This window comes from Glandiceps talaboti, chromosome 14 (assembly GCF_964340395.1).
Source record: "Glandiceps talaboti chromosome 14, keGlaTala1.1, whole genome shotgun sequence".
In the NCBI taxonomy this organism is placed as follows: domain Eukaryota; kingdom Metazoa; phylum Hemichordata; class Enteropneusta; family Spengelidae; genus Glandiceps; species Glandiceps talaboti.
In genome coordinates this window covers 8,562,495-8,684,390 of record NC_135562.1, presented here as the reverse complement: position 1 = coordinate 8,684,390, position 121,896 = coordinate 8,562,495, and the positions used below count along the sequence as shown (strand labels likewise).

Here is a 121,896-nt window from a genome sequence, read left to right as displayed (position 1 = left end):
TCCCCCTACCCTTTGAACCCTTATTTTTTTCTCATGCCCCCCCCCCCCCCCGCCGTAAATTATGACTCCAGGATTAGGCATGTACTCGTATCCATACGTTTTTATTGGACGAAACACCCAGACACACAAAAAAATCGGAATTTTTGCAGCGAGCTCAGTGATTTGATATGCAGTTGTGGTCGGCGCGGATTCGTACGTGTGTGAACTCACGCGAAACATGAAATCCGTGAAAGCTCGCGAGACTGTCCCAAATATTACCCATAGTGCATCTGTTTTGCCGACATTTTTGTTAGCTCATAACAATATCCGCTCGTAGTGAATATTTTCCACAAGAAGTGGACCAGTCAAAAGAGTTCCATCGGATTATGGATACAGAAAGAATGTAGATACTTTCGAGTACTGTGTATCAAATTTCTGTGCAGTTTTAATCGGAGTTTGTGAAGAAAACTGTGAGAACGGATTTGTGTACATGTTGCTACCTTGAGTTGCCATTTAGGGTCAAGTGTCACCGTCACTGTTCTCCTGTGTCAAACTACAATCAAGAGAAAGCTGTGAAGACGTAAAGCGACCCTACAATTCAGGGTCTTTCGGTAAATTTGGATTTGTGAAAGTTTGAAATTAACCACAATTTAAACACTTTTTAAAATCGTTATTCGAAAGGGTATCGATCCAAATATTGTTCAACCACCGTACACGTCCAGACGTGTTGTGGTGACTTCGACCGTCATGTGTGCACGTGAAATTTCAAGTTTTAGGCAGAATTTTGTAACGCACATAAATGTTACCAGCAACCGATTCGTTTATTACTAATTTGTTTCTTCCTGAAAGCTTAGTAAAGTTAAAAAGCACCGCTTCATCATCACCCAATCGCACTGATCATCAAAATAACGTGTAATACCTCGCTCAAACCACTTCGCATAATCTTGTAAAGTTATAAAAAAAAAAACTTATAAATTCATCCAATAGCCATACTTGGAGAGAGTTGAATATCCATATACCCTGCTTGTAGTCTCCTATGAAAGTATATAAAGTAATACCATGGCTACAGCCGAAGACATAGAACATTTTATTGCTGAGCAGAAATCCAAACTAGCGAGAGATAGACACCAGCTGGACAGACGTGATGCATTGCCTCCACAGGTATGGTACACACCTACATGTACATGTATGTTGTAGTGTTGGAAGTTGTTTTCCGGGTGATTTCCAGAAATCTGCTCTTAAACAACTCCATACTCAGCATCTTGCATGCATTTTGTGTGACTTTAGTGTTCATCTTTTGGTTTTTACTATTTGAAGTCCTTTTTGCCATTACTAGTACTATGGAATTGGAAGTACTTGTAAGATGTACCGCATGCTTTAGCAAATACCATAGATGTTAGAGTCAAGATAAATCTTTCTCCAATGTCTATGCAAATATTACATTGTACTACTACTAGTCGTATTGCAGATAAAATTATGTAGGTTTGGTGTTTCAGAATTTTTCACAGCTTGGGCAAGTCACAGATAGTAGACTATTGTCTATTAAGTGTCAATGCTAGAGTTAACATGTTTTCACTAAATTGAATAACAATACACAAATAATAGACAATAGCAAAGACTTTCTCCTCCACTGTCTATGGTCACAATTAGTGTTTTTACTTCTACATGACAACATATCATCAAGAATTAATTTTTGTGCAACCATTTCTATGATGGGAATGCATAGGAGTCTATAATTACAGCAGAGTTAATGTAACAGAGGATGGTACATGTATCAGATGCTGGTATTAGTGTGATTAGCGTAAAGGAGAAATTACCAGGGGTATTAATGTTAATATTAGTGTGTTTGTATTACATGTATATTATATAAATTTATGTAAATCATATCATTTTTGGGTTGGGTGAAGTGTGTCCTTTCTTGAGTTTGTCATGGGTAAAATGACGAAGATATAGTAAAATAATGTTTCTTGTGGGTCAATATACATGTAATATAGTAAAAGAAAGGAGGGCCAGGAATATCAAATGTTATGTGGTCCATAGGAGCAGAAATTTACCACTGTGCCAGAGGCGCACCAAATAGGCTTGATAAAGTTTGGAAGTGAAGGTACATTTTACTGACGAAATATTTGATTAGAGGCTTTGCTTACCTTCATGACACATAACTGCCAAGATAATTTTTTGGCATGATACTAATGTAAGATAACCATGCATGGTAAAGCTGGTATATTAAGTTGAAAGAAAAATAATGATTTTAATATGCAGTATATAATGACTCTAGATTGTGTTCTTTCTGGTAATAAGGATGGGTTGCCCTTTGTTTCACAGCAACATAGTTATGGTAAAGTGTTTTCAGGAAACATCTGTTTGAACTTATTATTATTACAGCACTTTATAAAACTTCATACATCAGTATTTCCATTTCAAAATTGAATTGCTAGATGAGGTCAGTATGTACATGTAGGTCTGCAGGAATTCCTGTTGTACATTTGGTGGTACAGTACACTACAGTAGAGACTTGCCCTTTTCATATAATCTATCATTTTAATTACTACCAGTAATATTTACACTTGTGTCTGATAACACATACATGTACTGTTATAAATTATCTTGATTGTACCATACAGATGTGAAAGATTGTAAATGAATGCATGACTTATTTTGCCCCCTATCCCCCCCCCCCCCCACCTCCACTCAGCACTGAGACTTGGAATATACAGACTGCAGACATCAGATCGTTGACGAACGGAACCTGTTACAAACAGGGAAAATAAACAACTGATAACTTAATAACACAGCATGTTGGCAGAACAGAGATTTGTATAACATTCCAACATTTGATATAATATGATAAAAACAGGTGTATGGCCTCTTTAGTAGTTCCCCTGGCACTGATCATGTACACATAAATAGTCCATAAAATATAAAACTGTTCTTATCAAACCGTGGTGTGTAATACAAGTCTCTGCTCTTCCAACATGCTGAGCCAAGTGTTATTGATCTAGTTAATTTATTTACTTTCCCTTTCGTCCATGGCCTGATGTCAGCAGTTATAGGTACATGTATATCTAGCCTGACAATATCGTTTACCAGAAGACATGTACAGTTGTAAGCCAGATAGTGAAGTCTCTATACGAGCATGTAGTGGGTGCATGTAAACTTCTGTTTTTATTCACATGGGTACATGTACATGTAGGGTAATGCAACCAATGTACATATATCCACATTCCACAGACTCATTACCAGTGCTCCCTAAGAAAAATGTAAACTCCTACATGTACACAGTACAGTATAGACATACACATACATATATGTATATTTGTGGTAAAGATGAGAACCTGATCTACATTGAAGCTTGAAGTCTTTGTTGTTGGGATCCTGAAACCGTGTGGAAAGACACCAAACACTTTCTTTTGTATTATCATCAGTATTGAAGTGTTATAAGATGTAAATCGTATGAACTAATCATTAGTGATCAACAAATGTAGGGTATAGAAATTCCAATATGTTCTACACAAATATTTACAGTTATGAGGTGACTAGTGGTGTCATGGTGGTCAAATGGTTAGAGTGATACTGATACACTTGGGTTTGAGCCTCATTGCTTCCATGTATTTCTGAATGGCTAAAGTCTTTGAGCAAAGCTTGAACCACAGTTGTGCCCCAATAAACCCAACTGTATAACTGGTTACCTGGTAGGATAGAGGTTGCTATGTGAATGCTTTAATCCTATATGCTTGAACAGGTATAGAATTACAATTATCAGATGTAAATCTAACATTGGTGTAAGCTAGTGGTTTGTACAGTATACAATTGTGCAGGGTTGTAATGCAAAATTGGAATATGAGTAACATTTTAAAACTTTAATAAAAACGAACAAAATTTAGGATGGTGTATATTTATAAATTGACATGTTTGGAATTCTCTGTACTACAAAAGTTGCTACATGTATGTTTGGTTTAATAGTTATGACAAGTGACATTTATATGAAATAATCCTAGTACAGTTATCAACTTTTGTATAATCTCTTGTAGTTCAAGTAGGGTCAGATAACAATTTGTGTACTTTGTAATTCATATCTACAAATAACTGAGAAAAATACAATTGTACACTGATTCCACGTATTGATATACAAAACACATATTTTTCAAGAAATCTTGGGATCATTGTAGAAAAGTCATATGATGATATGTGAGTCTGACATACTGTCAAACATGTTGTTTATTATACATGCAACTTAGGCTATGGTAAAATGTAATTTTCACTGGGGGGGGGGGGGTGATTACTCCCTTGATAATTTTCAGATGAGGGGCATGCAGCCTAAGTTCAAAACATGGTCATCTAGTCATGTACATGTATAATCCGAAAGCCAGACCTATTGTTAGGGATTTCAGTCACAATCATCTGGTCAATTACCTTTATTCTGCAGATCCGATACTGTGAAGGTATTTCTAAAGGTATTTCTAAAGAATGAAGACATTTTCCATGTTATTGACCCCATGATTGTTGAATTTTCAGGTGAAAGGATGGCCCATCATGCCATGTTTAGGGATGTTTTCACAAAGATGTGACCCTTTTTTAAAGCACATAAGTGTATACCTTTCTATACCCTTCCCATGGTTAATGGAGGATGTGTTGGTGATAACTTAGTTATCTGACTATGTGTATTGACCTTAGACTAGAGTGTCACTTTGATACTGAGGGGACTCTGATTCATGTTAGTAGACATGGAAAATCTACCAAAATGAAAAATGTTACGTGAGACTAATCTGGTGTTTTAGTTATGTGTCTTGTGGGGTATCTATTCAACACAGTTGTAAAGAGGCTTCAATGAGGCCCTTTGCTGAAATAAATCTATCTATCTATCTTCAATGTGAGTGGGTTTAGGATGATGTTATGAATCTGCAATTGAAGCAAGGTTATGATTACCATACCTACGTGTACAATACTGGATCCACTGTCCAGTGCACACACAAGCTCAGATAAAGCTCAAAGTTAGCTGTAGTCCAAGGTCCATAAACTAGTTGGACATGTCACATACTACACATAGACCACCAAATTTTAATAGAATGTGGTAGTTTGATATACTGACCAATCAATGGAGTTCGAGAATATTGTGGCAGTACACTCTGACTACCAAGTACGTACATTTTGTATATAGAGATACGTCACATGTCAATTCATGTACTTATTCCATAAAACAGCCTCTAAAAAGTGGAGACTGTCAATGATTGAACTGCCAGTGTTACTAGTGCTAGTAAATTGAGTCACCTATGTCTCAAGGTCAATGCCAAGTACAATTAGTAAAGCCAATTAAGTGAATAATATCCCATCAAACAAAACATGTATGTTGTGGCACCTTACCAACATACATGTACATGTAGATTTGCAAACAACTGAACAGTCATGGGCACCTATTGTGTTAAAGTATTGTTTCGGGACAATAGAAGATTTACCTTTCTATTGTTGTAAATCTAAGGTGGTATTAGCTGACTCATATGGAGGCTGGGTCAATTATTCACCGGAACACTAAAGGATTTAGAATCAATGAATACAGGGCACTTACCCTTTGACCTCTCAGTCACTATTGTCTGTACCTCTTGTCAGTGTACTGGTACAGTGGTAGAGGGATGGGGGTCAATCAAGGGCTGTGTTGTGGGTTGTTGTCAGGAAGTCATGTTTGGTAAATAGCAACTACATGTAATATAATTTAAAAACTTCCATGATTTCAGGGTATTGGATTCAATTGTGTATTTAATTCTGATACCTATATAAAAAATTGGCTAAAGTAATGTACATTTTTGCAAGGTTATGTGTTATCAACCATCATTGTCCTCTCTCAGTCTCTGAAAAAAAGGCCAGTTTCTTAAATAAGCCCGCTTGTGAAATATTCTATGGAGAAGTCTAATGTTTAGTTTTAAGGGCTCTACCCAGCCCCAGGTGGGTGCTGGTCATCCATTTATGATACATGTTTGCATTAAGCTCAGCATTCTTTTTACATAAACATTGTTGTGAGCATGTTGATGATTTGTAGCTTAGTATCTACTCTTGGGTAAGTGAAACTCTTTGAAGATTAGTAATGGGCAAGATATGGGACAAAGTAGTCTCATTTAGAGGGTAAGCCTTTGTTTTACTTGAATTTCACTAGATTTGAAGTTTCAGTGATGTTTTTAATGACTTGATCAAGTTGATGTTGTACCTTTGTAAATGTCTCATTACCCATACAATTTCCAATGAAAAAAAAAAGTGTATACAAAGATAAAAAAAGTGACCACAAAGTTTATAATGTTTGTCTAATACCCAGCATAACAGATGCACAATCCCACCTCACCAATAAAAAATGCTACAAAAATGCAATTTCCCTACAAACCTTGCACAACTACCCACCCCACTCCCTGGAACTAATGTTAGATGCATCAGATATAGATCACTGGCATCGCCCAGCAATACAAAGGCACTGTATGTAATTCTACCTCAGGTCAATCCTCTCACTGCAAGAACAATGAGATACATTATGCAATGTACAAATTGTAGATATCTTGATGAAGTTAATAATTTTCTTGGCAATTACACTTTACAGGTGCCAAACAGAGCACAGAATGGTTATCCCCCTCGTTCTCAAGAACCAACATATTCTAGAAAAGGTAGGTGAATGATGGAATTTACATCAGTTATAATTGTGTGTGGGTGTTCTTTTTTCTTACATGTATAGTTTTATTCATAATATAAATTTATATACACGTAGCATGTGGGATTGGCTTGTGCGCTTTTGCTTTTTCTTTCATTCATTTCCACTAATCCGACTCGCTTGCCAGAAGTTGATATACATTATAATATGTACAATGTACACGTATACCATATGGGAGACCATATTCTTACATTCTTTGCATGTCTTGCTTTTGCAGTTGGTTTTGTTTCCTCATTTTCTTTGCTGTGTGAGTTCATGTTCATTTGTATGTTGTTGGAAACAGCATGTTTGCAGCTGCAGCAATTGGTTCTGTTTCCAGTTTTCACTATATTGTGTGCCGTGCACATCAATGTTTGGTTCTATTTTCATCTTTCACGACATCATTTTTCATGCATGCCTGCATCAATGTTTGGTTCTATTTTCAACTTTCACGACATCATTTTTCATGCATGCCTGCAGCAATGTTTGGTTCTGTTTTCAACTTTCACTATATCATTTTCCGTGCATGCTTACAGCCATTATTTATGCTGTTTTCAACATTCACTATATTGTTTTCCCTGCATGCTTGCACACCTTGTAGATGAAGGTGATCAACCTGAGTATGCTGGGAATGTAGAAGGTAAACTGGGTCTGCATTGTATTATTAAAAAAAATGTCTCACAACTTTAATGGATCACCTACCCCAAATATGGACATCAAACCTCTCAGTAAAATCATGTAGTTTATCATTCAAATCATCTGAAGTGTACATGTATCTGTCCTTTGGCATTTGCTTTCTACAAAATTTGAATAGATACATGTGAAGAAGGTGAATGCCAAATCCAATCCGGTATAGTGTACTTGTAGACAAGTCTCATGTACATGCAGAAAGGTGTCAAATCTTGGCCAGTTGCCTGGCAAATCCCAACTATCTCTTGTTAAGTTGTAGAGAGGGTAAGTGTGGGAAGAGTAATGTGAGTGTCAGATCTGGAAAAATATCCATAGACAGGTTAGGTACATGTACATGCATACAAATAGAAGTGTACAACTCCAGCCAATGTCTATATGGACTACATAGATAAGATAAGATAAAACTTTATTTCAACCGTTTAGAAAATTTTACATTTCTAATTTGGTATTTCAAAGAAATAAATTTAATAATTATCTAAGTAAATAACTAAGTTATAAATATGAAAGTTCTAGTGTTTGTCTATTTACTACTATTCAGGTATATGAAAGAGCAGTTATAATATATCATATGGACTAAATGTAATTGTAGGGTTTATCGCAAAACCATTACTGTCATTGTCAGTGTAACACATTGTCTAGTGAGGAGTACATGTACTCTGTTAAGAAAGAGATATCACTGACTGATGTATAGCAACCAGTTAGGGAACATGCCAAAGTGTTAGATTTACCGACAGTCCACAACTCTCAATAAATCAGTATTTTGGTTCATTGTGTATTTGTGTAATCACTACACAAGAGTGTTCATTTTAGAGGAGTTAAATATATGATTCCCTGGTTACAATAGTTGATATCTCCAGGTTCAGCAAGTTTGTTATACATAAAATAACCTTACTTACGGGTTGCTACGACTTGCATCAGACTTTTTGAACTACTTTAAATGTCAAAATATAAAGAACATGCACACTTGTGTGTCACCATGTGAGCGCGTCAGAAAGGGTCAAAATGGCCCAGACCAGTGTGCCCTCTAATGATAGCCAAATTTTGTTGTTGTTGGTCTACATGATAAAAACTGGCATTTCTTGTGAGTCACTACATTGTGAGAGATAGTGGAACACCAAATTTTGGTGTTTCACTAGAAATTGTGTGCGTCAGTGGCGTGTCAAATAAGCTGTTTTGTGTCTCCCGGCATATCTCATGAGATCCCGCATGAGCCATTGCATCCATAGCAACCATGTGAGGGTGGTCTGCAATAAGACGTAAAATCCCTCATTGGTTTAGAGGGCACACTGGCCCAGGCTATAGAGTATGGCAGAAGTTGGTACAAAAATATGATTTCTAAAAAAATATATATGAAAATTCTTAATTGCAGGAGACCCACCATCACCTAGACCAATACCACGGGGTAGTTACGAAAGAGTGCGTAGTCGTTTAAACGAAGAACGTCGCCAAGAATATAATAAAGCATTAGAAGAGGTATGTGTACAGTGTGTGTGGGTGTGCTTGTGAAGTCACTAAGACATGATATAAGCAAAGTACCTAATAAATGGCTCTTAGAGTTATGCCAAGTTAACTCCTGAACTTCTTCGCAAGTTGCATGTTCATTCATGTAATTGCCTCAAATATTTCCATAGAAACGCTTTCATCATTTCTTGCATATTATCATCATCTTCATGACTTTCATTTATTAAAGAAAAAACAGAAATTTAAAAAAATGATTTTAGTATTTTAGAACATCTATACTTTGGTTTCTCTGTTTCAAAGTATGATAATTTTTTGTAGAGACCAAGTAAAAACTGATAAAATTCAAAACTTTGTAACTATATTTCAAAATGCCTGTCAAGAATTTTGCTGCTGTTGAGTAGTCGCCATAATCTGATATCTCAGTGCTATGTAATGCATGAATTTCTGATATCATAATTTAGTAGACTATATGTAGTTAGTAAGTTTTGAATCTTTTAATTGAATGACTTCTGGTCAGTATTAAAATTATGATAAACTTCTTCATTTCACTAACATACAAGTTAAAACAAACATACATGTAAATGATGTATACATGTACATCAATATAGACAGACTTACGGCCACATACATACATATATACATATGTATGTACGTACGTACTTACGTACCTACATACATATATACATACATACATACATACATACATACATGTACATACATTCATTTATACGTACGTACGTATGTACATACATACATAGTATACATACATACATACATACATACATACATTTGTATGTACATATATTTACAAACACACAAACACACACAAACAAACAAACAAACAAATACAAAACAAACACAACAGCTCATTTTCCCTAACATTAAATCACTCTAACTGATAACTTAATCAATAACACAGCAGAAAGTTAAGCTAACAAATATATAAAACTTTAAGCACTGTTAGTATATTAATTATTACATTTTATCATAATAAAACTAAAAAGACACTGGTACATTTACAATTTGATTTGTTACATCATGGTGAATGAGATGGTTTATAATATATGCATTGGTCATGTAAGGTGTACATTGTGTTCATCCTAACATATTGACAATTGGTCATTTAAGGTCATGTCATGGTTCATATATGTACCTCAGAAATCAGGCTAACATTAATTCACAAAATTCATTGACAAGCTGTCTATTGAATGAAATTCGTATGATTTTGCACAATTTCAAAACGTATGGCACCCAGCAGTGAAAATGATTATTTGCACAAAATCATAGTCACGTATTATGGTGTAATATTAGACACACAAATATCACAATCAATTTTCTTAGCAAATTCTTTGACACCAAACGATGCAGTCTGAACAATTTCCATGATTCCAGCATTAACCCTATTCCCAATGTTAACATGCCATGCACTTTTATGTTAACCACTAAAATGAATTGAATACCCCCTGTTAACTTTCAGAATTCTAGAGGTCAATTGTTTAGTACTTTGCTTACTTTGTGTCATCCCCTCTCCCCCCTCTCCAATTGTCATCTGTGTTAATGTCAGTATGTATGTGTGTGCATGTTGCTTGTTTCACCTTTACCCTAGAGCGGCATCAAGATGGACGTCGAAAGGGCAGTTACTATGAACCAATACCATAATGAGGTATTTTCTCCTTTGCCTTTCTCACTCTCATATTCATATCATGTACATGTACTAAGTCTTTTCCTTGTTTGATATATCATTGTCATGCTTGTCCCAACTCATCAAATTATTGCAACCATCAGTTTCAATCATATTTTGTCATATTACACGTATGTCACAGGTAAGTTTTGATCAGCACGTTTTTTTTTATAGTGTGTCGCCTGCATGTACATTTCAATTATGCGTATTACATTCATTTTGGTTATTTTAGTTGATCCATACACATGTACATGAGCTGGTTTGCGTCATTTCATTTTCAATGTAATGTCAAAGTTGTCAACATCTACCATTTCGTCCCCATGTGTCAAGTACAATGTTTAAATTACAAACTGCAAGCACACTGAAATTTGCAGTGGCATGTATGAAGATACACCTTCTCGTAGCAGTGTGTTCAGCATAGTCTTGCTGCTAGACCCCTTGGGCGCACTGAAGGTGACCGAAGGTCAGTAGTGAGGGTAATAGTTCCACCCTCATGTCTATCGGAAGGAAGCCCAAGGTCTAGCAGCTAAACTACATATTTGTATGTTTCACATGCAAGTTCAATCATTCGTACATGGGTCGACAACACTATTAAGTACCGAAGTCACAGAATAGTGGAATAAGCGACTTTGTATAATATATGTAGATCAAGGTTAAATATAGGTCATAGTGCAAAGGTTAAACTTATGTGCATACATGTATGTAGTGAAAGTGCTGCAAAGGTTGAAGTTACATGTACAGCTTGAAGTCAATGGCAATGAATAAAGATACTAGTAGAGGTCATAGTGCAAAAGTTAATAGTTGTATGTAGAGGTCAAAGTGCACAGGTTAAACATTACAAATAAAATGTAATCATGCAGAGGTAAAGTAATGCGGTGACACATGGTGATGGCGTTCTCTCAAGAGTGCAGACATTGCATGGTAAGTGCTTGTGTAGACATGAGATTATGTACTTCAGTACATCAGTTTGGAAGACTTCACATTAAGAAGATTTATTAAGGGGACAAAGACACATTTATTATTTTAAGCATTCACTGATTATATTATCCTGCTTGATTTTCCTTCTCAGAGAAAATTAGACTCACAAAGGTTGGCAATGGAGGAGAACAGTATTCCTGGTCTGAAGGAGAGAGATTCAGCCAAGGTAAGTTATATGCTAGTCTGTAGTTCTGTTTATAGCATAGCCTAAAGTCTCCAGGACTCCAACAGTCAGGACAATTTGTTCTACAACTTACTAAATATACTATATGTTAGTATAGTCTGTTTATAGATTGTCAATCTCAGCAAAAATGAGCTATCCTGTATCTGTTTTGATAGCATTCAAATTTTGCTTAGTTATCTATTCTACTTTCAAAGACTTAGTATCATTTTGCACCATAAATTTTAGCAGCTCACCAAAGCTTATGCCAGGTATCCATCATATCTTCATCAGTGTTTTTGTGAAGTTATGATGCATGCAATACACTGACTTAACCATTGGATATCTAATGAAAGCTTTGGTGAGTTACATTTGTTTGAGAATCTGTCGTAACATCAGAATTATAAGGTGAAGAAACCTACACTTTCTTTCTATTCCTAGCTGAGGATGAGGCAACAGAGAAATCAAGAATACAATGATTTTTTAAGACAAAAAGAAGAAGCTTCAAGAAGGCGGCGGGGTTTACGAGGTGGACAAAGTGAACCTGATGTCTCTGCAAGAGCCGTAAGTATCTATATTATAAGATATTAAAATCTGGATATATTGTATTACTGTAAATTGTCTTATTTTGAAGTTATTCACACTTTTAGTAAACTCGTTTTGCAGGTTTTATTTTTTGATTGTAAGAAATTGGCATGATACCTGATATAACACATTTTGTAATCACCACATTTTGTATGAACTATGATACAGCAATCTCAAATCTGTATTTAGTTTGATATTTAGTCTTGAAAGGAGTGACATGATCAAATATTCATGTCACTCTTGACAATATGCATTTAGCGAAATGTACTTGAAATATGCAGAGGTGATTGTTAGATTTCTCAGGAATCTACAGATTTACATGTGAAACTACTTATAACTGCAATAGATAATCCCTCTGCTAACTGTTCTCTCCAAGTTTGATACCCACTGCAGTGTTATTCCCCCACAGTAGTTTGTAAGATAATATATTTGCATAATTATTTACATATCAATAACATTCGTAATTTGCATACTGATCTGCATAATGATTGATATAAAATTTGTTGCAAAATGGAATATCATGTCGAGGTCATTATATACATGTATTTTGTATACAGTTTGATCACATCATGTGGTTAGGTATATAGTAAGTTGTGCCTTTATTCCAGGATTCAGTTTTCCCTCTGGAGTCTATTTTTCCCAGAGCAGGGCAACAAACCCAAACCCCAAGACAAAGGGGAGAAGCACCCTTTGCTCTTCACACCCAAGATTCTGTGGTCAGTGTTTGTGTCTAAAAAAAAGTACTGATGTTGAGTTCAATCATGTTTGTTTTGTTGTGTTGAAATTAACAAATGTTTACGAACACCTTGTTTTCTTGCTCAAATTTCCACTAACAAAGTGTTCATTATCATCATGTTTGTTCATTTAATTGCAATACTTAATATCCAGAGCCTGGTGAAAAGAGTGTGGCATGTTAACTGATAACAGACCTAGACATATTATATCTAATGCATGCTTTTTAGAAGCCATGATTCCCCCTATGTCATGCTAATAATGGAATGTTTTAAAAAGACCCATTGTTAACCATACACTGTATGCCAGTTTGTGTTCTAAAACTTTGAAAGGTGTTATTTTTACATGTGTTCTAATGCACACCAAAGATTTCATATGCATTGATAACTGGTTGGTTCTTACAGAGACTGTAAGATACGTTGTGATGTTTCGCCCTCACCGAGAGGAGGCCGGTGTTTGAGGGTGCCCCGTCACGGCGTACCTCACAGACTAGTTCTTACAGTGTTTATGAGGAGCTTATCATTATTTCCATGGTGATAAAATTCAAATGGATGATCATTTCCTTTAGTTTTCCCAGCAATTCATGAGATTTCTGTGACCTCACATCAAATATGGTTAGATAGTAGAATGCACAATACATTTTGAATGTCAGTTTCATCTTTATAACAGCATTGGTGGTCTTAGACTACATGTGTCACTATGTGCATACATGAAACTGTAAAGCCTTACCTGTCTGTAAGGAATATGTCTTAAATGCTGCATACTATAGAGAACGATCTGAATCATATCTAACAAAAGAAAGTATAAATAAAATAAAATATACAACAAAATAAAACCCATGAAAAATAAATTAAAACAATTGAAATGTGTATTCAGATTCTTCTATCAAGCTCACGCCATCCACTGTTTTACTCTGTTTTGTAGGGAAATGTAAAAAAAAACACCTCCAGTCACTCTGGTTTGGTAGTACATTAGGAACTGTAGATTAGGAAGTTTAGTGTACCCACATTTTGTATCCATGACTATTTTGAGTCCATGGCACGATGTACGGTGCTTAATCTGCTAGTGTTGAGACAAGTATAAGTTAAATATGTATTACTGCCCAAATATGGGCAACTGCATGTTAGCATCGGATGTTAACTAACAAATATGAGAATGGTGGATAATATCACAACTATCAAATCTAAACAAGATGGTATTAGTGTCTTTAGGTCAGACAATATTATATTTCATCGCACGCGCCTTGCAACTTGTGATCAATCTTTTAGAAGACCCACGTAGTATCATCTGGTCTCTCAACTAGTCGCCTAGGAGAGTCACCTAGGAGTCACAAGGAAGCTCTTAAGTTTGCCATTGTACCTATTAAGTTTCATACCCTGCTGATTTCCATTGGAGTTAAGCCACTTGGCATGCAGGTGTGATAGCAATACCAGGCTCTGCATCATCCTAAGGGTAGGGTGTCCCATGCATGCTGTCATCTCACTATCACGGCTTTCTCTTTCTTTCTTTCCCTCGCTTGCTGTTTTTATTCCTTTCCATATTGGAAGGTTCATACAGCAGTAGGCACAAACCCTATTGTCCATGATGTACAGGAGCACAAAGCCATTCGCGATGATCATAAAATTGATTATCGCAAACCAACAAAAGATGAATATTCACAGACGCATCCTCCCGAGCCAGCATACGACAGAGGGTTTCCACCTCCAGCACCAAGGGAACGAGATTTGACATTTGGGGAGAGACCAGTACCCCCTAGACAAGGTTGGAAAACACCGATTGATAACTATGATGATGTGTTGCGAAGAAAAAGAGAAGAGGAAGCCAGATACAGGTATGAGTTTGATTATCAATGGTTTTACAGATATCCAGATTTATTTTGGAACCATGAATAATTTAATTCATGATTTATTTTATCGTTATTTACTAATTGTTAACTAAGTTTGTGTTTGAGTATTCATTTCGCATTTTTGGCATTTTTCTGAAAAGTAGTAAACAGTTGTCGTCATGGCAGCTGTTTTCCTAGCCATGAAAATAACGAAATACAGTCACGACATTCTATCATAAACAGTACAAAACAAATGGTGTACATTACTATAGCAATATCAACATGATGTTAATGACTGTGTGGATGGCTTTGCATGAATTTGAAATTTCATCTCAGTACCTCATTGAGCCAGACATGAGATGAGATTCAAAGCCACGGATAGTCTCCAGGCTAATTGAGAATACACTTAATTTGAAGAAAAAGTTATCACAGGTTACAACTGTGTTATTTTTTTACAGACATGATGATCCATACTATGCCAGGCAAGGTGGTATGAGACCTGCATACAGTGATCCACATCTCAGTAAAAGTTATGACGAGGTAAGAAAATATTTCTACTTATGACATACAATCCAAAAATTGTTGGGAAGGGATTTTGAAGGTATGGAACTGCTACCCTTGGCATGTTTCTGCGTAGCCAATATCTTGGCCACAAGCTGAGTTTATTATCTTTTGACTCAAGCAGAAATACTGATTTAACCATATTCCTGGAAGTAGAATCCATGATAATGTTAATATCAATGCATGTCTTATAACATTACAATTGTCTACTGGCATTGTTAGAACAGTTGACTGCATAGTAGGATTTCCTGAGTATTTTTTGGTATGTATCATAAATTATGTTATGAGATCATTTATGAGTTATATCTAAATACTAGGTTTGAGTTCAGTTAATTGCAAGTGATGGTTTAAGTGTGCTTCAGTAAGTGGACACTAGAGGGCGGTATATTAATTATATAAATTATGTCATCGGACTGTTTATGAGTTATATCTAAATACCAGGTTTGAGTTCAGTCAGTTACAAGTGGTGGTTAAGTGTGTTATTATAGGTACATTGTACAATACTGCAAATATGCATTTAAAAGGTACTCGCATTGTGGTAACTACTAAACTTCACACTAACTTTGCTACTACAACAACACATATAACCTTAGCTTATGCCATTTTAATTAAATATAATATTTGACATTTTAGTAACCAGAACAAGTTTAATGTATATTCCATATACTAACATCTTTCAATATATTGAAATATACATGTACAAGGCTGAAATTACCTTTTTGTCTATAACTAATAGGATGAAAGATTGGCAGGTCGCAAGATGGATTACCTTGACCAGGAATATGATACAAGGTTAGTGAGTTTACTTTCTAAGTTCTAATTTCAGCTATTCTCTTTCTAATTGACCTGCTACTCTTATTTAAAGATTTTTTGTTACTAACAGTGACACATTTGAAAGTAGCTACTTTAGTGTTATCAATATATATCTACACATTTCTTTACCTGTGGGCCTCAGTATGTAATAGTATCTGTACTTCCTAGACATGCGATTGCTTCATAAACAACGCCATCTAGTGGTGAAGTGGAGAACAAAATTCACATGTATTGATAAGTTACTTACAATAGACTCAAGAAAGTAAATCCTTGCTGGATTCTTTCAATATCACCAAGCTGTTGGGAATGTTTTGAGTTACGATTTTACTTGTATCCTAATTTTGATGTGAACTTTGGTAAAGTGACTGTAGAACTCAATTTTACCAAGAATTTATACTACCCTACATTTTGTGCATGTATACAAGACACCAGTAAAAAAACTGGTTAACTCAGCTTGATTTTAACTAACAATACTTACTGTCTCAAGCAAACTATTACTAGGAAATTGTGGTTAAATAACTTGGAAACACTAGATGAGTACTTGTACATTTTACCTACACTTTCTCCCCTTAATAAAGACACTGGTACTATGACAGTGGTAATGAACCCAGGTAGAATTTCTCACTTACCCCTTCAACAAGAATAATGTACACTATGTAGTTTCCTTTGCTTGAAAATTACTAAAAAAATGTGGCAACTGACAAAAATATCTGCTTTCTGTTCCCTGCAGGAAAGTACGTTTCAGAGATGAGGCAATAAGAGGTGGCATGGTCAGTAGCAGGTAAAAAATAAAACATGTTTGTTACGAAGTCCCTTGTGAACGAAAACATAAAAGAGTAGATCCTCACTACATGTACCTGTGTTTCAACTCTGATTCTCTCTCACATTCTACATCCCTTCCTACTCTGAAAGGAAATGAAAACTAGTACTTTCATAATTAGTAATGAACATTTCTACTCATGGATATCAAAACATTTCGTAGAAGCAAATCCCAAATTTTCGCTTAGGTCTCGCCAGCATTGTCAGGAGTGTACTACAATGGGTTATTGTCATGATGTACTACAATGGGTTATTGTCATGTATCTCAGGAGAGACATGAATGATGAAATGAGCTTGAGAGAAACAGCTGGGATCTCCATGCCTGCATATCGGTTTAATAGATTCATTTTCATATTAAAGCTTGCACAGAAAATGGTTCTTTCTTTTTTTGTTGTCGACAATTGGCAACTTTTTAAATTTATTTGCTAGGCTATACATGCATGGTTGTTTAACTTTCAAACTTACTCCTAATACATTGCACCATTAAGTAGTGCTTGAAACTTAACTCTCCATTTTTATTGTTGCTTAAAATCTATCACCATTTTTGATTTACAAGGGACCTTGAAAGACCAAGATACAGAGATCCTCCCAGAGACAGAGACCCTTACTATGTAAGTAAATATTCCTTTTTATGTACAAATTGTACCAGAACATGATCAATCCAGTGTGAAACCCAAAAAAGTGTAGACTTTCTGTCCAGAGGAGGAACAAATAATATTCCACACACACACACACACACACACACACATATATATATATATATATATATATATATATATATATATATATATATATATGATTATATATATATATATAATATATATACGACACAAAAAGAACAATGAATGTTTCAAAATATGAATGAAACTTAACAGTGTAGAATGTACATTTCATAAAATCATTGTCTTTGTATACACAGAAATACTCAGAGTTTAGGATAAGATGACAACCCCAATTTCACTAGACAGTAAGATATGTCATGTTGCTCTACCTTCGGTGGTCTGCTCTGCTCTGAAAGGGGTTGAACAATGTGTGAGGGTACCTCCTCATGACATGAGTACAATTTCACTTGACTAATTACCCCTTCTGACACCTTCCTCAGGATTGTAAGCAGGACTTCTAGAGTAATATGACTATACTGTGAGTTGAGGTATAAATGGTAACGATACTGTATAGGAACTAGGCTATATTTGATGTAGAAGCCAGTAGCCTCCAAGGTGCAAAACTGTGAACAGGACTATCTTACAATTGTATTAATTAACATCTTTATGTGCTTATGTTGATAGGGAGAAAGTAGAATGGGTAGAAGAAGTAGTATGAGTGAGTCCGACAGGTAAGAATTTGATTCTTTTTGGATGGTTGATTTACACAATGATCATACTAATTAAAATGATTATGTAAATATTGCCAACATGTCTATAGACAACAAGTAAGTCACTGTTACAGTAGTAGACTGTATAGAAGGTCCTAGGAAGGTTAGAGGAAAATACCATTCAGTGCAGTGGAAAATATGTTGGAAAAGGTTTGGGTGTTTATTTTTGCCCAGTAGTGGCTTTCAATTCCATACACCAATGATTCACCAATTCATATAAATGAATTGTTATTCCCAAACTCCCTAGAACCGTTTATCAAAGTGCCCCCTTCCCCCATCTGTGCTATTGACAGTCTTGTGGAAAATGTTTGGGTGTTTATTTTTGCTCAGTAGCGACCTTTCCATATACTAATGATTCGCCAATTCAGACATATTATAAGCGAGTTTAATATTATTCTTAAACTCCCTAGATCCAATTTAGTAAAATGCCCCTTCCGCCATCTGTGCTAGAGAGTCTAACAAAAAAGCCATGAAACATAACATGTACAAACTACAAAGTAACTTCTTAGATAACATCTAGTGCAAATTTTGAAGACAGTTTACACAATGTAAGTTTTGTTTCTGCAGACTTAGAGGTGATGTCGTCAGACCAGGTGCCAGGTCAGCACCAATAGATGACAATGCAACAGGACTGTTATTAGGTGAGTCATGTACTTATCATATCAGTACAACTGCTGACATCAGACTGTGGACAAACAGAACCTGTTAGAAACAGGGAAAGTGAACAGCTGAATTGCTATTACACACTATGGTTTGATAAGAACAGTTTTATGGCCTCTTTGCATGTACACGAAATGCCAGGGAAACTGGAAATTTGTTTGTGAATGTGAAGTATTATGTAAAGTGGCCATAAAACTGTTCTATCAAATGATGGAATGTAATGCAAGTCTTTGTCCTTCCAACATGCTGTGTCAGTGTTATTAATCCAATTCAGTTACTTACTTTCCCTGTTTGTAACTCATTCCGTTCATCCACAGTCTGATGTTGGCAGCTATATTAGTTTTCATGCAATTACTATTATTGTAAAAGTTTCTGGCACAAGTTAGCTAAAATTTGAAATTAAAGTGATTTTGGATAATCGATTACACTATGTGATGAAATACTTTTAGCTTACATTTCTTGATATTTGACAGGTGGTGGAAGCACTGCGAGTGCCCAACAAAGGAAAAAAGAGCAATACAGAAAAGAATTAGAACAACAAATGGCAGAGGCCAAGGAAGCCAAAAGAAGGTATGTACAATGTACACACATATATGATGATATACCACTATGTACACATAGGTGTACCAAGTCTGTAATCTATTAATAGTGTGTTCTTTAATTCTTTTCAAAGTACATGAACTAGGGGTGGTACTTTACAACTACGAGTTGTTCCTTCATGTAATTTTCTACAAAAGTTCTTGCAGCTTGTTTGTATATACTGGTAGATCTATAGATGGGTTTATTCTGTATCTGCACTTGTTTGGCTGTGTTTCTCCTAGTGGTATAAAGTTTATTTATTCTATGGTTTCTGAGTGTTTATATTAGTGGTATAGTTACAATGGTGAAATGTGTAGAATTGCTTCAAAGAATAGAGCGGTATCTAATTTTGCCTTTAATCTGTGCACAAGATTACAAGAAACTAACATATTTTTAGCTTGCCTAATATGATTTGGGTGATGCTAGAACTTAGAAGGTAATGGGAGATTATAAACATTGCATAAATGGGCTGAACAATTTATTCTTTGTACCTCACCAACTGAAAAATGGTGAGGTGTGTTCAAAATGTTATCATTTCATTTTCTCTACAAAAGTGGTTGAATTTAATAGCTTTGAAAATGACCATATTTGGACATTTCTTATTAGCATGAATGTAAATACAACAAACACAGTAAAACTGTACAACTACATTCGATGACATATATTTGAGAACATGAGAGTTGTAAAGCAATGCAGCACTTTGTACTTAGATCTTGAAATAAAAATGAAAAGGGTGTAAAAATCTGTCCATAATACAACAGGTAACACTGACGTAAAGCACTTTCTCTATATGCTACACTTGTTTATAGCATTCACATCAGGTATAACAGTATATTGTTTCAATTGGTTTATTGACAAGCCTAACATATGGCCTTTCCATTGTGGTCAATTAGCTAACGAAACAGACTGAGTATACTTCTACACTTGAGAAAGATGCTACCACTGATTGAGATACAGAAAACGCTTTACTTTGGTGTTATGGGTAATAAAATAAATGACACAGAAATGGTACATACATGTGGTATGTGTATGGTATATAACATGTAAAATATATATCTGCATTGTTATTTATACGAGATAAAATTTTCTGAAATTTTCAGTTGAACACATTATTGTCAACAGAATGACCCACCTGTCAGAACTCATGACCTTAGATGACCTTAGAGATGTTTGTGCCTCATAGGGAATCAAACTTATAAATCACACTAATGTTAAAGATTCAGTCCATTTATGCATCAGCTGTATATCACTGTTGTAGTATAGTGTAGTGTATATTATTATTCTATGTACACAATCCCATTTTGTTTTTCTTTCACCATCTTCCCTGACAGAGAGAAACAACGGTAAGATTCCAACCCAAACCTATCTCTAATCCACTAACTGTACACTGTACATTGTACAGACACACTGCATGCAGTCTATATGAGAGCACACTAACCATGACAATAACCACCAGCACCATCCATATATTAAACCAGTGTGATATTTACTGTCTAACTACCAGATTCATACACATGGTGTTCTAGTTGTCTTAGACATAGTCTGTGCCAAAGCTGACTGCTCTAAATTATGCTTGGTAATATTTCAACCCACATTACAGAGGTTGCTGAAATTTTCTGGATATTGAAAAAAGAATAACCGATTGTATAATAAAGAACTGTGTGTATAAGATATTATAGAAGCAGTCACTTACATACAGTCAGTGTTCTCCCTGAACAACATGTACATTCTACATGTGCAAAAAGGACATCACACCCTCGATAAAATGAAAATCACATTCCAGAAACAGTCATTTTATGCTAAAAATGGTATCACTCACACCAGCCCCTAGACCCAGTTATACTTTTGCTGTTCTGTAATTTATCTCTGAAACCTTTTGTGAAAATATTCCAGGGAGAACACATGATCACAAAACATTTTATGACCGGAGGCAATAAATATAATGTGCAGTATTGCAGAAATCTTTTCAGCAACCTGTTAGTTGAAAATTCAATTTTCATACCACTTTCAATGGTTCCATGCCATCATACTCATCAAATCAAACTCAATTCAACCATCTTGTTTGTGTATCCATAATATTATCAATAGTAAGCATCAAATGCTGTAAATAGCAGTCATTCAGAAATCGGAGCTGTCAAATTTATATTGGTACAGACTGTGTTCAGGTATATGGGGTAGCCTTTTTGTAGATATATCACATGTTATGGTACTAGTCACATGCATGCATAGAAATATATCATGGGAATGAACAAGGTCGATAGTAGTTATATTTACTTTGTACAACCAAAGTCATAAGTGTACATGTATGAACAACTAAAAACATGAAAAGAAACCCAGTAGGTAACAGTGATGGCTAATATCAAATGCTGCATTTATGACAATGGTTGAGAGCAAAGTACATTAGGTACAATGCCTGTAGCAACATCTGTGTACAGTAATTATTGGGAAAGTGTTCAAGACCACTATAGATAAAAAAAATAACTTTTCTTCCCTCAGTTGAGGGTCTTCGAAGTTAATGGTTTAATTTTGGGTGTACTGAATTAGATGGGAGAAAAGTGTCTAGAGCTGTACATGTTGATTTTTTAAAGGGGGAGGGGGGGGGGGTTCCCTCATCAGAATACATTTGCATGGTGCACAATGCAAAGTAAATTGTTTTTCATTCATGGGTATGACATCATTGAAGTGCTGAGCTTTGCTTTTATAAAATGATTATGATTTGATGTAAATGAATAATATTCAAATACCTTGCAATGTACACTATGTAAATCAAAGAGGTTGATTTACATAAATTAGGTCTGAACACTTTTCCTCTGAGTTACACTTACACAATTGTTACTCCTATTTAAATACCAGTAATTATGCATGATTGTTTGGTTTCCATGGTAACGTGTGATTTTACCCTTAATGCATGTTGTGATGGTGTTACTGCATGTACAACCATTTCACTCACCTTTCTTCACAGCATTGTGTGATGTCATGTCATGTCATGTTATGTCGTAGTGGTTTGTATTTCATGATCATGTCAGTTTTCAGTTTACGTTTGTCAGTGAATCGAGAAGTCTAAATAACAAAAGTACATTGTAAACATGCAGTATTTATGTTGAGAATTTGATATTATATCATATATTTTATAATAACCTGAACTAAAAATAAGTTTGTAGAAATAGTATTAACGTTTAGACTCTAACATTTTTTGTAACTAATATTTTATTTATAATCATAGATTCAAATTTATATGTTTTTGTAAAAGTGTTCCTGTAATAACTAATACCATGTGAAGATAGATTTTTAAATTGTTAGCATTGCTGAATTCAATTTGAGTCGTTTTGATTAAAATTAACATATCGTAGTTGTGTGTGACAATAAATAACCTGATACTAATATTTCATCTAAAAAAAAAAGCCTTGACTACGATTACCATAAATTTTATTTCATTATTTTATATAAAAACAAAATGAGTGATTTTTTTGAAACTCGTTCTTTTATTTTATTTTAGATTATAAAATCGTATGGCTTCCATTCCATCCATATTTCTGATCGGCTTTTTGTCATTCAAAGATTTTTGGCTCATTTTAGGTTTATAACAAAAATTGTGACTTGAAAATGAGGGTAGAGTTATTCACTGTTAGCACCTAATTATATGATGTTTCAAGTTTAAACCAGTTTCATTTGGTTTTGATTTCCTGTAGTCAGGAATGCAAAAATTTTATTATGTCTAAGATTAGGATGAAATACCACTATAAGAATAATGTCCCAGGAAAGTATTTTCAAAGGGTACATGTATAAACACCTATCAAATATTTGATTTTTTTTTCAATCATCGAAAAATGCCTCGCAGAACCTTTCCTGTCTGGTTTTTTCTAAGGCTAAATCTCTATATACTAAATGAACTAAAGTCAGTATGACTAGCAAAATTACTAATTTAGGACTTCTGTTTCATTTTAAGTACTAATTTGATTTCGACTTTGTGCTAAATTTTTGCATAGGTAGTCAGTAGAGGACTAATACAGTATAAGTTAAATATGAAACTAGAAAAACCAAATTATAATACAGGTAGATAGTAGATTTGTTGCATTAACAATAAACAAGTTACATGCTATGGTTTAACTAACCCTAGGAATATGGACTAATGTGAGAGATACAATGTCATGTGTGTTGTTATTTGATTGTATTGGTGTATAATTTCCTTTACAGAGAGAAGGAATCTGAACTTGCTGTCAATGCTTCTGGTGCAGTTGATCCTGAGAAACATGTAAGTATCACCATCAATGATTGGTTGATTTTGTAAAACATTAAGTATCACTATCAGTGATTGGTTGATTCTGAAAAAACATGTATTAAGTATCACCATTAATGATTGGTTGATTTTGAAAAACATGTAAGTATTACCATCAAGGATTGGTTGATTCTGAAAAACATGCAAGTATCACCGTCAATGATTGGCTAAAAAGTAGGTATTGTCTTCATCATGCAGTGCTTTCTTAGAAATGCAAGTGTCACCATCAATGGCTTACCAAATTTTTACTCTTATCAGAAGCAATTGTAAATGGTAGGGGGGGGGGGGGGCAATTGTAAATGCTTATTCAAGATAAGGGGTGCAAAGTTGTTGAAAGTATATGCATTGCAAATTTGAAGTCTTCAAAATATGTTATGGTAATAAGCTTTACAATCAATTTCTACAGCTATTAATTGACTGTACCATTACCTTGCAGCGTGACAGATTAAGAAATCTACCTCCTCAAGAGGGCAAGGCACTTCCAACTACTATGCCCCAAGCTCAAGTACAACGTCCTTCATACTTAGATGAAAGACCACCTAATCTAGGCCTATCCAAAGCCTATGCCAGATCACAGCCTTCCACATACCTTGAACAGTAAGTGTGTGTTGTCATCATGTCTAGCTAAATACTGTGTGTCTACTTACAAAGAACTTGAGTACAACCAGAGTAAATGAACAGTTCTATTTTAATGATGGATTGTCTGCCACTTTAAGGGAGAATACCACTCCAGGAAATGAAGGCATTTTCATGAACTATGGGTTCGGGAGAGTCTTTTCATGATTTTACATCACCTATAACTACATGAAACATCAATTTAATCTTGTGCCTTTATAAGATATCTTTGCTAGCTATTGGCCATTGCGTCATGGGAGTCAACAGAAATAATGTACTTGTGGTTGCCCAGTGAATATTCATGACTCCTAAGTGCCTATTCCCTTCAGTGTAAAATATCTCTGATACAAATTCGTTGGTCACTGCAGACTCCCATGATGCAACAGCCCATAGCAAAGATACCCTATAAAGGCAAATGATCAACTTGATGTTTCTCTGAAATCATAGGTAATCATGAAAAGACTCCCCAACACCAAAAGTTCATTAATGCCTCTTTTTCCTGGAGTGATATTCCACTGTAAGGTGGATTGAGACTCTGCAATTGATTGAAGGTTGGTTGATTGTGAAAAAAATATTATCAGTCCTCACAACATGAATCAGAAAAGTTGACTAAAAGGATCCCATGGAGAAATGTGTTACTGAAGCCTTGCCCAGGTCAATGTATATTATGTTAAGATATTCTGCAGTACAATACATTGTGTTGTAACTGTAACAGATCAGATTTTATGAATTGAGTTTACAGAATTATCGGTCACAGCCTGTGTCATAGTATATACTCAGTTGATTACAGATAGTTCTCAAGCTGTGACATTTATGTTTGTGAATTTCATACATGTACACATTTGTAAAATGTTTCCCAGCATATATACACTGCCATGTACGTGTACATGTAAATGTCATTTGCTGTAAGTATTTGTGTTGTTGAAATATTCAGAATGACTGAAATGTAGGAAAAAATGCAATGAGTAACACTGAAGTAATGTACTTTGTCTGTTATGTGCTACACTCATTTTATAGCATTCATATCAAGTGTAAAAGTATACTATTTCAATTGGTTTATTTACAAGCCAAGCATGTGACCTTTTTAATGCAGTGAATTAGCAAATGAAACAGTATACTTTTACGCTTGATATGGATGCTATAAACGATTGTGGTACATACAGAAAACACTTTACTTTGATGTTATGGGTTGTATTAGCAAATGAAACAGTATACTTTTACACTTGATATGGATGTTATAAACGATTGTAGTACATACAGAAAACACTTTACTCTGATGTTATGAGTTGTATTTTTATCACTTTTTTGAAACACATATATTCAATTTGTTTCCATTTCAGACCATTAGACATTGGAGCCTACCCCACCAGTCAACTTAACCCTAATGACCCCTATGTATATTATGGACTCCGGGATCCACTGGACCCAGAAACAGCAAAAAGTAAGTCCAGAAACCCGTAAAAATATTGATAGTGAAGTAATTGCATGCCATAACTAAGTGTGTCTGCAGCATACAAATATGGTGAATGTACTTATATATAATGCATGGATTGTGACAGTGTGATATCTGTAATAACGCTACATGTATGCATCATATCATATCATATGTATGTATTTCATTTCAAAGTTATATACATTTTAAGTCACCTTACCTCATTGTGTGATATGTGTGAGAAATACAAGTGTCTGAGAGTAGGTATCACTTGTTAACCATTTCAATTTGCAGTAAAACTGAATGTGAACAATGGTAAAAGCTCTTACAAACTGTCTACACGTATACATGTATGCTAGTGTATGAGCACACAATAACTGTGAATAAATGGTGGCTTTTTAGAAGTGACTTTGTCTACACACCTGTAATGTCCAAGTCACAGAGAAGAAATGATAAAATATTAAGCAATGTGTGAATGTCTAAGATAAATCGTCAACGATAGATTTAAAAAACTATTGTAAACTATCCCATAATCCTGTAAACCATGCACACATAAAAAGTACTATTAAGAGATCCGGAACTTTGAAAGTAATCCATTGAATATTTCCCCTGTATTGAAACGCTGACATTGTAGAAGATTTAAACACTGGCAGAACATGGTTTGATGAGATGGCAACCTCACTCAACAGAACAACGGGTAATAACAGATTTCTAAAGTGTGCATTAATTGAATTGATCTGATATTTTATTATATGTACATGTTAACATGTATTATAGCTTTCATCTGAATTTCTCTAAGTTGTCTTCAGGTAACTGTTATCTATACTTCTTGGAGTCCAGTATCAATCTATTTATATTCTACTATATTTGTATGTTTATGTTGTTGGTTTAACACTTAACATAATCACTCTCAGTACACATACATTTGTGAAATGTTAATTTACATATTAACTTCATGTACACCTGGCTGTACACTACATGTATACTGCTTGACCAATAGATATAATGTATTATTATGATTTGATTCTTTTACTGCCCTTGTGGTACATATCATTTCTGTGAATATCATGATTGTACAGCCAGATTCACATAGTATGTATTTTGGGGACATACTCTACTTAATAAGTCTTCTGTAAGTAGGATGGTTACACTCAACATGGTTAAAGTTTACAAGTAACACCTGCCGATGTGTACTAAAACAAGTTATGACAAATTGTGTGAGGCATCCACACATTAGCGGGCCTTCTCTTAGAAGACAACATGTTTTGTTGTGGTCAATAATTTTTTTTTTAATTCTTGCAAGTCACTGCATATAACTAAGGGATAAGGGATAGGGTAACACACAATTTTTGTTGATCAATAGAAATTGCTGCATGTCAGTGTCTCATCAAATTGTCACAGAGGGCACACTCCCACAAGGTAGAAAGTCACAGAAAGGTTCAGGACAGTACTGTATTCATACATTGTACAAACTTAAAATGGTGTCTTTTGTCAGAAATTGTGAACTACTGTTAATCTTAAACTCTGATTTTCTAATGTCTTTCTTATTTTGCTATCTCTGTATCAAACTCTCTACTTAACTTGATAATGCAACTAATATAAATAATATCTATTTCTACAAAAATTGTATTAATGTCTTTCCATGTATCAGTTTATCTATCGTCTGTCTTTTATTGAATCGTAAAAAATGAAATTTTTACTCAAGAGAGTTAGTGTTTTTGTAGCTTTTTTTTGTCGATTGATAGAAATATTATACATTTTTTTTGCATGCCAACAAACCAGGAGTACTTCTGAATCAGGATTCAAACACAGTTGGTGGTAAAAAAAAAATCTGATGTCAAATTGTTTATTCCTCTACAACTATAATCTTCTTCACTATTAGTATTAGATTTCTTGTGTTGATGCAATTTGTTCTTGGGTATACTTTCACTAATATATCTGTTCAATTTTTTTTTTCTCCTAAAAATATCTGGTATTTTGAGATATAAAGGTTACACTAACCGTAATATAACTGATGATCTACTCAAAGCAAGGGAATGAGAAATAGTGTGTGTGTGTGTGTGTGTGTGTGTGTGTGTGTGTGTGTGTGTGTGACAGTGTCTGTCTGTATAATAATGGAGTGTGTGTTTGTGACAGTGTATGTCTGTATAATGTGTGTGTGTGTGTGTGTGTGACAGTGTCTGTATTATCTGTATTATAACAGTGTGTGTGTGACTGTCTGTCTATAATAAGGGTGTGTGAGTGACAGTGTCTGTCTGTATAATAACGGTGAGTGTGTGTGTTTGTGTGTGTGGGTGTGTGCGTGCACATGTTTGTGGTGTGTGTGTACATGTACATGTATGTCTGTACACTTGTATACATCAGTATGTGTACTTGTAATGGTATACTACCGGTATAATGGTGGTAATTTGAGATGACAACTTTGTATCATAAAATTATTACATTATTCATATTTAGTAAATCATCAACTTGATAATTACAATTTTCATTTAAAAAAAAAAACGTTTTCTTTATGTCCCCATTCATGCTTACAGTCAGCCTCAGAAAGGACAATTTAAGTGGTAAATATTTCATAGTTGCTAAACACAATATTACTATTTGATCTACTAAATATTAATGTACCGTAAATTTTTTAATTTTTTTTCTTTTATTTAAATTTTTTTTTACAATTTTTGTTATATTGATACAAACCATTCCATAAAAAGTTATGGTATGATAAACTTTACCAAAAAATTTACATTTTTATTATTGGTATTTTAAATTTTTTTTTTTTTAAATTTCTGTCATCCACACATGTTGATCATTTTGAATTTGTTCATTTCACAAATGCTGCTCAGATTACATGAAGAAGTTGGAGCAGGATGATGGTAAAACAAAACTTGGTATAATTTAGTTGTATTCTAAAAAACTAAATTTTAATATTACAAATTATCTTAGTTTGTGTATTTTATGATTCCGTTTTAAATGTCATATTTTGTGTACAATTGTCAAGGAATGCTAATGTAACTGTTACAGTATATTGAAAATCCTATTGTATATGTGTGTTGTCTGTAGTAATACATAGTAGTATCCAGAAGTGTGGTACCACACTTAACCTTACTTACAATTAGCTTTACAGGAGATTTCGTTTTAGCTTGCAAATGTGATTAAACAATGTATCAAGGGAGACTGATCACAAGGTTTCATTTTGAGATAAACACAATAACGATAACACATCCCTTATACAGTGTCTGCTCTGTAGACACAATAAAGATAACACCCAAACATCCCTTACATGGTGTCTGCTCTGTAGACACAATAAAGATAACACACAAACATCCCTTACATAGTGTCTGCTCTGTATTTTGTTCGTGGAAACAAATACAACTGTAACAAAATACAGAGCACACACATGGGATGTTTGTGTGTTATCTTTATTGTGTCTTTCTCAACATGAAACATGGTGATCAGTCTCACTGATCTTAACACATACCATTTACAAGCAAAGACGAAATCTCCTGTACATGTATATCGTTGTATCATGTGAATAGCGAGATTTAATGATTAAAGAAATGATTCAGTGTTTTTTGCTAAGGTTTGGTAACCATGGACACAGAGAGGGGTAAACGTGGTAAAGCTTGCATGAGATATCCATGCCTTGTATGGTAGATTTGGTGGGGAACAGTATATGACAGAAAAATACCTGGGGATTACTGACGCCATTTCACCTACGAAAACACTGACATTTTCAAACCACACGTATTTCTTGATTAGTTTAAAATATATAATTCTGAAATCATTCCTTTTTAACTTTTGTAGCTTATTGTGTTAATTTGTGTAGCATCACCCCCCCCCCTCCTCCTCAACCCAACCCATCATATCCTCTAAAGTTGCCTTCCTCTGCAGAGCAGCGAAAGTTCATTGACCTTCCACTTTCCGTTGTACAGCAGGAAACAAAGACAACACACAAACAGCGAAACAAGCATCTCCCAGACAGATGCCTGCTGGTCAGAATACTGGCCCCAAAACATTCCATGGCAAAAAATGTAATTATTCTCTAAAGTGTTACGTTATTCAGAGTGGAACTAGCATTTGAACTGAACAAACTGACCTGATAATGAGAACAGGACAAAAAGATTGTGATACTTTGCAAAAATGTCTATCTAGTTTAGTTTTGTTGAGAGAATCATGTCTCCTGTTTTGGTTCATTTTAAACAATGAAATTATCCCAAGACAGGATTATTAACAAAGAATAAAACACAAGTCGGTGCAGATTAAGGTTGTTTAAGTGCAGTTTTGCTAAGCTCATGAAAAATTGTTAAAAGGGTTCAAAAGAGTGTATGTGAATCACTTGGGTCATCTTTTCTGCTAATTTTTGCTAATTATTCAGGATGACACAACTTTAAAAAGATAACTTGATGTATGTTAAACATTGACACAATGTACCACCAGAGGGCACTGTCCATTGAAAAAATTTAATAAGTGCATTCTGAACACAGTACAGTACAGTTTAAAGTCTCATAGTGTGTATACAACCTTTTATAATGTAAAAGAACACAAATATGATTTAACTAGGTTGTATGATTTGAAGATTGACATAGAATTTGTGTGACTACATGTTTTTGTGTACTATACTAGTAGGAAGAGAGTCCTCATGTTACATTTAATTTCCTGGCTAACTACCAGAACACAGAATTCCTGCATCACTGTCCAAAATTAATATGATCTCTGTTACTTTGCTTTCCTACTATCTCTAGTAACTGGTAACAGGGATTTTAACGAGAAGAAAAATAAAACTAAGCTACAAACACCATTTGCATGTAATTATTAAATATTCCTCCACAATATTCTCTCAGTCCTTAAAACATAACACTCACTTCTTGTACTAAACTTAAACACTTAATATGTGATTGTGGTTTCGCTGTATGTAAAGTTTGTATGAAAAATTAATTCAAATTTTCAGTTTTATGATTGTTTTGCTGTGATTATTTTGTCATCTAACCCATACTCTAGTCTCAGAATTTTAAGATATTACTCTGACTTTCTGTTAATAGGAAATATGACATTCAGAATTAACATTTGAAAATACTGAATTTTATACCCTTGTAAATACATCGCTTATTGATATTGTTTACTAACAATGCGTGCAGTTGAAGTGTACTGATAACTGAGAACTTTTCCACAACACTTACAACAAGTAACACTGAAGTAAAGCACTTTCTCTATGTGCTACACTCATTTATAGCATTCATATTACAATGAGTAACACTGAAGTAAAGCACTTTCTCTATGTGCTACACTCATTTATAGCATTCATATTACAATGAGTAAAACTGAAGTAAAGCACTTTCTATATATGCTACACTCATTTATTGCATTCACATTAACAATGAGTAAAACTGAAGTAAAGCACTTTCTCTATGTGCTACACTCATTTATAGCATTCATATTACAATGAGTAAAACTGAAGTAAAGCACTTTCTATATATGCTACACTCATTTATTGCATTCACATTAACAATGAGTAACACTAAAGTAAAGCACTTTCTCTATGTGCTACACTCATTTATAGCATTCATATCAAGTGTAAAAGTATATTTCAATTGGTTTATTTACAAGCCCAGCATGTGGCCTTTCTAATGTGGTCAATTAGTAAATGCAACAGTATACTTTAACACTTGATATGGATGCTATAAACATACAGAAAACACTTTACTTTGGTGTTATGGTGGTATATAAAAAAAAATTGTTTGTTTTACTTTCAAACTCATAGCTGACTTAAGCAGTGCTTCACTTGAGGAAACTAGGAAAAGACAGGGAGCAAAAACAAAGGGAGCACTAAGTAAATATTAAATTTATCTGTTTTATTTAGTTTTAACTGGGTTTTTGATTGTGTAAAATATAATCATTACCTACATGAATATGTGTTGACCAGTGTGGATTCTGTTCTTGATACGGTCCAAATGATGGTAACTAGCTCTACATATGGGATACTTTTTTTGACAATTTGTCAATTTGATTTTAGTCCGGATGCCAACATGGTTTCTAACTAAACCATGTCTGGTCAGAGTTCCTCAATCAGCACAAAAAGTTGTTTATCCAATCAGTGAACCCAACTGTTATAGTGATGTAAAAAGTGTGAAAGTAGCATCCTAAGCTGACAAATATACCATATTTGGACATTACATAACTGCCCCAGTAAACAGTAACTTTATGAGGGACTGTGTTATATAGGAACTAGACTAATTTCATTGGAAAACAATCTAAAATTTGTGTGATAGTAAATTGATGATAGTGATGTGTTGTGTTATATATAGCCTCACATATATAGAATGAATTATGTGCATCATTACCATATGTTAACAGAGGAAGATAAAATGTATCAAGAAAATAACAGCCTTCAGGTGTCAAAAAATATTCCACTTTTTCTTCAGGTAAACCTGGTGATGCAACCACACCAAGGAAAGCTAAAGGGAAAGTTCAATTTAACTGTAAATATTTTATTTTCATTTGAGTGACTATAGTATAAAGTTTCAGTTGATTGGTACAACACATATGTGTATTGTACATTGTAATTATGCATACTATATGATTCTCCAGTACACAGAAATAATGTTGAAGTGTAACACACTCCTAGATATCTGTCAAAGAGAGCTTGAAATACAAACTATACAGACATCAGTCAAATCAATGAAAATTATCAAATGAGTTATTAAACAGATTTTATTAGACACGTTATATTTTGTTTTTACCATGACGATATCTTAGAATGACCACTGTGACAAATCAATCTATACAGAAATAGTTATCACATGTGAAATCTGCATGGACATGGTTGAAGAGAAAGACTTAACATGTCGTCTTCAGAAAGGAACCGACACGAGTGAATGCATAAGTTAATGAGTGAGTTAATAGGTTGATTGGGTAGGTGGGTGAGTTGATGAGTGAGTGAGTGAGTGAGTTGGGAAGTGAGTGAGGGAGGGAGCAAGTGAGTGAAGGAGGGAGTTAGTTAGTGAGTGAGTGAGTGAGTGAGTGAGTTAGAAGTGAATGTATAGTCATAAGTCTTAGACAATTACGGTATGCTTTTAAAACATTTGATTGTAATTCTCTGATAACATGACTTTACTTTCCCACCCCATACTGCTGCAGTACCAGAAACAGAAGAAAACAATAACACAGACATTGATACAAGTCTTGTGGATTTTGTTAAAAGTAGGAATACATGTACATCAACTCAAGAGTGTTTTGGTTGTGTCTCTTAGTCATCTCCTAACCCAAAAATAGAGATTGTTTTCTGTGTGCTTGCTGTTATTTGTGAATTAACATTCATCATATCACTGGTATTTCTTACTATGTAGGAGTAAATGTTTTAAATCAGACATATGTACCTATCAGTCTTTCTTATTAAATGAGCCATTGAATGAAAAACAACTACTCAGCATCTTAATGTGTTCACAGTTTGTGTATAGTTTGAATTCTCAAAGTAAGATTTCATCTTATAACAGACTTCTTCCACAAATTTGTCTCAATGGGGTTGAAGGCTGTAACTTTGCCATCATTTGTTTGCTATGATAGTTTGTTTTGAGTGAATGGGCCAAGGTAATGTCACAACGCACTTTGGTGAACAATTCATCACATACGACCAGGTTAGCAAGTAGTGCATAAAGAAGGAGTGAAACAGAGATTTTAATAATAGGAATATAAGTAAGCCCCCCTACTGAGAACATCCTATTCAAAATCAGGTTAGCAACTACATGTGTATATGGAGCGAATCAAGTCACCAGCAATGCGAGAAGCAACTTGTGACAAATTGCAGAAAATCTGACATGTTTGATTTTGTGCAATTCACCTGGTGACACTACATTACCCTGCAATTAATATGCATACATCTAGTAATAAGTCATATGTGATGAATTCCTCAGCGTGTTTCTCACCAAATTACCTTGTATCTTGGTCTTATACATGCTAATTTGTTATCAGTGATTAAACAAGATATTTATAATTTGATTAATTTCTTTTTTACCCTTCCCAGATTTACATGCCATGACTAATACACAATTAAAGCAAACCCTAGGTGCTAATAGACTTTTTGAAGATCCAAGTAATTATACCCACGTATTCATTTAGTTATAACTTTTGTTGATTGAGAGATATTTGGGTCATAACATTGTCCTCGCTTTGCATCTAATATACATTTACACACTACCTTTGATTAGTTTGATAATGAAGTGTAACTAACATGATACTATGTGTGTTTTGAATTTACTAATCCTTGGATTAGCTGATTATTAATGCTTTGGTGTGTGGTTATGCATTTACCCTGACTCAGTTTGGTTTAGGTTTTCTTAGATTTGATAAATAAAACATTTTTATTTTGCCATTTTAAAAATACTAATTTATGAGGAAGAAATGTTGCTAATAGATTTCAATGCATGTTATAGAATGTAATATGATAAGGAACAGTTACATATATTTGTTAGTCTTTTTTTAGTATCTTGGTATCAATCAGGCATTTCAAAGGGGGCTTATGTATGCATGCATGTACACATCTTTCCATCATTCAGTCAAGAGCAGTTTCTCAGTCATGCAAAGAATAATATCAATTAAACTTAGCACAAAGATGGTCAAGTGTCTTATATGTGTCATTACAAAATGCATCCCAATTTTGCTTGTTTTTAAGCTTTTTGTGAAACATTAACAATATCTTCTAACTATTTATAAGAATTAATGGCTTGGTTTATAATATGAAAACTTTAAGGTGAACATTTATATATGCAGTTAATAACTAATTCCAGTCCTTTTTTTTTCATGACCTAATATTATATTTTTTGACTTTAAATAACAAGAAATATATAAATCACAGAAGTGTTATGTGTAATTTGATGATAACTACTTTGTATGTACACATAACTCGTACTAACAAATCTCCAATAACCTGTGTGAGTTTTAAGTAACAAAATACTTACTTACTTTGGTTGAGTGTTTGAAATCTTAAAGTTACAAGTTAATGACATATTTGTTTTATCCAGACCCTGCTAAATACACCCTGGAAAATACTCACAAAACATTACTAGAGGAGATTGCCAAAAACAGAAAAAGCACAGAACAAAGTAATTCTATCCTAGTATTAATTAATTTCTTGGTTTTTCACTTTTCAAAAAATTGGAAGATTTCACTGGTGAGGCTATCACTTGGCATTGTTATTGAGTTTGTTCTAAATATAAGATTGAATACTCTTCTGGCTCTGACTAAAATGTACAGAGTAAAATTCTTCCCGTATCGATATAGTGGACACTAGTCAGATCAGTAGAAAAAGGCTTTTAGCAATTTAGTTTGTTACCATAAAAAATTGTTTATTTTGTATACAAGTTGATCATTTTATCTACAAAGTAAAGTTATTAAAGGGTCACAAGCTGAGTTTATAAGTTTAGGCGTAGATTTTACTGCATATTTAAAAGGTACTCACAGTATTGTATCTACTGAAGTTCACTTAACCAACACTTGCAATTGACTGAACTCAAACCTGGTATTAAGATACAACTCATAAACAATCCGATGACGTAATTTATATAATTAGTATACCGCCCTCTAGTGTCCACTTACTGAAGCACACTTAACCATCACTTGCAATTAACTGAAATCAAACCTGGTATTAAGATATAACTCATAAATGATCCAATGATGTAATTTATGATACATACCAAAAAATGTTCAGATATATCTGTACTATGCAGTTGACTGTTCTAACAATACCAGAAGACAATGGCATGCACTGACATTAACATTATACTGGAATGTGGTTTTATTCAAGTATTTTCACTTTGAGTAAAAGACTTTTAAACTTAGCTTGTGTCACTTTAATATTGAGGAGTAGAATTTGATATTTTTATCAACCATTCAGAGACATTTAACTATCCATGATCGACCCAATAGAGTACACATTACTTCATATTTCCTTGATGTATGGTACAAGTCTTACAGCAACTTTATAACTCCAATTTGGAGTGAATATGCTTTCCCATTATAAATATTTTCAACAACGTCATCCATGCTAGACTAAAAGACAGATCAAATTTATTACCAAAAATCACCAGACGCTCATTGTTGTCAGAAATCACTGCATTGTTCACTGTACGCATTCAAGTTTGACAACAACCCCCATGAAGTTTAATAGGGGGGCCTTTGTCTCACTTTAAGCTAGTGTGTACCCACAATGATAACTTTTACACCCTACTTTCATGCATAAAAATATACTCACAGAATCTCTCTGATAATTCTCACTCCAGGAGCACACATGAATTCATTCTTAAAAGAATTAATGGATCATAAACAAGGTGATCTCATCAAATCTTTCTTATTTTGTTTATGTTACAAATACAATATTCTATGCAGTATTGTATTTCTTTTGCTGTTTGTTCTTTGAATTCTTAAGAATATTTTAATTTGTCTACACTCTTGCCCTTGTATCCTGTGAGATTCATAAAATCAAATTGGTATTTATCTAATTTATATTCTGCCACTAATATTTCCATAATAACAGTCTTACATGTATACTGGAAGATGTAGACAACAGTATATCAATGATAGATGACTTGATCATGTGCTGAATTACACCATACTTAAGATACATGCACCATGTCACTCAGACAGCATTGGCCTTGCTCCTGGCCAGTGCCTGAGGGCGCCCCATCATGGCGCACCTTACAGACTAGCTCTGAACTTCTTTCACAAGTGTGTCCCTTGTAGTGTGATGTGTAGTGTAGTATAGATATGTGTAGTATATAGTTTACTAGTTCTTGCTGTGCAGCTAATAAACCCAGTGAGTGGTCATAGATAAAGAATTGAACAGACAAGAAATCCTGATTTGAACTTTTTCCTGTACAATATTCATGTTAAAACTGCAGTAAAAAGATTGAGACATAGTAAAGTAGAACATTCACAGTCCATATAATTGTAGAAAAAAAAAACTTTTCCGAAATTTATTTTGACCTGAACAGTCGTCTTTACTCTGTAGCTTCCTCACAATGTTATCAATATTTTGTTGTACAAGGTTCATTGTTTACCAAGAATTACTCCTGACAAGATTTTTTTATGATTTTTTTATTTGATTTTTTTTGCTATCAATTTGCATGACAGACCCAGTTCCTGATACAAAGAGTACTTATGAGGGTAAATTTTGTTTAATATCTTGTGTTCAAGTTTTTTAGTAGTATCATTGAATGTATTTAGTGACGTGACTATTGTCCACAAGATAATTTCCTTATACCAACATATGAATTATAATCCAATGAGAAATAGAATATACTAAATGAGATCAAGTTTTAGTTGTAAGCAAACATGATTAAAGTGGTCGTATGGATGAGGATTGGGTATTTATTTTGGATTTTTAATTTACAGAACAATTTTATGATGGCTTCCTCCTTGGAAAATCAATGTGAAACAACATATACAAAGTTCCTGTTTGGGACTCAATAAATGGAAAAACATTAACAAATATGTAAAATGTTTGTTATTGTACACACAATAACAAACTTTTTACACATTTTTTAGCTTTTTACAGACTTTGAATTAAAAACACAGACTTTGTTGTTTCAAATTGATTTTTGAAGTAGGAAGCCATGATAAAATTGTTTTGAAAATTAAAAATCCAAAATAAATTATACCAATCCTCGTGCATATGGCTGCTTTAAGAGAAATGGCTCAGTTTTCCCTACAGGACAATGTTCTTTTGTAAGAGAATGTAAAAAGAATATCCATAATGAGATCAAATATAAAGAATTATTATGTAACATAATGATACCTTGCACTACTAGCACTCTAAGTGTACTTGTAGATACATATATGTACCATAAATCTGATATTTTCGTGTATAACTATAAGGATTATGTAAATAATGGAAAACTATTTGTAACTTTGTTGTGGACACCAGTATTACCCTAAGTGAAGAGTCTACAATGTAAAGGCATATTTGTGCATAATCATGGTATGCCATAGATTTTTCGTGTGGTCAGATCATGAGTTGATGCCCTTACCATACATGTAATCATATGAACCTGAACTCAAATTTTATATTTGTGCTTTCTGGATTGCTACCATAGAACTATGGAAAGAATTACACTTTGAAACAGTGATGTACATTATTAACAAACTCATAATACTGTGAATTTTTTCCTGCCTAGTTTACAAAGAGTTCTTAGACAAGAAGGTTGCAGACTATGGCAACACCAACTCACCAAGTAAATATCCTTGCTTTACCCACTGTTTTTGTGTGACCCATCCACCCATTCTCCTACCCACCCTTCCATCCATCCATCCATCCCAAACATCATATACACCACCCCCAGCATTGTCATCAGCATGTAGTAATGTAGATAGTATAGCTGTAGCTTAGACTAGAACCAATAGATGGTTAGTTTACATGCATGGTAGTTTTCATTGTTGTCACTGTGACGGTTTGAAATTAATGCTTTCATATTCACATCTTATATCTCACCAGAATGTTCCATATAAACCCAACTTGTTTTAACCTATTTCTTCCATGAACACAAAATATTAAGCTTAGCAAATAAATAGATTTATATAAAAAATACTTTGTGTGCAGCTGCTGGTTATCAACACATTAATTCCAGATTGTGCAAACCTATTCTCCTAGATTAATAAATACTTTACTAAGCTGTGTTAGCGCCCTCACTCAGGCAAGGGGCCAGTACTTTTGTTTTAACAATATTCATGTTTTGGAAAGTTCCCAGTACATGTATATTTTCTGTACATTACAGTGAAACATCATTTTGGGCCGACATTCCTGTATGCATCATTTTTGGAACTATGTATAGCATGCATTGAAAGAAGTACCAATAATGATGAAACATACAAAAATACAAATGACACTATTAGAGAAACTCAGTTTTGTATTGGCTGTGAACACGTGAGAGAGATGGGAATTCAGAGGTTGGGTTAAATGGAACATTCTGCATGTGTTATGGAGTTTTACCACATTGTACTAAATTGTGTACTAACTCACTACATCTGACCTACTAATTACATTGCTAGCATATTGGAGTGAGAAAATCAAACAGTACAATCAAAAGAAGGGTAAAATTGAATTTTTTTGTTTTTTTTGGTGCCACCTGAGTACAATTATTTGACTGTATATAGCATGATATGTAGGTTGTTGTTAAGTAGGAAGTAAGGTATATATTCACTGTGAAATGTGAAATAAGTTTCTCAGTTATTCATACACTGTACCAAGTGTGATATTTTACCAGTACTTTAATTTTGTAATATCTGTTTTAGCATGTGTGTGTGTACATATATATGTATGTGTATGTATGTATGTATGTATGTATGTATGTATGTGTATGTATATGTGCATGTGTTTGTGTACATGTATGTGTATGTATATGTGTACATGTATATGTTTGTGTATATGTGTATGTGCATGTGTATGTATATGTATATGTGTATGTGTATGTGTATGATCATTTTGTGTGTGTCTCTCTGTCTCTGTTTGATTCTGTGTCTGTCTGTCTGTGTGTGTCTGTCTCTCTCTCTCTCTCTGTGTCTCTAAAACATGTGCCTAATATTTCAAAGATCTCTGGTATTGCTATTTTGTCCCTCAGCCTATGATGTATTGTGTTATATCCTTAAGTATTGTAGTACATGTATGTCCATACTAGTATATGTCCTAGGCAGGAAATTGCCCCCTCCTGCACAGGTGTTTGTTGTACATATACATGTATGTTGTCAGTGTCACACATAATCTATGATGTCATCAGTTATGTGAATGCAAATGAACAGTAGATCTATAGTGTGAGAGAAGTATATGGTGCATGGAAAAGTGTTACATTATGATTTGTGTATACATGTATTCAGTGTTACACTGTTGTATACATGTTAACCATTATGCTGTATATGTTTCATCACCAAACCATACTCTATTGCATACAAGTCCTGGCATACATGTAGCACTTGTTATCCAAGGGTGTTGGCTCAATACATAACCCTGATTTACCCAACTGCTGGACATTCTAACCAAGCATGGGTGTTTTATGCAATTCATTCATAGCTAAATATTTACCAATTAAGTTCTGTTAATTTGACCAAATTTATCAACATCATAATGCATGACTTTGTCTTTCATACAAGTTATTGTTTAACTGGGCAACTCATAATTAATAAACATAACAGTTATGTATATTGTAACTATCAGTTTTTGTACCATGACCAAGGGTTCTAATTAAAATCAGCAAACAGACAGTTTGACAAAGCCTGTCTACCTGAACAGGAGAAATGTTACTCATAACCCTTTGTCGTGATACAAAAAATAATTATTATGTTTTATCAACCAGAATGTATTAAGGTTATGAATATAGCTATTCAAAGCCATTTGTTTTTGTGAATATAATTTTTGTTAATGCATGCAAATATTTCATCTTGAGTGTTTCAAAGCATTTTCTGGCTTGCATTGATTTAATTAAGCATGGTGTAAGGGTTTGCATGGCAGATTTCTGGGTGGTGGAAAAAATGAGTTAGCAGCTTAAATCAGACAAATTGAAAGAGACCTGCACTTTCTATGAAGATGTTGGAAAAGAACCAAAAGAACTGGTGTGATACAGTAATCTTTATTTCATTGGCTGAATTATCACTTTATTCAACTGTGATCTAAATATTAGTCAATCACAGGATTGCTTACTTGGCCAGTAATATAGACATTTTGAAAATTGACAATTTGACTGAACTCTTAACATACAATACAAGCTTGTTTATGATTGGCTATAACAAGATATTATGTCAAAGTTCAACATATCCTGACCACTAAGAACCGCTCTTGTAAAGTGCAGGTCACAATCGTAGCCATCTGTATGACTGTAGTTAGTATTCTTGCAGCCTCTGCTCTGCCGCTATGGTTACAAAGTAACACAGCACCTCCAGGGCTTGGTGCTAATCCTTCTACTGTCGCAGCACCTATGCAGCAACTTACTCTGCAGCAGCAACAGCAACTTCAAGCACAGCAACAACTTCTACAACAGACAGGGCAGTCTGTTCAAGGCAATCAACCAGGGGTAGTTGGTGTTGGAGGTAGGCTAGAGAAATATGCAGAATGGATTTGAAGTGGAAGAACATCAGTTGTTAAATGCATAGTGGTGTTTGCATGTACATTTTATCAGTGCTTGACAGATGAATTTTTTTTTGAGAGAGAAGTCAAATTTCAGTGTCATTCCAAGATCTACATTATAATACAAAATATTTCATGAAAGTGACAATAGTTGATACTGAAAACTTGTAAAAATTTCATTTTTAGGGGAAAGGATACCTTATGACTTCTCTGTGTTGGATGAAAATTTAGATGTAAAATTAGCTGATTTCATTCGCAATAACTTTTCAATATTGAGCTGACATTGATCAAAACATAGTTGAAAGTGACATATAGGTTTTACTCGTGAGCTTACATTAATCACGATGTCAACTGTTTCTTTCATTATTGTAATACGAAAAGGAGGCCAACATTGCACTACATTTTAATGTAAACAGAAGTTGCCTCCCAAGGCCTGTACGTCATTTTTCCCCAAAGTTGAGATTGATGCCAATTTGATATAGATAAGTGAAGTGAATAAAACCACTCCATTTTATCTCATTTAACATCCAAGTTTTATTAAACTTAGTGAATTCACAAGATATCTGTTCCCTCTAAGTGGCTGTCCATATATATTTTGTATATCCTATGTATCAGTATATCAAAGTAGTTATTGATGAATCAAGTGTTAGCCCTGTCATTATTTTTGCAGCTGAATTTATTCATTTGAGCCTGTTTTATGGACTGACGACTGAAAACATACATTATGTACCGTGTATAAACAAGTCCTGTCTATTACAACAACTTACAGGAAAGGAATAGTTATTTAGAATAGCCAATTGAATCAATAATTTTATTGGACTATGATACAAGAAGAGACTTAACTATCTTAGACAAAGTTTACATTCTGTTTGCATCTGTACCACTTTTCTCCAAACCTTCAGTTTCAGGACTGATATTGGACTGGTTGTTCAAGACGGCATTTAATACAGGATTTTAAATTCTGAATCTTACAGTTTTGATTTTATGTAGCTTTAGAAAATCTTACATCTACAAGTAATGTCAATCTGTAACACAAACACCAAGCTTGGAATTAGAATGTACACTCAATTTGATATATTTTGAATTTTAAAGAAAGTTCTTTCGAATGAACATAAAAATGAGAAAAAAGTAGTTCATTCTTGATTGTAATGATGTAGAATTAATTTTCAACACACAACTCAAATTTTAGTTTTATTTAAGAAATGATAATTTGTATTGAGCCAACACTTCAAAGGTAGACATGGGTTTATAACTATCTCATACATACTGTCGCATAATTAGTAATTTCTGATTATTATCCCAGGTGGCCTGCATGTCAAATTTTTATCAACTGAATTTCTTATTGTTGTCTTAGGTGGTCCTGCATATTAAAATTACCGTTAAACTTTTCTCAACTATGAGTTTCTGATTACCTTCCTAGGAGGCCCTGCATTTGGTGTACCACAGATGGGTTACCCTCAAGGTGTGATGCCAGGTGGTGTACCTATGGCACCAGCTGGTGTTCCTGGGGTAGGAGGCAGTATCTATCAACCCAGAGGACCAGAATTCTCTAAGCAAGAGTGGGTAGCTTTCATTGACATATATTATTACAACAAAAGAATCCTATTCCAGTGTGCTAGTCTGGTGTTAACATATCTGGTGTAGACATTTACCATTCCAGTTGCTAACACATGCTGGTGAGGTGTTAGTGCCAGCGTAGAGTTAGTACTGAGCTAATCTGGTGTTAACATAGAACTGGTGCTGGCATTAACCCTTCCAGTTGCTAGCACATGCTGATGAGGTGTTAGTGCCAGCCTAGTGTTAGCACTGAGCTAGCCTGTTGTAGACATAGGGTTGCTTCTAGTTGCTAACATCCTGGTGAAGTGTAAGTGCCAACTCAATGTTATCACTGAGCTAGCCTGGAGTTAAAATATAGCTAGTGCAGGCATTAACCCTTCCAGTTGCTAACTTACACATGGTGGTTAGATGTTGCTGTCAGTCAAGTATTAGAACTGAGTTAGCCTGATGTTAGCAATAGACTGATGCAGACATATGATAACCCTTCTAGTTGTTAACACATACTGGTAAAATGTTAGTGCCATCCTTGTGTAAGAACTGAACTAGCCTGGTGTTTATATTTGGCTGGTGTAGGCATTAACCCATCCAGTGACATGCTGGTGAGATTGTTAGTGCCCACCCAGTGTTAATACCATTCTGATCCTGTGTTAGTACTGAGCTAGCTTGATACTAGTTCTGTTGAAAAGTGATCTTTGAGCTGCACTATAGTGTACATTTTCAAACTGTAACAATCTTTGCACTTACCAATACGTTGATTAGTAAAAAACTTGCCATTTCCCTTTCTCACAGTTCGTGAATTATTTCCCTACATGGTATATATAACGTTAGTATTTGTCTTCTACAGCACTGCTGCCTTACGAGGTGACAGCTCCATTCTCAACTATATTGGTGATGAGGCATTAAGTCCAAGGAATAAAAAGATTGACAGCAGATCCTACCAGCAAGAACTCCTAGACCAGGTAATCGTCAAACTGTCAAATATCATATTATTACTAAATTTAGGTTCACCGTTGAAAGTTTATAATGTTGTATAGTAAATGTTCTGCCTTTTGTAGTGTATGTCTCTGTTCAGTTGAAACGAATGAAATCCTGTCACTTTAGCTTCTGGAGAGTCATTTCATGATTTCATATAACATGAATTTTTGCTCAGTTTCCAAGGACCACCAAATTAGAAATATTGTTCATCTCTCTTCAACATTGCATGATCGTCTTAGTGGACATGAATATTCATAAGATGCATACTGAATATTCATGACTTCTGAGAGCTTACTTCCTTCAGATAGTCATGAATATTCATTGTGCATCTAATAAATATACATGGCAGGAAGTAAGCTTTTAGGAGTCATGAATATTCAGTTTGCAACCAATAAATAAAGGAAGCAAGCTCTTACGAGTCATGAATATTCAGTGTGCATCTAATGGATAATAATATCTGCTAAGACCCATAATGCAATGGTGTATCAATTAAAGAACAACAGAGGTGAAGAAGAGTTTCAATTGGGTGTTTCTTTACAGCGGAGCGAAAATTATGTGATGCAAAATCTTGAAATGACTCTCCTATAGTAATACATGTGAAGTGCGTGGTGAGTAAGTTATGGTGTCGACCCAGGAAATTGAAAATTCATTATTTTTATGACGCACATATAGATGGTACTGTTCTATTTCAGGTACCGAGAATTAATATTCTTTTGGGTATTACTAGACATTAGCTATCACAATGTGAAAATATTAAAACCCTTCATCACAGACACTAAAATGTTGTGATATGTTTACATTCATCTGTAGATGAAAGAAAATGATCAAAAGAAGAAAAAGGCAAAGATGGAGGAAGATGAGTACAACAGAAAACTTGAAGCACAGATACAATCATATAACCCTTGGGGTAAAGGTGGTGGAGGGGCTCCCATGAAAGACATCAAAGGAAACGTCGTAGGTAAGAGAATGTTAGCAGTATCTTATGCAAGGTTATGTAATGTCAAAGGAAAGTGATGGTAGAAAAAACCAAAGCAACATCGGGTATGTAATTTACATGCAGCATAATGCTCACATCAAGGTAATAGTCTCTGGTGGACCAATTTTAGAAGTGAACACTACAAGGTATTAACCTTAAATAAACGAAGAAGAAATGTTCAGTAATTTCAGCAAGAGGATTGTTTTAGGTGTAGGAAGAACTTATCCTTAGTAAAATTGAACACATGGCTAGTTTAGACACAGTAAAAGTGTACACTATCCCTAGACATGTAGGTAAAATCGAAGTGAAAGTGACTGCAATAACTGTCTTAGAACCCTGGGTGTCATTACCATGATCTTGCTAACTTCTTGGATGGTAATTTCTCGTACTTTTCATTGCAGCTGATCTTAAACAACTTCATATATTAAATGAGGATCCCTCAAGTAAACAATTATATTCGGATTACAAAGCTCCAACACCCAGACCTTGTAAGTATTATCTCAATTATTATGCCTCATCTAACTCTACTAGGTGGTCAATATGTGAAAGTCTTAGCACAACAGAGCTTGAATTAAGAACTTAGTTTTTTACCAGCTTTGCAGTCAGATATTTGAAGTCATATATTTAAACTTTGTCACTTGACCATTTATTTGTCCTTGAATGCATGTATTATGAAAATGTAGAGTCAGAGCAAAGGCTACTAGCAGGGATATGTTTTCAATGCTGCCAGAATCATTTACTCTTAAATACCAACTACTAGTATATATTAAGTATAAGACTTCATACAATAATTTAATGATAAAAGCAATTAGGTATGTATAGGTCAAAAAATGTATTGCACTGTTACTATTGACTCATGAATTATCAATCAATCAATCAATCAATCGATCGATCGATCGATCGATCGATCGATCGATCAAAAGGCGCAGTGGCCTAGTTTATGCACATCAACAATGACTGATTGATTGATTGATTGATTGATTGATTGATTGATTGATTGATTGATTGATTGATTGATTGATTACTGAATAATCACTCTTTTCAATTATCCTATGTTACACCACTGGTAACATTTCACAAACACAAACTAATAAACAAGAAGAGATTCTAACTTTCCCAGCTAGTAAATGATAACATGATAATTATGTTAGATTATTGATAGATTTAGATTTGTCAGCTTGCATTGTAAGTTGCAGATGGAGTGAAGGCCAGTGTTAGCATGGCTGTGTGGTGGTGATGACAACATGCATGTGAGAATGTTATATGATGTGTCAGTTGAAGGACAGCTGCAATTTATATCGTAGCATGATTTCTACAATGCTTAGTTTTATAAAACCATGGTGCAATATCACCCTCAAAATCCTACTTAACAATGCTCCCCCTTCCACTCCCCTTCCCCCATCATTTCAACTTTGCCCCCCTTCAACATATGATGCCATTTATTTCCCCTCACACAAGCCGACAATACGGGTGCTAGTCAGCAACAACAACAACAATCAACACAACAACCATCATTAAGCTTGGCAGGTAATTATGTACACGGTGTAAATGGGTAACAATGGTGTCATAGTAGATGCTATCCCACACTAATCTATTGCTTCTTGTTAAAACTTTCTTTTGTGTGTTTGTGTGATGTCTTCAGCTATCTTTGCCATAAGAGAACTTCCAGGCACTGTATGATTAATACACTTTGTTTTATAAATCTTAAATTTAAGTTAAATGTAAATGTAACGATTGTAAGTTTATGTGTTTTTTAATGTCAATTGCGACATAAGTTGAATTTATACTACGTTAAAGTGAGGGTGGATCGTCATGATGTATCTGACAGTCTATTACTACACATTGAGTAAGATTCAATAAATGCATTGAACATGAATTCATATTTGCTTGACATTAAATGACATATAAAAAAACTACTTGACATAATTATTATATCTTTTATCAAATGTGTGTTTTTGTGTCTGTTGAGTACTTTCTTGTAAATGTTAAAAATGTAAAGATCTTATCCTCTCTCTCTCTTTATATACGATAACGAATTCAAATCACAAACCTGAAACAAAACATAATCTGACTTGACAAAAATCTTATCAAAAGTGCTACATTTTATCATCTGGCTCATTAAAATTCATACCAACATTGATACCTTGTATTTTTGTGGAGCTAGAAGATAAAATGTAGCAATGTTGGTAAGATTTTGTTGAGGCAGGCAATAAAATATAGCAGTAATAAAGTTTTTGTTGAGCAGGATGACAAAATGTAGCACTGTTTATAGTAAGATTTTTGTCAAGTCAGAGGACACTTTGTTTCAGGTTTTGTGACTTTAATTCAAGTAATAATCAGCATTGCAGTGAATTGAAATCTCAAATTGCACAAACAAAGAAACTTGACTTTCTAGATGATGAAGAAGATTATGTTGCAGTACAAGGAAACAAAAAACAATAAAAAGATACACCTGTACACATAGTTAGGCTCAGTATAGTGTATGTTATGTATGAAAACATTACTGTGTCATCTTTGTGCAAGATTTGAAAGACAGCAGAGTTTATGACAAACGTGATATACATGTATGTGTAGTTATTGATATCTTCCATTGCATGACTTTGTGTGTCTTCCTGAAATGACGGGCACAGCACTATCGACCAGGAAAGGAAAACTGCACACATCTTTGTGTATCATCTTTGTGCAAAGTTTGAAACATTTCAGAAATTGTGTATCAACTTTTTGCAAAGATTGAAGCATTTTAGAAAACTGTGTATTATCTTTGTGCAAAGTTTGAAACATTTCAGAAATTGTGGATCATCTTTGTGCAAAGTTTAAAGCAGTTCAGAACATACCATGAAAGAGGTACATGAGTACCCAATGATAAATCGATGATGTTAATGATGTCATATCAATTTACAGTTTAAACATATCGTAGTGGAAGGGTTTTACGTGTAAAAACATTGACTCAGTTGAATTGATAGATCATGAAAATTAGAATTTACTCTCTATGGATAGATTAGATGTATCACTATCAGTAGAGCTTTATGCCAAGGCATGCAATTTGGTACAGATATTTGTCACAAATTTGTCTATATAATATTTTGTGTTTTATGGTCACCCTCTTGATAAATTGTAATCTGCACAATGCAATGTGTGACACATAGAATGTTGTGTATAACAAAATATATGCACACTGGGCATTGTTATAAACCTGTCAATCATTTGCTTTATGCATAAATTATAATTATGAATTACATTTTCAAAGTAAATGTAAGTCATGCAATTGTATTCTGCTTTTAATTTTAATATTTTAGAAAAAAAAACATTCCATCTGTTAAGATGCACCCATTTCTGCAAAGACAATAAGCCAACAATTAAAACTATAAATTAGCAATCGATCCCTTTGTTGGTTTGGGGCATCCCATGAAGCTTATACCAGGAATTTATTGGTGTTAAAATACAAATGTACACAAGTTTGCTGTGTTGTATTTATGTGTTATGAGTGTACAGCTCCTGCAAGTGTTTCTATAGGTGTCACACAAGATCTGCATCCAGTCACAGTTTGTATTCAGGGAGCAACATCGTTCTGACAAAAGTTCTGTGTCTGTAACTTTTTCTGTTTGATTTGTTGAAAAAAGCTGCCTTTGCTGATGACTCTAAACCATCACACGCAAGAGGAAAGATTTTCAATGATGACCCAGAAGAACTAGCACAACAGAAAACAGCTCAGGATTCATACAAAGAGTTCTTGCAAAGACAGGTATAGTATAGTATAGTATAGTATAGTATTAAGTATAGTTCTCTTCATGTACAGCAGAAACACGGAATGATCGCTAAAAGACTATGCATATCGTGCAGTCACATTTTATGTTCCCCAAGAATGATTTTGATAGATAAGAAACAGGCTTCCTACAGACCACTCATTACAAATATAAACAACTACCTCTCAACCCCAACTGATACACAGGCACACACAATGTTAATGGAACAAAAGAAGCTATCGAATATCATCATAGTGCATGCTCAGATTTCGACTTACATGTGCATACTTCGATTTAATTGAAACTAGCAAGAATTTGAGTCTCTGTGTATGGTTCCCCGTGGTGACATTGTGTGTGCACATACAGTGCCTCCTTGTTAGCAGGGTTGTGGTGGTGTTCTTTCACCTGAAAAAGGTTGTAAGTTCACAAATCCCACTTCTTATAACTTCCTCTACATGAACTGATAATCATATTTAAAAAAAAAAAAAATTCTTGAATGCAGAAATGTTATAAAAAACAGCAACAAAACCACATTATATTCCTTGCCTGATGGACAACATCTACAGGGGCTGTCACTGGTCATTGAGCTGTAGGTTGAAAACAGTTCTAGGTAGAACACTGCATTAAATATACTAGTCTAGTTCCTATACAGTATCGTTACCAGTTACACCTCCACTCACAATATACTGATAAATTAGTACTTGGTAGGAGTGCTTTACCATCTTGATATCATCTGTTGTAAGGTTGAAGAAAAGAAAAGGAAAGAGGCAGAGGAGAGAGATAAAATACGACAGGAAGAGGAACGAGAAAATAGACGCATTGAAGAAGAACGTTTGAAGATGCAAAGAGAATTTGAATTCGAACAGGACAAACAGAGAAAGAAAGAGGAAGAGGTAAGCATGTGTTTTTCATTTACCAGAACAAATATTTTCATTGTAAGAGGTCTCCAGGGAGGGTCAGCAGTTGAGGGCGCTCAGTCGAACTAACTCATTAATAAGTAATAAGGTAGTCATGATAAAGCTGGTTTCTTACACCATGGATGTATTAGCCAAGATGACACCAACAAAAGGACAGTTAAAATTGATTTAGAAAAAAAACCACAACACCAGCTTTTCAAATCATTACTTTATTACATGGCACCTTGTAAGGAAAAAAAAAAAATTTTTTTAAAGCTAAAAAAAAATGGAAAATTAAACAAATAAAATAAATATTTGTAAACAAATATGGCCAGCTTCAGGCCCCTATTGTTGGATTTACAGAGATATGGTTGGCTTGATGAGAAGTTTTATGCCCCCCGTTACATGCAAATGAAATGCCAGGGGAGTTGAAATTCACCTGTGAATGTGAGCGATTCGGTAAAGAGGCCATGAAACTGTGTTCATCAAATGATGAAATATTATACTTGTTTCGTTACTTTCAACATGTGCCAAATTCATGTGTTTACTTTCCCTGTTTCTTATAAGTTCCCACATGTAAATACTTGCTTGTCGCTGGTTGTAGAAGATATTGTACAAAGATGGATTTTAAAGAAAAGCCATTTTGATCTTTATGTCAACTCTTACAAGTATTCCTTCATCATTGTTAACTTAAACAGGCCCGTCAACGAAATGAAGAACTTGCCAAAGAAGCTGAAAACAAGAGAAAGGAGCAAGATAGGTTAAGAAGAGAGGCAGATGATCAAAGGTCAGATGATTTGAGACGACGAGAAGAAGAGGAAAGACGGCGTAGAGATGCAGAAGTAAGTGACAACTCCGTAACTTATGAAATTTATCAGATAGAAAACAGACTACAGACAACTTATGAAATTAAAAAAAAGAGAAACAGATAATGTTTAATTTTAGTATTTCTTTAAAAAGAAACATGTTTCAACATTCATATAATTTTGAACATAAACAATCATTAGTACAGGAAGTTATTTACATGAATAGCGCCATCTAGTGGTAGCATTTGATATGAGATTATACTACTCTGCAGGTTATTAATCTGGTAGTTGAGCCTTCGGTTTCTAAGATTGACACAAACTATTGTCACAAGATGTTGATACAACAGTTATAAGTGATTGAATGGACGTTGGTTTAATTATAGTCTGAAAACTAGTTTATTTAGAGTTCCATGAACTTACAGTGCTGTTTTGGGACTTCCATTGTTTACACTATCATGATCATGTGGTGATAAGAATCACACTACAGAGGAACCACTAGCACCTACTTGTGTAATCTACCACATTGAAGAACAATATATTTAGTTTGTGTCTGTCCTGGGATAGTAAACTGAAGGCTGGATTACCAGTGTTGTAACACAAGCCATCCTACGTTGGTACAGTGTACAGTTCAAGAATTCCTTTCAAGTTTGCTAGTTTAGTGTCAACCTGATGTTAGTATCGGCTAGCCTAATGTTAACAATGCTTCTACATGTAGTTCCTAACACATGCTGGTGTTGTTACTGCCAGTCATGTTAACACTGAGCTCTCCTGATGCGCTAGACTGATGCTAACCCACTCAAATATCTTAAACTGTAGCGTACTGTACTGAGCTGTAACATACTGTGTCCTGAGCCACTCACAAGTCTTAGCAAATTCATATGGTCATATACATTTATATAATGTTGTCATTGTTAATTTCCTTCAACAGAATACTAGAAGAGTTGCTTCTCCACCAATACCTGCACTCAGACCTAAGGTAAGAACAAGTCTATGTAAAAGTGCCATCAAAAACCCTCAATACAAAACCACTCTCCCCCAAAAAACAGTGGGATTTATTGACAGCGGCCTTTTTTGTTTTAATTAATAGTATGTTCACAGATGTGCTATTATCCCTGTGTTCTATTTATATAAAAATATATTACATATACTAGTGACTCCTATCCTGAATACACATACTACTAAGGGTCAAACTTCTTGATCAACACAATTCCTGATGACGCTGTACCAACAATCCTCTTCCCCCATCCCTTGTCGCTGCATGAGATATGAAAGTTAAATAACATAGTAGGCCGATGATACGTATGTGAATAACTTGCATGACTTACCAGAGAAGCAGTCAAGTGCTTTCAAAATGTAGCTGTTGTAACTTACATTACTATAGACGAATACATTGACACTGTACGGAATTGAATACGTTGTTGGTTGCATGTTGGTATCATATATTTATTTGTTTATTTTATTAATTACCATATAACACCTAACCATCCCTGCACTTTGACCTTGTATTTGATTTTCTGCCCTCCCCTTTGTAAAGGCACAGATTCCAACTGATACAGACAATGATCCTGATGACCGACCCATACAACCTGCTAAGGTAGGGATGTTAACCCTTTCCCCAGTAACGTTAATTTTATTTTTGTGTTAAAATTAATTACCCAACCTCTGTTACCCACCTTAATTCCTTCATTGCACTGGTATAACTATTCTTCTTGTTTAGATGTGTTCATGTATTTGCTATAAATACGATTTTCTAATTTTGAGTTTAGGATAAGACAATTGCACTGAAACGTGCATGATTTTCTTTTCTAAGATGTCATCCCGAAGCAAATATAGCGCCCTCAACGTGCAATAATCATCAGCACTGTTATTTTCTGTTTCCACTTTTTCTTTGTGTTTGTTTCTGTTTAATTCCAAATGCATAGTATAAAGGTTACGTTAGTTTACCATGCTGTTGCACTGAAACATCATTGGTTTTGCCATTTGAGCTTCATGTCAAACTCGTGTTCGAGAGGAGTTGTGCTTCAGCACACACCCACCAACTATTGCTTGGGCTAGCGCCCTCAACATACAAATGACCAAAACCTTTTTTTAGAAGTGGTTACAGACGTACACCCCCAACGTGCAAACAGTGTGAACTTTTGTTTTATACTAATAAAGATGTATGCAGTGATATTCATACTATCTACTATGTTCCCTACACCAACCCTTTCATTTTTGAGTGATCTGTAGTTTTATTGTGTAGTGTCCCTTTGCATGGTGTGTACTGGCACAAAAAGCACAGCACATTAATAGATGTTCCTTTTTTTCAGTGTTAAAGTTTTTCTTCTCATTCTTTTTGATTGTTGACAAGTGATTTCAAGTTCATCAACATTCAGAAAGAAAATTAAGTGTGTTTTGATAGTGATTTAAACTTAAAATTTTTGCCGTTTTGGGTTGAAAAGTGTGGTTGGCATATTTTATTTCACAAGCTGTATTTTCATGAATAATTTACTTCTTAGGGAGACATTTACTCCAGGCCTTTTTCAAAGGTAAGTCGGGTTTTGAAGATGAAGTTGTGTGAATTGCCTGTTGATTGGGGTCCAAAATTCACTTTGTTGAGTACACTGTGTATGTGGGTATATTTCAAATGTATCAATGAAGTTGTAAAGAGATATGTATATAATGTGTGTTTACATGTTTGCTTTGATATATGTGAGTGTGTGTGTGTGTGTGTGTGTGTGTCAAGTTGTCAATGTTTGATCACAGTAGACAATCTCAGCATTAAGTGTGTGACATTCTCAGCATTGTAAACCAAACAAATAACTCTACTTGAAGTCAGTAAGATGTCTGAAAGGTTTCTTGATAATTATGTTTCAATTTGCAAAACATTCGGTCAGTACATCATACATGTTTGACACAAAAGAGTATATTATCATTCCTTACAATCATAATTTGTGTATGTTCCTGTGAGCTATTAAAAAGTAGGTAATATATATAAACACAACAAAGCAAACTTCTTTAATATACTTATCCTGCCCACCTCTATGTTATTGAAGACAGATGTGTAAATTCAGTTTATTTCAAATCCTAACGTTTGTGAAACACATCACACATTTGACAAAACAAATACAGCACAATCTCTGCTAAGTGCCATTGATTACTGAATTGACTTTTTCTACTTGTATACTTGCTTTTATTTAATAACCTTTTACATCGCCTTTTTACACATCAAAACATTTGATATTTCATATCCAACATACCATCCTTAATACTCACATTTCATCATTTTGCTTGCTTGCTTTTTTTTTCACTTTTTTGCATGCTGCATATGAAGGAGAACCCTCGATACAAACCTAAACCAGAACCCAAACCTAGAAACTCGCCTAAACCTGAACCAGAACCTAAAAAAGACGACATAGAATTAAGTCCTAGAGTCACAGAGAGGGAACAGTCAGGTCGATCCATAGCTTCCAGAGCAAGTCCCCGGGATAACAAACCAAAGGTAGATAATCCCAACATAAAAACACCCAGATACCAGGATTCCCTGGATGTTCCATGGAATCTATCCGATCGGTACAGGAGAAAAACAATGGAAGAGTTAGAAAGGGAAAAATTATGGAAGGATAGGTATAAACCCAAAAGCAGTGATGAACCAATTAGATCTTCATACAATCCGGGAAAAAATAACAAGAAACGCCCTCAACAGTTAGGGAAAAAAGATGATATTCCAGATGAGCATGCCAAGTTAGATGCCCTGGATAAATTCCGGGTACCTCGTGAAAAACCTGCAGGGTCACCTCGTATCCCTCGCGAAATTCCATCACAAAATGCCAGGTTAAGTCCCATGGAAAAATTACGTTCACATCCCATAAAAGAAAAGCAAACCCCAAGGAATAGTCTGGATGCCACGGATAAATTACGAGAGTATTCTGATGAGGATTACCATAAAATGCGAGAGGAATGGCCTGACGATGAACCAGTGGATGTAAAATGGAGCACTGTAATTAAACATTTCTACTCTCAAGTATATAGTAACATTTAAGAATTTACTAATGAAAGTTTCTACTCAGAGAGTCAAAAAAAATTCTTGGAGCAAATACCAAATTTTTGCTGACATCATGTCAGCATCATCATGGGTGGGCTATTGTAGAAATTTTCATTAGTAATCATGAACCCAGAGTCCATTAAGATTCACTCTCACATATAAGAATGTTTTTCTTTAACGACATAATTTCAATCTTTCTGTGTGAATGAGTGATGTAAATTGGTATGTCCATTATAATAATCACTAACTCGTCATGTCCGAGTCAGTTTCTGAATGTTTTCTCCAGTTATCACATCATTAATATATCAAATTGACTGTTTCATGTCATGGTTTCAAATACTTAGTTTGATATGTTGTGCGTGCTATCTAACTTACTTAAAACTTTCCACTAAAATTGCAACAATGCCCTCAAGTGTCACAAATCTTGTACCTTGATACTTTGTGCAACCTTTTGTACAAAATACTACTTACAAGTTAGTGTGCTATGCTGTGTATGATTTCTAAAAACTAACAAGTCCTTTTAAAGGCTCAGGACAACATATAACACAAATGTAGAATTCACTAAAGGTACTGAAGAGATAAACACACTACAGTGTGTATTTCATAACCAGTGATAAAAACTCCATATATTTCACACTTTTAATGCTGCATGGACTATCAGGTTCATTTCAACATTGTGGACTGGTTACGTAATATTGATCCAGATATGGTGTTTTATGCCAAGAGTTTTGCTGAACACGGCTACCAGTCATTCAATACTATCAAACACTTAGACAGAATTCTTGCATTGCAAGTATGTCCAGAAATGAAGCTAGCTCATCTAGAAGCTCTTATACATGAAGTGGACAGGTTAAATGGAAAGGTATAAATCACATCAACTTTTACATGCAGTTCTTAATTTCCTAATTTTACTATTTAGTGGTCTGATAGGTATCATAGATATGATGCTAGTAATCCAGCCTTCAGTTTACTAAGATATGTGCAAACAAAATATATTGCTCTTCAATGTGGTAGATTACACGAGTGGGCGATATCGATTCCTCTGTTGCGTGATTCTAATCACCACAGTGTAAACATTGGCAGTCCCAAAACAGCACTGCAACTTCATGTAACACTAAATAAACTGGTTTTCATAGATGCCTCCCTACTGAGACTATAATTAAATCAATATCCGTTCAATAGCTTATCTATGTTGTATCAACATGTTGTGACAATAATTTTAGTTTGTATTTATCTTAGTAAACCAATGTTTCAACTACCAGGGTATTACAAGTAATCAAAGTAATCAAAATAGTAAAAGGATAAATTGTATGAAGTTATAATTGTATCAAAGAGTGTACTAAGCATAAAAGACACAAGTACAAAGTTGAAGTTGATCAACAAATTGACAACTTTTATTTCCATATCGTATAAAATACCAAGCTATGTCTATGTGAATGGAGTGAGAACACAGACTTGGGACGTCAGTTGTTCAGTGAATTTGCATTGTGAATGACAGTGGTTGGATTGATTAGTGTGATTGGTATCCAGTATAGACAGTGTTGGGTATTCAAGGATGTCTTTGCATGATATTGGGAGATAATTATAAAGTTGGAATTCACAGGAAGTTGGTTTACAAAGTGATGGAATTAGACAGGGTTTACAAGACTATTTTAAATCCTGCAAAGTTTTGAAAATCTTATCAATTACTTGGTGAAAAAGAGTAAGTTTTACAGCAAGCTTTTATTTCATTTTTTAACCTCAAAGAAAAAAATTGGCGATGGAGAAGCAGCACAAGTAAGCTTATGTTTTTTTTAAAAAATTAACATAATTATTGTTTGTCATGTCATTGCAGTGCTTTCAACTAATATAAACACCAAGTTGAGTTCTTAGTTTTGTGTCAGAATTATTGCATTTACATTGTGTGCCCTTCATATTACAAACTTTGTCTTACATATTTGTATTCACTAAAAAACACCAAGAGTTTCATTGCAAAGCATGTATCCTGTTTTGATGTAGTAACACATATGTATGCAATATAGTGGAATTTTGAAAAGTTAGAATGGATCAGTAGAGATTAACTTACAAAAATCCATGCGTAAACAGTCAGAACTATTTTTCATGGAACTTTTTCCGAATGTGTGTCGTGATATCATTATTAACATATTTTGCAGTTATTAGAGTTTTGAAAGGTTAAATATGATAATAAAAAAGTTCTTTATGATCAGTAGTCATGAGCAAGTATTTACATCTTAAAGTCTGATTTGCAAGTCCCTGTGTTAAATGGTAACACGTAATGGACGGTGTCGTAAAAAGGCTGTGGTTTGCGACGATGATTTCATTTTCATTATTTTATTTCTTAACTACCTACAGTTGTTCAATCATGCGAATAAACTGGACAATCCTAATGAGTTATTTTCAGACTCAGGAAGTATTCTATTGGACCATGTAAGACATGTTTTCCAGTCTACTCAACTAACAAGTCACTTGTTTTAGTCAAGTTTTTAGTTGGAATTGCAGAGAAACTTGTGTTGATAATTTGTGTGTATTCTAAGTCTTGAGGTGTTTTCCAGTCTACTCAACTAGCAAGTCACTTGTTTTTATAGTCAAGTTTTCATTAGAATTGAGGAAAAACATGATCTAATAATTTGTGTGTGTTTTAAGTCTTGAGGTGTTTTCCAGTGTACTCAACTAACAAGTCATTTGTTTTAGTGAAGTTGTTCTTCGAATTGAGGAGAAACTTGATCTAATAATTTGTTTGTATTCTAAATCTTGAGGTGTTAGATCTGAAATGTTTAAACATATTGACCACTAACTAACCACAGATTTTCTCAAGTTTTCAATCTTCACTCCTCATGATAGAACATGTAGATTTCCAAGTTCAACATACAATAATGCTACTCGTGATTGCCGAGTGTTGTTGGCTTTTATCACTCATGCTGTGGGGTTTCCCCAAAAAAATAGTTGTGTAATCTGGTGTCTCCCCACTGTACATTTGTAAGTGGAGTCCTAGATGATATTAATGTTCTTGAACTAATTAATATTCATGTTATAATGTTATAATATAATTCAGACTATACCTGCAGTGTTCCTCATAACTTTTAGGAATTCAGAAATCGGTCTGATATGTTTCTTGTTTTCTCTTGAAATTGCTAAGCACAATGATGACTGGAAGCCAGTAAAAAGTAAAGTAAGCAACTGGAAAAAATTTCAGAAAATTTTTTCTGTGATTGAAAAATGTTATGAGTTCAGAATAGTACAAGTACACTCAAGTTTTAACATTTGACTGATGACTAAATGTTTGGTGTCAGAATATTAACAAAGTGAGCTGTTTGTGATGACTACACTTGAAATAAGATACATGGTATATAGTTATGGTGTAATTTGATTGAAATATCAGAAAACACTATTTAAAAATAGAGAGTAAATTTGTTAGGATATTTCAGAGGTATGTTTATACATGTATAAGATATACATAATTTCAGAGGTAAAGTAGCTTTTATTCATTGTATCCCACGATTATCATCTCTCTGCTTTCCTGCTAGCTGCATCAACCGTCTTCCTTTGCTGCTGCAAAAATTCTGACAAAAGTTCAATGTCATATATACTTAACTCAAAAAGTCTCATAACATTAGGCCTAAAAAAAATGTTAGGTTCCAGGTACCCAACCCCACCTTGTTTTTCACTGCCGACTCTAAACTTTTTTTTTTTTAAACATTTGTGAAAAAATAAAATTACAAAAATTGTGAAGTCTCATGAGAAATAGTGGATGTGGCAACTGCCATTAACTTAAAAAGACAATATAAAACTGTTCTTCCAATCTGTAATGGCTGTACATCTGATGAGAAGAAACCAATAACACAGAGACCATATAGAAAACAACAGAAAACATAACTACCTGAACTAGACACTCACATATAAAAAAAATCTAATCTACCTGTAGACCCCAACTATTGTGAAATTGAGCGTAATTGGAATGACACAATTTTTTTAGGCCTTGACAAAAACTTATACTGCAGTCATTCACACAAACATGAATGAACAAAAACTATTGCCAATGTTTCCAAAGTCCAAATGTACTGAGGGATTTGGAAGCAAAATCTGTATATTGTTGAAGTGATTTTGAATGGTGTGGGATTTCTTTTCTAATTTTTTTCTCTTGTGTTCTGTTTAAATGAAAAGGAAAGTGAAATCAAGGCTATGGCACCAAGAAAAGTAAGATCACATTAAAATTTATGAAATAGAAGTTGGGTTATTTGAAATAGTGTCAATATTGGTTAGGTTTACATTATTGGTTGCTATCAATATTTAATAGTAGAATAAATGTGTCACATGTAACGGTACTAGCTATGTAGAAGGTTGTGTCAATATAACTAGCTACTGTTTCATTTGTTTGACTCAAAACTTTGCATATGATAAAATGAGAGAGAGAGAGAGAGAGAGAGAGAGAGAGAGAGAGAGAGAGAGAGAGAGAGAGAGAGAGAGAGACAGACAGACAGACAGACAGACAGACAGACAGACAGACAGACAGACAGACAGACAGACAGACAGAGACAGACACAGACAGACAGAGCAAGACAGACATAGTTGGAAGGTGGGATACAAAACAAGCTAGAGAGAGAGAATAACAAGTCACCTTATTAGAAGTTTTTTACATCATCCCCCTGCCATCACTACAAACAGTTGAATAAATAGACTCAAGTTTATGATCAAATTGTGTACTTATAACCACAATTCTCTTTCCATCCATCACCCATCTATATAGCCTCGAAGATCAAGGAGAGATTCCCCAGTTAGAGCTGTAAGCTTTTTGTTGCATGTTAAACTGTGTGGCGTGTGGTGTGGTATTTCTAAATATCAAAATGTAATACGCAATATTTATAAATATAAATATCACAATAATCTCAATCTGTAAAAACAATTAACAATTATACAAAACATTAAAGAACGCAAAGAAATCTTCAGAAGCATGATGATAAAATATTAAATAATTGTTTGAGTCAAGAAATTTCTAGAAATGCTTATAAACAATTTTAAAATTAATAGTCTATATTATCAGTTAGACTAATAGTGTGTCTCTTGATGTTATTTTGGAGTTTAAAAGTGTTTGATGTGAGAACATAATTCTGTACTTTACACTAGACCTGCCAAGATATTGTACCTGAGAGCAGTTCAATAACCTGTGTGTTGAGTGAAATGCTTTATAGTACTGACTCTGGTTTAAATATGTGCATGAAATGCCGCTGCTGATGTATATAGTACTGACTTTGGTTTTGTGTTTTTATTTTGCTGCATGCTGCAACCTCTGCTGCTGTTTGTGCTGCAATAGATAAGTGGTAGTCCTGTAAGTAGTAATGCTGCCCCTGCTGTGTGTTACTTAGGTTACTCATTATAATGTTACTCATTATTAATTAGAAAAGGAAGAACAACTATATATTTCAAACTATGTTAACAAAAGTATAAAATGAAACTGAAGTATTCTAAAGAGAAAGATGAAGGAATATTGATCCTCGATCAATATCACTATTGGGAAAACCTAACTAAACAATACTTTGTTTGCTATACTGTACATTTATAGAATTCTAACCTAGAACCAAATGCTTGTGTCAAGTTATGCATCTGATAAAAAGTTTGATATTTAAGTGTTCTAAAAAGAAAGAAAAAAGTAATAGAACCAGTAATTGTTTAACTGTCAACAACTTCATAATCATAATACAAATATAAATCGACATAAATCATGAAATCTTCTGTGATTATTTAAATCATCAACTTTGTTTAAAGGGGCAAGTCAGAGAGATATTTTGAGTTGTAATCACATTTTAATTCTTGGAATGGAGTACTATTTACTTAACATACCTAGAACAGTCGACCAATCATTTATAATCCCAATGACTCTGTAAAGGTTCAGTTTGGATTAGGATTAAAATTTAGAAGTGCGAAACAGTTGAAGTGAAAGCAGTTCTCTTGTAGAGTTATACTAAGTTGGTCGTGAACGAAAAAATCATTCTTACAAACCAGAGCTGATTTTTCTTCTGTGACAAATCAAAATATCTTTTGACAGTGCATAAATGGATGGTGTCATAAGAGAGGCTCTGATTTACGATGATGAAAAAAAATAGTCTATGTAAACCTAATGACTCCATAGATGAGATTACACTAGAGCAAGAACTTGGGATAGAAACCCTGACATTATACCACAACATATCTGACTTGTCCCTTAAATTTCAAGCTATCCTTGCATGTGACATTGATATATATTTGTTTCTTTGCATGCAACAGGAGACTGATTATTTCTCCTTCCTCACAAATTTAACCAAAGAAGTAAGAAGCTTTTTTGTGTGTTGCTGCTTAGTTTTTTGCTTTACTTTGTGTTTGGTTTTGTTGTGCAAAGTTTAGTTTTGTGTGACTTTGCAGTGTCGAATATATATCATAGAATTAGAAATTGATGTGTCATATATAGAATAGTTACTATATATGTATATACCACAATGTAACAAATTTGGAATAATGTTTAAGTCAAGTAAGCTAAATACCCTAATATGAAATTGGCTGAAAAAAAATTAAGTCAGTGATACCGTTCAAAGATTTTCAAATTATTAATTAACATACTAAAGTAAGTGTAACTGCAGTGACTTTGTTTTTGTAAGAGTAAAATTAACAGTTTTCAAACTAAAACTTATTTCGAAACAAAAGAGTTAAGAGTTTGATATGTGATGTGTATGTTATCGTCTGATTGAATGTTGATATACATGTCAACACCTGAATGTTAAAATTTTGAATTCCCTCCCCACCCTTCAGTCTGATTCTTACAAAAGAGCTGAAAAATTGCAAAAGGTAAGTTTGATGAAAGTGTGAAATGTAATCGTATGCCATAGCTATGAGCTTCATACTCCGGACTGTCATGGTTTTATCCTATATGGAATTTTGACAACTATCTTAGAATGAAAAAGTAAACATGTTGGAATTTTACTGAAATATTGCAAAATCTGAACTATTTTTTATCGATCTCTCATTATTTCCATATTCCTTTAAAATTTACTGTGAGTTACATATTGATATAGCAATCAACTTAATATGCAATGTTTCTTGGATAAAAATGCATGAAATTTTCTTTTCAAACATCAGTTTTCACTCGTGCATATCTTGCTTAGCGCACAGGAATATTTCATTTTAAATTTCCAACATGTTTACTGTGAATCAGGTAAGTCAACATTTAATCTTTCTAATCTTACCTTTCCTCTCATTCCTTCATTTTGCTCATATCAGATAACTTTTCATGATGCAGTTTAAATATTTCAGGCCTTACAGCGTACAAAAAAGCCCAGGCACTGCAAAATAACATTTCTTTCAGAGCTGCATTTCTTTCAGCATTGCGGATAAATGCTATAATTGTCACTGCATAAACTCATGATAAAATAAAAATCATGCCAAGCTTCCATTTCTTATTTCCATCCATATAGAGTACTGCCAGAACACCAGATAGCAATCCTAGGGTAAGCTTTATGAAGCATGCACCTAAAAAAACAACATATATTTCAAATCAGCTGGTACTGTGCTCAGGAAATCTTCACACCAAGGTCTTCCAAATAAGCTAGAAAAAAAACTGCCGTCCCAATGCAGATTTCAGGAGTATATAAACACAAAGCATTATTTTGTTTCAATAAATCATCGGGGTCATCTGTGGCCTAGTGGTTAAACCACATGTCTATTACCATTGCGGCTGGGGTTCAAACCCATTCAGGGTTTGATTAAATTTACCATGCTGTAAGTAAGAAGAGTGTCGTTCAATTTGACTCTACCGAACAACACACGTTTTCCCCTGTGAAAATTGGTGCCAATATATTGTGTATTACTTTGGAATGAAATGATAGATAAATCCTATCTTACCTGTATTATTGTAATGGACTTGGTGTAAGCTTCATCTGACAAAGTTTTACTGACTTTTGAAGTCATACTTTATACAAAATCATTCGTCCCATGGTGCATATTCCTAGATTCTTTTCTGTTCTAATAATGCTGATCTAAATCAGGTACTCACATTGGTGTGATATCTTCTCTTTCTGTTACCTCTCTAAGTTAACACTGAAAATAAAACCTTTGTACTGTGTAATGTTACTGTTAGAATAGATTAACTATATCATGCTTCTCATGTAACCCTAAGCCTTTGATAAATCTCAAAATCTCACCACCAGAAACATCACATTTTTTCATGCATATGTTTACTATATATTTAGTAGTGTTAGTTGTAGCATGGTGTAGTGTTATGCTTATTATATAGTCAAGAGAGGTACTAGGTAGTAGCATGGTGAATAAACATTGTATGTCATGTTCTATGTAGTAGAAGTACTCTTGTGCGGTGAACTAAAGAGACTAGTTTGATTAGAAGTAGTAGTAGTAGTAATAGTAGTAGTAGTAGTAGCAGTAGTAGTAGTACAGTAGTAGTATAGTAGTAGTAGTAGTAGTAGTATAGTAGTAGTAGTAGTCGTCGTCGTCGTAGTAGCAGCAGCAGTAGTAGTAGTAGTAGTAGTTTAGAATATGTGCAACACTAAGCATGAGCAAAGAGTTAAATATGGAAAACACATTTAAATGCAGAGCACTTTATTTGTAGCAGACACTTTGGCTTATGTACATATTATTATAAGTTATTGGGTATGGAACAGAGCTGATTGAGAGTTCACAAGTTTTCAATATGTCAGAGAAATAATTTACAGTGTAAAAAAATGGTTCTGATCTGAAAACAAAATTAATTCTTGCCTTTTCACGGAGTAATGCTGTAATAAGCTGTGCTTTCTGTCATTACTACTTGTTGGCTTTCATACACATAACCCACAGTATACATTGTACACTTCCTATCCCATTTCCAATCCTTTCATAATGTGCTAACCTCAGGACCCAGAATTGGAGGATTTACATGAGGTATGTGTAGGTCAGAGTGTATTCTAGTACATCCTGCTGAAGTCTAATGATTGTAGTGTACATTAGACTGAAGATTTTGATGGTTTGGTACCCTTCATATAGTCTAGTTCCTATACAGTATCATTACAATTTATACCCGTGGTTAGAACCACAGGCTAGTCATCCAGACTACCCTTCATATATGCTAGTGTATGATTGGGAACAATTTCAATTCTTCATATATGCTGGGAGCAATAGTCAATTTTCCAGTTCCAAGATGCAGTGCATGAGATGATATCACTTATGTTGTTACGTTTAGGCTTGTTTTGTCTTTATTACATTTGAAATAACATTTTCGTCATTAGTTAGTTGTGAGTGATTTTTAGATTTGTAGAACAAAAATCAACACCATCAAGTTTACGTCACAGTTTACTGTAAACCTGGATATTTTCATCATGAAATTTTTTTGTGATTTTACAATCTTAAAGTATTTCTCAAAGACTAATTTTCACTGACTTGTACATTGTGTTCATGTACAAAAAAGGCATTTTAGTCACAACTTTGCAGTTTTGTTTTACAATGAAAGTATATAACATCTGGCAGTGTATAACCTTTACATATAATATAGAGAATAACTTATTTCTGTGCTCAGCCAATTATAACTAATTTACATATTGATTTTTTTCTATTTACAATGGTATCCATGACAACAAAGATTAAAATACAAAGCAACTTTCAAACTGCAATAATTAGGACTTGTATATTGAACTATTTCCTGAATTTTTTTTTTTTTTAAATTGCATTTTAATAATCACCAAATTGGCCAATTTCACAGAAAATTTAATGTGGTGTATAATTAAGCAGCTGCTAATGACATATTTCTTTATAAATATTTCATTTCGTATTATGTTTGTGGACTGTGTTGATAATCCAATCAATATCTGAATTGATTTGCACTGAATGTGAATTAGGTCACATGTTGAGTAAATTAATTTTTCTCCCCTTACAGGATAGACGATCTGTTTCCCCTCCCCTGCCAGCTACAAGGTCCAGAATAGGTGACAATCAGGACGTTATTCATGCGTTGTCTGCGATGCGACGGCAGTTACGTGATGAACAGTCACGTATCCAACAACAACTGCAAAACAAACAAGTAAGTGTGTGGAGGTGTGATCATTGATCAAAGTATTGAGTATCGCAAAGTACACTAAGATCTCGTCTCTATGTAATAGTTTCATAGCCATTGATTAGCACTCTAGACTTATAATCAATGCTGATGTGAAGGCTATTGATTGACAGAGTTTAAATTCCTGTGTTACAAACAGAGACTCGTTTCAACACTGCCGAACAGCAAGTATTAATCAAGCAGCTATGTTGGATCTGGAGATAGACTTTACAATTTGCTCTTGGTTTGTTGCAACGTCTCGTAGCTGACAGTCAAATTCCTCACCTGGTGAATTAACATTCTTGTTGGAACATACTGTTGTGTGTCAAAAATGTTGCCATGGATACGTATCAATTTGTGCTCTGAGGAAGGATTGTGTTGTTTTCCCAAATGAGCTGAAGATGTTTGTGTATGTATCAAAGTCAAATAACAAGGACTGCAAGTTCAGGGTCATCCCGCTTCAAGGTCATTAACTAGAAGGGCTTCAAGATCAATGTAACCAGTGTGTGCAAGGTCATGGCAGAAAAAGACACAGGCATGCACGAGCAGCTAGACAAGGTGTTAGATATTTTGACGGACGTTAATGATAAATGGTCATTGCTGAGTGAGAAAATAAAAGATCTTAGCAGAAGCCAAGAGGATGCCAAGAAATTGGAGTCTAAACTAGATACAGTACTGGCTAATTTTACATCTGAAAATAGTGAGGAACCAGTGAAAGATTATCCGAAAGATAACAATTCCACACAGGCATCAGGATTGGGTGGAGATGTTGGCACTCAACTTCTACAAATGTTCCAAGCTATGAACACTAAATTGGGAGAATTGGCAGATCAGTTAAAAGCTAAGACTGCTAAATCTGAGTCAAAGACTGTGAATTTACCAGAGAAAATTGAGAACAAATCTAAAGAGACCAGTAATAAGGAGATAATGATCAAGTTAGACTATTTGTTGAGATATGTTGATCTGAAGATGAATGAGATGCAAGACCAATTGAAAATTAATGATGCTACATCTAAAAAAGCTAACAGACTACTCAGTAAACTTGAACTGATTGATAAATTACAGGTGAACAATACAAGGAGGATGAGGGGTGCCTTGTGTGTGTGATGATCGATGGGGGGGGGGGGGGGGGGGCAAGTGTGTGAGAGATGTATATACATGTACAAAATGTATACAGACTGACAGGTCAAACTCGGTGAACTTGAACTTGTTGATAAATTACAGGTGAACAACAGTACATGAAGAGTGGTGGGGTGTGCCTCATGCGATATATAGGGGTGCCTCATGTGTGTGATAAATCTGTGTGGTGCTTTGTGTGATAGAGGGAGGTGCCTCGTGTGTGACAGATAGACGAGGTGCCTCGTGTGTGTGATAAATATGGGGGGGGCTGCCTTGTGTGATAGAGGGGGGTGCATCATGTGACAGAGGGGTGCCTCGTGTGATGGATAGATAGAGGGGATGGGGCAATTGCTATATATACAATGTAGATGTATACAGATATAGACCACACTGTGGCTGTCAGGACAATATATGCAAATTACACTTACTACCTTGATAACTCAATAAATGGTATATGTGTATTACCAAGCTTTGTAAACAACAAAGTTGCATTTTTTCTTCACATGTATCTTTAAGTACATTTGCCATGATAATGTTACTTTTGAACTTCTTTCTTAACCAGTCACTAATTTTTAGTGACTGATTATGGCCATACATGTATACTTTTTCAGACCTCAGTGCTTCAAATATGTAGAAATATTATATACAGTATAACTTGTGTACCATCTTCTCTTTCTCATTTCCCAAACCACTACTGTTCATGATGACAGTGAAATTGTATTTTGTGTAGAAATCTTATAAATGTTGTACCCACTTCTCTTTCTCACTACCACATTTCATGATTTCTCCATACAGTATGATGAGTATGACCAACCAGACAGGCACAGAAGACGTACACCTCAAGTAGATGTCTTTGAGATGGCTAGAAACAAAGAAGCTGTGTATCCTAGAAGGGCATCGGCTGAACCTGCAGATCCTAATAATTTGTCAGACTTCAACAACCTTAAAAACAGAGGTATGTCTAGAATGAATCATTATGAAATATAACGAATTAAAAAATTACTGTCACTTCATACTATAACATCTCAAGATGTGTTTATATATATACACATGTATACATATACACTGCAATGATACAACTGTGGTAATCGAGGCAGCTTCTGTTTACTAACTAAGAGATAAACTTAAACTCTTGTTGAAACATGTTGATACAACAGTGATAATCTATATATCAGATGTTGGTAGTCTAAGTAGGGCAGCACTCTGAAAGCTATTGGATTATACCATAAACCTAAGGAGGGCGGCTCTCTGAAAGCTATTGGATTATACCATAGACCTAAGGAGGGCGGCTCTCTGAAAGCTATTGGATTATACCATAGACCCTACACGAAACAGACTGTACTGTGTATTGTTTTTGAATTACATTCTTTACACTATCTTGATCAAGAGGTGATTATATCTTGCACAACAGAATAACCACTATCACCCACTTGTGTAATCTATCACATGGAACAAATAGTTTTAGTTTGTGTCTGTCTAAGTTAGTAAACGGAAGCCTTGATTACCAGAGTAATATCAACTTCAACTCTGAATAAATGCATAGAGACTGTTTCTTTGCTGGTGTCTTTCTTCTATAGAATGATACACATTTGAACAGGTCAATATGACATGAAGTCTATACCCTAAGATAAGTGTTATTTAACAGTAGAGCCTTAAGGATAAAATAACTTTATACTGGACCAACTTTTTCTATGGCTCTACCAGACAGTGGTTTTACAATTACATTTTCATCCTAATCAAATATTTGCCTTTTAATTAATGAACGATTTGAAATTGTGTAAAAATGAAATCAGCAAAAAACATAATCACAGAAGTGATATTTATTAACAAAATGTGTTTTGGAACTGGAAAATCTACTATTTTTATTTCCATGAATACAAGATATTGATATGTATTGAGATTGGTATGAAATTTGAATGTCATCATAATGAAATGTTCAGGATAAATTTCCCAATAAGCGGAATTTTAATTTGTATTTTGACAGGTGGTAGATCCAGGCAAGAATTCCGTAGACAATATCCAGACCACCCTAACAACAACAGTGCACTAGAAGCACAACAAAATGCCCTTATACAGCAACAAGAAGACAAATTAAATGCTATCAGACGAGGTAAGGAAACACTTCATTTAAAAAAAATGTCTGATCATAAAAACTATAATAATAATAAAAAGTTTGATGAATATTTTTGACCCAAATGTACATTCATAGCTATGTATTATGTGTGAGTTACAACTGTAGAAAAAACACTGATGCATTTGCTTGAATGAGCTACAAGAAGACTTTAGCCAAAGACAAATTTGCTAAAGACAACAAAGACAACATAAAAAAAAGTAGGTGCCACTGATGTAGATTGAGACAGATGCTTTATGTTTTATCAGTTTGTTTATATCTGTGCAATTTTAATAGTCATGTTACAAAATAAAGTTTCATTTAATCAACTAAACTGTAAAAGTCACAATTGATAGCTTTAACTTCGTATTTCACCAAAATTTAATTAGCTTACCAATTTAAAGCTTTAAAGCTTTCGCCAGGTATCCACCATGGCTTCGTCAGTGTTTTCTGAAGTCACGACGTATGACGTATGAAGTCACGACGTCAGACAATATTGTCCCAAATTCCCAGAAGTTGGTAAACGTCGCCATCACGATTCATGGATGGTTTTAAAGTCTGGATATGAATTGCTTCCTTAATCTTAATGTTAAGGTCACATTTGATTGTTGTAATGTGTAGTTGCCAATCAGTAAATAGAGTTGTGGGGTCCTAGATCCCTAGATATTTATACTTCGACAAGTTACCTACACTAATTACATTGTATGTCTAATTTACAATACCTAGCACTCCCTCCCCCTACTCTATTGATCAAATAAACACATCCCTGTATGTTCTGGTTGTGGGAATTAACATTTCCGTTTATAATTGATTTTAAGTCCATGAGCAATATTTTAAGAATTATATATATGAAGAAAACAAAATCGGTTTAAAATATACATTGTGTTTGAGAAATATAATATACAGGTTACATGAACTAATTAGCTGCAGCCTTTGTGGTCTTATAAAACTAGTTTCTACAGTATTAAAAGCAATAAGATGAAGAAAATAAACTTGGTGTGTAGTAGAAACGTGTCTTACAAAACTAATTAACTCAGCTATTGTGGTCTCATGTGACTAAATTCCCAGGCCACAGTAATAATTTAAAAGTAATATCTTACTAGAAAAATAGTATTGAGAGAAAAAATACCTGTAGACATGCATAAAGTAGAAATTGCTTGATCTTTATTAATTTGCAAATAAATAACAATTTCTGTTGTTTTGCTTTCTCTCTCTCCCTTTATGTTACTATATGTTATATTGTATTCTTATGTTGCTATGGTTACACAGCCTATGAGAAAGTAGGTAGGGACACTTCCTTAATTGGTATGATGTGTGATTTCCATTGCAATCTAACCATCATCTTCACATACTGATTTCTAACATATCCGTGTGATCTTTTCTGATATTTTCTCTCTATTATGTTTGTGTCTTCCTTCTCCCATACCACTAATTATTAACCAGCCCTCAGAGATGCAGGTATGACGTCAATAAACAGTCTTCATCATTTTCATTTCTTCAGTTGTAAGCATCACATAGTGTAGAAAAATAGTTATATTTCCTTATGTTAATGGCAAGTTCCATATAGTATTGATATATAGATATCTGTACACAGGTGAAAGTTGTAAAAATAAAAATAAAATGTTGGTGAGTTGATCTGGTTTGGGTCAAATTTTACCAAGTATTGCAACTTTGTGTAGTTATTGTTTTCTCACTAATTACTACCAAAATGAAGAGACTATAGTAATTAGATGACAATGTTTTTTATTTCACACAAGTTTTTTTTATTTCAAATTACATAAACAAAGTACAGACACTAATAGTGTGGAAGCATATAAAATGATAATTTTATCTCACTGTGAACACAAATCAACATCATTGTTGGGTGAGACGAGGAATATTCACAGACAACACTGTTTGTTTGTGTTCACCGTTAGATAAAATGTAACACTATAAATATGCGTACATGCTATATCAGTGTCTGTATTATGTTTGTGTAATTCATAAGAAAAAAAATAGTGTGAGACATATTAAGAAACATTGTGTTGCCGTTTTGAAACGCCATACTTTTATATGGTTGGTAGTAAAAGTAGTAAGTCTTTTACCACTGACTGGTTTGAATTATGGTTCTTTCTTATAGTACTTATAATTTTATAAACAGCCGTTGTAATCATGTGCTCAAAAGAAACTGAAAGTTGTATACTGACAACAGATCGTTAAGGGGTCCCCCTCCAAGATCTATGACCCTACGAAGAGTACTACCAAAGTTGCAATACAGAGTAAAATTGAAAGTAAATTCCCTGGTTTATTTGTAGTTTTAGTCAATGAAAGTAAACAGGAAAATTGTACCACTGCAAAATTCATTAGTTAAATGTAATGCATGTTTATTAAGAATAGTTAAGTAGTCAATTTTTTATGTTTGTCATAACATAGACCCTAACTTCGTGTTAGGTCTATGGGTCATAATAACTAAATTCATTGTAAATCATCTTTGTCATTCATGGAACTAACTGCATGTTATCATCACAATATTTGGTATTCATCTATGTGTATATGATTGTACAATAACATGTACAACGCTTTCTTTCCAGGACGGTCATCAACAGAAAGGGATATGCCAGGAATGAACCCCAAGGACATAGGTTTGGTAAGTTTTAACAAAAAATGGACAAATGATACAGTATTAAGTGTAGACAACTTATTAAAATTGTATATGAATTTCCTACCCTCCCCCCCCCCCCCCAAATGTTTAGAATAATATTAAATCCAAGATTTGCCTATATATTAATTCTAGCAAGATTTGAAATTGTCAGCAACCATAAGTACATGTACATGTAGGTCAAGTGAAACTATTGCATGTATTTATATATTTTCTAAATTTGAGGTACAAAATGCTCAAAAATATTTTCAGTGAAAATTTCACATTACAGAATTTGTTTATTATGAATTTACTGTTCATTTCTTTAATCAGTTTTTGCTCCAAAGTTGTCCAATGATCTGTTGAAAAGATAAAGACAAACTTGTTTTTGAATCATGCTATTAATATATTCAGACCAAGTACCCCTGGTGATTTTCCAAATTTGTCAGATTTTCGCATTTCAAGGTGACCCCATGCTATGTCATTAGAGTTGATTCAAGGCTCTTGGGGGAAGAAAAACAAGCACACACCATGATTTTACCAATATAGCATCCCCTAACTATAATATAATAACAACTACATTTTTGTACATGAATGAACTGCATTCTAATATAAATACAGTGTACACATAATATTTTGTGTTTGAAATACCCAGATATTTGTACATCAAAAGCAAACAAAATATATGTGTAAACTTTTTTTAGCTTTTCTTTCATGTACAATCATGTTATTATACTATGAGTGGTTAGAGCATGCTATTATGTTAATTAGAAAAGATTATACATTGTTACATTTGCATATTAATTTTACATCACCTGTCATGTGGCATTTCACATTCATTCCCTGAGGAGAGAGGCAGAGGGTACTGTTCCTCTGTAGTGTCATGCATGAAAGATAATTTATACCATAAACCTTTCAAATCTCCCACCCAAAGCATTTTATTATTAGTTAACGTCCTGCTTTGTTGTGAAATTTCACCTTTTACCCATGTATTTCTTTCTTAAAACGTCTCATTTTGACCATATTGCTGTAACCAATGCATATTCTGCTTCAACCCAGCTTCACTGATAAGGGTGAGGTTTTTTTTTTTTTTTGTTTCTCATCTCCAATGGAATAGTCAGGCGGGTCGGGCGGGCGAAATAAAAAAAAGGGGGGGGCAAGAAAAAAAAATGTATTTTTTCAGTTCTATTCTCTGTCCTTTCTGTCCTGTTAGTCTCTATACAACTTCATTTCTCTTCTCTTTATTGATTTCCTTGTTACAAGTCTCTTTCCTTCATTTTAGCAAGGTTGACAAGTCTGTAGAACAACTTTGTAAGAAGATGATTAAATACTTATCATCCTGAAGGGTGTATATCTGTAGCCATGAACTATTGTGTGATTTTATCAGGAGTACTAATACATTCGTCCTATTAATCAAAGTGGCATTGCCATCGCTAACAATGTTTTCAAGTTATCCAATTTGAACTTTAGTGTGCAACTTTTTGAAACACGTACGTGATTGTCACTGATCAGTGTGCTAGATGAATTTTCATTTATATAAACCATTACTTCTATGAAACATTTTTCTTCAGTGTGAACTTGTCAAAATAATCCACCAGATAACATGTCAAGCATTTCTAGAACTCAGAACCCCTTTGGGATTTACTGTTTAAAAGTAATTAAAAGTAATAATGTAAACATTGGAATGTCTTCAAAGGTCATGCATGTCATGGGTCATGAAACGGCTATGGAGTCGGTCATTTCCCTGATAATACAACTGATTTAAAGCTAAAAACTGGTCAAGAAATTTGGAATGCAGTATGACTTTTACCAATTTTAAGCATAATTTTGAAAATGATGGAAATATTCTGAGCTATTATTGCATTGCAGCAAAATGTACCGCGTGACAGTATTAATTTTGAGCCCTGTCCCTCATCAAACCTCAATGGCTTCTGCCATGATGAAAGACACATGCTGCTCTGACGTAACAAAGGGGTTGGGTGGGTGGGTGGGTGAGAGGGGGGGGTTAGACGGCGGTGTTCTGCCAAGGTTTCCAACAAGTGGGGACACAGGCCCCTTGGTTCCAAAAAGTGGTGTCATTTGACAGGGAGTGGGGTCAATTATTATTGTTTATGAAATATTCATATAAATTATCTCAGACCACTATAGAGATACTGTGGTCTGAGATATTCCATTACGTATAGACCATTACCTAACAACATAAAAAAATTCCATTCATAATAACAGTTCCCAGTAAGCTATTTTTTGAAAATAGTGTACTACACATTACACCTTAGAAAAAGAAGGCAATTAAGATTATGTAACTTTAAGTTATATATATATATATATATATATATATACATGTATGTGTATATATATATATATATATATATATATATATATATATATATATATATATATATATATATATATATATATATATATATATATATATATATATATATATATATATATAGGAAGTCAGCGGTAAGATTTGTCCGTAGTACAGTGCTCGATACGTCTGCACGCAGAGCGGAGTATATGTTGAGGGTAGAAGAAAATCAAGTCAGGTTTTTCGTCTCTACAAGCCTGTTTCGTGAGTAAATCACTCGTCAGGAGATGTTGATGTACATCAACATCTCCTGACGAGTGATTTACTCACGAAACAGGCTTGTAGAGACGAAAAACCCGACTTGATTTTCTTCTACCCTCAATATATATATATATATATATATATATATATATATATATATATATATATATATATATATATATATGATATATTGTTTAGAAAGATTGGACAGCCAGGTAGTCACAATTTTTAATCTGAATATCAATGAATAGCAGTGCTAAAATTTATAATTCCCTTTTTTCAGACAAGGACAATGACCAACTTCAAAATAAGTCACAGTGAACATATGATTGAATAAAAACTTTGAGAAATCCTAAACTTGTAACCACTTGTTTCATTTTTAAAATTGTTAGTACACTGCTGTGTTTATCATTCCCTCTTCAAATTCATGACATTTTGAAGAAAAAAAATCCCTGACTTTAAAAAGTACCAAATGTGAACGAAAAACTTACAAATAATAGTCAAACAAACTTTAAAATAATTTATTTTTTATTAATTAACCGTTACTGGCTGTGTATCATGATTTGGTCCTGCTATATCAAATGACAGCATAGTTACGTACCGTAAACTTGCAATGATACGGAAAGCTGACATTAGGTGTCCTTGAAACTCAGAACTTGAATCTTTAACTAAAACTATCAACAAAGTCAAAGTTGGGATGCTCTGTAAATATTACATTAATTTTTTTCTGATTTGCACAACAAGTTCGTTCTTCATGTCTGACCGGGCGCACATGCATCGGCCGTCTATAGTGGCCATGCCAGTGATTACGCATTGATTCAGTGCCCAACACATGTGTCACTAGCACTGTCAACATCATGCAACACGATCCCCTAACACAGCTTTTTCGGAATCAAAATACACATGTACTCATTTAATTTAACCCATCAACAAATGAAAATCACAACCTGTCCCATAAATTTGGTTCACGAAGGCTTCTGAGCTGTGGCATGGCAGATAGATGTTCCGGTAGCAAGTTCAGTGTTTCGCGCACGTCAGTGATTAGGTCAGAGGTCACGACAGTGACAGTAGACAAAACATGTGACGAGAGACGTCCATTTCGACGTCTCATCTAATCCCTCTAATGTTTTAATTTGTAGATTAAGTTTATCAAAGTTGATCTTTTTGTGGCATTTTTTATGTTAACAATAGAACTGCGCGTTGTCACTGTATCTTATATGATGTCAACAAAACTTTCCCTTACGCAGTCAGTATACTTCTTGTGGGATTCACGTCGAGTCAGAGCCTGGCCTGGTCCGGCCGTGGACTTAGATAATTTTGATGTCTGCCGTAAAATGAATGCGCCAAAGCGACGCAAGGTGGGAAAATTGTTGCTTCATTTGTAATTTTAGGGGGCCAATGTCGCAAGGTCGTGGCCTCGGCAGAACTGGCCTAAGACGCCATGGGGAACCTTACAATTTTGCTGTGCTCAGGGGTCGGTCGGAAATAAAAAAACTTTTTTTTTCTGATGTCGGAGCTGCAAATTAGGGTCGGTCGGGAGATGAGAAACAGAAAAATAAAAAGGGCCGCCCTAAGCAATATGCCTTGCAGGCTGTTACGAAAAAAATGAAACTTTCTCTGCTTCAAAGTAACAATTATTATGATATGTACAGCATCTCTACCATTGCACTTCATGCTCCAACCCAGCTTTATTGTTATGCTAGTACATTCTCTAATGCTTACACTCATTCAAGAAAAACCAACAACGATATTACGTAGCTTACTGCTTGTAAATTGAAATGGCAATATTCTGCTCAGTTGCTCTACCATTGCTGTACATACCCACCAACATTTACACCTTGTATGACTTCTTGTCACCATGCCTTTATACCAATAACTAATAATATTGCTCCCTCTATCCTGTAATCCCGTTGTGTGTATGTGTGCAGGGGAGAGAGTCCCCGTCTATGCCTCTGCCGTCAGAGAGTGCATTTGTGAATGCCAATACAGGAGAGACAGAGATCCCTAGTCCACTAGGTTATAAACCATCCTCAGCCCGACAACGAAGACGTGCTTTGGACTCGCCACCAACAACAAAGGTAGGACTTACTTAGAATAGAGTCATGGTCCATAAAAAGTAACTTTGTGGTCAGTTCTTCCTCCAATTGTCTCATGTAGAATCTAATGTTGTAATATTGGGTGATGTGAGACCATAGCAAATAGTTGACTTTCCAGTTCACTGCTTAAGTAGATTTACATGTAATTTGATGCTCAAAGTATTCTACTTATCGAAGCATACTTAACCATAATTTACAATTCACTGAACTCAAACTTGGTTTTAGGATACAACTTATAAAGGACCCACTCAGTCATTCTTATATGTATGAAAATGCCAAGGATATCTCTACTATGCAATCAACTAATGACACCAGTTGTTAATCAATATCATGATAACTTGACTACAGTTTGTACATTGCTACATCCTCACTGAGTATGGCACACATATACTGTGAAATAGAATATTTTAACTTGGAATTCATTTTCCCTGTTTTCACTGGTGTGGTTTTCCACTGAAATAAAATTCCTTGAAAATACTTCTTACTATACACACCTTCCCAAATTAGAGAAGGTTAGCTCGTCAACACAGACTATATTTTCAGTGAAAATCAAATCCCTGAAAATAGTATTTGACAAATGATTCTTTTGTATTGAAAGTGGTCATGGTCCAAGTGTGTGTAAAGATGTCATGTCAGGTGTGTGAAACACCAAGGCAACATCATTTCTACTGTAGTAGCTTTATCACTTTTCAATGTGATTGGTTAAAAGAATCCTACTGTGTATGTGGTGTCTCTGCTGTTGTTAGTCTAGAGTTGAATTGTGTCTATCATTGTCAAAAACATCATACTGTATGTATGTCCCACCAAGTCAACACCATTTCTACTGTAATATTCATGATATGCAAATCATTAGGTCAGGATGAAACAGATGCAATGATGAAATTAATTTCTGTAAATGAAAATGATCTCAAAATTCATAAAAAATATAAGTTATGATTTTATGTAAAAATTCACGATTCTTTGTTTAAATTTGACAGCAAGCAGATCCCATGGGTTCTGTAACTAGCTTTGATGTAGATTCTTTGGCAAAGCGAAATAAAGAAAGACTTCAAAAACTAAAACATCTTGAAGGTAGGTGACAGTATTTTGTATTTCTGTCAAAAGCAGAGAATTTAAACATTAGTTGATGTTATCAGTGTGACATGCCAGTGACCCTACAAACCATTGTGGTTCCTTCATGTCTCTTAATTTCACAAACGTGGTGATGTCATCAGTAATTCACATTTGGAACACAGTGTTTTTGTTAAGGGTGAGAAATAGGTAACATCTACCTGAGTTCCCCCTTCATTTTACCACTTTTCCCCACAAAAGATCAGGGTATACTATATGAGAAACTATGCCAGTTGTACCAAATTTCCCCATTTCTGTACCCGGGATTCCTAGCCCTTAGCAAAAACACTGAACATGTTAATTCAAAGCAAGGTTCTTTTTTTACCATTTTTCATTCACAATAAACCATGATCATAATTACTCAGGCAATTGAGGGAATTTAGAAAATCACAAAAATCAAATATCCATACTGAACATGATGTGGGAAGATAATGGCTCATGTCTCATACAATCCGAATATATTTGATCAAAACAGACTTGGATATTCTGTCATTTATGTTACTCCAAATATCAAAATGTAGTCAAATTTTCAGATATGCAAGTTATCGTACAATTTTTTTCAGAAAAACACATTGTAGAATATTTATCAAGGCAATCTGCCCTAATATCATTAACATCTTGTTTGTTTGTTTGTTTGTTGGTGGTTTGATTGTTTACTAAACCACTCACCCTCATCCCTGAACAACAGGCATCCTTCCCTTTGACAGGGGAAGGACTAAACCAACAGTGTACGGATGACAGAAGTATTATCAAGTGTTTGCAGTGATTTCTAAATATGCAGTAAATTTATTCTCTCATCTGTTATAATTCATATCTTTGGCATTGAACATTATATTGGTCAATTAGTCATCTTTGAATATTTAATTGATTGCATCCCACTAGCTTAAAAAAACAAAGCTATGACAATTTTAAGACGGTAACATCAAAAGCAAGAGACAAATATATTTTCCTCAAACAAGGATTTTTTGTAGTCTTTACCCGGTATCATTATTAAACCAATGATAATGGTCCATTCAATGCATGCAAGAAATAATTGTAAATGTTCAGGAGATAAAATAGGTGATAAGATTAGGAGCTTTATTTACTAAAAGTGAAAGGCAAATTTGCATGGTTGTGCACAGTACACATACAAATGTTTGAAGTGAAATTCATGATGTGAGCATTATTAAAACTAAACTGAAAGACAATTTCTGAATCAAGCCATATGATTTGCTAGTTTGAGCATACAAAATTAACTGTTGAATGAAGATTTTTGTCAGCTGTCATTATGCCCATCAGGTATTAGTTCATACCATTCATAAACAGTTCAGTAAATTTCATATTTATCAATGTAATGTCATAGAAATTACTAACAATATCATTTCTCCTACTAGCTCATTTCTATTCTCTCTGTGTGTGGACACTCTCTCCTAGTTGCTTTTGTTTGTTTTTATTTATTTTTCAGCTGATGGGGACTCCCTCGCTGATCCAGATGAGGTGTTGAAAAGATTTATGACAAAGTCTAGCCACGACAGGTAAATATATAATTATATATTTTTGACCATTTCATAAATACAATTATTATCTCAATTTTATGAATTCTAGTTCATATGTTTAGCACTCCCTAAGGTATATCATCCAGAAAATTGGCATTTTCACCTGTGAAAGTTTTCATATGAAAAGCATGTTGTATCATTTTCTTACAAAACACATACTCATTATCATTATGGGAAATATCTAGGGAAGCGAGTTGATTATACCAAGGTAAAGTCCATAAAAAAGTAATGCCAAAACATCTCACCCTATCCCACTCCACTCAAAATCCCTCATCCTGTGATACCCTACTCCGTCCAATCCCACCCTCTCCAATCTTATTCCATACATTTAACAGTGTAAACAATAGACAATAGTAGATTGAAAGACACCCACAATTGATAGATACATGCAAACTACCATACTCCATGACTACTGGTAAGGCAGAAAAAAAAATAATTGTGTGTTTCCAATACATGGCCTCAGAAAATAGAGTAGGTACATGTAGATTGGGATTTTAATTTGATATCATTTTTTTTTTTATTCTTACATTTTTAATTGTTTTTCTTTTTGTTTCAACCCAAAAACAATACCCCTTCTGTGATAGTTTGATAAAATGTGTACAGGCATCATTGGGGAAAGAAAACAGACATAAATGAAGGTCAAGAAGCCATAGAATTTCCTAACATTTTGTTTTAAATGCTTCAAATATGTTTAGGCTTAAAACTATGTTCGGCCAGGTTATCGGAGACACACATTTTTTTTTGTATTTTGGCTCATTAAGGTTAAGGTCAAAGTGCACCCTTATGTATACTTATTGTAGTTAATCACTAATATGCATGATTTTCCTCTTTTTTTCACTTTCACCCTTGCATATCCATGGATTTATTGAATGTAATCAATCTGTTCTCATTTAGTTTGTCTTTAAAATTATCTTAAACACAATAACTGTACTGCTGCTGTGAGTTATGTGAACACTTTCTTCTTAGTGCAAAATTGTATCCACATAAATCACTTCTAGAAATTCACAATTCTTTTTACAATTTGCCTTGTACTTTCTGTTTGTAGGAAATAGTACTTCTCATCAAATCGCAACACTAACTTTCCTTCTTTTTTCCATTCTTAGTAGATATAACTTTGTAGTAACGTTTGCAGTGCTTTCTCTCTGAATTATGGCTTGAAATATTGTATTTTGTACTCGCTAGTCTACAATGCAAACCAAGTACTGATTGGTTTGTATGCTGTCTTTGTTTTAGAATGTGACTGTGTCAACCAATCAAATGCAGCCTTATTATCTGCTTGTGGCAATTCTTCTAATGCTTTGAATATCTCTCGATAAATATCACTGTGTGGTAGTGATCCTAGAGTAACCAAAGCAAACATTAAACAATTCATGATAACTTGGTTGTAGACACTTGAGCAAGTTGAACGAAAAATCAAGATTTCCTAAGTTTTGCTGATTTTTTGGAGCCAAACCAATAAAAATACAGTATTACTGAGTTTATCCATAAAACTCCTGCTATCATACCAATTCAAACCAATCATTTGATTTGAATATAGTCAACTATGAGGCCCTCTGCTCTGGAGGACACCGATAGTAATACAAAAATTCAGATGTAATTTTTCATTCATTTGACCAGTACTAAGTTTGGTGTTTGACAAAAAAAGAAACCCTCATTGGAACTTTGCATTCACTCCCAAATGTTACAATGACTATGTCACTGGATAAAAAATCTTCAACTTTTATATGACTTATACAATTACTTCTTAGAACCAACTGGAAAAATTAATCTTGGCTCATGTCTCACCATTTTGATTTATTTCTTATCCTCAGGACTTAATCTATAACATTTTTCAAATTTAAAAAAAGAAGATTCCATTTAACTTTATGATATAATTTATACCACAGACCACCTTCTGCTACTAGCCAGGATGCTTGGCTACGTCCCAGTATGGTAGATGCCTAAAACCACACCATCCAATGATACCAACCTAAAGCTAATATGAAGCCAACCACATCCCCGGTGACTGTCTCAGTATCTGGATGGTGTTCACCAGGATCTGAGGGAAGAATTACCAGTATTTATCATTTACCAGTGTTGAGAACCAAAGACTTAGCCACTATAATTATTCTGGTATATATATATGCTGTTTCGTCTAGACTTATGTACCTTGAGATTTGATATAGAGATGAAGATATTCAAGAAAAAACAAGAAATATTAGATGATAGACTGATACAATGTTGACATGTTTGGTTGTCAACATGTAATGTAAATATATCATGGCTGCAATTTTAAGAGAGGATGAATGAAGAAAGATGTTTGAAGTTGATCAAGTTATGTTAGGAGATTAGTTTGGGAACAAGGTGAAGAGAGAAGATAGTTCAAAAACACCCTGACTGCTGTAACAGAGATGGATGTTAGGAAGGGATTTGCTACATATATCTTAAAAAATATTCTGAAACAATGAAAGGAGCAAGCAATGAGTCACAGATACCTTGTGTGGACTTCTTATCACCAAGCATGTGATGGTTTAAGATGATGTGTTCAGATATAAATTTTCAAACACAACAGTGCCTCTTAATTTTTGATGAAGACGAGGTACAACTTTGCATGTGGCAATGATAATGAGAGTTGAAATAGGAAAGTAGTGCAGGACAATTTGCCTGCTTCTGCTGTGGTTATCTTTGGTGTGACACTGACAGGACTGGCAGCACCATGGACTTGAACTTGTATGTCAAGACAAGTTTGGATGAGATCAGAGACCTGTTACTCCTGATATTATACTCTATGAACAATGTTTGATTATTAAATTAATTTGTCATAGAGATCATACCATGTGGAGTCCTTAAACCAGAAGCTTCGCCCAGAAAACCTGTCTAACAACACCACATCCAATCCAAGACAGATTGTGACTAGTATCATGATATTTGTCAGAAAGACTAGTTAGAAGGATGGAGGTATAAGTCTCCCCATATACCGCCAAGCTAGAGGGATGGTGACTCGTGAATTACCAAAGACAGTTTATTCTGCATATATAGAGAAACCATTGTTTGGTCTTTCTATAAAAACTCACTTTTTATGCCATGTACTTCAAACTAACTACTTATGGTATGCTACACTCTATTTTCAGTTTGCATCTCCACCAGTGTACACTCTATTTACAGTTTGCATTTAGACATATTATTCATAACGTGAATGCTCTAACCCCAAGGTTGTAATTAAACCTTAGAAGATCTTATTATCTTGGTTATCAGTTTTGTACACTTTTTTAAGGAGTCATTTTTTTTTTTTTTTTGGAAAGCAAATTATCCACCAAACTTGAGCTTAAAATCGATACATATGCCATGGTACTTGAAGTAATCATCCACCTTGAAAAATACTTATGTGGTCATCCCAACAGAAATGTATATTTTACATCAGCTAGAAATCTAGAAATTACCTTTTACTGACAGTTGCAATTAATGTAAATATTAGAATTTTCTCCCACTGTCCACTTTGTTACCAATGGTGACCTAAAATATTGAAAGATTTTTTTTGTACATAATTGTTTAATCTAAAATATTTTTGTTAGCAAACTCATAAAATGTTTATGTCCCTTATGGAGATGAAAGTACAATTTAATGAAAGTTTTGTAAGAAACTTTCAAAGAAATCTTTTAGGGACAACAAAACTTAATGAAAAGACTATAAGCTTGCATATGAATTTTTTCCAATCTTGTATGGTACTTGTCACAGGCTGCAAGAAAACTCATAATTTATTTGTTTTTTTATATACTATTAATTACACTTTGAAGTTTTAGATTTACACATCAATAGCAGGCAAAGAAGAGAAACACAGTTAAACATGGGTCTTCTAGAGAGCTTCTGTGCCTTGCCTTGCCAGGTACATATGGATGTCAAAGGCATTCTTGGATCCTTACATACATTTATCAGATCAGTAAAGCAGTTTTAGTTCTTGTAACACGGCCAATTGTTCTTATTACTTACGAGTAATGTTTCCCTTGTTCAGTCGGACAGGAGATGTCAAATGGTCTCAATCATTATATAACAAGTGTAAATAAGTAAGCCTTAAGAAATTCACTGCTACTGTATAGAAAATATTATCGTATTTATTGTTACAAAACTCTGTTGTGTGTAAAGTTTTGTATTTGATATACCAGATACATTGGATGGACTGTAAGATATGCCATGTAGTTCAAGGGGTTGACCGCTGTGTGAGGACACCCATCATGGCATACCTTACAGACTGCAGATGGATCTGACTCCTTGTCTTTGATTAACATTTCTTATATCAATTGCCCTCCTTTCATCAAACCACCCCTAATACGTTCATTGTTTGGTTTAACCCAAGCATGGTATATTGTATGGAGTAACCCATTATTAGTGATGTGGGTAGGACAAGCTTAATGTAGTTTGTTTCTTCTGTTGTACCTGATTGAATGTCTTTGTTCAATTATCCAGTCATTCTCTACTCGTATTTTGTGAAGACTACTTTAATATACAGTTTTTATTGTAAATAAGCCTGGAGATAGTTCTAATAAAAATTAACTTTGCACAATTATAATGCAATGAATAAATTTGAGGCAATTATTTATATTATTCTCTCTCTCTCTCTCTCTCTCTCTCTCTCTCTCTCTCTCTCTCTCTCTCTCTCTCTCTCTCTCTCTCTCTCTCTCTCTCTCTCTCTCGTGTATGCAAATATACCTAGCAACAACACCACGCCCATAGCTTCAGCCAAATGATCACATGTATTGCAAAGATAACATCGGGGATTCACAGACTAGTGAACAAACATTCAAAATGTGTGTGCAAATTTACGTCTAGCAACAATGAACATGATCATGCCCATAGTAACAGCCAAATGATCGCACATAGTGCAAAGATAACAACAGGACTGGATTGTCATTCAACAAATGAACACCTATACCAAGCATGGATCAGCATGTGGATACATATTTTTAAAAACTGTGTTGTGCTACAACGCTATTGGCGCTATTTAAGTCGTCCACACGTACAGACACCGTTCCATGCCTACAGCACCACTGAACCTTGTCAGTTGAATTGTACTAAAAATAGTGTCCGATAACCCAACTGACCTTAAACTGTTTTTACATGCAAAAAGTCAAAATGATAACAATTCCGTACTAAAAATAGTGCCCGGTAACCCAACCGACCCTAAACAGTTTTTACATGCAAAATGTCAAAATGATAACAATTCTATTTCCGCGTACACCTTCATGCATCTGCCTCATCTATGGTCACTTTTTTTTTTTTTTGGCTTTTTAAATGAATTAAAATTCCGACCTACCTACCCTATTTTCTGGTCATTTTAGCGGAAACAAATATGTTGTCTTATTTTGCCCACAGACCAGTTGTCTGGGCATGGATGTATTAGGGGATAAAACACCCATGTGTAAAACTCGTTTTTTTTAAATGTTTACCGTTCTTTTAATGGTAACAGTTATGTTATGCCCTACTGTGCAGTCACTACTTCATCAATGGTGCACGTAGTATGACTTATTTTTGGATACTTGCTCCAACTATTTTTAAGTTCTCATCGTGATGTTGGCAAACTCCGGGCTGTACTCGTGCCGTTCATCTTCAGACTTTTGAGACTTCCCTTATACTTCCATATTCAGGCATATGGTTTCTGACTTTGCTTGCTGGACTGGTTTTGCTTGAACTACACAATGTCAGCCCATTCAACCCCGGGCAATAAATAGACATACACATACAACTCAGTGTGTGGCTACGCTGTCGTGTTTTATTCACAGTCCATAAACCAGAATACAAACTCAAGAAGGTTTACACAGATACATCCCCAAATGCAACAAAACCTATAGGAACCTCGCTCCAAAAATCAGTGATTAAATACCTTTCTTATAAAAAAAAAAAAAGGAAAAAATACTCTGGAAAAGCGGTTGATTACCTACAAGTACCACAAAAAAGTGCCTTAAATGGTATTTAAAATGACAGGAGTAAAGCCTAGTAATGCAAATACAAATGCAATTTTTATTTCAATTATAGAGCCAAACAATTTGGTTGTAGCTGTGAACGTGGCAATGAGTAGACTGACGCACTCCCCAACTTTTCTACCAATTAAAATCAAGTAATATACCATCCCCACGCCCTCCCACTACAACAAAACATTAATTTCTCCCTATACGATGTAACTTGGGAAATTACACCTTCTAAAAAAAACCATTGTTCATTACTGACAAGACTTCAGAAGCAACACAGGCAAGGAGTTGGTTATGACCCGATGCACAAACGTTAGCATTAGCTCAGGTAGAGGACAGCTAATCCTGCAAATGTCAAACACTGGGTCAACTTTTGATAGAAACGCTTATCACCACCGCTTTGTTTATTCAGTGTTACACGACGCTATCGTGCGTGTCAACTAAATACTTATTTGGCCACGTCCTTGCACCTAGCATAAAACTTGTCCAGAGTGTGAGACAAGGTTCCATCTGTGTCCTTAAAGTTACCCACGGTGTTTCCCGGGAGCTGCGCAGTGAAAGTGGTATGTATACTTTGTCTGACAATACCTATAAACAAAGATGAAGGTCAAGTGCGTAATAGGTCAGAGTAAACGTAAACGTAAACAAATGCGAATTTTCGTATTGGTATGATCTTGGAGGAATTATACTGACAGTATAATTCATCCAAGGTATGATCATGAGAGTACACTCTCTCAGTCCACCTCATACATAACATTAAGCCAGTGGTGCATGGTGGGGCTCTTTTGGTAAGCTTATGCACAGCACAGACAGCATGTACTTCAGTTGTCCACTCCTTACTACTACTGCACTATTCCAATATATAAACTGTAGCCATGGATGTCCTGTCTTGAAAGGGGAAAACTAAAGGTTGTGCGTAGCTATATATATAGACTACACTTTCCATACTTTGTGGTAAAATTTCAGGCAAATTGACTATAAGTAGCAGCATAAAGATATTAATATCAAATGATTTTGTTAATGCAGACGTTTCTTGTTAAACTTACATCTGGGAGCACTTTCAGTTCACATCTGATAAAAAAAATACAATCCAGACTTTACATGTCAGACTGACTTCAGAATATTTCATTCTACAGAAATCAACTACAATGGCTAGGTCTCACAAACCCAGGACAAGTTATCTTCATACTGCCTCATTTGTTCCATATACTGGTATGACATTATGTGACGTTTTGGATCAAGCAGCAGAGAATTTTCAAAACAAAGAAGCTTTCGTATTTGCCTCTGAGTTAGGAACGAAACGGGTCACCTTCGAAGAGCTTCGACGTGACGTCATCAAGATGGCGGCTGGTCTTCTGCACTTGGGTCTCAAACCAGGAGATCGAGTTGGTATTTGGTGTGAAAATCGATACGAATGGATCGTTACCCAATATGCAACTGCGTACATCAAGATGACATGTGTTCGATTCCAGGTTGGATATAACGCTAAGTATATGAAATATCTTATTAATAACACAAGAGTTACAACTATGGTTATTGGTTCAGGCGACCAGGTAACTGTTTTGAGAGAAATATCACCAACCGTAATTGGAGGTTCACCACACACTCTTCCAACCCTTCGTAGACTCATTCATCTTGGGGAGGAAGTGAAGGCTGGTATGTTTCGATTCGGAGATGTTCTGATGTTAGGGAACGAGGATGATTTTCAGCGAGCTACAAAAATTCGGCAACTGGTCCAACAAGATGATGAAATGACAATATTGTTCACTTCGGGAAGCACAGGGATACCGAAAGCAGTTGTCATGTTACATAGGTGTGTCATGGAAAATGTATACACAGTTGGTCGGTTTTACTCATCAGCAAGCTCCGAAGAGGTCTGTTATATGTCTGGTAGTCCATTTTCACATACTGCTGGCCAAATGTCGACCATGATTGGAATTATTTGGGGATTCAAGGTTATTGTACCATCTATTACAGCTAATGAATTTGTAATGGCAGATTTGATCCAGAAAGAGAAAGTCACAGTGGCATTTATGATGTTTCAACACCTCTTTAATTTTATCAGCAGTTCACATATCCAACATTATGATTTCAATTCCCTGAAACTATATGTGTCTGGCAATACAGCTCCCAAAGAAGCTCTCGACAAGGTGAGAGAGCTGATCACACCTCACCTATTCAACATTCTAGGATCAACAGAAACCGGTGGAATAACCCACAATTTCAATCCAGAGAAGTATGACTCTGTAGGTTATCCACTCGATCATCAAGAAGTGAAGATTATTAATCAAAATGGTGAGATAGTGCCCCTAAATACCACGGGTGAGCTGTGTATTAGGTCTCCTTATTTATTCCTGCGATATGAAGGTGACGAAGTGAAAACTAAAGAAGTTATCGATAACAGTGGTTGGTATCACACTGGTGACCTGTGTCTGATGGAGGAAGATGCTTGTCTACACGTGATGGGTCGGCAAAAAGACATAATCATTAAAGGAGGGCAGAATATTTACCCCACGAAGATAGAGAGAATCCTTGTGGGGCATCCGAACGTTAAACTTGCACAGGTTGTGTCAGTCCCAGATAAACGGATGGTGGAAGAAATTTGTGCGTGTGTTTGCCTTGAAGGTGGAACAGATACAACAGCTGAGGACATCATGCAATATGTACGTCCTATCATGGTGGAGTTCCACGTTCCAAAGTACGTGCTGGTCTTTGACAGCTTCCCTTCCGCCCCAACAGGAAAGATCAACCGTACAGAGTTAGCAAAGGACGCCTGTAAAAGACTTCAACTTGATAAGTGAGTCGTGGGAACTAACTTGAAATTCACAGAGAGGATTAAAAACAAATGAAAAACGTCAAAACATCGATATTTGTGACTTGGGGCTCTTTAAACAGTTGTTTCACAGTAGTTTTATGGATGGAGTGTTAGTGATTAGTAGGGGGTTCACCCTGTTTTCGAAATTGGTAGTAATGGTTCACCCTGTTATGAAAATTTTGGATAGGGGTCATTGTGTTTTTGGATTTTGTTGGAAGAAAAAATTTGTGGAATTTGTTCTTGTCCCCTGGAGTGACGCTCAAACATAACTGTAGATATACATATACACTATATTATCTACCATACTAGTTACAGAACATATGTCATGGAAATACTTGGGTATTTCACAATCAATGGCGAACATTCTTCGCATATATTGCACTAGTACTGTGGGGCAAAAGTTGAAAGTTCCGTTTATAAATTTAAAGAAGTTAATCAAAATTGTTCTACTCTTCAGTATGAAGCCTGGGATTAACACGTCTACGCATTGTTTATCCTCCAATAAGGATCTCCACATCAAAGAATGACATGCAAGGCATTTGCTGTGTGGTGATAACGTGACTGTTCGACTCCAAATAGTAATACAGTACCAGAAACAATATATGTCCCACAAAAAACTCTCCTGTCCTATGTCACCGTTGGCTGCGCTGTCGCTTAATATTACCACATATGTAGCGCACAGTCTAGATCTAAAAAATTAAAGTTGAATTTTATACGTTGATCAATTTCCACAAAATAAAGATGAATATAAAGATAAAGTAATATTAGGACATATACATTCTGTGTTTAATGCTTGCTTTGCCTTGAAATGTGATAAAAGAGACGTTTTCCAAAAGCCATCGGAATTTCCGAAATTAATCTGGAAGGTCATCTCCAGTTATAAAGTAATTAAAGTGAATGATGAGGTTTGTTTTGAACACAGCAATATGACACAATGAATGGAAATACAATGTCGCAACAAGGTAAAGTAATCGGCAGTTTCATTTGAAATTCAGAATATTCACTTAATAACTGGTTTATCCAAATAATAATAAATTAATGTAATACAGCAAAATACACACTGGCATGACGATGGCATTATCAATGCGAAACCATCTCTTCAAACTACTCCATTTGGTAAATAAAGTAACGAACAGAACAGATCAAAATACAGTTTGTTGAATAAACGTTGGTGTAGATCAAGCATCACTGAACGACGCCTCTAGATTATCTGTCTCTATAGTAATGACCGAGGGTTCCGTTGAGTCAGGAAACATTGTTGCCATGGTAGCATTATCAATGTCATCCCAAATGTCCTGAGAACAATGACAATATTGGTAGATTAAATAAGTATTTCATGTTTGGCCCACCATGCCATGTGTCTACTGTAATATTGATCGTACATCATAGGACTGCAAACAGCAACAGAACAATGCAGAATGAAGCGGTGACATGTTTAGTGAAAGTATGTTAACCTGGACATTAGGATTAACACAAAGACAAAACATGTGTACGTTGTATGTAAATCGGTGAGTGTTTACTTTTGTATGTAAATTAGTTGGTAGTGAATTACCATGTTATAGTACTACCGGATGACTGAGTTGTTTATGATCAATGCAAATTAGTTAAACAGAGAATTGACACGTTCGATTGCATATTGCAGGCGTATGATTAGATTGTGAAGTAAACATGTCCAGTATACTCTGATGTTCAGATAGACAGTTTCCAAAAAGGTAGTATATGCATAACCTTGAGGGTCGGAACCGGTTGCTTGATTTTCGTTCTGTTGTACATTTGCATTGAATCACTACACTGGTGGCAACAGCAAAGAAACTATCAGTTATTGATGGTAAGATGCATGATTGTGATACAATGTCATTCAGTAATTACATTGTCAGACAGATTTTGATACTCGGGTGTTGATATATGTGTACGCATTTGGCATGAAACCAAACATCGTAGGTGTCGCAACATACTACTTTCTGATTGCAGCGGACTCGTTTTCAGCAGGGTCGTGGGTTGATGCGAATATCTCCACTACAAATGAGTGAAAGAAGAATTAATACCGACTAACTGAAGATGTCGATGAACTTGGAAAAGCTCCTGCTTGAAGTTCCACTTTGAGCTTGTATTTGCAGTTTTGTGTGGAATTAGCAGGTTGAAGCAGTTCTGTGGGATTTATGCAATGTTAAACTCACTTGTACTAGATTTCGGTGAGTAGAATTAGAAATAGTTAAAATTGACGAAAGAATCAGACATAATCATACATACCACCATCTTGCATGGATATGATTCATTGTTTGCTGTATGTCCATATATGTGTCTCAGTCTGAAATTTCATTCTTTATTTCATTATACACCTGTTTATTTCTTCCAATCACATTCACTCTGAGTTTCTGCCAATCAGATTCATATTCTCTGTCAGTGCACGTAGTCATTATCTGTGTCCAAAACGGTAACACCTGTCGGAACCATTGGTTTGCACACTTTGTGCTCGTGGTGATAAATGGAGTTACTAATCGGCAAGATTTGGGAATGTCCTCGTGATAATATTTACAGTCACAGTGCACTGCAATAGTAGTTTGTGGAGTGACCCAAGTCAGGGTACTCTAAGAATGGACATTTTATCCAGACTGGAATTGAAGGGAAAAGTAACACGTTTTCGATGTGTTCCAATACCTAGACTAAAAGAAGCTCTTTGGTGTCTAGACCTATGTACATTCATCATCTTCAAAAGTGCTTGGTGTTGACTTGCTAATGGGTTTGAACTAGTAGAGTGAATTGTGTGCACTCTTGAACAATATCAACTTTGAACTTTGACTGAAAATACTCGGACTTGGCACTGTATATTGCCAAATGAACAGTTTTGGTGAAGTATCTGGTTGAACCCCATCAGTGAATAGGTCAGCAACCGTAAGTCAAACAGAAGTTTATATGCATCAGATTATATTGTGTAGTACTTGTAATTTGCATTGACTATGTGTGCAGTCGATACTTTGCGTTGAATACTCTGAGTTAGACTGCAATATATCGATGTTATAGATTGTCAATACATTGTGTGTGTGTGTGTGTGTGTGTGTGTGTGTGTGTGTGTGTGTGTGTGTTCAATTGTCAAATCATTTCATCGGACATTTAATCCTTAAGCTGCTAATATTATTTGGGTGCAGCATTACTCGTTACTCATATGAAAATGATACGAGGTGATTCCATCAGCTTTGTGATCTTCGGAGTTGTTGCTGAAGTTTAAAGCACAGTTATTGGGTTTGTAGAAGTGCATGTATTCAACAATGATGATTGATATAAGCATTTTGCTGAATTTGTTTCACTTGTTTAATACATTTAATTGCTTCAGTCAGCACAAATTAAATTCTTTATCCAGGCTATATTTGTGATTTCAGTGGTGATAGTACAAGTTCATTCAGCATATTGTTTACTGCTAGGTATTTTTTATATGTTTGTACTATATGCAACTCCATGAGTTGAACTACAGTATTCTAAAATGAGGGTGGGCAAGGTGGTCCCCCAGTTCAATTTAGAGAAAAATTAAGTGTTGAATTACGAATTGCGAAGATAAAATTTCATTTTTTACATTTACGATGAAAAAAAAACAATTTACGAAGAAAATAAACTGGAGTTTACATTTTACAATTATATCTGGAAAGTTGCTGAAAGGGCATTCTAATGCATCTACCACTCCTTGTAAAACTCATGACAATATATCGATGGTGAGATGAGCAGTCAGTGTCTCCTTACATTTTTGACAAACTGTTTTGAATTATTGTCTTTTGAATATGTTTTTAGAGATATAGGCAATTCTAAAAGCAGGAGGTAAAACAATACAACAACAAGGGAGCGGGGTGGCCGATAGAGTGGGAGTATCCCCTCCCGCCATTGAAACATTTTGACATTTTGGAACAAGTATGCACTCTGGTGCTATATTGACGTATCATCTGATTAAAATACGCACTTCTGATCAAAACAAATTATTGCTTTATCAATGAACATACAGAGAAATATGTGAATGAATAACACTATAATAGTACATGTGTGCAATGTATAATTTATCAAAACAGTGAACAGTACACGCATATATTCGGAACAGGGAACCGTAGGGTCAGTTTTGAACGGTGATGCACATCTTGGTGTTAACCAAAAGCTTATAGCTGTACAACATTAATACACGTACAATTACTGAAACTTAAATATCAAATTACAGTCTAAGACCTTTGAAACAACTAGTGAACTACCGTGCTGTTTATCATACATCCATCAATCCTCCTTTTGGGGTATTAGACCTTGCGAATCATATAAAAACATTGCATGTTTGCCTTGAGCTGGCGAATATCCCATGACAATGTCCGACAATGTAAGGGATGATCTTTCATGTACTTTTAATATTAATACCTCTAAATTCCCCAGTTCAAGAGAAACATTCATTTTTCCTTTTCCATTGATAAACTTTGACCTTCGTTGGCTTGGAACCCCCCCCCCCCCCCCAAGGAATAAAGAAAAAAGAAAAAAAGAGAATTGTATTCTGATGTGACTACTATTTTTACCAAATCCTGTTTATACGAACATGTGACGGATCGCATTTAGTGTTGCTTGTATTTAACATCGTACAATTACTGTACAGTTGTATGTATTTTTCCTTTATGGGTACGATAAAAGTGTCATATTTACTGGTTACAGTCAAATAAACAGTTGATTACGCAGTACGCCGATTACTGAATTACGATTTTCCGGACTTTATTGCAACGTTTTACAAAATAATAATGATAAATAAAATGGCCCGATTACGAAGTACGAAAATACCCCTTGCCCACCCTCCAAATTTCCAGGTCAGGTCAAGAGTCAAGTAAAGTCAACTAAAGGTAGGTAAACTCAAGTAATGTCAAGTCAAGTAAAGGAAGGTCAAGTTAAGTCAAGTAAAGGTAAGCATATATCGATTATTACTAGTTGTTTTGTACTAATTTCCAACTACATGAGTTTGAACTACTGTATTCTAAATTTTCATATCACGAGATTGGAAAGACGAATGTAAAAAATCCAATCCGCATGGATTCCAGGCTAGAGAGATTTTGCTGTTTCTCCAAAAAGTAATTTTTAGTTTCTCCAAAAACTAAAAAGCTACATTTTGAGGTCCATGTTGAACAGTAGTTGTATAAAATATTAAGCATGTAGAACGAGTTGGTGCTAATATTGAAATGTCATCTGCTGAAGCAGGCTATCCAAGAAATAGCAAACCCATGTATCATCTGACGCCACTGTCATGTGACTGTTCTCGTTCAACGAAGAGGTCGTTTGTACAAATCAGGAAAAGAGTTGTTGAAAGAATGGTTCCCTGTCGTACACCCTGAAAAATATAGGATATTCATATGTGTCTATGGCAATTTGACAGGTTTGTCCATAGAACATACTACTGGGTGTCCTCAATCTCTTCATCGTTCCCACTCACTATGAAAAAGGAAAGGACGAGAAAGGGTCACCGGTTGAGGGCGCTCAGTAGAACTAACTCATAAATAATTAATAAGGTAGTCATAGTAAAGCCAGTTTATTAAAACCAGCAAAAGAAGAAGTTAAAAAGGATTTAGAAAAACACCTACAACACTAGATTTTCAAATCATTACTTTATTTTATTACCTTGTAGGGAAAATATATTTTTATAAAGCCAAAAAAAAAGCAATGAACAAAAAACAAAATTTGTAAATAAAAATTGCCAATTCCAAGCCCCTGTGGATTAACTAATGCGTCTATAAGAAAGGGACCTTCGAATATAATGTGCTCGTATGAGATGGAATCTGGCCTGCTACTTTTCTGCGTGTCAGTTTTCCTATAGCACATGAAATATCCTCTACAGATAAAAAAATGTATTGAGTGTATCAAATGTACTATATGTATTTCATGCAACTAGCTATGTAAAAATGTACTAAATGTATGTATCAAATGTATTTCGTGCAAGCTCCCTGAACCATCGTTCGATCCTAGAATGCATTTCGTGCAACCATAGTATGTAAACAATGTATTAAATGTATCAAATGTATTTTGTACAAGCTCCTCCATCCATCGCCTGATCCTAGAATGTTTTTTCGTGCAACCATAGTATGCAACTAACAGTGAATTCACTGCATTTCATCGATATGATATATTACTGTACAATGGTGGCAGTGGTGGGATGTGGTAGCAGTAGGATTTGGAACTAGTGGGAACATGTCAAAATCACAAAATAATGCAAATATGTAGAGGATGAGTACCATTTTGTACTAGTGTGCCCTAAATACCAACAGGTCAGATCTAACTTTATTCTTGAATTTTATTTCTCACCTGCATGTGATTGGGAATTATTTTGTTAATGCAGTCAACAAACACCTTCACTCATCGAAACCTTGGAAAACTTACATGTAAAACTTACATTATTTGCCATGGAAATACTTAAACAGCTTTTTGGAAAAAAAAAACACTCTAAATAAGATGATATATTTAATTATTCATTCTATGTTGAACATACTTTTGTGACCATGAACCATTGCCTACAGTACCGAATACACAATATTATTATTAATAATATTGGGAAACATCTGTGTGTATGTGTGTTGTACTGGTGCTTACATACAGATATAGTCTAGTCCTATATGCATTATGATCAGCTCCACTGTATAACCAAATATATTTTTCCAGCACAACATTCTGTTTCTACAACCACCAACAGCACATAGTTTAATGCTATTGGAGCACAAACAGGATGACATTATTACATCCATACATCACTTATTTACATTCAAACTGGTGGTGGTTGAGTTTGTAGTAAACTGAACGAAGTAACCAATTACAACTGCCTGTCAGTTGGATTTATACTACTGGCATGCACTGTTCGTGATCAACCTTCCCAGCAAGAGATTTAGCTAGATTTTAGATAGAATTTGTCCGTTTCACAATACGTTAGAGAGAGATCGTAGAGAATGGATACACGTATAGTAACTAGACTAAACCCCTTTCACACTTTATGTAAGTATATATAGGTCAGGCTAGTTTCAGTGTTACAGGTTATTTTGTAAATATTCCGATCTGCAGTCAGACTGGCCATCTGGAAATTCCCATTCCTATATGCTTTGTATTTCAAATGAAATATCTACAGAGCATTTTGTGCAAACCAAGACTGTTGTGGTCTTAATTGAGTGACAAAAATAACACAAAGTGGCGACCACATCTTTAGGAAATATTCATTTGGTTCTAAACAGAACTCCCTCATTTCTGGTTTTACAAACCATATTTTAAGTAAGAAAAACACGGTAGCCAAATACCCTGCCTACAAATATACTCTCTCTCCCTCCCTCCCTCCCTCCCTCCCTCCTTCTGTCTCTCTCTCACACAAACACACGCGCGCGCATACCCACTTGCAATATGACGCTTTACTTTCACTTTAAAAAGAAATACCTCTACATTTTTTATCAATACAGCTTTCAGTGGTTTCAGATGGCACATTTGTTACCGTCACACATGCATGTAGATGTCAAATGACGTTATTGTCCCATAGTAAACGTTTACTAAAGAAGTCATTGACAGTAGATAATAACTTCCTCAGTACATTGTGCCTATTTCAAAAAGATGATATACTTGTGTGTGTAAAAAATCAGGACTTCTCTGTATCTGTTGTTGTAACTATAGTAACTGCAACTAGGTAATGTGAGAAAGAAATTGAATATTGTTCCCATGATAGGCAGTCACGTAAAATTAAGATGATAAGTATAAAAGTGGGGAATTATTTAAGTTTTATTGTATCAAATTTTCTGCACAATATAATATGTTGTCATGGAGATACAATATTGTTGTGATTTTACGATTTATTGGTCTATGAAACTAGCATTACAATCAAGGCACATTAACACGTTATATTATTATATCCTTGGAATTACTACTAGGTACATTTATCAACAGTTTATTTCTGGTACCGTACATGTCAAGGATAACTGTTTTAACAGTCATTTATTGCAATTACAGATATTTATCATTTGTATACATGTACTCAGTTTCAATTTATACATTTTCCAATCAGTTAAAACACGATTATGAAATGAAACAGTCAAATTGTAACAAGCTTAATAGATTTTATTACTGAATAATGATTCAAAGTAATATTGGAGAGAGAGAGAGAGAGAGAAAGAGAGAGAGAGAGAGAGAGAGAGAGAGAGAGAGAGAGAGAGAGAGAAAAAAAAACTGGAGTACAAACTTTGAAATAATTAGTGACAGCTGAATGTAGCAAATTAAACAACCCACAAAATTCGATCTAAAAGTCTCTTCGTTGCTTGTCAAAGCGTGAACCTCCAGTAGACCCATACGACACACGTACCCAAACAATACATGACATTGACGACTGTTCATAATATTCTTTTCCACACATTTTTGATCACGTGGAAGGATGCAGTGTTTGCAAGGAATGACAGTGTTTGGGGTTTCTCCATGCAGACTTCAGCAGCATACAACAGGCTTTCGTGATAAGTTATCACAGAAACGATAGTACAGTACACAAATACTGGTCACAGTTGGCTATTAATATGTATAAAATTCAACAGACTTGCTTACCACCTAACCAGTCATCTGGCAGGCTAAAATACCACTTTAGTGCTAATTTGAATATCAAGTAACACCCAGTCATCAGATAGTCTAATATGGTAATTAACTACATAAAAAAAGTCATTTTAATGTAAATGTGAACAATATCCGTGCCTGGTTGATTGACAGGAAATCCCCGATGGCTTAAGTAAGAGGTTCACTGCAGCTCAGCAAAGTAATTATGGACAGGATACACAAAGTTGAAACGGATGAAATCGAACGACAAAAGTTTAAAATTTAAGGTTTAAAATGCAAATAAAAGAATGTGGCATTCAGGGCCCTATTAGTTGAACCCTACTAGTATAGAGACACTGAAAAGGTTAGAGGTGCGTTTCACCCAGCAGTTACATCACTTCACACTCACAGACACGTACACCATGTACAAGCCATTGGACATCTCAGACTAAACACTGGATCACCTTCAAATCAATGACGCACGTTATCATACTTTGCTGAACATGCCATGGTGAAAACTACAAAATATAATGTCAAGTGTCACAATGTTAAATGTATATTTTAATATCATGAATTCAGTTGTTCAGGGTGAAGTCTTACAATACTTGTCTCTATACCCATATTTTACTTTGTCTCATGATTCCAAACCGTCATGTTGAAATCGAACGACAATTATTATATGGTCTCGGGTAAACAAGTAGCTTTTACTAGCTCGTGACGTACACGTGTCCAACAATGACGTAACAATTTCTCATGAATATTAATAACTTGAATTGACAAATGAAAATTTACTTTTTGAAATAAGAGTACTTAGGCTAACCTACGTATATACTACTGCAAATCATATAAAGCTGGCGTCACAACCACTGCAATCCATCCGACTTTATCATACCTTGACGACAGATCAGTATACATTCGTATGGACGAGAAGTCTGCCTTTTAGATGTGCATCAACAATACGAGAGAAGTTGATGAACAATTAATTGATGTGAAGAGCTCCTGTAGAGTTTAATTTCGCTGTCTTGGATGAACGTTTAAAAAATATTTGGAAGACTATACAACATATCCAATCAAGGTAAATATCATAATTATCTCTATATCAGATAATTTTAATAAGACAACACATATATCCTGTCACAAAAATGTTTATGTATATCAACAGTTCGGGGTTGAATCTGCTAGATTACATAACCTCGGGTCCTTTTTTGTCCCATTTTTATTGCAACACGCTCCTTTAAAATATCTTTATATTACTGTTAACTAATCTGATAAACGGAAAAATACCCATCTGTCAAGCTATTTTGTTGAACCATTGCTCTTGATTGCCGAAAGAAATATTGTATGCCGAAATTCGCATTTCCCCTTGTCAGTACTGTTGTGACTTAAATTCAAATCCACTGCGCCAAGAACAGTTTCTCGTCAGATGTGTTCTAAAAAATCAAAAGGGGTTTTATTTATTTTTAGTTCAGTGTAAATGAAGTTGTTTCTTTATGAACGTAAGGGAGTTGATGTTTGGATATCTTGTTTGGGTGTCTCATTACTTGTTATGCGTATTTCACACATACTGTTATCTCACATCCCCTGTGTTGTATTTTGACATCTCCCCTGTCATATACTTGACTGTTTAGTATACGCGATATGTTACAAAAAAAGTGTTCAAAAACATCGTGCTTGTATACAACGAAAAATGTACCCCTTACACATATTACATCAATCATGGAGGTATTAGGTATTATGACCTCCATGCATCAATGAAGTGTAATGTTAATTAGTATTTGGTGAAACTTCTGATCAATGAAATGGCGCATGTAAAAAATAAAACAAAGCTTCAAAAGCCCAACCTGGCTAGAATCTGACATTTCTTCATCTTACAGAGGGTCTTTGAGATTCGAGAAGAATTTGATTTTCTTTTATCCAAGTGTCATGAATTTGTAATTACCGTGTTTGGGTTCAGACATGATGCTGTATATACATATCGCCAAACACCCAGTTGGAGAGAATCTTATTATTGCAATCATAGCTGACATGGGCGTCAAGACAATGATTTAGACGTGCTTTTATGAATTTACGCCATCTCATTTCAATAGGTATTGCTATCATTTTTCCTGAGAATAAGAGACTTTAGTGATGAGGACATCACATTTTAGACAAGACGGAAAAATGTCATGACTATACATGTTTAGTATTTTAAAAGATAGCATGGACAATTGTCCTCAAGGCGTCCGTTTGTTTCAAATTCACGGACTTCACGCAATTTACATATAGTCATGTTTAGATTCCAAGTTTTCCTATATTAGTGATTTGTCGACTTCTGGCTTTAGGATGAGGGAGTCAACTCCTGGCTCTGCCCATGTGGTGAAGCCGTAAAGTTTCAGGGCCTTGATAAATAAATAAAGTCTATGTTCCAGTTCATACCACATATATCGTCTCGTATGCAGTTTATTGTTCCATTCCACTACAAGTCTTGCCGCTTTCCGAACGATTTGATACAAGTCTCAAGGCGACTGTTCAAAATCCTATTAAAGATTTTCCCCATGACTGCCAATAATGAGATCCCTCTAAAATTATTGACATCCTGAAAGAACCCTTCTTATGAATCGGATAGAAAACAGCTTTTGACCACTCTGCTGTTGTAAATATTTTAGTAAAAAGTTGAACAAGGTATGGAGCGCTTAAATTTTTACTCTATTTAAAGAATTGTGAAGCCAACCCATCCTGCCCAGGAGCCTTATTGTTGACCATATTCGTGATACTTTGATTTATTTCCTCCAGAGAAATGTGAACATTTCCTGTCTCGGGCACAGTGTCAGCACAGGGTTGACAGAACTGATCATAACTTTGTAAATCACCATACACATGATTATGAAAAGATTTACATTCTTTTCTGACACATATATTCAAAAGTTTATTAAAATACGAAAACCACTCAATGTGGTTATATTTACACATGGCATACTTTTTCTACGTAATTTCACAGCATTCCAAAATTCTATCGGATTATTCAACCTCTCTAATCCGTTCCCTTTTCCTACTCTGTTCATTACGGTTTTTTTTAATATTAATCAAAGTTTTAAATTCATTTCTAGCTTTTTGTAATCATCTAGGTGTTGTCGATCATTAGAAAATTTAAACTGTCGTAACAACCGATGCTTTAAACGTTTCACTTGTTCACATTCGTTGTCCAGCCAGGTCGACCGACGTTGAATGGGTTTCATAGTTTTCTTCTGACGCATACTTTTCGCAGCACGCGTACGGTAGAAAAGATCATTCAAAACTCTAACTCCTTTATCTATTTCATTGTTTGAAACTAAATATTCAAAGTTCATTAACATATTTGTGGAGACATCATATCGGTTTTGTTAATAGTCTTTGCATGCAAAGTTTCAATGACGGCTATATATAGACCATGCCAACATATGAGAAATAGGAAATTTCAGCAGGTTCACAAATTTTGATGTGTAAATTTGACTATTGTTTACAATCTAGCTCACACATTAATTACCTTTATTTTGATGAAAGTGTTTTACTCTCAGGACAGATTTTAAATTTGAAGCGTGTACTTTATATGACAACTGTTCAAATATCCACATGATATGTAACGCTATGGCTTACACGTGTTTCATCTTTATTTTAGAAACAGAGAAGAAGCCAAGGGAAAAGATGGCAGGAACCTCCGACCAAAGTTTGATGATGCAGACTATGCCAGAAACTGACTATGAAGTAACTAGAGAGTCGGATAACGACACTTTGAACAATCCAGGTCTGTTGGAATTCAATAGACCGGATATTTCTATGGAAGAAAGAATTGTGGAAGCTACGATTGTGGCAGTTTGCGCTGTGATCGGTATGATAGGGAATGGACTTGTCATTTTCGGGTTTACCAAGTCTAAAGAGATGCGGGTGAAAGTGAGAATAATCATCTTCAATCTGAGTGTGGCTGACTTCATCCAATGTGCTTTTATTTTACCAATATATGTTAGCAATATCGTCAACGGACATGCACCATTTCCCCTCGTGGTGTGCAATTTCGTCTTCATCGTTGACTATTCTCTTGTGTTTTGTTCAATTCTATCACTGCTTGCTATAGCTATCAACCGTTGTATTCATATAACAAAATCAATTACTTGTTATTACAAAATATACGATGGAAGGAAAATATATTATCAACTGTTAATGATATGGTTAGTTAGTATCATTCTACCAGCCATTATTGTAATCGGGCCAGGTGAAAGTGTTGAATACAGTTACCAGTTAGATGCTTGTGATTCCTCACATCCTCTAGCAGTCACATTTCTCTATTATGCGGGTGTTATAATCACCATGTTCTCATTCATTACGATATTTTTATGTTACGTTAAGCTGTTCCATCATGTCCGAATGAGTCGTTTAAAGGTTCAGGGAATAACAGCTCCTTCTACAGTCCAAAGTGGTACAGTTGGCCGGCTAACATCTCAACCCAAACCACAGTTACCAAAGAAAGAGATCAGATTAGCCAAAATGTTAATTATTCCGATTAAATGTTACCTTTGCCAATACTTTCCAGTTGCTATATTAATGTACATCGATCCGAGTATGACTAATGTAACGATATATCGAATTTTTCACCTGATATACTACATCAATTGCAGTGTGAACCCAATTATATACGGAATTACAGATAAGGAGCTAAGACAAGTAATTATAAAATCGTGTAAATGCTGTTGTTTCAAATTTCAACTCCAGTAGTCATCCCAATTAACCGTTGAGTGGCAGTCACATCTTCCTGATTTTCATGTTTTACAGGCTTTAGAACACAAAATCATAATTATTTTTTTGTAGTTGGAACATTGAGTATTTTGTTGAATAATTGCATAGGTCTGCTAGTAAAATGAATGATTATTGTCCCCGTACGTACTTAAAGACTATACCATGCCAACAATTTGGCCATTTTCTTGTATATCTGTCTCAAGTCAAAACCGTAAATGTCATTACAAGGTATTGTGCTGATTACATTTTCTTTAAGTACCATTTGTTCTTACAACCAAGATCAGGGTTGTATGGAAAGTGTAGTCTTCGCAACATCACTATAATTAAACCAATCGTCATTTTTTCCCTTTGAGCTAATTTACCTTCCATTGAGTCATTGTATTGTGCACATTTATCTGGTAAATGTAAAAATATCATTGATAGCGCTTCTCACCCAGCACACAGTCTTTTTTAATTGATTCCCTCTGAGAAACGTTTTAGATGTTTTAGAACCAAAACTACACCTTTTAAGAATAGGTTTTATCGTAGAGCACTTACTTCGCACAACTCATCCTGAGTCATTTTACTTACCATCTTATCGGAATGGTTCAATTCCTTTTATCATAACAGTTGTGATTTTTTTGTATTTTACCTTATTATACATTTTTCATGTGCTGTATTTCGTTTTAGTATATTCCTTTTCGATTTATATAGTCGTATTGGTCAATAAAGTAATCTAATCTAATCTAATCTAATTTGATTAGAAATTTATTTTGTTAATGCAGTCAACAAACACCTTCAACCTTAGGATTCACTTCTAAGTAATTTTTAACTGTGAGTAGAAATTTTCCTTTGTAACTATGACCCCAGAGACCATGAACATATTTAATCCCCCAAAAATATGTTCTGTTATTCACTGCATGTATTCATTCCACAGAAATATAGATAGATAGATTGTAGATAATATTGGTGGGTGAATCTTTCATCTCCATTATCTGCAATCTCAAAGAGATCACAGTCTTCTCCTTCCTCCCTGTTCGATAATCACCATGGTCCAAAGTCAGATTCATCGTCTGTGTCCACAGACAGAATCCTAAACACCTGAGGTAGATTGTTTGTCAGCCTTGAAGGCTTGTCTGAGATTACGACTAACGTTCAATGGCTACTCATTGAACTTCTGTTTGAGCGTGAGCTACAAGAGTTAAACGACGGCAGTTCGCTGACCACACGACAATGGACCCTTAGAATTACCCGAGAATAAAGATGTACTTGATGATAGCTGGCCGTGTGGACTGCGACATGGCTTGCGATACATCTTCTCGTAGTACCGGTAACCCGGTTAACAAACAAAAACTGTAGAAAACCCCTCAAAATCACAACAGCAGACGCTACAATTATTGCAACTACTTGGCAGACAGAATTTTTCTTCTGTTGTGTGGGTTTTTTTCGATCCGATGTTTAATTGGAAGCAAACGCTACAACTCCTGTAACTTTAATGTAAATAGACGGACGTGAGCTGGGTGGATTTTTCTGCTAAATTATGCCTTACCCGCTAAAATATCGGACATTTCCCAACTCCGACATTAATTACGGAGCCTTCAAGACCCACGAAATGTTCAGCGGTATCTCGACAAAATTGGCAAAACTATCAAAGCATTTTGAAACAAGGTAGTATGCTGACATTTCGTTCACTTTTTAAGCGTGATGTTGTCTATTTGAGTTTGCCCAGAGCGTGTGTTTCCAGTTACACATCGCAAAGAAAAAAAGCACAAAAACAGAACAAAACCCCTTCAAAATACTACAATTATTGCAGCTATCTGCCAAGCAGCTAAACGATCGCATTCTATTCGTATTCCTTCGTCGTTGGTGTCTTTCTTGCTCTGTCTGTTTCGTCTTCTTCTTCTTCTTCTTCTTCTTCTTCTTCTTCTTCTTCTTCTTCTTAGAGAGAGAGAGAGAGAATACTGTAATTTTGTAGAGAAAATTGCCTATGATGATATTTCAAACAATATCGTGACGGCTTGGAGTGCAGTGCTCTCTTTAGGGGAGAACCATTTGATTTTGTAGAGAAAATTGCCTAATATGATGATATTTCAAATAATATCGTGACGGCTTGGAGTGCAGTGCTCTCTTTACGGAGAGAACCATTTGATTTCGGGGGGGGGGGGGTGGAGGATTTGGGGGAAAACGATTTGTCGGCAGTTGAAGGAGAAAAAAACTAATTTGATCCTGTAATGGCTTGAGAAAAAAATTGTTCCGACAAATTTACATTTGCTACTGTATATGAAAAACCTAATTTGATGCAGGACTGACAATATAAAAAAAATTGCTGTCACGATGGGAAAAACATTTGCTGCCAAACCCACTCCCCCCCCCCCGAAATCAAACGGTTCTCCCCTTATATATTACATATCATTGAATTGTGTCCTTCACCCAACCAACAGTTTTGAACGATTTGATTTGAAAATCGTGACTACCTGTTTACAGGTTGAAATGATATGTTTTAGTGTCGTCGCTGTTTTTTTCAGTGTGAATTTTAACTTTAATTCTTTTCCTACTTTTCAAGGGTGACTGGCTCGTAAATTCATCGTTGAGCTTTCATAACTTATTTGTAACTTTCGATGTACCTGTGTCGATGATATTTTATTATAACAGGATAGATTTAAAAGGTGATTTATGTGTCATTATTAAGTTTTATATTAAGTTAATACCCCAAAGTTTCAGTAGCTGTATTTGCTGTGTATAAACATATCACACAAACCTCATGTATACTTTCATATAACTTTCAGGACATTAGCCAATCTGTATGTATTTCGCATGTGTCTCTCATGCCTGCATATCAATCAATTTATCAATCAATCGATCACATTTTATAGCGCTGATTTCCAGAGCAATGTTCTGTTCAGTAGTGCTGAATGGCTAATAGGCTTTGGTGAACAAATAAGTATTCAGTTTTGTTTTGAAACAATCCAGGCTGGAGCATGGAGGCTTTGTACAACCGACATTTGTAATAATTGCCGATGTTTGTAATGTCGGTTGTACAAGGCTTGGCGAATCATTGTCAATTGGCGCAAAGAGTTCCATAGTTTGGGGGCGAAATATGAGAATGAACGACCTCCATAGGTGACCTGTCTGTAATTTGTTGTTGCAAGCAGCTTCTTGCTTAGAATGTAGAGGGCGACTCGGTCTGTGTGGCTGGGGAAGATCACAAATGTACTTTGCCATGACGAGCTTTATATATCAACATTAAAAGTTAGTGATCAATCCTGCAACAAACTGGTAACAAATGCAAGCTCATAAGAAAATACATGGTTAAACTTCCTAGGATCTTTCTTGTAGTTGTATGAAAACTTCCATGCCTCATCTATTAGTAGCAACATGATATCTTCAAAGGACTTGATAAACAATATTATATCAATTGAAATTGAATATAAAAAGAGTCGATAAACGCAAATGAAAATTGTAACATTCGCATTCTTTCAAACAAAAACAAACTGAACAAGTACTTGGTCAGACTGGTCTGGCATTTCGTGGGGATATTCTTAGGTATGTGTCAATAAAGTATTGTTCATGACATAGTTATACTATCAGTGGTATGCAAATTACGCCTAAAACTGTGTCTTTGTGTTTAAAGATTTTTCATTTAGAAACTACATGGCTGATTGAGCTGAAATTTGGTGATGATGTTCAATATGGGTGTGTAGATGAAGAACTACTAAGAATGTCACATTGATGATCTCAACAGGGATATGCATAATTTTGTAAAAATAGGAAATTCGGTTGCAGTTATATCTCAAAAACTACTTTGTTGATGGCCTGAAATTTGGCAAAGATGTTTCTAGAAATGTTATTCTGCAAATTTAGTTCAAAACCTATTGACGCAATTGACCCTAGAAACCATGACGACACCCTTAGCAACAATCATATGTCACATATATTTTCGGTAGAAAAAAGTATAAACATTCAAAAATGTTTGCGAATGTGGCAAGTATCAATACCACGCCCATAGCAATAGTCTAATGATGGCATATATTGCAAAGATAACAACAGAGATTAATAGGTATGTGAATAAACTTTTAAAAATGCATGAAAATATGCTTGGCAACAATACAATGCACATAGCGACAGCCAAATGATTTATTTTGCCAAAGTAACAACTCAGATTAAAATACATGTGGATAAACATTCAAAAATGAACATATATATGCCTAGCAACAAGATCACGCGCATATCAGCAGTGAAATTGTGGTGTATATGGCAAGGGTAACAAAAGGGCTAGCTAGACAAACAGATACATATTCGGAAAATGAACACATATATTATTATATGTCTCGCCACTAGACCAAAAGCCATAGCAACAGTGAAATTATCATGTATATTTGAAAACATAACAACATGAATGGTTTAATACGCAAGTGGATAAACTTTCAAAACATTACGTACAGTCACCCAAGAACTAATATACAATAGCAGAATGATGGAAAACAATTGGGATACCTCAGGTAAAATGATGGAAAAAGTTGGGCTTGATCAGCCTGTGGATGCACATTGTTTTAAACACGTAAACTATATGTATACAGTTGTGCGTCATAGTTGTGCTACAATGCCATTGGTGATATGTTATTCTAAATATTCATTTTGGTTAATCTGCAAATTTATAAAATATAAACAAAGGGAAGTCGTTGTTTTTATATTGAAAATAATCTGAAGGAATGTCCAGAATGTTTATTCAATGCAAATAATATTGATAAAATATGAAAAGTAGCTTAACAATTGATCCCGCCATTGTTTTACCAGCTGCCTGTAATTAGTCATTATTTGACACTGTTGATCTTTCAATAACTCTTAATGTTGTCATCTTAGAATACTATTCGCCAAACGCGAACATTTGTGCTAATTAATATTACTTTATGACAGTTGAGAGTTCACTGTGCCTTCGCTTCACATCAAAACCTTTTGATCTAATGTATGCATGTTTGTGTTACTTATAGATGGAATTCAGTTTACAATGTAGTCAAACGTGGTTTAGATATCAAAAGATGTTAGAAGCGATTGTATATGTATACCATGATCGAATTACGGTAGAGAACAACAATTAACTTAATGTGTATATGTTTGTTATACATTTGATTCATACCTTAATGCTGAACAGCTGCAGACCAAAGAACGCCAGAAGAAGAATGAACGTTGGTGAATTCATTGTTTGCAAGATTGTTGGTGTGAATCAATGCTAAAGCTATCTTTCAAAATGGGCAAAATGTAGGTCAATTGCTACTGACAAACATGTCACGTAGAAATTTGAGTCATTTATAGAAACTACCCTTTCTACAATGAAAAAGTTGGAAATATAGCGCCCTCTACTGGTGTGGGTGGAAAACATACACTATGACATACCAAACACTGTAATGGGTGTTCCTTCCAAGTTGATGTTCCCGCTGGAAACGCAGGTCGACCCATCAATATTACTAAATATTATATGGCAATATATGATACACGAGACATTTTTTAATACTTAAGCAATATGTTAACAATGCAAGCTTCAAATTTCATATAGTTTCATACAATTAATTTTTCCAGTTAGTGGTACATCATGTATAATAGCTATAGTTGTGTGTAGACCCAAAATCAATGGTTTACCCTTATGGGAAGCATGTAGTTTAAATCTGGCAGTGCATATCTTTATCAGTCGTTTGATTCTTTGGCAAATAATTATATGTTTCTGTTATAGGATTGTTGATTTTTTTGTCCAAATTTGTTTCTTTTTTGTGTGGGTGAGCCCTGGATAAGATATTATGACATAGTTAATTACATTTTTTTCCAAATGGCATGATTATTTTCTGAATCTAGAATGCATCAAAAGTGTCACGATTCTGTATTGTTTATAAAAAATGTCTACCATGAATACGAAAAATGTGCAACTGAAACTTTAAAAATAGCTATCTGAAGCGTTGTTTATTGTCTGCAGAGAACTATAGATGGATAAATGACAGAATATGCAGGGTACAAAAACTATTCTGTTCAACCCATTATGTGTAGAAAGAAGAACACTCGAGTGATAGCTTTGGAGTGCTCACAAAATTAGCAAGAATGTGCCCTGGCGCTCATTCCACTCTCAATTATAGACAAGTTGAATTTTTACAATACACCTCATTTTATAGCATAATATTATACGGTTATTACTCAAAACCATGGAGATATTGATAACAGCATGATATACCAGGTATGTACTGCATAATTATGACTTAATTTGCATTCTGTATATTTGATAATACATTATTAAAATTGATCATACATGCATTTCATTACTAATCAATAATTAATGTTAATTGTGATACATGTGACATATGTATGTGGTGGGTATATAGCTGTTGTATTCATGAATAATTAGAAATATTTACCTATAGGCTGCAATATCATTAATATATATGGTAACTACCAATGAGCTCTATACTAGTTCTTGTGTCACGGGTGGTGCTAGCTATAAGTGGTTTATATTCCTTTGCTTTTATTACATTAATTCATTCATTATTAGAACACGGCCACGTCATGCCCTTTCTAGTTCACCTTCAACGGGAAACAAGTACAGCATATATGACAAAGACTACGATACATGATGCATATATACTTTTTAATTCACCATATATGGAAATACACAAACAGACAGGAAAAAATATATCACTAGTCTACTACCAGTGCCTAACAGTAAACCTAACATGTTACTCTATGGTTCGTGCCTACCGTACACCTGATCACTAACTCAGTAACACAGTCAATTCTATTCACAGGCCCGTGGTCAAATGAACGTTACGAGGAATGAACCGAGGTCATACCGTTTGTTGCAAACGTAAGCCAAGGTTACTTCTCAAGTCAAACTTCGATCTTCGAGTAATGTTTTAGCAGTTTTTATCAGTTCCCCCTAAATCCAATTTCAAACCTAGTTCATCTTCTAGGTGCATTCCAGCCCGATTTCTAGTTCTTCCTTAGTGTTTATTACGCATGTCCTATTCTGATAATCCTACAATAATTATATGAAAATGAATAATTAAATATGAACGCATTTATGATAGCCGAGTAAGTTAGTCGTCAAAATAACTTCAACTTTCTGAATACTTTGCCACCATAAACATGTTTTTGTTTCACTCAATGTATTCGAAATATCACATACTGTTACCATACTGAGGCAACATTACGGTTTATTGTCATAATAAAAGCATTTGTTACTCAAATGACTGGGTGTCTATCAACCTTGAAATAATTAAAACACTTATCAACTATATTGAACAAAAGGAGATGGGAATTAGCATTCGAACACATGCAATGTAAGTATACTTCAATACTTAAGAAGAAGAAGAAGTTTATCTTCAGAATATCCGTTTTTGTTAATCTGTAAGAGATATACAAATGAAGGCATATGTTTAATTTAAAACGTAATCTGTAATAATGTTCCTAACATGTCTGGAAACACATTTCCATGATTCACCATGCAAGATTCCCTTTACATACATACATACATACATACATACATACATACATACATACCACGTTCATATTATGTATATTGGGAGATGTGAAAAACAATGAGTCTACACATCATTACTTACAATGCACGTACTATTTTAGTTAACTTACATTATGTGTGTAGTCAGTGACTTGCATTCATTGTTATAGAATTACATTGTTGATGGAAAATAATACAAAAAGCAACATTAAAATTAACAATGGGTATGAACCAGCAATGCCTAGATATGTCACAAACTTGAGCTCATTTCATATGTTCCGCCGGATTTCACCTTTTAAAACAATATCTTACAAGTTTTGTCGACGAAATTGTGGTAGAAACCCGTAATATTTATATTATCACCTTAGACTGATAATTCTCTACGAAAGTTTCAATTTGGAGCTGAAGTCATGATACTGACATGAAGTGCTTTTGTGTTGGACCCGGACAACTCAGCTTGACTGCGAGTAATGTTCAGAGAAATCGCAAGAAAGAAACTGAGCGGTGACTTCACAACACTTTGAAGAGTTTCCCCAAAATGAAATGATACATCTTTTAAAATGTACAGACACGCCCCACACTGATCGAAGAAAGAATTAATGCTCACCTAGAACTGCTTGACAAAACGTCCCTGTGTATAGTTTAGGACACTGGCACATGAAGCTTTTATCTCCATAATCCTCACAAGTTCCACCATTCAAACAAGGATTGCACAAACAGGGACCACTACCTAGGTATAGTGATAATATGTGATTTTACCCTTCCGTCACAAACCTTGGAGAAGCGCAAACTTGAATAACACACAGATAATCTTGAGCTCATTTCATATGTTCGGCCAAATAGATGCTTTTTTCGTCTATTAAACCGAAATGCAACAACAGTAACCAGGTTGTCTGTCTAAAGGAAAATGATTTTTGACTGTTTGGTGATATGAATTATGATATAATGTATATAATACATTTAAAGTGACACATATGATACCAAACAACTTGTCGACGAAATAGTAGTAGAAACCCGTAATATTTATATTATCGCCTTAGACTGATAATTCTCTACGAAAGTTTCAATTTGGAGCTGAACTCATGATACTGACATAAAGTGCTTTTGTGTTAGACCCGAACAACTCAGCTTGAATGCGAGTAATGTTCAGAGAAATCGCAAGAAAGAAACTAAGAGGTGAAAGGACAACACTTTGGAGTTTTTCCCCAAAATGAAATGATACATCTTTAAAATGTATAGGGCACGCCCCACACTGATCGAAGAAAGAATTAATGCTCACCTACACCTAGACCTGTCTCACACAACGACCCTGTGTATGGTTTAGGACACTGGCACACGAAGCCGTTACCTCCATAATCCTCACAAGTTCCACCATTCAAACAAGGATTACACAAACAGGGACCACTACCTAGGTTTAATGATAAAATATGATATTACCCTTCCGTCACAAAGTTGGAGAAGCGCAAACTTGAATAACACACAGATAATCTTGAGCTCATTTCATATGTTCGGCCAAATAGATGCTTTTCCGTCGAGCACACCGAAATCCAACAACAAAGTTCATTGAAAATGGCAGAAAGGAACATCGGGTAGTCAGGATAATAATGAAATTATCTCTTCCTCACTTCTCAAAGTATATGATTTAAAATGAAATGGTAAAAATCATAAATTTTGATCATTTGAAAGAATGATAACTCACTTGTCTCACACTAGTAGAAAAAATAGTACAGATTACGACATTTTCCGTACTATAGTTCAGATTGAGTTCAATTCTGTACTTTTATGCTGATGAGGTGGACGTTTCTGTACTTTCCCATTAGCGCCTGTCTAATCGGATTATACTCGATCTGAAAAATAGTTCAGATTGCGAGTCGGAAGTGATTTGAATACATTTGCATTTAGTTCAGAATATATTCATGAGTTCACCCCGATAACCGGGCAGTAAACAAATGAATATTCAAATCTACCGTGCTTGCAATCAATGCGTACATAAACGCTATACGTGTAGCTAGTGTATTCGATACATATGTATGTATATAAGCAGGCTTATGATATGAACTACATGGTTAGGACGTACGTAGATTGTAAAATCACAGGGCTCATTTTGAAATAAATGTTCGTAGTACGCCTTTTCATTATGCACTACATACCGCCACCACTAAACGTGTTTCACATTTCTACGCGTTTGATGCATAGTAATACAGATTTAGATGACATGACAATCGTTTCCAATAATAGTTTAACATTGGGCCACAAATATTGCTAGTGTATGGAGCTTCTTAACAAACCTGACCGGCCAATAGCGTCAACAAACTCACAGTAGAGACGTGCTGACAGATTTGAGTCTGTGGACATTATTTCTAGCTAAGTAAAATTGAGTGACTATTGGGAATATTATATGGCCACCATGTCGTCCATGTCGTCTATAGTTTCTGACGGACCGTGTTATGTACAACGTAACGCTGAACGAAATACGGTCCATCAGGAATTAACTAGACTAACCTCTATGGGAATAGTATTCTTGTCCATGTGTCGTTTATAGAACAATTAAGTGTTAGGGTGTGATCTTCACAGTAATAAACAAGCCTTTAGAAGAACAACAGGTATTCACGCCTCAAATATCTTGGGCATCATCCAAATTACGATCATGAGCACCAAAGTAAAGGAAATACTTAATGACGTTCGGCATGCAGAACCCCCCCCCCCGGGCCCGTACCTATGGGTACATGCCCGGCATCCATGTAACTGTTATATCACTCTACGTGACGATTCTGAGGGCCCTCATCTCTTATTCTCTTGTTTTATTTCAATGTGGTATACTCTTAACTCCTGTTTTTATAGTATAACTGTACAATTGGCTTCGATCAGTGCATTCCAGATTTTCATGAGTCGTGTGTGCACATTGCACAGATATCTGCAGAATACTTAAAAGGATTATGGGTAATGTATGCATATGCGGGAAAAACAAACTGCTGTAAGGAGCATAGTCTCGCTGCCAGACTCGAGACTATCGTCCCTAATCTGTTTACCGAGCGGCGCAGCCGCGAGAAGAGAGGGACCAGTCCCCCTCTCTTCTCGCGGCTGCGCCGATAGTCTCGAGTCTGGCAGCGAGACTATAAGGAGCACTGACTTTGCCCTCATATCTTCATCCCATTTTGCACTGAAGAAGTTTCACATGGCTCTCATATTTCATATATACTCTTTCTAAATATATGGTGATGCAACATGAGTAGAAATAACTGGGGTTAACTAAGTTTGGTAGTCAATATAGCAGGTTTACCATCAAACTGACGCAAAATTTGTTTCAAATTTGTCTAGTAAAAACCGTTGGCCCAGTTGTCGATTAGGCTTACAAGTTACACAAAGCATGATAAGACACTGTGAATGGTGCAAATAAACAACGTGCGAAATGCCAAATACCAAATGCAAACAATACAAGCGAACAAAAGGGCCTGTATGCACTCTAATAGCCCTGATATTTTGCCTAAAATCAGGCTCACATGTGCGAACGGTGTGTTTTTGACGTACCTAGTAGGCAGTGATGTAGATAATAGCCGGTTACCGGTCACAACGCCCAGCTATAACTTATAAGTATAACAGTTGTGGGACCGGCTTAGGAAAGTACTCAAACCTGACGATCATTGAACAAATTCTAAGGTTGGAAAATTAAATATGAGTTGCCCGGGAGTTCTAATAGCAAGTAAAATACCCAAAGTGTAAACAAAAAGATAAATTAATTCATAATTATTTGGAAAACATTAGATGATTACGCAGTAAAACAAGACTGGCCACGCTATCGCTAGCGAAAGCCTTCGAACTAGTTTCATAACGACCGGACGTTGAAGGAAGCGCGAAGCGAAGTGTGAGGTCAATGTGACGTCTCATGATGATGTATGATGCATCAACATGACGTTTACGTAGAGTTGCACTAAATGTTTTCTAAACTTCAGTGGAAAGAATTTTTGTCGATCAGACACTGACTATGTTTAAATTCTTAAAACATCTGAGAAAACTGAAGAGGGGAAGCAAAATGTGACACTGACAGACAAGCCAGACGTACGGCACATGTACAGAAGGCGAGGCACACCCTCTGATCATGGAAGTATACTTCCATGCTCTGATGCAAACTGGACAATTATCGTGCGTGTCACGTATAAGGCATCAGATGTAATACATGTAGCTAACCAAATGTTCTTGTACTTCAGTCTTTCTTGTAACAGGTATTGGAAATTGTCAGAAACCTGATGATTTTATGACTGAATAAGTTTCGATAGGCGATCCCAGAAACCATTCTTAGTTTACCCCTTTCACATATATTATCAACCATGCTAATGTTTTGAAACAAATCTCGATTAACAGGTAATTTAGCGCTTGAAAGATGGCGACGTCCATACCCCCCCCCCCGGCTGCACATATTTTAATATGCAATTATACATTACCCCCTCCCCATACACGTCAGAGAAGTACAGTATGGTACACTATATGACACAATGTAAGCTAACAGTGGAAATCAACTTCAGTGTCCATACATATCAGACATAGAGATTTCTTTACAAATGGATGTGGGCTCATTGGGCTGTAACCTGTACTTGGAAAAACTTAACCAGCAGAGTTTTCTTTTTGAATCCTATGTCTTGACAGAAACGGCACCCCCCACAGTAGGCAATTTTTTGAAAAATAAGGACATGTAGGAGGCCATTTAGCGGCATAATATTTCAAACCATACACATTATTGGAAGCCATAAAGTACTTGAAAATTGTCTTCAAAACCCAAATTGTACTCTCATTAAATTATTTTACAACTCTATTACCTACCTTGCCATTTAGCGGCATAATATTTCAAACCATACACATTATTGGAAGCCATAAAGTACTTGAAAATTGTCTTCAAAACCCAAATTGTACTCTCATTAAATTATTTTACAACTCTATTACCTACGCTTTAACTAATACATAGATATTTTGGCAGACACACACATTCGTTTGGCCATTGGCTGCCTAATAATTAAATGTGTGGTAGGTAAATGAAGTGAACAATTTTGCAAAGTACAAGGTAAACGATTGCTCCTGTGGTTTGAATGTTCAACAAAGTCTCCACACAGAGAGATAGAGCAAGAGAGGAGACATACGGAGACGAGAGAGAGAGGGGGGAGACGGGAGAGAGAGAGAGAGAGAGAGAGAGAGAGAGAGAGAGAGAGAGAGAGAGAGAGAGAGAGAGAGAGAGAGAGAGAGAGAGAGAGAGAGGGGGGGCATACACTTATACAAATGTAAATTTACTTGGTAAACAACTGCTCCTGAGGTTTAATTTTGGTTCAAATCATGAGCAGAATATTCGGGGGCCCTTTCAGACCATCACAATTGTCATGCCTCCCTTTGAACCTCAATTTTGTTCATGCCCCCCCCCCCCCCGTAAATTCTGACTCCAGCATAATTTCAAGAGTATTCCGAGCTCGGTATTACAGGCATTCGACTAGAGTCTTTATACCTCAAAGATATACAACAGTCCATTTCTGTACAAGGCATATCAGAAACCAAACATTTGCAGTGTGGAGTGCCACAAAACCCTGTGCTTGGTCCACTCTTACACGCGTATGCTGTCCTATACACATCACCACTTGGAAAGCTAATCCGACATCAAAATCTCAATATGCAACAACATGTAGACGACAACCAGATTTACCAATATATTTCCCCAATCACATACGTCAACTACAGTAACTAAGATGGAAACTGTTGCACATGATATTAAACGACCCAAAATAAGCTAGTTTAATGATGGCAAAACCGAGGTCCTCCTTATCACGTCTCAGTTCAACAGGCTTCCTCGTCTCATGAACCACATCAACATTGGATCGTCTTCTGTGCAGTTAGTGGATTCAGCATGTACCATTTGTGTAACAATTGATGACCGTTATAACCTCAAGAAGCACATCTCGTTGACATGTAGATCAGTTCTTTTTCACCCCCGAACAATAGGTCGCATCATTGACAGTGGAGGGGGCCCCTCCACTGTCTATGGTCGCATACGCCAGTATCCTACAAACGGAGTTTGTCAGAACCTTGGTCATGCACTTATATCATCGAAACCTGACTACTGAATGGCCCTTCTGTATGGGCTGCCAGCTAAAAACATTGTCCCTCTTCAACATGCCCAAAATACAGCAGTTAGGATTGTGTCAGGTACAAAGACATCAGATCACGTCACATCGGTTCTTTCAATAACACAGTTTAGTTAGAAATCACACTGGCGTCAAGTGCAGTTACATAATATACCAGTAGGTAGGGCCTACATGTACATGTAGTCTCAGGTCACTACATTGTGGTCTGAGATGTAGTTTACACCACTATGACCTAAGAACTTGAACCAGGGCTGAGGAGAAGTGGTCTGAGGTTAAATTTTTGCAGCTCTCGTTCAGCAATCTCAAAACATTTCAGCCTACTTCCCGTAATGAACACTTGTCAAGCATTTTTGTAGCTCCCATACTCAAAGACTACATATATGTTTATATACGACTCAAAATATAACACTGAAATTTACTTTGAACACGTTCAGTTTCAGTAGACGTATTAAAACCCAAAATTTCCACCGTATAATTTAATATCGGTAATAGTTTACAGTCAAAAACTTTTAAATTTAGTTTTGTCTAGGAGGTCCCCAAGTTTTGCAAGTTGACTCATGACCGCAATCATTGCTTTACTCGCTTGAGCTGCAAGCGCTAAATACCATAGACCACTGCTTGACATAACGATGACAACGTCGAGTTTATGACCACCAATAACCACTTTTCAATTTTCTTAAGAATTTCATCTCTTAGTAAATACAATAATTTTAGTTTTGACATACATGTAATTTACTTTCAAAAGACAATGTTAGAAACCCCCACCCCATTGATTCCTGTGGGAACATGCCTTTCGTGAAGAAAAAATGGTTACATAACATGTCTACAAGAATTGTTGGAGAATGTCTATGTAGAATGCCACACTGATCCCATATCCACACCTTGAGTTTTATTTTTATTGTTCTTCAATGATCTCCTTCAAACTAGTCTGGATGCCAATATGGTTTCTAACTAAACCACGTCTAACCAAAAGCCCCTCAAATAGCACAAAAAGTTGTTCACCCAATCAGTGAAACCTAAATGTTTTGGTGATGTAAACAGTATATAAGTAGCATCATGAGCTGACAAATATACCACATTTGAACATTACTGTCCCAATAAACACTAACTTTATGAGGGACTGTGTTATTGGTTAGAGTTTTGTGATTTATTAACAAAGACATGATGTTAATGACTGTGTGGGTGGCTGTAAATGGATTTTAAATTGCATCTCATGCATTTCAAGACTTCTAGAGTAACGACTCTGACTATACTGTGAGTGGAGGTATAAATGGTAATGATACAGTATAGGAACTAGACTATCGAAGTAATTACCTTGTCCAAAAGACTACAGTCGGATATTAATCTCACCATTAATGCCTGAATTTATGTCTATCAAGGTGGATCTGATAAGATCATGGAAATCGAGAAACTTTCATCACTTTGGACTTGAGCATTGAATACATTTGTGAAGTACTCAGATCATGATTCATGGTTTTTTTAGAGATTAATTCCACTAGATCGTCCACTAAATCGTCCACGAAAACAAATACATTCTATCATTCCACCATGTCACTCAACAACGCGCATCACATCCGGGTACCAGTTCTTCTGTGAGTTCGAATTCTATCACTTGAATTTCCGTTATTTAGTCGTCTGAAGATCGTAACGGCCTCCGTACCATAACTTGTGTACTTTGTGTAAATACAGCTCTACTTCTCAGTATTGAGCACTTTTCCTTCAGTTTATGACTTACCTCTTATATATATATATATATATATATATATATATATATATATATATATATATATATATATATATATATATATATATATATATATATATATATATATATATATTACCATTGCTCGGTTGACGGCAACGCGGTCAAAGATATCGGGTTCTTTGCACAATACACGTGTATATAGAAATGATGTCCCTTAAATTTCCCCTCTTTTCATTCTTGCTCTTTTCAACTACAATATAGATTTTGATAATTTCCATAGGTCTCACGAGATATACTCTTCAAGGAAAAACAAGTTCGTGTCGGGGTTTGACACGAGAATAGTCTGTGCTTGGAGTAATTATACTGTCAGTATAATTTCTCAAAGGTATGTGTTATCGTGGAAGTTTAAACATTATTTATACTTTAATGGTGTTATAGATTTTGACCCAAGCTATGCATGCCACGGTCACAAGCTATATTGCGTCAGATCGATTTGCCAAACAAGTTTGCCAGAATTAACGCATCCCATCAAACCATGGACCCTCCACAAAGGTGGAGTGTCTATGGTCAAACAAATGACAGGTCGCAGAAACTATATGGTCATGGAAGTATGAACGTCGTTTATACTTGTACGCCGTGACATACAATGAGCGCAGTGCCATGATTGACCGGATTATTCAGTGTCGACAATCCCAGTTAATATAATCCCAAAGGCAAACTTGTTTTATTTACCACCTTGCCAAGCAACACAGGGTGGTGGCGAGGCGAAGTTGTAATGTACTGTCGCTTTGATATTCACGATTTTGGAAAGGAAATAGATAACATCGGGTTAGATCTTGAGAGTAAATAAGAAGAAAAGAAGAGTTAATTTGAAATCAGTGATAAACGAGTTGTCTATTTTTAAGAAACTAAATATAAGGAAAGCTATGGGTCCTGATAACATATGTGGTAGGTTACTGAATGTCTATGCATCGCAGTTAGCTAGTGTTTCCAGTAGATTGTTCAATTGGTCGTACAATGATCATACGATATCAACCATTCGGAAAACATCTACCATCTGTCCGGTCCCTAAAAACTTCCAAGGCATCGTCCTGTAGCACTGACTTCCATTGTGATGAAATGCTTCGAGCGTATTTTACTTTGTCAAAACCCACAACAACATTCACACCTTGACCCATACCAATTTACATATTAAAGTAATAGAGGTACTGATAATGCAACTCTCACATTACTTCACGATGCGTATACACATCTTGAAAAACCAAGTTCATTTGTAAGACTATTGGTTATTGATTTTTCATCAGTCGTTAACAGAAGTCAACCAAACATGATGGCTCATAAACTTAGTTATTTAAACGTTAACCCCAAACTCATCCTCTGGATAATGGATTTTCTTGTCAACCTTTCCCAGTTTGTTCGCTACCAAAAATTAAGTTCAGCCTTCCATTCAACATTTAGGGGTGCCTCACAGAGCACGATACTCTCACACAAACTATTTACACTTTACACAAATGACTGCTCATCAGGTACCGATACAAATCCACTTATCAAATATTCTGATAACTCTGCATTAGTTGACCTGTCAAATTCTGACCGTACTTATTTCGATGAAGTTGATAGGTTTGTTACTTGGTGTAAAGAAAACTACTTGGACGAAAGGTCGACTTTAGGAAGAACCCTAAAGTAGTGCCCGACCTTTTTATTGACAATGTTAAAGTTGAACAGGTGACTAAATATATATATATATATATATATATATATATATATATATATATATATATATATATATATATATATTAGTCATCAACTTCTATAAAGTCCAAAATGAAATGATAAAACATGTACATTTTGGAAATTATCCCATGTATAATGCCAGATTATAAAGTGACAAAGAGTGATTCATCTGAGTGGATAGCTTAACCTCTTGACGATTTATAAACAATGGGAAATAGGCAGCTATCTCGATGTTCATTTTAACCTATTTTCCCAGAGAATATTTTCAGAACTGGTATCCAAATTACCAAGATCACGTTGTTCATATTTACTGATATGCCGCTTTAGTTATGGCCGGTTTTGTGAGATGTTTTGCGTGCACAATGTAAACCACAGACAAGGCATGTAAACTTCTACTTGCAAACCCGTCTATTTCAGGCTTGGCCTCTTACCACTCTTGGAGGAATTGTACTGACTCCTCCAAGACCACGTCTGACACAGTGGCCTGAAACCCATAGTCTATCGCGAGTATATTGTCTACCCTTCAAGAGACACACATTCTCTGCCAGTCACCCTTTTAAAAATACGCTTGTTAAACGTCTGCTCCTGGAGTTAAATTTGGTTCAACTCATGAGCAAAATATTTGTACGTGACTCCGGGCCCCTTTCAGACAATCCGAATTTTCACGCACGTCCCAATTCGTTTTTTTCCCGTGACAATAATTTTCTCCTGAGCCTCCCCCTACCCTAATCTAGTTCCTGACGACCGTATTCCAATTTTACACTACATCTTTACATATTACATATAGTCAATGTCATTACTCTCGTTGCCGATGTGTTGGCAATTATATATATATATATATATATATATATATATATATATATATATATATATATATATATATATATATATATATATATATATATATATAATATCCATAATCACAACATATTTCCTGCTCAAAGAAGAACTGTTTCAGCTTATTCCATTTCGATATAAAGTCCAGGGATAAAATACCCACGTACTACTCCTTATATTACTGGCTAGGTAATGTCAACCGTAAAATAATCCAAGCACCAGCGTCCCTAAAATCCGTGAAACAGTGTCGATATTACAGTATTTTGCTGACACATTACTTTCTGTAACTGGTCTATATTTGTGATATCATGGTAAATATGCTTGGAATTTATGGCCTAACAAACCAGACATTACGTAGATTTGAATATTGAATCAAGAAAATCAAAAACAAAAACAAGGCCATGGCCATGGCCGGTCAGGTACTGATATTAGTACTTTAGACATCAGTGGGGGTCACACTTGGTCATTGAAACTATATTGACCGACCAAAATTATAAACATCACGGATAAATAATTTCATATCGAAATGTATGTACGGAGATTCTGGTTTTTAGACCACGTGGCTTTGACATGACATCATCAGCTAAATTTGCAATACGAAAGTAACGTAAAACATGGATGTATCTAGTAGGGAGCAAAGTCCGCATGTCTGTATGGATGTTTGAAGATTTACTATCGGTATATGGGAGGCATAGAGGGAAATATTTGAATAGCGTTATTTAACGTTACATAATTCATAACTGACTACTAAACTACCGTCAAGAGGATTGTTTTTGCTTCCATTTATCTGTATTAATTTTTTTTAAAGGCAGTGATAGTGACTGCCAATGCCGATAGTGAAAATATGGCCCGCACATTCTGAAGATTTTTGTATCATACAAGTTCAATGTTGTAGCTGAGAATGTGATTTATATTTATAACTCAGTAGAATGGGTACCGGTACTGATGCGAGGGATGTGAACCAACCTTTGTGTTGCGTGCTTTTTAATATCACCGCGCGCGCGTGTGTGTGTGTGTGTGTGTGTGTGTGTGTGTGTGTTGTTTGTTTGTTTGTTTGTAATGTAGATTCGTCGTTGATATACTGCTACTAGATCAGACCGTGGGTTATACTTCCATGATCAGAACATGACCAGACACAACTCTCCACGGCACCATTTTGGTTTTGCAACTTTGATTACTTTGTTTTGAATAGCTTTTGTCAAGTTCTTGACTTTCCTGATATGACAATAAAGCAAGGGCGGTGAAATATTATTATAGTAGTCCTTCAAAAAACAAGACAATTTTGAAACTTTTAGTGGAAAATGTTAGTGAAGACACAGTTTACCCGCATAAATTAACTAACAAAAGACAAAAGAAATTTACACATGGTTCGTTTTCTAGGTGTCGACCTCATGAATATGCACCAAGATTTAGAACCGAGTCAGCTTTAAATGCGTTCACACCTCCAAATCTGGTCTGGACAATATTGTTTGGGCTTAGTCACCCTTTTATGCGGACTACAGAGCGGCCCTGGTGCGGACTATTTCTGCCACCTATTAATGCCTGAAAGTCAAGTGGCATATGCTGAGGTTGTGTACAACCAGCACCCCTTAACATTTTAGCAATCTACAGTTCTACCTCAGTATGGCTATTAGCCATGCTAGGTAGTTACTATAATGATTAATATAATGGTTGTCTTGGTAAAAGTTGTCGACCCCCCCCCCAAAAAAAAAAAAAAGAAAGAAAAAAGAAGATCAACAAAACATTCTATGATATTGAAAGCGCTCCTGGCATGTAATTCCATAGAACAGTTTCCTGTAGGGAATGGCAGCGATTTCATTCAAACTCAAAGACAGAGATGTTGCTAACCAACGTGAACAGCCATAAAAAATTGTATGTGAATGAGTATGACTCTGAGATCCCGCTAACGGTTTCATTGTTGTCGGTCTAACCAGAGACACTGGAGAACTTCACTGTCTATGATCTAATCGTATTGCTCAGTGTGAAAACTGTGCAAAGCGTTACTATTTTGGCGTTGAATTTTCGCACATTTTTGGTTCACAAGGGTCCAATAATTTAAGCTTGAGTTAGGAAACAGAAACCAAACAGTTATTTTTTAGGCCTAAGGCATAACGTAGCATATAAATCTACCCAACCTGCGCGAGCAAGATCTGCATCGGTCAATGTAATATTTACATGGTCTATTACAATTTGGTAAAGTGTACCATTGTATATGCTTGTGCGAGACGTAAAAAACATCATGCCGTCTAATTGTATGAAACGATTTAGTCACTATGGTTTTGAAGTCAGTGAGATAATGTTTGTGAAGTACCCGGTATCGTGATGTTATCGCTTGTATAGAAAAACCATCACTGAGGCAAAATCTCACTTTTATCATCATTCATTTTTTAAAGTCTTCAATCATGCCAATTAAAAATATCGATACTGCAGTCATTTATGTGACTTTTTTTCCAAAAATGTTTATCGTGCATCTCGATTATATTGTTTTTCGTCTTCGTAACATCTTTTTTTTTAATTGTGCCAAAAGTAGTAGCTACCACATATAGAACAGTGGAAAAATACAGAATGAGACTCAGAAATGTAAAATCATTTACTTCAATGTCCAAAATGCGGACATCAGAAAATGATGCATGCACGTTGTGATGGACTCGTGATTAGCTCTAGTCCAGATGCCAATTGGTATCTAACTAAACCATAGACAATAGAGAGGGTCCTCTCTATTTTCTATGACTAAACCAAGTTTAGTGAGTGGAGGTGTAAATGGTAACGATACTGTTTAGGAACACGGTGATAGGAACTAGACGAGATTAGCACTGACAACACACGCTCCGCGAACTCCAGCAAAGAGGCCTGGTGGGGTATATAGAGACTTGTCAGAGTTGTCGGAGCTACTGTTCATGTACATATAAGTTCCACGTATTCTCAATTTATTTCGTGCTGGATAGAAAACAGTCAGTATAGTCCTTGTGTTCTCCAGTGTATAGCCGATGGATTGGATAGTGAGAGTCATGATATGTGTGATACATTGTAGTTTATACACCAGAACTGAATTTTAGACTGATCCCGTCGGCATCTTCAGAGAAAGCATCAAGCGGGTACCACAATAAACTGAAAACGTAACGACTATAAGCATAACTATAAGTTTTAATTTACATGGAACTACGGTCATATTTGATAAGCTTATCCCCCACTTCCACATATGGTCTCATACCCCTTGGTCAGCGAACAGCCAATCATGTTCATGTCCGGACATACGAGTTATAAATGGGGCGGTCATATGGGTTAAGTTAGGGTGGAATATAATATATGGAAAAAGTCTGATTGATACTGGCTGTGATGGGTAGTAGAGCATTTTTTAATTGTCAAAAACAGGGTTGAGGGCCGAATGATATGATTCAAAACGTCATGATTTTCTGGTATATCTTTGTTGTCATGTTGTGTGTCCAGTTGAGGATGGCTGTCTTTGACTGGCAAGTTAAGCTACAACAGTAAGTGACTGACTTTGAAAGCAAAGAAAGTGGAAGAACATTGGTGTTAGTTAAAAAACTATTGTTATTAAAGATAAACAAGTAAACACAGCAAAACAATTGAGAGTCGGTACGGAAAGGAACAGATGACCACAGGAAGGTGTTCAGCTGTTCTTCATTGTTCTTTGCAATTTGACGACCGGGCGAGGCCTTGAGTAAGTCCAGAAGTTCGAGCAGTCAGTACGTCGCCATTGATAAGGCCGAATGTTTTTGGCAGTATATTAGGTTGTCATTGAGTAGCTAGCTGTTTATCAGTAAGCTTAAGTCTCGACAAACTTTTGTAGTCGTTTAGGTGTGAGCCATTCACTGGTAATGACTGACATTTTTCCCTACTTGGTCGCAACCTCACCTACAAATTAATTGTATATGGTATTAATTGTATTAACTGTCATACTCTACTGCTTTTCTACCACTAAGACTGTCCCCTGGCGTAAGGACAAGCAATGTGCATTGTCAAAAGTGATTCTCACGTGACCCCTTCGCAGGTGGCAAGAAATGTTCAGAAATCAATAAACCCATACCTTGATTGACATTACCCACTATACAAAGAAGAAGTTGAAATAATTGAACTTGAAATGCCTTTTGCAGGCCGATAATGTAGGACAAAGAGGACGTAGTGCTGTTACTTTCTACTACGCAAAAACCACAGACAACTAACACAACAACACTGTAATACTTATGCCGGTAGGATTTAAATAGATTGCTGTGTGAAAATTTCAGCTAATGACCAATTTGCACTTCAGTAAAATTGGTATCGCTGAAAGTTAAACGCGATACAAAAAATACAAATAATACCTCTACCTATTGGTTTTGTTAAAAACAGAATGTCATCTTTGCATGGAAGGTGGTATGTCGTCAACTTAAAGCTAAAAAAATGACAAAATAAAACGAAGTGAGGGCAGTTAACAATCACCACATTGTAAGTGTCAAAGAGATGACACCTTCCTATAACCCCCACCTTGCTTGCTACAAAGTTCACAACCTTGTAGATAATCTTTGAAGTTTCGCAGTTGTACTTCTAAGAGGGTGAGGGACTGGTATGTGAGTAATGGTCAACAATAGCAACACAGATTCAAAACTGATAACTTTGAATATTCGAGGTAGCCTACCTCCATTTTTGAACAAACCATGGAGGTAGGAACACGTCTTTTCTACCTCCATGAACAAACCGATGTGTCTTTAATAGGCAACCGTCCTTGAATCATCAACTATACACTCACAGTCGCAGTTTTCAAACAGACTTTATTTGATTTTCGGATACCGGCTCAGCCAACAACCCTCGCTGTTTTCTTCGGATATTTTGTCATG

At 35.1% G+C, this 121,896-nt stretch overlaps 3 protein-coding genes across 16 annotated transcripts; 2 read left to right on the top strand and 1 right to left on the bottom strand.

The window, feature by feature from the left end:
- Nucleotides 1-278: 278 nt before the first annotated feature.
- LOC144445499 (centrosome and spindle pole-associated protein 1-like) lies at nucleotides 279-81,679 on the top strand. 14 transcript variants are annotated; one of them, XM_078135078.1, is made up of 38 exons: nucleotides 279-590; nucleotides 967-1,140; nucleotides 6,557-6,620; nucleotides 8,703-8,806; nucleotides 10,401-10,457; nucleotides 11,545-11,619; nucleotides 12,055-12,177; nucleotides 14,592-14,761; nucleotides 15,214-15,295; nucleotides 16,053-16,108; nucleotides 16,860-16,910; nucleotides 17,505-17,559; nucleotides 18,235-18,281; nucleotides 18,888-18,961; nucleotides 19,454-19,550; nucleotides 23,754-23,811; nucleotides 24,272-24,432; nucleotides 25,791-25,891; nucleotides 40,748-40,939; nucleotides 42,397-42,535; nucleotides 43,378-43,492; nucleotides 44,319-44,466; nucleotides 44,886-44,972; nucleotides 45,943-46,011; nucleotides 48,105-48,226; nucleotides 48,971-49,120; nucleotides 49,822-49,965; nucleotides 50,858-50,905; nucleotides 51,464-51,523; nucleotides 63,837-63,980; nucleotides 65,907-66,066; nucleotides 67,096-67,221; nucleotides 68,491-68,505; nucleotides 69,792-69,847; nucleotides 74,339-74,488; nucleotides 75,484-75,577; nucleotides 77,061-77,130; nucleotides 79,038-81,679. In XM_078135078.1, exons 2-38 carry the CDS (start codon nucleotides 1,039-1,041, stop codon nucleotides 79,093-79,095), a joined length of 3,624 nt encoding a protein of 1,207 aa, XP_077991204.1. In that variant the 5' UTR covers nucleotides 279-590; nucleotides 967-1,038; the 3' UTR covers nucleotides 79,096-81,679. The 14 variants fall into 14 exon arrangements, with proteins under 14 accessions (XP_077991204.1, XP_077991196.1, XP_077991197.1 ...); XM_078135070.1 differs by lacking the exon at nucleotides 68,491-68,505 and adding an exon at nucleotides 68,665-68,679 and having other exon boundaries at nucleotides 14,478-14,761; XM_078135071.1 differs by having other exon boundaries at nucleotides 14,478-14,761; nucleotides 77,064-77,130.
- Nucleotides 81,680-84,238: 2,559 nt separating this feature from the next.
- Nucleotides 84,239-85,891, top strand: LOC144445208 (medium-chain acyl-CoA ligase ACSF2, mitochondrial-like). Its single transcript, XM_078134750.1, has one exon. It carries the CDS (start codon nucleotides 84,239-84,241, stop codon nucleotides 85,889-85,891), a length of 1,653 nt encoding a protein of 550 aa, XP_077990876.1.
- A 19,897-nt stretch (nucleotides 85,892-105,788) lies between these two features.
- Nucleotides 105,789-121,703, bottom strand: LOC144445207 (vitamin K-dependent protein Z-like). Its single transcript, XM_078134749.1, has 5 exons — nucleotides 121,698-121,703; nucleotides 120,865-120,937; nucleotides 107,946-108,074; nucleotides 107,274-107,396; nucleotides 105,789-106,552 (listed from the first exon to the last, which is right to left on the bottom strand). The coding sequence occupies exons 1-5, from the start codon at nucleotides 121,701-121,703 to the stop codon at nucleotides 106,548-106,550; spliced, it is 336 nt and encodes a 111-aa protein (XP_077990875.1). The 3' UTR covers nucleotides 105,789-106,547.
- Nucleotides 121,704-121,896: the final 193 nt, after the last annotated feature.

Coding starts and splice junctions, on each gene's coding strand:
- LOC144445499 (XM_078135070.1), top strand. CDS start 1,039: ATGGCTACAGCCGAAGACATAGAACATTTTATTGCTGAGCAGAAATCC. Junction 43,493..44,318: donor AGCAAGAACTCCTAGACCAG/GTAATCGTCAAA, acceptor ATTCATCTGTAG/ATGAAAGAAAATGATCAAAA. Junction 49,966..50,857: donor GACGGCGTAGAGATGCAGAA/GTAAGTGACAAC, acceptor TTCCTTCAACAG/AATACTAGAAGAGTTGCTTC.
- LOC144445208 (XM_078134750.1), top strand. CDS start 84,239: ATGGCTAGGTCTCACAAACCCAGGACAAGTTATCTTCATACTGCCTCA.
- LOC144445207 (XM_078134749.1), bottom strand. Junction 108,075..120,864: donor ACACCTAAACGACTACAAAA/GTTTGTCGAGAC, acceptor CATTAAACCTAG/GTAGTGGTCCCTGTTTGTGT. Junction 107,397..107,945: donor TGAGACAGGTCTAGGTGTAG/GTGAGCATTAAT, acceptor CACTATACCTAG/GTAGTGGTCCCTGTTTGTGC.